The sequence below is a fragment of the Acipenser ruthenus genome, chromosome 2 (assembly GCF_902713425.1).
Source record: "Acipenser ruthenus chromosome 2, fAciRut3.2 maternal haplotype, whole genome shotgun sequence".
Taxonomy (NCBI): Eukaryota; Metazoa; Chordata; class Actinopteri; order Acipenseriformes; family Acipenseridae; genus Acipenser; species Acipenser ruthenus.
Window position 1 is genome coordinate 27,545,971 of NC_081190.1, and position 144,179 is coordinate 27,690,149.

Here is a 144,179-nt window from a genome sequence, read left to right on the forward strand (position 1 = left end):
GAATGATAAAAGGTTGGAAAACATTAAGTCTACATTGGTTTTTCAAGGGGAAAACAACAGAAAAACTGAGAAATGAGCTGGATAAAAAAATATTGGATTATTCTCTGATTCATTTCACATTTAATTCTTATTTCATTTAGTTTATAATAATTGATTTATACCTACACTTTATAGTACTTTATGCATTCTAATGTCGCACACTTTCTCTCCATCTTTTACCTTTGACTTCCACAACCCATATGTTGTGCAATATACAATATATATATACACACACATATAATATATTGTGAAATTATAGTCATATTGATGGAGTCAGTCTTGTACCAACGCTCACTGAATGTTACCCTTGACCCCACCACCCATATATTGTGCAATTTTAAATTATACAGTCATATTGATATAAATATATGAATATAAATGTACCTATTTTTTGTTGCTACTGAACTCACCATTCTAAAACATTCAGTATCCATGATGTAAGATGTATGCCACCACTTATGTTTGTTACGAGGACCCAAAGAATACAGAAACACAGTAATAATATTCACCCTAAAAAAATAATCCTTACGATATACCTTTACAATAGGATTGTGTATTTTTTCTTCTGTATGACTAATGCAGTACAGTAATCCATAAAACATGAAAATATGATTCCTATTTACAAGAGAATTTTAAATTGTTTCATTATTTTTTTTTTTTTGGTAAGGGCAGCTATATGTTAATGAAAATTAATTTTTCAAATGTCGTAAATGTCATCTGACTTTGATATGTTGCAACATTAGTTCAGTAAGAACAAAATTCCTCTGAATGAAACAATGTTATTGTTTTTGGTCATAGGCCAAATTAGCAATCCCATTTAATTAAATTAAAGTCCCTGGATACGAACTACTTACCCAAGTAGACTATTTTAAGATAAGGATCTGCCACAGGACCCACCTCAAAATGGGATATCCACTATACGTTCAATTAGGTGGGCTTTAATAAAACAAATATCATGTGTCACCCAAGCTTGCATTGATTATCAACGTTAAGTTCCTAGGCAGATAAAGATTGATAAACTGTTTGATGTACAGTATAAGATTGATTTGTGTATTGTTTTGTAGTTAGATACATGGTGAGTGAGATCTTGCCTTTAAAAAGCAAGACCAATTATCTTTCATTGGAATATATTGGCAGGTATACATTGCTGTAGCATATGAATAGGGCAGCAGTGTGGAGTAGTGGTTAGGGTTCTGGACTCTTGACTGGAGGGTCGTGGGTTCAATCCCAGGTGGGGGACACTGCTGCTGTACCCTTGAGCAAGGCACTTTACCTAGATTGCTCCAGTAAAAACCCAACTGTATAAATGGGTAATCTTATGTAAAAATAATGTGATATCTTGTAACAATTGTAAGTCTCCCTGGATAAGGGGCGTCTGCTAAGAAATACATAAATAATAATAATGAATGCTGGAGACCAAGCTGTATAACTTTCTTTCACATACTTTTTATTGTCTTTAACTTGCAGGATTTATATTTCATCTTGAATGTAAGAGCTGGGTCTTTTAAAAATAAGTTTCTGCTGTATTCCTACAGAAAATGTCACACTTACTTGTAACGTGGGATTTCATACACAGGTTCATAATTGTCTACATGTTAACCTACAACAGCAGTTCAAAGTTCAGTCCAAGCTCATCTGAAGCCTGATGTTATTTTTTTTTTCTGTAAAATTCCTCGTATTGGATTTGTTTTTCATATTATAATGCTAAGGTATTTAATTTTATCCTTTGAAATAATTTTTTTTCTTCACATTTTAACCTTTAAAATATAAAAAATGAACTGAAAAGCTTTAATGGTAGATCATTAAATTATACTCCATGCTCATTATAATGCTCCCGGGCTTCAAAAGCTACATCTTAGTAAAATCACCTCCATTATAAGATGTTAAAATGCTTGCCACTCACAGGCGATGTTATAATAATACTGTAGATTGCACTCTATAACTACTTAAATACTTTTTTTCTGGTACACACTAAAAGACATATTTACCTTAAAACCAAATCTTTACTTATATTCCTGTTCATTTTGTTTTGCATTTACCTCAATGCCATTCACCCTTTAAGTGCTAGAAATTAAATTCACTGACCACCCTGTGCACTAAAGACTGATTGTAAGCAAGAAGATTTGTCTGGAATTATTAAATATTAAAATGTACTTCTTGTAGCAAGCCTTGTCTGATTTGTTTTCTAATTATACCACCTACATGTCAAAATTAAATATTGTGTGAAACGAGCGGTCCCCAGGAGTATGGGAAGCTTCATCAAATTAAACCTCTCCCAGTCTCCATATCCATCAAATGGCCTCATTTAGTTTATTTATTTCATAATAATCTCCAGTAATTAAGGCTTTATCAGGTTGCCCTTTGGCATTTTCCACTTATAAGCCTCCAAATTGAAAAATATTAGATTAATTAATGTGATATTTTGTACCACACCACCTCCAACCAAAAGAACAGAAAACAAAGGATACAACTACCTCCAAAATATATATGGTGTCTTCATTGTCTTTTTAACATTACTATATGATTCATTCATATACTGGTCACAGTACCAAACCTGTATAAGTATTAGTACCAAAACTGTATAAGACTGTTGCTGCTCCCTAGATTTTGGTGAGATGTTGGGTCACAACAGTACTTCAGGTAATTCAAATATGAATACCTCTATTTTTATTCTTAAAGAATGTAAGAACAATCTGGCCAAGTTGCTTCTGCCTCACTGTACACATTAAGGGAGATAGACCAAGTCATTGCGGGAACAGGAATCAAGGCCAAAAGACTCCTCTCTGAACATTGTTCACCTTCTACCTATCATATCTAACAGACAAGCCTAATTTATAAATCTGCTTTAATACAATCTTAAATAAAATCTTTAAACTCATTCTTTGTATACCGTGTTTCTGGTTCCAACTTCATCATTATTGCTCAAGTAGCTGATGGAAGTTTCTATAGTAAAAACCAGAAAGACACTGCAATGTGTGTGTACAGTATGCAGCTTTGTCATACAGTAAAATTATGGCTCCTAAGCCCTGTAATTTATGTTTGTATTGAGGTTGCCATTAAATTGGGATTAGTATACAAATGCAAACAGGGAAGTTAAAAAATGAAAGGAAAACACATCTTAAAACAGCACACACAAGAAAAATAATAATCTTTCAAATCCTTATTCTTATTTGAGATCAAGCTTGATGTCACTAATGTCTGGCCTCCTTTTCTCTAATATGTTCTAGTTTCAAAAAGGGAGTCAAAATGTCTTTTTTTAAAAAAACTTCTAAAATATTCTTAACTGTGAAATACCTTTTAGAATGAAATGAAAATAAAATGATTAAATGTATAAACGATTCATGAATTATTCAGGTGGCTGTTATTTCTCACGTAGTCAACTGCAAAGCATGTTCCCAGTTTGGAGTTCTCCCTCTCGTATTCTGTACATTTAATTTACCATAATGTTGATGGATAGCATTATAAACTAAAATAATTTAATATCAAAAGGAAAATGAATTGCTCCTATATTTCTTACCCCGGGATCACAATAAAATAACCTCTGGAGTTGTACAATTCTGCCATTGAAATATTAAATACATAAATCACAGACAGAATACATAAAGTTATTGTTTTTGCCGATTGACAGTATCATTAGGTACCACATGTGTAACGTTAGAAAAATATCTTTATTGAGTTTTAAAAATCCTTTTGGCAGATCATATTTAAAACTCAATATTAGCTTCATTCACTGTGGGCGGTGTATCTCTCACTTCTGTTATGTTATTCTACCTGAAGGGTTTTGCAGAATTGTGGGTTATTCTTCACCCTCTTAATGCTGTTAAACCTAGCTGGCCTATTCTTCATGTGTTTTCCCGCAGTTTACCATAACTTTATATTTAGGTTGTTAATTTATCTGCTGGAAAGGTGTTTGACCAATGTATACTTATATTACTGTATCAGAAGAATTTCATTTATTTTATTTTCATTTTATATAGGGTACTGGAGTAGTGATGTTTGTATATGTAATTCAGCACAATACAACAAACTTCAGTTTGCATTATTATTATTATTATTGTTGTTTCTTAGCAGACACCCTTATCCAGGGCACCTTACAATTATTACAAGATATCACATTATTTTTACATACAATTACATTATTTTTTACACATTATTTTTACATACAATTACCCATTTATACAGCAATCTAGGTAAAGTACCTTGCTCAAGGGTACAGCAGCAGTGTCCCCCACCTGGGATTGAACCTACGACCCTCTGGTCAAGAGTCCAGAACCCTAACCACTACTCCACCCTGCTGCCCTAATAATATTGTACATTAAAGTAAACTATGGAGAGATATTAAAACTGCAATTAGATGAAGTATGATATTGCTATTCCTCTGAGAATAGCAGAGGTAAAGCCTATATTAAACTGTTCTTGTTTTTATATATCTGACATACATGTTTTGTGAAACACCTTCACCGAACTTTGAAAATGAGTGGCGTTGAATGACTGGCATTGAAAAACAGTAGGGTTATTAAACAATAATTCTGCAGAGAAGAACACTGAATAAACTGTACTCTATGGATTGAAGATTAGATTTTAAAGCAAGACATGTATGGAGTACACATTAGTCTCATAAATGATTTGCGATTACGAGATGTCTTTAGCAGCCTACTGGGAAAAATACATTTGAAGTCAGCTTCAATTTTACAACTTGATGTTTTGGCAACAGTGAGCAATTCATTTCTCCAGCAGAATTTTCCTTATACACTACAAACTTTTGTCATTCCACAAAACCAACAGTTGCTTCCTGTATGTACAATGTATAGTCATTTTAGGTGGTTTGGAACACACGTCAAGAGGTATTATTGTGAATAACAATGTATTACCACCAACTATATTTTCTCTATTTTCTTTCTGAGAGTCAGAGAGTTTGGTTTGTATTTTACTGCTATATTTACAAAGACTCTTTGATGTGCCCTTTTTGTACAGCACAATCTTAAGCAATACAATGGAAGTTTAGATTTGCTTTTAAATTTAGATTTGTTATTTAGCGTGACCTTCTAGTACACTGACCATTACTCTTATTTATTGAATGTTCATGAGCACTGCTGTTAAATGAGACAAGTTTATAATGTAGGTGCAACAGATTAATTTCTAGACACAAATAAGTGCATACTAACATTAACGACTTGTATACATTTGCAAACAATAGCTTAATTTATTTTTTCTTTATCAATAATTAATATTCAAAAACATACAGCATCTAGAAATATTTGCACAAAGATGCACAGGTATTGTGGGTCCAAAAGAAAGGATACTTGGCCTTTGATAAAAGTTTAGGCTTTGGACTTACTTGACCTAACAACAGCTTGTACTTACAATAACTGCAGTTGTGGTTTTATTTTCTTGGAAATATTTTACTTGCAGTCGCACAGCAGGTAAAAATACTAAACAAAATGAAGTACATTTAAATGTAGAAGATATATTTTAAAATATTTTTACTGAAGGGCAGTGTATGCTTCTTGAAAGGGTTGTGTGCCGTATCATAAATAAGGCTCTTAAATAACCCACTTCATTTATTAATAAAGCTCTCATTATCTGTTCTTGTTGAGATCGTTATAATTCATTGCGGCACAAATTCTACCATTACATTATTATAAATATTCATACTGCATTCCAAACACAATTAGGTGTATTCACTTTTATGGCAAACAAACTTGATGCTGGAACCGAAACAGAATGAGAGTTCAATTTGCTAGTTCTATCGACTGATAATATTTGTATTTCATTTTAGTATATGCATTGCAAATCAGTTCATCTTAAATCTAATAAATACCTATGAATCATACCCACAGCAGATACAAGTCTACTTTATGAATAGTAATGAGGCAATTACCAATGTTAGCTATTAGTCACATATTGATGACTTTAAAGAGGAAAACGAATCACTGCTTTATTGGTTCATGTTGCAGTACATTACATAGCACACAGCAGACAACAAGGCTCCAAAGTATACACCATCAAAAGTTCTTGTACTGCTTGCTCCATGCAGCAGGCACGACAATGACATGATCCAGGATACCTGGTAAAAATCTGGAGCAGAAAGTTGTAATTACAGACAACTTGCACAATCAGTACCTGAATATAAATGGTTTCTTATCTACAAAGGAATGGCTGTGGCCAACACTGATTTCTTCAAATCCAAAATAAATGATTCTGGATGACATTTTCGAGCTCACTGTGTTTTGTTTCAGTATACAGTGTAAGGGACCGCAATTGTCGCAAATCAGCTGCAAATGAGTCGGAAGTCTTGGGTGAAATGTACTAAACAAGCGCAATGCTATTAGCGACTTTTTAGGGAATGCTTTGCGGCGGCAGTTTTTCTTTGCAGTTCAACATGAGATGAATATGCAATTATGGGCGTTCCTGCATACATTCGCAAAAAGTGGGTGGAGATAGTTCAAATGAGGGTTCTCAAACAATATAACGAGATGTACTAAAGCTGTCGGCAATTGTTTTAAACAGTCACAATTAGAAAATCTTTAATAGGCAGTATGAAAATCACTATCCCCTAACCATGGCTAATGTCATTGCAACAAGAAGAAGACATTGTCTTCAGCAAAAATGAGTGATTGTAGGATGAGAAAATAAAGGGTATTTCGTCCCCGCAATACACTCTTCGATTTAAATGAAGACTAAATTAAGCACAGGTACAGGCTTGGCAGCCACATAATTCTTGAGCTGCTATCTGATTAAAAGATGACCTGGAGCCTGTCCACCCTGCATTATCTTGCCTCTGGGTCCTTTCAGGGGACTGTGGTAGCTGTTGCTGGCATTTCCCAGTCCGCTTTTTCTCGTGCGTTGCCAGTTGTGCTCAATGCATTTTTAGGCGAATACCCAAATACCTATTTTTCCCTAAAAGCCGCGTGTACTTACAAGCCTTGAAAACACATTTCTGTGACATTTCTGGTTTCCAGAACCTGTTGGGAGCAATATAGACTGTACACGTGGCGCTAACCCCTCCAGCTCATTGTGAACATCTGTATAAGAATAGGAAACCCACCTATTCTATTAATGTGCAGATAGTTTGTAATTGTGAACCATTTAGCACTGAACCCCTGACTAACTAAAATAAAAACGGATAGTATACATTTGGAATATTATCTACTCATGGTAATACGAATCAGTGGTATAATGCAAAATGTGTTGCTGGTCCCTTGGAATTTGTATTAACGAGAATTGACTGTCCTCCTGTAAGTCAATGTGGCACCATGATCTAGTTTGTGTTAATTGTCTAGGCTACAAATAATAATAATAATAATAAAACTCTGCTAAAATCATTTAGTTTCAATTTAAAATAATCTTTTATTCGCATTGTACACCAATGTGTACAATGCAGCAGCATGATTTATTTACAGGAAACTAAAGTAAAAAGAAAGTGCACTGGGTATTCATTTGATTTTACTACTGTAATGTATACTGTATAGGCCTACTGTACAGATTTATATTTTTTACATAATGTAATGTGTACCCTACGCAAAACACATTAGTGTTATTTCAGTGCAAACCCAACACCTCCTTGTCAGACTAAGATGTCCAGTTTAGCGAGGCGCTAATGTGTGATTATAAATAGCTTTTGATAGAAACACATTTACTTGTGGGTGAAAGTGTGGGCCCCACTATAGAATCTGATAGGAATAAACTGACTTTTATTATTTATTCGAAATAAATGTTGCACAACTCTCACACTGCTAGAGATCTTGCTAAGATGACGCAACAACTATTTTAATTAATATATTGCGGCTCTCTTTATTAACATATTTTCTCTTAGTACATACAACAAAATGCATACTTGTCGCAGCGAAAATGCATATTGCATTATGTTTGCGCAGTGACTAGCCCATCTTAGTACATCTACCCCTCAGTCTGCCTACAGTGTATTTCTTTATAGAGTATACACCGATATGCAAAATGTATACAATTCCATATTGAGGGCAACATCTGACATAGCCTGAATTGATCTATAACCCAAACCATGAAATAATCACGAAAAACATGCTGATAGAAGCTGTAGGAACTGAATTTCCACAGTGGAGAAACGAAATCTCACATGTATTGTACAGTAGAGTGAAAGTCCATCGTTTGAAAGCAACTTAAGTTAAATAGTGTATTAAAGCTACAAAAACATTTACAGCTGCTTCTGTATTCTACTAACAGAGAATGAGTAAATTGCACTAATTAACATTTGGTAAAAATATTTTAAAAAGTTGTGAACCTTTTCCAGAGCATCTGATTAAATGTAATGTCTGCACAATCCTTAACAATGTTAAAATGTTTTATTTTTCATTTTTAAAATATAATTATTGGTTTCATAACACATTTGTGTGAGGTTATTATAATTATAAATACTATGGGGTCAGTATTATTATACAAATACAATGAAATAAGATCCACAAAACTTGTGTTGTTTTCAAACTCAGAAACCGTGTTTTAAAGTAAACAAAACACAGGTTTAGTGAACACACAACAAACACGGTCAAAACCAAAACAAACTCCTACCTCCTCTTGGAGGTCTAAATAAACAATAAATGTTTCCTCTCTATTAAACGGGACAGTTAAGCTGTTTTCCCGGCACACCTTCTCGCATTTGCATATTTACTGTATTCTTTTTATTTTCCCACATGTACTGTGTCTTCTAACTCTCCTTCCCCGAACTCTGTTACAGGCAGGGTTTTAAGAGTTAAGTCAATTACGTTAATTAGTAACACCTGTTACCCATTACTTTTTCAATTAACAATCATTTATTTGATAATTCCTTTAATATCAATATCTTTGCAGACCGATGAGATAAGATTAGAAACCCTTCGACTTTACTGCATTATCAATACATAAAATGTACACCATGCAATCTAACATACACACATTGCCAATACAACTGGAAACTGTTAGCCATGGATGCCTACAGTATTTAGACGGCTCTGTCACACTACAAGAACATTGAAGGCAGCCTATTGGAATTCAGCTACATTTTCTTAGAAATCATCAGAGCAGTGTTATTGGTATTTTGTGCAGTGGTTCGTGCTCTGAAAAACTCTGGAAAGAGACTGAGAGAAAAATGTATATTTAGGTATGCCACTGTACAGAGCGGCACCAAAATCTGTAACTGAGATGCTAAACTTAATAGGGACATCAGCATCTTCTGTTTGGTGTTGTTAGAGCTGCAGACATGTCAGACTAACAGTTAGAGGGAATGTGTTGAGACAGTTATTTTTTATGCATATTTAATAATAAAAATTATATTTGTTTTTGTATATTTAGCAACAGTATCTATTTTTTTTTCTTCAGTTTTCGCACCGCTCTGAACAACTAGAACTAAAGATAATGTAAACAAAGCTGAGCGCTAAGCTCCCTCTTGATAGCTGTGAATGGTATTTAAAAAGTATTTTAGCTTGTTTGGGAATTAATTAAGTGAAGTCAAACACATGCAACAATTTTTACCCAATGTTGTAATTTGCGGAAAACATATTTTTTGAATTTCACAATTGTAAGTGAACTTGCATAATTATTAACAACTCATCCAGATTTGAGGGGAAATGAGGGGAAAAACCCCCTACTGCCTTTGTGAAGCTTTATATATATACTGTGGCAGGACAACTCCCTGCTTGAAGAAAATGTGTTGGTGGTTGGCAGGGATAGGGTTATTGTCTGTCCCTGCCAGATAAATGTGTGCGTGTGTGGATGTGTTTGCATAGCCACAGGTATAATTAATTATTGGTTCTAATTTGTTTGATTTAATTAGTGTCACCTGCCTGGAATCAGCAGGCAGGCATATAAATGGTAACGGAATGTTTGTTCAGGGCAGTCTGTGAGAAGGAAAGATGCTGTCAGTGTGGAGAGACCTGTGTGGTTTTAAAAAAAAAAAAAAAAAGGTGGTAAACGGCTTAGCTGTCCAATGGTAGTTAGAACTGAAAGTAAACAGTTTAGTTAGTACTACATGTGGGAGTTAGGTTTTTGTTTTGATTTCTTTTATTTCTGTTAAATTAATAAAAATGGCATGCCAGTGCTAAAACAAACTTCAATTTCTGTGTCCAGGTCTGCTTAAAAGGGGCTACGAACCTTCAAATCAAGTGAAATCTTTCACAATATATATCTGAAAAGCGACAACTATAAACATTGAAAGTCACAATTCTGTAATGTTTTAACTATCTGGCTTAATTTACTAAGCTATTCCTCAGGTGCATATCGTTTGCTTTACAATTTTATAATTGTTATAAAAAAACGGTTTAATGTGTCAAGACAGCCCTGTGTTTTAGAGGGGTTTTACCTAAATACGTGTTTATTGAAACATTTGACATTTCTAACATGAAATACAGTACTACTATTATAGCTTCCAGTAGACTTGCAATACTATTTTGTTGTTTCTTTGATGACATGATGTTAAATAAAAGATCTAATATATATATATATATATATATATATATATATATATATATATATATATATATATATACACACACAGTCACCTCCAAAATGCAGATTTAATTTTGTTTGATTTTATTTATAAGAATCTTTTAATATATATCTTTTTGAGAAAATTTTGTATTACTTGTTAATAAAAAAAACTTTTTCTCTGAGCAATTGTATCTTGAGGTGTCGTGGGCTAGTCGACAAAACACTGAGGACGGAAGGTGCCCACTTGAAGACCCCAGAGATGTACCCTACTTAGCTCAATCCAGACGGTTGTCATGCTGATGCGCTGGAGAGGCCGCACTGTGGTTGATCCCCGGAGCCAGCATCGCAGCCGTTGTGTGTGCTGATGCGCCAGGGAGGCAAAATAAGCTGATCCCTGGAGCCAGCATTACACTTCAGCCATTAACACCAGACAGAAGGATATCTACATCATCATATGGAAGGAAACGTAAATGGATGGAGACACATATGGATCACATTAGTTTACTGTAAAGCTACGTCTTAGTTGGTGCTTATCTTGGCGAGAGCCGAGTTCAAATCAGCATGAAGTTTTAACATCTACTCTCGTGTAATGGAAATCATGAATAAAATAATATGGTTTTCCCATATATTTGAGCATAAAATATAGCTCATTACCTGTATTGTTTATTTTATACAGTCTTTTTTGCTCATCTTTATTAAGGGTGCCAATAATTTTGGAGGTGACTGTATATATATATATATATATATATATATATATATATATATATATATATATATATATATACAATCGCTTTCAGGTTTGACACAATTCCATGTCAGAATTATCTGGGTTCTATGGAGTAATAGCAGGATAACTACAGATAGGTGGTTTATGCAATCCAAGGAGTCACAGGTGCTGTAAAATGCTTTTAAAAATCTAGCTGTGGCTTCCCTCGGTGGTTTATATGTTGATCAAATAGTGCGGAAAGAGTTATTTTCTACTCATAACAAGATGCACTTGAAGGGAAAGTATTGTGGTAAAACAGGCAACAATACTCTATCCCCAAGCAACTATTGTCCATCCAGCTATAGTAATATTTTAACAATATATTGTAATGACTGTTTTCGTGATGATGACCTGATTACGATGTTTACCATTATAACTGTTCTTAAATGTATTCTCTGATAATGATTCTTGATTACCCTGGCAACATATTGCTGTGTTCATCTGAGTTACTGCTGCTGAGATTAGATGTGCTGTATAACAGTAAATGGTTGTCCTTTCATACAGGTTACCCATCACATGCACACGTACCTTGATTGACACTTTTGTTTTCAAAATGCTCTGTGGCAAGAGCCCTGTCTAAATACAAAATGTGATCAAGGTCAGAAAGCAGCCAGGGGCTAATTTCACTCCCTCAGCTAAAATCTAACTGCTACAGATTTTGCCTTCCAAGCTCCTCTACTCACACCAGAAAAAAGAATTACCTGCAGCTGGAAGACTTCTAGAGTCTGTGGTCTAAAGCTAAACATATACACTTGTTAGCAACTGCAATCTTACAAGGCCTAAATGTTTTAAAATGTTATCAAATTATATTTTGGTTTTGTTTTCCTTTCTATTGTTTTTGTGCCTATAACAGGTTTTTATATATATATATATATATATATATATATATATATATATATATATTATGGCAGGGCTTGAAGAAAATGTGTTGGTGGTTGGCAGGAATAGGGTTATTGTCTGTCCCTGCCAGATAAATGTGTGCGGGCGTGGATGTGGATCTTGAGCTTGGTTATTTCTTGTATGGGAACACCAGCTCAGCTATGGAGAGTGTGGCTTACAGGACAGAACATAGACATTGAGATGTGATTCACAGTAGATTGAATCTATCTTTTACTAATATCTTCAAATTACCCTCGCTAAAATGAATAGAAATGTGGTTTATTAATGAAATGCAATATATTGTACATATTTGAGATGCTGTTTTAAGCAGACGGTATTTGCCCCATTTTTCCTCAAATTGTCTTTTTTGATGTTGTCATGTATTGTGTTTCATACTTATCTTGCACTGGAACCTTTTATTAAAACTTGTGGACCATTGTTTGTGACTGAACCAATGGCATAAAGCTAGGTATGCACTTAAGCATGGTTGCTCAAAACGTTCACAATCTTAACCTTGAACCCTTACTGTAGTGTTTTCCAGAATGGGAGACCCGTCTAACCCAAGTAAACTTTGTTTAGACATTCGACACATAAATATCAACAGACACCTGTTAAAATGATGACCACCTTTAGTTTATTTATTTATAGTTGCTCAGACACGTGTATATACAAATACAGACCTTTAGATTGGATTTCTTTTTTTTTTTTTTTTTTTTACTCATATATTGTAAAGCAGGTCAAAACGGCACTCGTTAATAAGTGCAGAGTAACTGCTAAAGCAGGGCAGTACGAGCACAAGACCACACTGAGCCGGACTTCCATATCCAGATGCACATAAAATGAGTGGCTTCAATAAGGGGGTCAAGAGTAAGCATGGAAAGCAGATTTCGCAGACTCATGGGTAACCTCCAACATGCCAGTATCTATTAAACTGTACAGACAATGGCAGCAAGCCTATTGTATAGAGATTTGTTTCACATTAGAGCAACTTGCGGACTAAGGCATGGGAAAACCTCGGTGTTGCCAAAGAGAATCGATGTGCCCATTCACCGCTCAAGGAAAATAAAAACACACAAGAGGGCATGAATGGAAACAGTGGGCAACTAAAGCTACGTGGTGAGAATAAAAGGACCAGTGGGTTAATTTCCGAGCTTCTGAAAACTGATAGATTCATTTCCGTTACACAGAGAGGTTATGTACAGTTGTTTTTTTTTCTGAATAGGTACAATGCAGCCTTCCTTTTTTGTTTCATGAAGATGCTGACACATAAAAGAGAAAAAATCCACATTCAACAAAGTTTACAAAAACTATACCAACAAACTTTTTCTGAATCAAGTCCATGCGCATGCCACACATGATACTGGCAAGATCCTTCGGGAGAAACTGTCCATGGGAAAGAGATAGTAAAATACTTTTTAAGCTTAAGGACCAACATGCTGAATAACAAGGCTTCAACGTTAGACCCATTAACATTTAAGACAAAACATTGATCCATTTCTTCTGATCATGATTTCTTGAATAGGCAACGAAAAAGCACTTCACAGGTGAGCCCACTTGCATCTGTGTTTACAGTGTGCACATCAGTACACAGAGGACTACAGGATTGATGACTCAGATCTTGTTTATCTTGATCACGTAACAGGTTTCTATACTCCACATTACCCAGAGGTTCATTTTATAAAAGACATAAGAATCAAATTAATACTTTAATATCAAACACTATTTACAACAGCGTTTTGCTAATAATACAGAATTTTAACAGTGAAATGTCTTTTTTTTAATCTTTTGCCCTTCAAAAAAAACAACAACGTACTAATAAACTAACACTAGATGTTATATTATTGACTGCGTCTCAGGATACACGGTATCCACTTAACATACTGATCCTTATTTCCCTGTTTTAGGTTTGTGAAAAATATTGGCTGCCAGGAGTTGTGTGCTATGAGTACATAGGCCCCCAAAGCACAGAAAATGATAATCCCATAATGTCAGCTCAGCGTGGTAAACTAACTTGCTGGTAAATTAACTCTACAGCTAGCCACCCTTGGCAGTAAGCTCTCCTGTAGTAGGAAGGTGTTGTTGTCACATTAATAGACAGACATTGTAGGTACTGGATAAAAGAAAATAGACATAATCAACACCTCTCGTAGCTCTGAAGGGGTTTCCACTCATCTAGTATTTCTTTTTTTTTTTTTAATTGTTCAACTGGGAAAAGTGGATAACGGCATGCGTTTGTAGGGTTTTATCAATGGATTTACCTGTTTTGACATATTTGAGAGATTCACATTGTTTACTGTGTTACTATGCTTTCTACTTTCTAAGTTTTCTAACCCTCTCTCCAGTATAAATTCGGAATGTGGAAATAAATGTATATCTCCCTAGTTTTAGGCCCAAATAAACAGACCTTTAAATAGGATATGTGTAACAGGTTACACAGATACTGTAGGTAGACACACACCAATCTCCACGCCTTTTTTCTGTAAAAAAAAATAACCTATTTTTAGTTAGGGTAACTTTTGTAACTTTGATGACTAAAATGATTTCAATTTTACTTGCTCAATTCTCAACTATTTGTTGGCATCTAGACATATCCAGTTATCTGGAATAGGCATCATTGTATACACTCCAGTTTAATCTATTTTAAATAACTGCATAGCACATAAACTGCAATTATTTTATTTATTCTTTTGCTTTTAGAAATAAAATATGGAATTAAACCTGAAGTAAACTGTATAAAATGTATGTTTGTATGTATGGTTATGGATTTGAAAATGCAAGTAAACAACAATTGGAATGTTGCAGCTTAATTTTATATATATATATAATTATTAAATAACTCCCAAAACAAATATTCTAGGCTAGCTCTTAATTGGCCATATAATCATTTATTCTATATAATCACAGTTTAGAGAGAGAGCGAGAGAGAGAGAGAGATTGGTCCAAAGTTTGGCTTTTTAACCGATTTGATTTCCCTATGTAATGCTTATTTTTTTCCTCTTGTTTTACCTTTTTGTCCTGAGCTATCAATTTGTTCTCCCTCTTTATCAAACGTTTCACAAATAACTTTTTTGAATATGCTCCATCCCTCTAAGAGAACCCACATTTTCAGCATACTTTTCAGAAGACATTTCCTCCTGGAGGAAACAGACTTATATCTATTCTTAATATCACCCCTCCAGCCCTACAGTGATATAATGCCTCGCTTGATCATCTTCTGGTATTGAGTGAGAAGGTATAAATATTGCATGGGGGAATAAAACCCTCTTGGGCACCTGTTCAATTTCCTTCCACCTCACTGACTGCATCTGCCACTAATCTTGTTCATCCCAGTTCAGTCGACAGTGAGCCAACATGGTCTGTCTGTGTGTGTGTGTGTGTGGGGGGGGGGGGGGGGGTCTTACAAGAAATAATGCACAGGAAAATAAGAATCACTAAGTGTCAAACAGGTTTTGGCATCTTAGTTTACAGTTTGGGGGGAATTGGCTCTCCTTCTTGAATTTCAATTCTTTATTTCAGACTGAAAGAGACATTTTTAATATCTGCAAAAGTGTCCCTTGAAAAGGTCACCTCGATAGGTCAGGCGTTAAGGGGGAATCTCAGTGTTTCCTGGACCCGGCTCTTCTCCCTGGGCATGAAGCGCTATAATGCCAACAGCGTTGCCAGAAAAAAAAGTACAGATGCCAGTAGTAGGCGTGGTATCCTTGGCGTATCTGCTGCGCTGTTGTCTCTGCGGGATGGCTCAGCTGACTCATGTACGGTGTCATCTGTTTTGACAGAAAATATACATGTTACACAGGAGTCGAGGGGTTAAAAAGCATTTTGTTGTTAAAATAGATCAAAAGCCTGCAGCAAGTACTACAGCGATCTAATTAGGATAAACTAGATTATTTTGCGCAATACCGCTTTTCCAACTTCACTGCATGACATATGCGAGATGTATTTCTTTAACAATCAAAGCAAACAGTATCAATGTTTGGTTTCTCTTTGGCCCTTTTATTTTTAGCGAGGCGAACATTTTTTTTATGTAAGGTGAAAACCTAAAGCCATTTTTTTCTTGTGTGACTTGACCTATTGATTGATTTTTGTTTTGCACTGAAGCAGCTCCTGATTTGTCATATTAGTAATAATACTTGTGAAGCACTTGCAGAACACATAGCTCTCTGTGCCATGCAATCAATAAAACAGACAAGTGTGAAAATACAAAGAGACACAAATATGCTCCAAAGACAGAGCAACCAGTTCATTTACCAGGGAGGAGCAGGCATGCATGCAACAGGGTTTTGCAAAGTCAACGGGACGTATTTTAACAGCTTGACATTTCTCACCCTTGCACTACAATACTGAATCATGCCAATTTACTGAGTCTGCCAGGCTTTGAAAAGCAGTATCAGATTCTGAGTACACTAGTGCTACGATAAGGCAATACTTCACTGTGGATACTGAGATTGTCTTTGTATCTCAGTGTGTAATTATGGTACCAGTGGAAGTGGAATGGTTATTTGTCAGGTTCCTTTATAGACTTATAGAAGATTTGTAGAACCTGAAGACAGGTTTTTTAAAATCTTTCACTAAGCATTACTTCACAATAGTCCTGCCCTTGAGCTGTATCTGAACACACTATTCAGTATATTTACCAGAAATAAAAAAAAAGAAAAAATAAGGAAAACATAACCAAACACTTACTGGTCAAGCATTTGCAATAAGGATGAAATGCAAATAGGACAACTTAATAAAAGATTATTTATTAGGTAGTCTATTTAAAATCTTTGTCAAGCTTTCATAAGGGCTCAGGGGAAACAATGGGTGGTATAAAACACGTTTTGTCTCCTTTACTGTCTATTGGCAAGCAAAGTCTTAAATGACACCATAGGGCATTCAAGCACATTCCGTTTAAACACTGTGTTAGTTACATGCAGAGGTTGGGCTGTATTGGAAACAGGGGTTCAGTTTAATTGCAGTTTTTTAAAAGAAAAAGGAAAAACCAAACATATTACTATTGGTAGCATCCTAACAGTTCATGAATTTCAGGCATCTTGATTAGATTTTCATGCTTTTTTGCTTTTTTCTTCTGGTGTTACAAACATACTTCTTGTCATGCGGATATGAATGCACTGCTGGCGGTACACTTTGAAAGAGCACGACACATAGCTGTCATTACCATCCCCTTACAGCAGCACAAGCAAAGCGTTCTAACATGCAACTCATGCCAAGAAGGGAAAGAGCAGCCCTGAAGAACTAGAGGGAGTGAGGGAGGGAGAGAGACAGACAAGGGGAACACTTGTTAAAAAAGATTTTCTAAGCATACTAACCTGCTGGTTCTAATGAATTTTCTACTTTGTCGTTAACATCGAAAACACGATCATGAACACCTATAGTTTTCACACAGCTGTCTATAACAAAAATAGAGATAATAGCCAAATATGTTAGTGACACTTGTCATCCCCCCACCCCCACTGTTTAAAGCTCATGACACTACAATGAGTGCCACATTCTTCACATATGAAACAACAAGTTAGCAACCAGTATATTATCACAGGGAAAAAGCTTTCATGAAGAATGATAATAAAAACACGAAAACCACAACATGTTTTATACAGAACAGATACCGCACAGGATTTAACAGTAAAGATGAAATAACTCAATAAATCAATAAAGTTTTACCACTATGTGCCAAACTGCACAATTACGCATGCACTAAAGCCACCCTCCCAAGCTTTACATAAAACAACTTACTTGTTGGTCGCACAAAAACTTTCAGTTTCAGGCAAGTTCTCCTTCCATTCTCTGCAATAGTAGATGCTGTAAAACAGGGAAAATAATTAAAATATTAGAAAACGGATTGAAAATCTCCTTTAACCTGTTTGGTCAATACGAGGGCCTTAATCTCTGGTAAAGGACCTTGAATGTTACCTTTCAAACTATGTTTAATCGCTGTTCCAAATCAGTCCGCTAGAAAATATGTTATATGTCAATGTAGACTGAAGCCGCAGATGTGGCTGTTTGTTAGTTCGTTGGCTTATGAACGGCGGTAATGCATTTTGTCAGGCTCAACCCAGGTCAAAGCGTGTCAACCCACCTCCTGAGGTTGGTCACTGGGACCCAGGTTAACCCGGGTACGACCCAAGTACGTGGTTTCACACTACGTGGGCTTGTGACCCGAGTAGCCAGAACACGCGACCTGACCTGGGTAGGCATGCTAGTGTGAAAGGGGCTTTAGTCTGCTTCCTTGCTGTCCTGTATGTTCAATCTATCTATTTAAATGTAGTATATTAAATAAAGTTTTTAAAAAAAATGGAGAATAGTGTTTGTTGTTAGTGGCAATACAGTAACCACAATAGCAACTAGTCTCCGGTTTGAATGACGAGTTGAAGAAATTAAACAGCTGGATGCAGTCTGATTACTTTCAACAACTCTTTCAGCATATCACAGTAACAACACAGGCACGGTACTCTCTTCTTAGGGAGGCTGTGTGGTCCAGTGGTCCCTGGCTCAAATCCTGGCTCAGCCACTGACTCATTGTGTGACCCTGAGCAAGTCACTTAACCTGGTTTAATAGTGGAATGAGTAGGAGACAAACCAGAAAATGAAGCCCAAGTGAAGGCTACCAGACCACAGATGGAATTCTGAGCAAACCGCATTACTCATGGAATAATGAGGAAAACATTTGTATTCATTAGTAACAGAAACTAGTTGCATAAAAAAACAAAAAGAAAACATTTTTTTAATGTATCCATTTTCTAATAGTAATATAACCCTCATAAGAGGGCTTTGCCTTCACGAGCCGAAAGCGAGGGCATTTTTATGAGGGTTCTACTGCTTAATTGAAAGTATTCTGAAATGACAAACTGTTTTCCTAGTGTGAAATTAATAGAGAAATATATTCAATCCTACATGAAGACCACCTTTATGCCTGTTTATGTATTTACTCTAAAGAATAACTATCTGTCCATGTTAAGTCACCAGTAAATATCACAAAGCATTAAAAAAACATTTTGAAACAGTTATTACAAGTAGCTTTGTTTGTATGAGAATTTAAAAAACACTTTTTTTTTCTCCAAAATTCAGATTCCTGTGATTTACAGACGTAAGCTTTTTGGAGGACATTTATTGCTATTACCAATTTTACACTTCAAGGACGCGATCCTCTGTTTGTGATAACCTTTTCAGGGTGCTCAGTGTAGTAGACAGACTGATGGCTTCTCTGCGTTTTGAGCCTGAGCAACTGTACAGTATGTGGAAATGCAGAACAGAGACAAATAGTTTCAATTGGAACACAGTGCACAATATTTCAGCAGTAATGGGGGGTTCTCTTATTAAACTGATAACCAGTTAGGTACAACCAGTAGCTGGCCTTGGCCGTAAACTAAAATCACAGTCTGAAAGGTTCCCAGTGTTGACACAAACTGAAACTGGTGCGCTCGGGGCATATTGCTTATGGTTTGTGGGTAGAGTCAGGAAATTGCCTCTTTCCTGTGGACCCTGCAGGCTGTGAGTTATGAATGGCTTTAAGTGAAGTGCATACACCATGTCACATGGCTTTCTTTCTAATTGGGACAACTTTTCACAACTTCTGTCTATACTTCTTGATAGAGGCTCATAGTGAATTAGAGAGGGACACGTTTATGGATTTAAATTTAATGCCACTGCAGGAACGTTTTAAATAAAACAGCGGGTTGTTGAAAAATAAAAATGTTATGCAAAACTCTTTCTAATTTAGCTTTGTAAGATTAGACTCTTTCTTCCCTCTTTACTTACTACTCCCACTTACAAAATGGTTTCAATATTTCTACTCCACATTATAGTTTGTTATAGCCACTTGGAGTTTACATCTGTATATAAATACAGGCTTTTTTAATTACTGTGATTTGCATCAGAAAACCCCAAACATAAGACCTTGTAAAACAATGTTGTATTTAGGAAAAAATGGTGGAATGAGAAGGAGATAAACCAGACTTTTTAGGTGCAAGTTGGGGGCACCAGTAGTGCTATAAACTATAATGATCTTGCCTATTGTGGCATTTTATAAAGAAGTTGGATTGAGACATAGAGATGGATAATTATGGTATAATGTGCAATTCTTTAATGAAAATTAGTAGTACACCAGTTCAGAATAGATAATGATCTAATTCAGTCCTATATACACAAGTGGTATATTAAATATAACAAAGGGTTAAATGCTGGACAACACCAAGGCCCATTCCAAGCTTGGTGCTTTATTTGGAAGACATGTTGTTTCTGCAATACTAAAAACCACTGTGACACTAGTATATATCGTTTCCAAATGAATAATGAACCCAACTGTATTTTGCAGCCCCAAGCATGGGCTACAAATCATGTACTTACTACTCCCACTTACAAAATGGTTTCAATATTTCTACTCCACATTATAGTTTGTTATAGCCACTTGCTTTATTTTAATGCATCACTAGGTAAATGGAAAAAACACATTCCCATACTATTCCTCTCTGTAGTAACTGCTCCTCCTAGTCCCTGGTAATAGGGCATTCGGACATCAATTCTTAATATTCAGTTTGAGGATCCAAACATTAGAAGAGTTGAAAGTGCTCAGTTTCAAATTAAATATATCATTTTCTCACATATTCTCACAGTCAGTGTCAGTTCTGAGCAAACCATAGCTGTAGCCTTGGTGTTCCTAGCTGCCAGTGTTTGTCATGCAAGCAATGACCTGCAGAGCTTTTCCCAGCTCAACAGTGACTTCCAATTATAGTATCACTACTTCTTTTCAAATAAAAGCCAGAATGAGCTCTGATGTCAAGGAAAATGCATCAGCTCAATTCAATTCTACATTTAACAGTACAGATATGTTTAATATTCACAACTGCAATCCACCGAATGCCCTATTAGCCAGGCAAAGCAAATGGGTACAGGGATTTTTCAGCACTCAAACTTTACCTCTAAATTCAAAGTCACTTAGATAGCAAAATCACCACTACAAATTCTGACACATATGTCACACAGAGAAGCCTAGCATATCCCTTAATTTCTTCATAAGGGATGCTTCCAAATTAACAGAGCCTGGCAGCATTTTTGGAGTGCTAAATAGTATTTTACTATTCTACCTGGTTACCATGGTGGTGCAAATATCAGACCCCACCCTTTAAATATATGCACTTTGTAACTTAGCTATTAAAAATGCATTGTATCCAAAATGAGCTGCAATGTTATTCACTTCTGTTTTACCGAAAAGTAATATTGGCCACAACTAGTTCTACAGTGGTACCCTGAAATTGTCATTACATTTTACATAGTTTTATAGCTACTGCACATTTAATACATACCCAGTACTGAGATATGTACTGTACAATGTGACACCCCCACCCCCACCCCCCGAAACTAACAATGCTCGATAAAACTAAACAAATAATCTCACTACCATGCATGGTTATGAAGCTTGTTAGGTAGCATGTCTCTAGTTTTATTTACCCCCTGGAATTCAGCTGTATTTATGAGCTGCTGCTGATTTGCATCCAAGGCATGACTCACATCCACCTTCAATATAATATAATGTAACATTTAGATCTGGGCCCCGACAGCTGTGTGTTTTAAATTTAAACACTCTTGTCAGTTCGGAGCTGTGGGGAATTTTAAAATCAGCATTTACTTCCTTTTGTAAAGAAAATGCACAAGTGTAGAAGCGTTAAAACTGCAGTTTTCCATTATGTTGGCCACAGGCTATATTTCACAATTTGTGCTAGTCAAAAAGGACAGCCTATTAGAGGTAAAAGAAGCTAAGCACTCCCTCCCTCCTACACTCTCTCACACACCCAGTGTAGTTTGTATTGTAATGCGTTACCTTGGATAAGAAGTGTATGTAAATGAGCCAGGTAAAAGCAGCAGAAGTCATTGGTATTCTCCTTGGAAAAAAGTACCTGATTTACATGAACTGCATGGCTGAAGAAGCCTGCAACACATAAATGAACCCAAAAGTGATTCATCCTTATTTTTTTTTAGTTTGTGGCTGGAGAGCATGATGAGCCTTATCGTAATATCAGGACTACAGAGAACATTTTATTTCCTAATTCTCACTTCTCACAAATGGACCAATAGTTTCTGATGCATCATATATCATATTCATTTTTTGGGATGCTTAGCTACATTACTGTTCTCCCTATTTAGGGCAGCAGTTTACGACGGACATCCCTAACCTGAAGAGATACTGTACAACCAAATAAAAAATGAAAAAAAATTAAAATTAAAAATAAATAAATAAAGCAGGTAGTAGTAAGCATATCCAATAATGAACCTTGTATAAATGTGGTAATTTATATGACTGTGGGCATAAATTGTAATATTGTTTTTTTTGTTTTGTTTTGTTTTTTTTAACTGATTTGAATATTTTAATAAAATATGACATCCTTAACTCCATTACAGATAAAGTCTGCTTTGACAATAAGATGGGATGTCATGTTTACAAATAAATCACTTTATAAAATACAGACATATACATATTGTATGGACCCCATTTTCAGGATGGAAATATATATTTTTTAACTCTAAAGTGTATGCATGCATCGTGTTCCAAAGGCATGTTAGATGAGGAAAGCTTAACTCTAAATTCTTATTTTTTTTTGTACAATATATTAGATTATATAAAAGTAATTGCAACAAATGAAGTACAAACCGATAGCAAACGGTTGTCTTTGGAGAATGTAGTTTAATTTTCTTTTAATTTTTTTTTTTTTTTACTGGGTTTGGAGTAAATGTACATGTAATTTAAATTTAAGGCAGCAGCGATGGTAAACGACTAACATAAAAGCTAAAGCAACTATTTATGTTTGCAATTAATTTGACAAATAAATTACATTTCTAAAACCAGACATAATCGAACTGTTCCTACCTGTAGCGAAGTTGTTTCTTTCCAGTTGTATAATACTGGTGATATTTTAAGAATTGGAACCATGGAATTATTGAATTATTGGAAGTATTGCATTACTTCCATGAGCAAGTTACTCTTTAGAGGAATTCACTGAGCATATACCCCTTTATTCTCTAGCGGGAAAAAAAAAAAAAAAAAAACATTACCGCAGTACTCCAGGGAAGTTAATCCTCTCAAAAGCAAGCTCATTTTCATGAATTTGGAACACAGGCAGCATATTGGTCTTGTTAGTGGTAAGAACACAAGCTTGCCACCCCAGTTCCCATCTACTGCAGGTTTAAGCAATTCATTCTATAAAGTAAGTGACCCTACAAAGGGCAGTGACATGCAGAAACTACTGTCCTAGAAACTGTGAAAGATGGATTATTTGACCATGGATTGTCCCTAGACAATCAACACTGAGCTTTAAATAAACTGCATAACCCATTCACTGGCACGGATGAAGCATAATAAAGATTAATCAGACATTTAGGAGCAATTCAATCTTAAAAAAAAAACCTTTAAGAAAAGAACCATGACTCCAGACATAATAAATTAGCTTAATTTATCCAATTTAAAACATAAATGTCTAATATGGACATAATATTCTCACTTCATACAAAATATCAACAATTGCCCACATTAATGACATTTTAAATGTGCCTCTGGACAACCTATGACTCTTCCCAGTACTATTATATGAAGACTGCTCTTTAAAGCAGAACTATGGCAGTTCATGAAATCTCAGTCCTGCTGTGAATTGTATGTTACAGTCACAGCTGGCAGTGATAAAATATATTTTTTAGTTTTAAAATTCAGGATGGGTTAAATTGCACTGTTTTCAATATTTTCTGTTCTCAAATTTACTAAAACATTTCATCCTGGCCTCCCAGCAACTGTCATCCGATCTGCTTTCTGCTTTCAAAATAACTTTTATGTCAAAGAAGTCAACCTGGCTTGCAGCGAGATTATGTGTATGAGTCTGATTTGAAACAGAACTGGACACAGTGCACATAGCCATACAGAACCTAATACCAGTGCCTTCTTTCCCATCGCAAGACAAAATCTTGACATGATATAACCTTTGTCAGGAGACGGGAAATGGCCTTGAAGGAGATCATTAAGCAGATGCTGTATACACACGAAGAGTCAAGGGATGCCGATGCTGTGGCAGATAAACTGCCTCTTGCTGTCTACTCCCTGCCTTCTATTCCCTCCAGTGTGAAATATGAACTAACCAACAAATGGCCAGTGTGTTCCTGTCGCGCAGCGTGGGACGAGGGCCACAGCTGTGAGGAGAGCTGTAAAAAACCTGAATATCTACTATGAATTCATTATGTATACATCACAATGGAAGAGTGAATAGGAAAAAACTGTAGTTGGCTTGTATTATCTGTTAAGTTCCAAAGGCATGTTTTAGAGAAAAGGAGAAACTCTAAATTCTTTGACAATTCCTATCCATGTCCTCTGACTTCTATTTTGAATGCTTAAGTTTACGTATAAAATGTAAGACAGCGCTGATGTTAAACCATTAACTTTAAATCTAAGCAACTATTTCTTTTTGCAATTCACTTGAAAAGGCATCTAAAATTACTGCTCAAGCTGCTATTAAGTGTTCTGAGGTCAAAGTTACAACTTTACTTTGCCTGGGTGATTGCTTCATGTCTACAACCAGCAACTTTATGACTTTAACTGTAGATGAAAGGACAACAGGAATTTGCCCAACGTTCTGATTACATATCAATGGACAGCATACAGCTTGGGTAAGTGCCACAAAGTGGTCTGAGAATGCCACTTAAAGACAAGTAAGGGGAACACAGTACACTGAATTACATTCTTAAAATTATTAATAACAACAACGGACCTAACACATTTAAACTCAAAACCATGTGTCACTGTTTTGTATGCGGTTCTACAGGAAATGTTGTATGTTTCATGCCAGCAATAATTTGCTATTTTACTATTTGTTTAAGTGTCTTCCTTTTTTATCTCTCAAGCATTTACAGCAATGGAACATCTCTAATCTATATACTGTAGATAAGCAAAATGACCCATAAGCACAAAACTAGCTAGTAAACGCATTGGGTCTTAGTTTTAAGCCCTGTTTATCCTAGCCAGCACAGTATGTATGAACTTCCATTTCTTGTTCTAGATAAAAACAAGACTGAATTTTGTCTTGGGGGGGGGGGGGGGGGGGGGAAAACTAACAATATTGGATTTCCAGTTTGTTTGATTAAAATCAGACCTCCAATTCACTATATTAGAAAAACATGGTGCCTTCAGCATGTTGGAATCCAAGGTTCACTGTCTAATGCATACTACTCTTCAACCCAGAGGCCTGCTCCCTAACCTTTCTGACCCCTTCTTAACAATTCCTGTCAGCTCCACACACATTCTTTGCCATTATTCATAGACAGCTAATACAGTATTCCACTGAATTGCATGCAGATGTGCAGAATATTAAATGGCTCCCCGCATTTTCCTGGGGGCTGTAAATTTTACATCTGCACTTCCATAGAAAAAAAAAAAAATGTTGGCCAGATAAGAAATCATGCTGCCTCATCAGTTAGATGGACAATTTTACTTTTCAAGCTGAACGCCTAGGCTGCCAAAAAATGAAGAAATATGGCCTCAATTTGATTTTATCCTGCGCTCGCTTTTGTTGATTAACCGGTTTCTGTTGTTTGAATGAATTACACCAGGCTTCTGTCTGCTCCATATAATTTTATCAAAAAGACAACAAATCACCCTTACAGTGACACCTCGCACAAAAATGGGACACAATATCAAGTCAGGTTTCTCTAAAATGAGCTGCTGGAACTGTTAATCTTTATCTAAGGGCCATAACAAGTGTTTTGTTCCATGTGCCAGTTTTAAACAATGCTTTTTAAATAGAGGCTTGTTAATGTTAATTTCTCCCTCTCTTTACCCATGGCCCCATCCTCCTTTTGTTCAAGCTCAGAATTGTACTCAGGCTACTTGAAAAATAATAAGGTGATTAGGTTTGTCTGACAAGACCTATTGAAATGTGCTCAGCAGGCTTAATGTACAGTGATTATTTCTAACATCCAGGTATTCATAGCGAGTGTAAAAACCAAAGCATCATATGCAGAGTTGGGGGAACTTGTTACTTAAGTAACGCGTTACTGTAATAATAACGTCAATAATATAATGCGTTCAATTTTTAATGGGAGTAATAATATTAGTTACTTTCTGCAAAAAATAAACAAGCTTGTCTCTCTGTACATTTCTTCAAAGTAGATTTTAGTTCAGGTGATGTGATACAACAGACTATTTTGATTTATAAACAGAATGTTTTAAATAGTTTGACAATGTACGCGCTGAAGATCTCAAACTCAAAAATACTTCATAATTGATGCATAGTATGAATCTACAGAATACATGTGCATATATTAGGTTAATTTATCTAACACAGTGTTTTATATATTATGTCAGTTTCTTCCAACTAACACTCCTCTATAAAAAGCCTTTATGTAACTTGTTTATTTTTTTTTCACTCCTTATGACTTGTGAAAAGTTGCACATATTGTAATGATGACAATTTACTATTTGCTATAAATTATTAAGAGTTGTTTGTTTGTTATACTACACACATTTTAAAAACCTGTTTGACACATTTAATAAATGAATTACCAGACATACAGTTAAATAGTAAACAATAGTCAACAACTGTTTCTCAGGACAAGACCAGAGAAGTAAATATAACGAGTAATACAACGTGCTACTTTTTTATTCAGTAACAAGAAAGGGCATTATATATTATATAGCAACACTGATCATATGTAGTCTTAATTGCACCTGTGATTAATTAGCAAAGACTGGACTCGTTGCATATAAATAGATAAATATAGTTTTCTGAACTTTTCAATACACAAATTATTAAGTGCCTAGTATAGCAATAGTGTATTATCACTTACCTATATCCATATTTTCCCCTTAAAATAAAACTTGACATGGCATGTCCTGAAACGGTTGGCAAAGTCAGGAACAGAATGTCAAACTGTCCTTGAATAACTGATTAGGTAAAGATACAAGGCTTGTTGTATCTGTCAGTATCACCAAAACAACAACATCTGATGCATATTGTCTCAATTGTCTGTGAATAAGAAATGTTTGGGCCTCTGTTAAACCATAAGGCCAAACATTTGTGCCAGATGTACTGCTAAAGGGTGCTGGATAAGACATCTTTATATTACTTAGCAGATATCCAGCTTATACTTTACATTATACATAATCCATGTTTTCCTGTTTATGTCTCTTTGTTTTTTTGTCACATGATGATGATCATACACAGCACTCTACACTTCATGGCACAACTTACTAGAATTAAACCATTCATCACTTTTATGTCACTTGATTTGAATACCCAGCTCAGCGAGGGGACTTTCAACTGTCATCTATCAACTGACACTTCATAAAAAATTAAATATAAAAACTCTAACAGAGAACCAGTTAATAAAATATCTAACCGATTTAATAACCAGCTCATGCTTTATATAGATATATAATCGTAGGCAGGGAAACTTTGCTGAGAACCAAGAAACATGACAATTTTTTTATATAAAAAGAGGATAACATCAATCTCTGTGGAATCTATACTGAAGAGATGTAGCAAACACACGGAATATCATTAGAACAGAAACATGACACCATATATTAAAAAAAGAGAGAGATACAAACAAGAAAGTAATTCACTCTTGAGCTTGTGCTGACATTTATAAACTGCCCAAGCTTATTTTTTTAATGACATCAGCACAAAAATCAGAGTGAATGAACAGTGTGGCTAGTTTAACAAAATGATTGGTGTGCCTTGTTTTAATATTCTATTTGAAAAATGATCTAAACTGGAATTGTTTACTTGTATATCAGGCTTGTGTTATGTTTTGAATACAACAAGGAAAAATAGTTAAGCTGACCAAATACTTTTTTGACTGTATATCTTGGAATTAAATATATTTAACACACTTTTTTACAATCTAAAAAGGAGTAAAACATCTGAATTTTACGCAATGAAAAGGCCTAAGGTTATTTTCATATCAAATAGAAACGTATATGAAATGTTAAATGTTTCTTTGATACATTTAACACTAATACTGGGAACAGTGTAGTTTCTCAGTTTGAGAAATAAAGGAAAGATTCCTTAATCCGTGGGCACATCACTTTCTTGAACCCAACTAGAACTATCGAGTCACTTGGAAATGTGTTTCTGGGATTGTACACATTGTATGTTTGTTTTTGATCCATAACTTTAAAATGAAAATATAAAGTGAAAAACTTGACTTGAGTGTCTTATAAATGTTACCTTATCTGTAATGATTGATGGCAACAATATTTAAGTGTATGGATAAGACATTCACTCATCCCTCCCATACGTTGTCCTGACTCTAAGTCCTCCGATGGACCTTTACTATAGGTGCTTCACTGTACTCCCTGCCGCCCTGTGATATCTTAAAGGTCATCTTCCTTGCATGCTCAACGTTGGCTTCCATTTTAGCTCTTGCTTCCAAAGCCCTCAAGAGATATTTGCAAACTGGTTATCAGAAGAGAGGTTTCTTACTGAAGTGCTGTGTGTTGTGTGAAATGTCTGCTTTCAAAAAAACACCAGAGTTTATGCTGATCAGATCTTACAGGAAAGGTTAATAGAACAGGTGTTCACAAACAACTCATTCCCCAAAAGGAAAAGGGAATAATTAAAACATAAACACAAGTTTCAAATCCCTCAGCGACCCTCATTGACAAAGTTATCTGGATAACCTTCATACCATATCTGGGTTACTTTCTTCTTTAATGTATTTGTGCTACAGGGCTTATGGGGTGGATGGGGAAGAACATGAGTGTTCTGAATGGTCTCAGATTTTTTCTTTTGCTCTCTTCTTTGCAGGTGAGTTACTGTAGATCAAACCAACACCGCTGAGGATTGAGCAGAATAATTTCGTTATGACTGTCTATACGTCCAGGCTGCTAAGATAAGATTTAATTTCCCATGTGAAGCAGTTACAGCTTTATTCTTTAAAAAAAAAAAAACATATTTGCAATCCCTACCACCAAGTTTGTGCTTCTATTCTCAAAAGTTAGAAGTCAATTTTTAAAAAAATTTATTATGTGTGTCTGCTTATAAAATATACTCACAGATATAATAATATTCTCTGCCTGGTCGGAACTCAAATCCTAAAGAGAAGGGGGTAAAGAGCTGGAATTTTTCAGAGAACTTGAGTGGTCCATTGGGCGAGTGAGGCCTGTTGCACTCCCATCTCTTAAAGCCTTTAGAGGTGTGGTCACATGTGCTGTAGCCATCGTAGTTCACCATGTAAAGCACATATCGTTCCGTCTTGTCTTCCGGTACGGAGTCTGCGTAATGAGGGCAGTACACATCCAGGTAGTCATTTATACACACGTCAATGTGGTAGTCCCCTCTTTGGAACCTGAGGGAAAAAAGGAAAGACATTTCCAGTAAGCTCATTGATTAAACCTGGATGTTACCCTAATCAATGTAATATTGTTATACTAGTAAAATCTATCAAAACACAACTTTGCAATTCCTTTTTTTTTCTGTAAGTAATCTTCAGATTAAATTATGATTCGTCAAAGAAGTGGTGCCACTGAAGCTGTACTTCCCATGACAGGATGAAAATAAAAAATACAGTTTGTTTTCTTTTTTTTTTTTTAGGTTGACTTGTCTGGTTCAGATAATCATTTTCATGGAACCATGTGGTATGTTCTGGTCACATTGATGCATTTTTGTGAAACAACTGTAACAAACAGAGGCATCCACTTATAAAATCCATGAAAATGGCATAAGTACGTACTGTTAAAGTGTGGTTTTCGTTAATGGAGGGGCGGCTATCTAAATCCATAAAATAATGCTATTTTTATGTTCAAAGCATACCAGATGTTAACTCTTTACCACAGTTAAAATAATCCTTGACAGGCTGGTAAAACATGCGTCTTACTGGTGCCAGAATGGTGCCCACATCCCATCTGCACATTGGCACTTTAGGTATAAGTGGCATACCATCACATCTGTGCATTGTCAAGTTACAGCAGATATTCCATAAGAAGCAGAGGGATTTTGCCTTTAGAAATTTTACTAACTTCAGTTTTATTTCAGTTCAAGGAATTGGCTGTCACCAGCAGTAAAAGCCCAGTGACACTTAGGCCCGGACCAAATAAAAACTTTGACAACCCGCTAATCGCACTTAACAAAACTGTATTTAACAGCGTTTTCTTTTTATGAGTAGAAGAAATAAGATACTTAAAAAAAAAAGAAAAAGCTATTAAATACAGTTTTGTTAAGTGTGATTAGCGGGTTGTCAAAGTTTTGATTTGGTCCCAGCCTTAGTCAGCAATATTGCATTGCTTACACCATGGGAAGAATTATCACAATGATACACTCACAATAATGGGGTTATGATAAACTTGGATAATGCACTGTATGAATTTGCCTAATTGCCCACCTTTGATTAAACAAACTGACGTTTGCACATTAAACTAAGTGTAAACGATTCAAACCGGAAGGGTAGAAGCAGCTTCCACTAATTCAGACAGCACTTCATCAAGGGGCATGTAAGCCACTAATGTCTTTCTTCTTTTTTTTTTTTTTTTTAAAAAGACGTTTGGTTCTTCAGCCAAAGTACACACAGACATGAAACATGATAAAAAACGGGCTCCATGATATTAATTAATCAACAGAGCCTAACCTGACAGCACTGTTAAGAGACAACTGAGAAAGCTGTCTGTAGACACCGGCACAGCTGTTTTTAGTGACAAAAAAGATTCTTAGACATCAGTGGGAGGAGGCCTTTGGTAAGACTCTCTCTTAAGAGTTATCAAGTGTTTGGTATAACTCATTATGAGGACATTGGTTATTTGATACATGCTTCATCAGTGGCCAAGAAAGAAAGGTCTTTCTCTTTTTTCTCTTCTTAGTATAAACGACAATTCCACAGTAAAATTTGCTAAAAAGGACAATTACCTATAAACACCCACAAATACACTATCTTATTTAACTAGACAATTGCTACAATAATCAATCAAATATTCTTTACACGGAAGAGCTGAAGGTCAGTAATACTTACTAAATAGTTCATCCTACCTGGTGTTAAATTTACTTCTCCAAATCAGTGCTGCTCGTAAATATTTGAGTTCATTTAGACCCACACTGTCTACCTGTCTTGGTCTCCCAGTCTAGACTACAAATTCAACCTCAAGAGGAGGGCAGATGGGTCAGCACAACTGAGGAGAGTTACATCAGTCAGATTTTTATTATCAGTTCAAAAGGTGGTTTGGCAACAGAACAAGAGGGAGACTTAAGAGCTGCTGATAGCCCTATGCACTGCCGACACAAAACACAAACTGAGTGACCTGTGAACTATTGTCTCTGCTCAGTACAAATGATTCCAAGCAGTAGGAAAGGCACAAATCATGCCATGGTGGTTTAACCACAAGCCTACTCTAGTTCATTTAAAGCGCTTTGTGATGGTGGTCCACTATGAAATAAATATTGATTGATTGATTGATTTTGCACTGATAAATCCAGTCTAGTTTTCCCTTACAGCACTATTCAATCCTTATGGCTTAATGTCACACATGATATCTGATATCTCTTCTGTTTCACACCTCTTAAGAACTGCTTACAGTCTGCTTATTCTTCAATAAACTTAAAAGATACTGACACTAATAATTGAGCACTTATTGTAACTACATGTAATGTGAACTAACACAACATGGAACACTATAAAATATGGTACACCCTCGCTATAACAAACCTGTTTGGGTCCAAGCCTTTTGTTTGTTGTATCGAGGGGTTCATTATAGCAAAAGGACAATCAAAAGGAACGATAAAATGTTGCAGTAAATTAATGAAATGATATAGTGAATAAAAGTAGAATTACATGTACCTGTTCCTCTCATGTATGCAGTATTCTGCCTTTGCTTTATCCTGTTCGTTAAAGAATTAAAACGCAGTACAAAAAGCACAAATCCCGAACTGAAGCTGAACATTTATTCAAAATCAATCTGACACAAATTGTTTCAAAGTGCACCAAACCTTAATCCAACATGCAAGAATCCCAAACTGATAATTTTATTCCAAATAATCCCGACATGAAAAGTTTGACATGAAAAGTTCATCAAATCCTCATGTTTTTTTCGTTGTTTTTTTTTTTTTTTCTTAAATCAATTTTGCTTTGCCGCGTGGTTGCTTAACAAGCCAAAAAAGTGGGTTTTGACAACGTATATTCATGGCAGAGATATGCCCGCGTTACTCCTTTTTTCAAATGATCAATATAGTTCCCAGCTTTTTTGTAATATAACATTATTTTTGTTTCAGAGGCATAGAAACACAGCGCACGTTTTTTATTAAGGCAAAAGAGTTGACTTCACTGCGGAGGCGTCTCCCGTGCATACAGACCAGGATGCTGACAGTGTGTGTTTGTTTTTTTTATTTTTTTATTTGGGGTCCAGGTGCCAGATTCGTTATAGCCGAAGGTTCGTTATAATGAAGGGCGTTATAGCGAGGTTGTACTGTACTACAAAATAAACAATACAGCTACAGCATACTCCAATCCTAAAACAAGTTATTCAGCCTTTTGCTTATAAAAAGCAACACAACAATATTGATAGCCCACTAAACAAAATGTGTTGAAATTCTCTTCAGGAAATGTTAGCAGGCAACAATACTGTGAAAGGTGTTCCTGCACTTAGTAAGACTCTTTCTAATTATCAGACAGCTTCAGTCTGACATAACATACAACTATCAGATAATGACAATCACAGTTTTGATTGGCTACTATAGTGGCTCAGAACTGACCTTTCTTCCACAGTGGCAAGCAGCTTAAATGAGAATGTCTGTTATGATGTAAAACTGGAAATTTCTTCTTTAACCTTAGCAGAAATTAACATGCAGTCAGTCGTGAAATAAAACAGGATTATTTCTGCTTCATTTTTTGCCAAGAGACCTTTTGCATGGTTCCAAACATGACCTTTCTGTAAGCCACATCACAATAACTCCTGCTATTTGCCTGGAGTCTTTGTGGCAGCTGTGAGAGTTCTTATTCCTCAGTACACCTCAGTACCTGTGGCAGTGAAACTTTTCAGCTGAGAGAGGCAGTCCTTCATTCACTTCACAATTTATAAGGGTTCATTCAAACTGGAACTAGATGGCAGGCTAATTGTCAAATTATGATAATTGCATGTCTTTATTATACTACAGCTGTTCAGAATGAGCTTCAGGTCGCAACATACAGACAGCTAGAAGTTGTTCTGTAATAAACTGGCTTGGCTATCCGAGTTTAGATATTTATTACCAGATGATTATAACCCCAAGCAGAGGCAGAACGAAGAACCCATTATTTGTAACTCTCCTCTTTTTTGCCCAGCCTGCTGGAACAAGACTCCTGAAAGGCTGCCTGCAACGCTGCCTTCTGATTGGCCAATTTCCATTACAATTACACAGCTGAGTAGGATCGGTCCCTGTGCTGAATGAAGTTCATCAGCCTCCAGATTACTGTTTTATAGCAGTTAGTGCTACCCTATCACGCTTGCTGGAGAAAGAGCTGTGATTTGTACTGTCTGCCTCTTGTCCCGTGCACCTGCAATGTTGGCTTTCCTCCTGGCTTGCACGTTGGAACTGCAGCTCAAATATCATTTAGGTGCACATGTCTTTCTATAAAAGAAACCACGTGTTTTATGCACTCAGCAGCTGTACGGTTCTTGGAACTTCTGCCACACAGTTTCAGCATCTATTGAGCTTTAAAATCAGTAAATCCATAGTGCTCCAAAAGTAGCTCATTAATCATCTGGCTTACTGGGTCTTTTTTTCATACATGGTGTAACAGCTAGTTATCCCAAGGGTTAAGTTCTAATGTGAGTATGCATATTTTAGCATAAAATACATAAATAACCTTTGTTTTAATATAAACTGTGATTTGTACTTTTCCTGAGTGCAACAACTGGATAAAAATACCTATTGTTCAAGAGTTAAAAATACTTTATAAATAAAACAAAAAGAACTATTAGTATTTATCGCAGGATGATTTCACCTATACTGTAGGTTCTATAAAGAGTTATCTGAAAGTCTTTGTTTTAACGAAGCCCTAATCATTTAGCCGTAGTTTGTTATGTTATTATTTCGATCAAAACACTTTCTTTTTAAAGCATGTTTATAGTTGTATTTGTGTGTAGCCAGAAATTGCAGTTTCAAGGAAACATAGATATCCAGGCCTGATCTTTCATGACACTTCTCTCCCTTAGCCCCTGTGGTAAAGGCTTTAAGAAGTCTGCAGAGCTGAAGTGGCACAATTGTGCCAAGATGTGTAGATGATAAAGTGAGTAGGTGAGCAGGGGGCACCTCTGCGCTGTGTGACATGTCAGCATACTGTAGGCTAAGCAAGAAGGCTTGTACTTGGTTCGTTCACCTGTTTCCACACATCTCTATTAAGGATTTTTTCTCTCTTTCTCTCTCTCTCTCTCTCTCTCTCTCACACAGAGTCTGTAGTGCTGGATGAATGAATTTTGCACTGGTTTAGGCATTTAAAAACAATGACAAATTTGTGAGAAAGTAGTTTCCAGTCATCTATGAAATGGCTGCAGACACTCCGTGGCAGTGTAATGTATATCCAGCAGTGAGAATTTTCGTGTTGAATATAATTAGAAAGGACAGTCAGACCTGCTTAGCTCATACTGTCAGCATGGAAAATACGAAATGAACACTACCATGGATGTGACTGTAAAATAAAATTCAACTATAGATAAGACTGGAAAAGAACGAAAAACAAAGTCTACAACCTGTTTCTATTATGATTACTTATGGTGCTTCTGATAGTCAGTCTTGGGAATTAGAAATTATTTTTTAAAATCTATTCAATATCAAAAGGTATTGCTATCTGGACATTTAAATGACTAACAAATGATATTCATTAGATATCCACCTAATTAGAACTTAAGCATATAGCTAATAGCTTTGTATAGATAGGTAGACTGAAACATGATAAACATTTCAAAGACAGCAGACATTAAACCCTACTCCAGATACAGAGTGTACCAGTGAGCCCTCAGAGATCTTCAAAAATATTAGCAATAGTATTTATAATCATTAAGCATCCGTACTTCAAAGAGTCACGCACTTCGTTCCCCCCAGAGCTCTAAGCATTAAAAACAGATGAATTGGTGGTTTCTCTGTACCGTCACAGCTGCATCTAATATCCAATGAACCTATACAACATTAACCCAGTAGACAACACTGACCTGTACTCACTCATCCCCTCCAAATTTTCTGCATATGCTTCGCACATGTAAATTAAGTTACCATCAAATTCTAGGGCAGTGTAGAAAGTAATCCCAAGATTTAGATAGTCCCTCTCCTTCAAAGAAAACAGAGGACCCCTCCATCAAGGCGATTCAGCTTTCTGACCTTCTGCCACAAGTCTTGTTTTCCACATTTGTAGCCTGTGAAAGGGTCAGAAAGTCCCAAACAGGCTGACAAGACAGGTGACTGATGAGTAAAAAATCTAGACCCTTTTTCCCTTTGGGGTCAACGGCAGTTTCAGTTCAGACTGGGCAGCTAATACTGGGAAGGTTGTATTTCCTATCCATTTGTCACTGTATCTGTTAATAATTAAAAGGATGAATTGCCCCATCTATTTTGTCTGTTAAGACAGGCTAATGAATCAAAATGAGATCAGCATCACAAGGTTTATCAACTGAGAAGAGGTTTTGTCTTTAAAAAATGCTTCCCTTGAAATGTGATGGAACTATAGGAAATTGTGGGATTGAGATGTGTTTTTATTTTAGAAAATGATCATGCCAAACTGGCTAAAACCTAAATGTGCATTTTGAAGCTAAAAGGACATTTTAACAGGCTATAAGCACTTTATAATCTATTATTGTTTTTAAACCTGTCTAACATTTTCTGCAAGACAACAAACAACTTAGTTGCTGGTAGGAGCAGTACACTGTTTTAAATTTGGCTTGCACAATCCTGCATAATTGCTTGAGTTGCTTCTCTTTCCCACTACGCTGGCCAGGTTGAGAAACACAATTTCATCAGGTTTTCAGCTCCCTGCACACCTGTTTGGGGAATATAAGCCAACATCACAGATAATCAAACCTGTACTACACCTGCTCTCGAACACTGAAAACTCTACAGCACTGAACATCTGTGGACCCTGCTTTGCATGATAAATCTCCCTCCATTCCGAGGACTTTTTGGAGATAATTATGCCTCTCAGTTTCCCTTGAGCAAAGGTAATTTAAGGCTTTGGCCTTCAAAAACATTCTCAACAATATGGTGAGCAGATGGAGGTCATTTTCTTCATTTTTTATCATCTTTCTGGGCAGCTCCAGCAGACATGGACCTCAGCATCATACCAGCTCAATACTGTATTACGCATGACTGGTTAGAGCTAAACTACATCTACTCCCTCTCAAACATATTTATTCCTCTGCTTGTGTGGTGGTTGACCACAAAGACTAAAAACACAGATGTGGCCCTTTAACTGGCAGCCCAGTTTAATTTCTGACTGTGTTTGGCAGTTGTAAGGTTTTTCAAAGATGAGCAAAAAAAAAAAAAAAAAGTAAACCAGGTGTATTGTCAATTGACGTCACAAATTTGTATTCACAAAGGGCTGTTGCCATGCAAAAGACATAATGTTATGAAGTAAACATTCAAATCAGAAGTTTATCCAGGCTGAATGCATCAGCCAAGAGCGAAGCAGCAGTATAGCAATCAGAGAGCTTTAAGCTCTCAAGAGACAAATGACAGGTCTTTATGCTGCAGCAAATTCAGTGTTGTTGAAGAAGCTCAACCTGTGCTGCACCTTTTGTTTCCCTGTAAATTATACATTCATGAAAATGAATTGTTGAGCTCATCTCATTATACAACAAAACACCCCCAAAAATGACGGTAGGTCATCAAAGGCATCTGGCAGTGTATGTGGACTGACAAAAAGATAAATAAAATAGACACAGATGATGTAGTTTGCTGTGAACTAGACTGTCAATTAGAGGCAGCATACATTTTGATTCTGCCATCAATTTCTGACTTTAAACCTTGGGGCCATCCTCCCTTTTTAATGAGCAGAGGGCTGGGACAGCGTTAAAGTGAAACTTAGACAGAAGGTCTGAGCATGATCAGAATTTTAAGCACTAGTGCAATCTGCCCTATTTAGGAGTTCATGACAATCACTGCCTCACTGTGTGTAGGGTAAGACAAGTGGAAGTGGCAATGGCTCCATCAATACTTACCAATTGATCTCCCCAGTGGTCAGGTGGCTGAGACACATACATGATGATACATGCTTGATCAGGACAGAATTAAAATCAAGTTACAAAAGACCTAATTTGTCTCATGTGTACTGTTAATACTGTGAAAGGAGGGGGGAAAATGACATGTCTAGAGGGCTCACTGTAGGAAATGTAATAGATTAATACATTTTCTGCTGCAACAGTATGCCATACTATCAGTATATATGTATCACATCATTATAAACATAAGTCCATTCCCCCACTTGCAAGCACACTAAGCTGTACTCGTTCCCCCAGTGGTAATATCTATAACCAAAAGCCTATAAAATAAAAGCTCAGTACCAACTGACCTTGTTGCTATGGTTCCATGTTATTGATGATGTCACTGTTTAAATGAAAATGGAACCCCTTGACAGTAAGGTTCAAACCAGGAACCACAGAAAAGATAAACTACTAAATAATAATACATTGGGGGAAATACTCAATAAAACCAATGACCTGAAATAGATGAAAAAAATAATACTAATAATTTAAAAAAAGGCCAATAGCTGTGATTTAAACAGTTAATATTAATTCAGCCAGTTCAGCCAGTTCTGTACAATCTGTTTTGTTTAGAGATGATAAAGTACCTTTCACCCACTGCTCATTAAAACAAGGAATATGATGAAAAAGACAAAGCAATGACATTACATCTTACTTGTTAAGATGTCACACAAAGCTGTTGGCAGTACCAAGACCGTAGGCGAACCAGCTCCCTCAAAAGCTACCAATCACTCCACGTCACCTCACATCCCGGCTACACTGCCACACACATATTCAAGATTTATATGTTTGTTTTTTATTCTTTACAGCAACAATTGTACTACTTTTATTCTTACACTTCCTTATTTGGCACTATGTTGGACTAACACACAAAAACACAACATCCCTGTATAGTGTGTGCGAACAAGCGCATGGACAGCCATTAACATGAGAATTGGTACACGGCGAGGGTAGCTGAAGTGGTTTGTAAATGCAATCAGGCCTCCTGATGCTGAGAGCCACATGAGAAATTAGACAAGGCCTTACCCAGCTAATTGCCTCCCCTAATTGTGATGGTACTGATTAGATGGAAAAAAAAAACTCCCAACAGCTCACATGCAGAGATGCCAACTGGTTTTTATAATGCAAAGTGGAAATTGGCTATGAAGGAACTATTACATAATTAACCTACCATTAAAAAAATGAGGGGATAAAGACTACCAACATAAAAAAAAACCTGCAATAATTATACAGCAATATTTTTTAGTAAGCAGAAAATCATATCTGCCATAAATGGTCTTGTTCTGTTACATTTAATGATGAGGAAGACTGAACTGCATTATTAGTATTATTATCATTAAGAAAGCAGGGTAACTGAAGTAGACCATATACATCTATTTACAGAAAAGCAACATGTTTAGATACGTGTCAAGTCTGCGTTTCACGTTCCCAGTTTGCTACATGGTTTATAAATGTGAACCAACATAAAAAAAGGAATGAGGAAAACACAATTTTAAGTAACAATATAAAAAATATTATCTCATGGCTCACTGATTGCCCTTTTGACATCAATATGTAGCAACGTGTGGAGCTGAATTCTGTTTCGTGGCTTTGAAATCCTGAGTAGCAACAAAGTTCGACAGACAATTATATATGATTTAATTGTGTTTATGCAGTTCATCTTTTTTTCTGTCTCAATAAGCACATTCTAATAACAGGTTCCTAGATTATATTTTGCCTGCCGCTTTGTACTTTACCTAGTTGTTGTTGTTGTTGTTTTTTGTTTAATAACAATGGTTGTGTTTGAGAAAAGAACAAGATTTCTATATTTTCAAGGGACAAGCATTTATTGAAAAAGTAAGGCATGTGTTTAATAATGAATAAATGACAAAACCTAGTAGTTCTAGCCCATAAAGGTGTGTATAAAAAAATATTTTAAGACAATCCCAAGCTGTCAGCTATTGGAGCATAAATTGTTCACATCCTAATTTCACCCTTCATTGCTGGTGGCAATGCTCTTTGGACAACAGGGTCCAATGTTAGCATTATGACCCAGCAGCCAAAGGTCAACTGCTATTAATTCTCAGTGCATGGCTTGGTAAAGAGGCTATTCATGAACGCCTGAATTAGGTCATTTCAGCCTTCACTAGCACATCAATTATGTAAAAACAGGGACATGACAAAGATGGGAATAGCAACAAGTAAATAAAAGCAAATGCTTAGTCAACAACGTAAGGAATTAATAAATGAATGACCAAATGTGCATGGATATTCAGATAGACAGGTAAATGAGTACATGGTAGAGTAAACTCTCCAACAAAAACTATGCAACACACTTCATCACACGATGCGTAACAAATTCAGGTCACCGGCTGCTTTTAAAGAGAGGAAATAAATGAATCCATATGGCTTCTTCTACCCCTACTTGAATTTCATTAGATCAGTCTTTTAATGTTCTTCCTTCCTGATTCCGGTATTGATTTGACCATTTCTGTTAATGTCTTTATCTCTGCCATCATTTTTAGTGAGCTGGGAACCCTGGTTACTTTTAATTCTGCAACCAAGTAAACAGACTAGGCAAATCCACACTTGCATTAATTCAAGTTCCAGTTAGGTGTAGGTTGATGATTAATAGAATACGCCAACAACACATAAATATGTATATAAAAAAATAACTCAGTACCAATTCAGTGCTGGTAGGCACACAGTTCATATTTTCTTGCCACTGTGCACTAGTTATCTGTGCAAATCTTTGTTTGTTAAATAAATAAGGAAGGAGACCTTTCACGTAAATATACCACCCACATAAGAAACCCATGTGTACCTAATTTACTATGAGATGTCAACTGGTTATGTGTACTAGAAATGTGCTGATTGATTACCATAAGTAATGAACTAGTTCGTTTTTTTAAAACAAAAAAAGTTTTGACAAAATGAGGTTGTCAGGTCAGGTCAGACTACGACTAATTAGTTTGACATATTTCTGGTTTGCCCTTTTTCCAATGACAGTACCAAAAAAGATGCATGTGTGCTAAAACCTCTTAACTCAGCCCCCCTAAGAAAAAAGAAAGAAAGAAAAAAACAACTGCTGCATCCTACCAGAAGATTCATGCAGCATCTATACATAGAGACAATGTCAGAATGCTGAGTATCTCCCACCATCACTGAACCCAGCTGTTCTCTCAATCTCAATCTAGTCTAGCTGGATAAAGCCTGTCTGAACATGCAATTAAAGTTGTACTGTACATGTTTTTTTGTATTTTAGAGCATGGTGCAAGAATACCAGAATTCAAACCAGAATTCTCTACAGGAAAGGTGGCCTTAAAAATATGGCTATAGTTTATCACGCTCGCCTTTAACAACACCAGGCTGCCGTTTGGACTTCATTCATTACATATCTGTATCTACAGTATGTACTGAATGATTGCCAGCATTTCAAATATAAAAATAGGGAGAGCTAAGAGTGACAGATATGCCACAAGCTATTTTAAGGAGCTTTAGCAGGCAGACAATCTCCCCCCAGAAAATGTTACTTGCAAACATCTACTGTACGACAAGGTATTTGTGGAATAAAATGAATGGATGTTTAATTTAATGTTTAATGTTGTATAAAATGTGTGAATACTCTTAAAATAAAAATATTAATAAAATAAATACTTTTCTAGAAAATGGGGGAAATGCAGAACGGAACAGTTGTGGGTATTTTTTGTGATAGCAACATATAAACGTGTGCCTGTTCTTACACAATACAATTCTCCATTTACAAAAAAAAAAAAAAAAAAAAATCTCTAAAAAGATTTTCACTTTGTTGCCACTGAGTATCGTCCACTACATTCTCTATACTGGTGCTCATTAAGTCCATTAGTAGCCCCCATACTACCTGACAAAGAACTGACAGGGTAAAAGCTCCAGGGTCTTTCCTACTGACCTGCTAGCTGTCAAGAAACAAAAAGACCCTCATCTGTAGCCTTCTTATCAGAGCAGTAAAAGCACTTTGGAATTCACAGCTAGAAGAATTTACAGCTACTTATCTTCTGACTAAGCACATCACACAGATGGGGCTCTTCTAAATAGTGTAAGTTGTTTGGTGACAGCATTTAATGGTACCAAGCGCAGTTAGGAGGACATAGTTACTGTCCTGTACTGGGAACTTTTGATCATTTCCTGTAAAAATGAATAATGTGTCCAAAGCTCTGGCACGACTGCAGTCCCCACTGAAACATCGACACAAGGCAGGGGGCATACATCATTTTTCCCATGTATATTTGGGGGCAGGTCAGCATTTGGCATTTGTTAATTTTAACAGTTATATTCTGGTGAGGGTATAACGTTTTGGCAAGTCCTTGTCTTACTGTTATGCCCAACTAACTGGAGCCAAACAATGGTCTTCAGACTTTAAGTGTGTCCATGTCTGGCTAGATATAAACCCAAAATTAGAAAGTGGGGGTAACAGTGATCCCTGAGAGGAAGAAAAGTTTCCTGCCCTACAAAAAGTTAAAGAAAAAACTTAGATATACAACCTTTAACAACCTTGGCATCAGTAGCTGGAATTGGAATCAATCTAACACGAATCACTGGCCCAGAATCTTGCCTTCTAGATGCAACCACAACTGGGTCTTAAAAAAGGCCAGCATCGAGAGTGAGTTTGTTTTATGAATAGAATTACATCCACTAAGTGATTACATTGAGCCCCTGCCCTCTCTGCTTGTCAGATAATGCTTTGCCCTTTCTCAGCTCTCATTTAACTCTCTGTCCATTACATTGCAAAAAGAATACATTTGTGTACGACTAGAGTGTTGCTACTTTTGACTTGGCTGAAGTATTGCACATATTAATGAGTCATAAAAAAGGAGCAAGATTGAAAGTAGATGAATGAAAGACCTACTGCCACCAAGCAAAGGACTGCGGGCACTGACAGTTTCTGCTTCATGTCTCCCATTATTGCCTGCTGCTTCTTTCTGTTCAGAAGGGAGCATGAACTACTCATGAGTGCAAAATGGATACTGCATAAATTGAATCAGTTACATTGCATAGATGTGGATGATTAATGAGGTTAGCTGCTGGTCTGTCATATATCAGATACAGCACTGTACCTGACCCATTGAAAACAACTGTGTGAAATTATATTCATAAAGGTATAAGTAAGAACAAATCTACCCTACAAGCACCGTTTCACCAGCTTTTGTTCAAGTTATCATGCTTCAATCAATCTTGTAGGACTAAAATCATTTCCAGTTCTGTAGAAAAAGGCACTTGTTCTCTTTAGTATTGTAATAAGACCAGCGTAGCAGAATTTCCAAAATCTTCGGGGCACACTCCAAAACCTTCCAGAAATTCCAAACTTTCCAGAACCAAATAATTATACATTTATAAAATCACCAAAGACAAAAGTTATAGGCTAGGCTTAACAGTTCTATTTTGCTTCAAATCTGATAAGAGATGCTGACTTGAGAATGTTCCTGTCGGCTCCCAAAAATTATAGCTTGAAGAAAATCTTCGGGTTCCGACCAAATTCTTCCGAGCACATTGTGTGTATGGGCGCAAGTATTCTGCTTAGTAGGAACTACTTTGAAGGATGCTAGATATGTGTAATTGATATAGTATGGCATAATAGTTTGCATGCCTTTGATGCATACATTTTTTTAATTTAGCCAAGAAAACTTTTTTTTTTTAACAATTATGTATTGTAAAAATCACTGTATAGAGAACAATAGTCCTCTTTAGAAACTCCTGAGCTGCATTAAAACATCTTAACCAGGCACTTGCGTGACCCTATGAAAATAGCTTGGTTTACTTATTAAGCTATTCCAGACCATAAGCAGTCAATCACATTCATTGCCATCATTAAATAAAAAAAGGAGAAATGCTAAGGTCTTAGTAATTCATTCTCTGGCCCTCGGGACAAATTAGAATCAAAGCCAGCTTGGCCGATTTGAGAATTTCTCACAAAAGTATTGTACAGTCTCAGCAAAGACCTGAAAGCGGTTTTTCAAAGTTCTGCTGTGGGCCTCACATTAACAAAACTCAAACCTGCCCTGCAGTGGACCCCTTCCTTATCAATGAGCTCCTGTTAACTCTAAAAATCTTTCAAAACGAGGTCAATGTAAAAATACACACAAAACGCTTATCTTAAGGGTATTGTACAGTACATAACTATAAACCGTACATCTATCCTTTATCATTAAAAGACTTCCACAAACATTTAGCATGGGTATAAATTATATATACTTGCATAAATACATACAGTACATACATATAGACACACACACAGCACAGTTACTTAACTAGAACACATTTTGTTCATATTTCCAGGAACTAGATTTCAGCTACAGTAGATGTTGTTCATTCTTTTGTAACAGTAAAATTAGATCTAGTTTTTATTCAATTAACTGTAAAACTGTATTTCTGGATGGATGGCAAGAACCAATCAATTGTATCAGATATAATATACAGTGTGCTTTGAGCCAGCCCTTGGACAAATACCACTGTTTGATTTGCAAACAGCTGAACAATCACTCAGCAGAGTGGCAGCCAACGGCTGTATGGTGTTCAATGAACTGTCCTATTCAAACTCCAGGTTTATGCATTTTCTTTGTATTTCTTACATCTTTAATCATCTAATTGTTTTCTGGGTGCATTTTCTTTTGCTTTCTGACATGTTTACAGTTCCTATCTAGTCACTGAATTAAAAATATATATACATATATCTATGCATGTACCATATGTACTGTATGTAACTTTGAAAATATTACTTTTTTAAGATTTAGGTGCAACAAATCAAAAGTTATGTAATTTTCAAGAATTAGTTTTCTTAGTAGACAGGGATGTCTTTGTCTGACACCCAAATTACAGAAACAACTCTCCAAGGCCCAAACAGCTTTGTTAAAACTAGTGTCGGATGCTACAAAGGGTCTGGCTTCCTCCCAAAGAATCCCAGCAAGAGCGAGTCACCTTCAGGCTGCAGTAAATGGCTGGTCCCAAAGTCCCTGGCCTTCATGTATCCTGCAGCGGCTGGTTACAGTGGTGTATTTAGTCAGGCAGACTTCACAGGAAGGAATGAAGAACAATGAATCCCAGCGAGAGACCTCGCAAGAAGTTTGTTCTCTACTGTCAATATTTTTAATATAGTAAACTCTGACCCCCACATTGTCTACTATTAAAGGCGTTCTCGTAACTCCACGCTTTGATGTGTAAATAAAACTATAATTGTTACTTGCTGGACAACTACGGTGACAATTTTAACGATCATCTGTAGACCTCTTGACATACAAAGTTGCTGATCGCAGAATAAAGAGAGTAGCTCACAGCTGAGTTGTGTACAACCAAGCCAACCATTTGAGGCACTTTTATTTTATTACAGTTTGGCATTAAACCATGGGAAATGCTTTAAAAAACAAAAACTAAAAAAATTATGGAATGGTTTTATAAGCCCTCCCAATACCATCTGGCAATGCATTGGACTAAATTCACTTACTGATTTCTGAAAACAAATACTGATTGCCAGTGTGCTGGATTATTACTGCATATTCTATCCATTAGGTCACAAATTCACACACCCACTCTTACCATCAGGGTGGGACCCAAATAACACATATGGCTAGACCCATATCACTAAAAGTGCGCACTGGGTTAGTGCACGGTCACCTTTTTAGTGATCGGTGGATAGAGAAATAAATCAAATAAATACCACAGAAACTGTGCTTTTTTCCCCCCAAAGAGCCTTTCTTTATTGCTTCCCAGATGATACAACAGCAATTCATATTAAAACACAACTAGCAATTAACTTTCCAAAGTAATTCTAAAGAAACTAAACACAATGGGGGCTTGCTCTGCATTGGTATTATGTGAATCAACAGGAAGACTGGACTTATCTACAAATCACAAAGTTAGAGCTGGTGCTTTGTGGAAAGCAGATTCATATGTAAATGAAAGTTAAATAAATGTCTGACTGAATATAATTATAAGTGACTGCATTCAAAAAACAGACCAACCATTTAACAACACTGAAGGAAACAGAATTAGTGCAGTTGCCTATATAGCCTGTTTTCCATCACTCCTTGTTTCTGTTGCAGCCAGGGATACATGTAGTTAGATATACAGATTGCCCTCTTCAACAAACATCATTTTACACCATCATGTATCAGATGTCTAGGTCTCACCTTCATTTTTTTCCCCAATGTCAGGTCAATGCTTTGATTGTGTGTTTATGCTGTGCATGAATGTAGCGATGTCAGTGTCTGCTGGCTTCTTGGAGGTAGATGTCATTGGTGCAAGCATGATCTGCACACATGCCATGTGCCAAAGTTTGCCTTTACCACAGCTCCTGTTTTTGTATATGTATATATGTATATATGTAGTAAAATGACTGGTCTTATTTCGGGTTCATGTCCCTATAACAACGTAACCCAGAGACTTAAACTTGATTTTCTGTACTTTATGTGCACTTTTATTATATAAACCAAAAATAAACAAACAAAAACCTAGCTCTTACGAGCACTTACTAAACATAAACGGGTCCCTGACTAATTGCAGGACAGCTAAGCTGTTTACCTGACACACACAACATATAAACACTTTTACACAAAAGTATATAAACCAAACGTAGGTTTAAGCTACACACAGTACTATATATATATTACGATTACACTTGTCTATAGTCAATGGTTTATGAATTAGAATACTAGGAACACTATTAACATTATTCATAAGAATCATCTTTTCTTTTTTTTTTATTCTGTTCAACAATTCAGGGAGGCATGGAAAATGTCCCACTAAATGACATCCGACCCCGTAAGCCACTAGTTGTGGACAAGCTGATTATTATGTCTCTGATGTCACAAATGACATCGTTTCTGTGTTCTAGAGGAGGCCGTCATGTGTTCCATTTATGATGAACACAGCTTTAGAAAAACAAATAGAAAACTCAGCATCGGCAAATCTGGTGTATCTCACCATTTACAACAAGAAACATACACACTGATTTTCATTTTGCAATTCTGCCCCGAAGGTAGATCTGTTGCTGCCTTTGTCTGTAAAATAACTAAAAGCACTCTATGAGGTTGATTTTCACGACCCCATCTTCATTATTCTTTTGAGAATAATGCCTCCCTTCGCTCTCCCTATACTATTCACACATTTGTTCACTCCCGGTAGCCCTTGGAGAGCCCATTTCCCATGATTCTTGTTCTGCTGCTATTGGGCAACCAGATGAGACATGGCTGACACTTCCCAGTGTTAATCCTCCAGAAGTGCCGCTGAGGAGGTGACCTCTTCTGGGTCAACTAGGGAGCTTGTTTTTTTTTTTTTTAAACAGATACTTTAAATGGTTGTAAAGACAGCAAAATAATTGGAAAGCAAGGTTACAGCAGTTTGAGGCCACACAATATGGCCGACCTTGTCACTGCAATGTCTTTCTACTCACGCAAATGTGTCTTTCACCAGACAGACAGCATGTCAGCAATAAGAGAACTGCTACGACCAGCATAGTTTTAATACCACACAAGAATCCCCGTGACAGCAATAAACGATGGCTCATTTTAGTGAGCTGATACACATTAAAAATAGAAAGAAAAAACAAAATCTAATGGGAATGTAAAAGTTTTATTCCAATGACAAGTAGGATACAGTAGATACTGCCATTTAGAAGATTTAGACATGGATTGTGAATCTTCCGTTTGAATAATAGGAGTCTAGTCAAGTGACTCACAGCTAATAGGCCTAGAGTGTCAACAGCAGTCCCAATGTAGCAAATATTACCAACAGACCAGGAGCTCAAATAGTTTTCTTTTCATAACTAATCAGAGAAGTGTGACATCAGTTTGATAAATGTTCATGTCACATTGGCTAAAATTGACTTTTTTCACTTAAAATGTATAATTCAACATGCGCTTCATGAATCTCATTACACGCTGTAGGTAATGATTCACTAATCAAAAATCCCACCCCTATAGTAACATGGACAGTAGATTACAGTGGTGTACAATAAGTGAAACTTGTCCTGAACCTCTACAGTAAACAAAGCAAGGATCTAAAACTTTTGCCCACGCATTCCTTTACGCTTGCTAGTTCTCATCACTCTGCACTCTTCATATTAAAATGCAGGTACTTGAAGGATTTAGTCATTACAAGTCTGTTAGCACGAGGAATGTGTCAGGTGACAGGCTTCGGTCCATAGAGACACAAGGGCCTGCCAGCTTCTGTTCTGGTATCTTGTTGTCCTGTCACAGTAAAGCTAATTGGAATCATCTGCAGCTTTCAGATCAGGAAAGGGATGTATTGACAATTAACTGTGAGGCACACCACCCTATTTTCTCCAGCTGAACTCACCCTATAATAAAAGCCTCTGCGTTTAAATCTCTTAAAAACAATTCAAGCCGTCCTCAAAATAATTTCTTATCAGTTAAAGCCGTTTACAGTGAAAGCAGTTTATTGCCACAGGTTACAAGTTGGAGTAGGGTTGCCACCTGTTCGGGTTTGACCCGCACAGTCCGCGAATTGGCATCTGTGTCCAGGTGGCAGGAATTAACAAGCCCGGACGCACTAATGTCCGGTTTTAAGTGAAACAGATAAGCAACACCAACTTTCCTATAATATTTTCAGCATAGGTGGAGAATAGGGGGCAAATGCAACGTTCTGTCTGTGTCGATTGGTAATGGATTGTTCTGCCTGTGTCGGTTAATGCTTCCAAATTTTTTTTAAAAAAACAGCAGATATGGTGATAGCACATATCTGCGCTCTATAGTCTGGACATCGTGAGTTCGAGTCCAGGCTATTCCTTTGACGACCGAGAACGGGAGCTCCCAGGGGGCAGCGCTCAACTGGCCGAGCGCCGCCCGGGGGGAGGGAGGGTTAGGTAGGCCACGGTGTCCTCGGCTCACCGCGGACCAGCGACCCCTGTAGTCTGGCCTGGTACCTGCGGGCTTGCCTGTAAGCTGCCCAGGAGATGTGTTGTCCTCCGACGCTGTAGCTCTTGGGTGGCTGCATGGTGAGTCCGCAATGTGAAAAAAAGCGGTCAGCTCCCGAGTCAGCGCAGGGGTGGTAGCGGTGAGCTGAGCATAATAAAATAATTAGCAACGACTAAATTTATATAAAAAAAAAAAAAAAAAAAGTATAACACGCTTAATTGTATAACCGATTTTTTAGAAACATTTAGGGCTGTGTCCGAAGGTTCGTTCGCTAGCCAGGGATTCGAAGATTGTTTTAAACCTTCGAAGGTTCGTCAGACGGGTTCATGCACTGTATGTTTTTTTGTTTTTTTTCCTATTAACAAAAACTGTTTGACAATGTGTGAAAACTATAAATCACACATTACATGTCACTCACATGCAAAATTCGATCTTTTGATTTGTATAATGCATATTACGTAAACAAAAGTTGTTAATAAAATCCGCTACCACATCGTTATACATTACATACAACTGGAGCAGTATCCAAAGCAGTGGGCTCGTACCTCCAGTGGTTGTAGTGCTTCAGTAAAATATGTACTGAATATCTAGTGTATAAGACAGTGTAAAAGAAGTGCTATTGTAGAATATATACAAAATATACACTAATAATTTTAATTTTCGAAAACTGAGCACCATCCGCCCCTCCCCGCTCCAGCTCGTGTTACCAGAGACAAACCTTTAATTTCTTAATTCACCATCTTGACAGCAAAGGGCTGTATATCGTAAGATGTATTGAAAGAAATGTCTCGAAACCCCTCTGCTGTTTGGGATTTTTTTTGTTAAATGCCCAGACAACCAAAAAAAAAGTTGAACGCAAACTGTGCAAGCGACTCGTCTCATGGAGGCATAACCAATGTCTGGGGTCACTTGACGAGCGTAAGTTCATATTATTATTAGTATTATTAATATTTTTAGTAGTAGTAAAAATCTGACTGATAACCTGCTTGGAATAGTGACTGTTAAATAAAGCTTTGCCCACTGCAGTTGGTGCTGCTGCAATGCAAGCTTACTGTATAGATCGCAAGCAGGCTCAATCAATTACGTGTAAATAAACAATGTGTATTTTTATTTTTATTTAAATTATAAAAACTGATTACTGTTCTATATAATATATTTTTAAACTACATGTGAATGTTTTATTCCATTTATATGGATTACCTGTAAAATAATAGGACTTTCAATCAAATATAAACAAGTAGCTATGGTGACCAATACATTATGCAAATGAGTTCCATTGAAGGTTCGAAACTTCCCTCGGTAAAGTGGTCAAAATGTGCCCTTCTTTGCAGCCCTAAAAATATTTATATGAAATCACTGAACCATCAGTTTAACAATAATGAAAACTGCATTCATCTACGTGTAATTTTAGGCTACTTGAAAACTGAACAGAAATCTGTATCGAGTTCAATTGCTAGAAATATCAAGTGCACAATACTGTGTATACTGCATGATTATTGATTTGTACCGAGATCTGGTGGTATTGTGTTAAACTATATTACAGTATACTGCAGTTTTGATAGACCAAGGCTGACTAAGAAATATGTCCGGGTTTAGATTGTGGAAAAGGTGGCAACCCTAAGTTGGAGCAATAGTCAAAAACCACTCCCAATGCGCTGACTCGGGTTGCCATGGGCGACCACGCAAAGCATAATATGGTTGGTCCTGCGTTGGTCCTGTAAAGTAAAGTCTATTCACTGAATACAGCTTGTTTACTTATCAGTAGCTGTGACTTGGTGTTACACCGTCGGCCTCTGAAATTTCACGGCACACTTGAACAGCCCTGGTGGCACACTGGCTGGGAACCTCTGCGCTATGGAATAACTTTGCACTCACAAGCAGCCGTGGCTCTCATGGCAGAGTGCCATAGCTGGACAGCAGCAAAACATACAGTTTTACTTTGAATTGAAATAAGAGTCAGCAGAAACGAAAAACAAGCTGCTGCTGCATTTATCTGCAGATTAAATAATGTCCTAAGAAAATGTGTTTGCTATTCAATTGTTTTATTTTTGTTTATTTAGATTAGTAAGCGTTAAATAATTTGACCTGAATCATGAACAATATTTGACACACACACACACACAGTGTATACTCATTACACTCTCTATTAGAATTACAACTGATTCGGCAGCTTCATAACAGCTCCAGTGTTGTGGTCTCAATTACTTTACAAACACAGGAACAAAATGACAGTTGAGAGTGAGACATTTTATGGAGAAACCTCAGAGACATCACTGCTTAACATCGTGTTTCCTCAGAGCAGCAAACATGTCTCCATTTCCTAGCATGGTAATGTATACTTAAATACAATTGTTAAAGAAAGTAAACTATAAAATACCTATGTGGTATAAACACACCACTCCACAAACATTCATTGAGTACTGTAGTTTGCACTCGTGAGGATGGGCATAAATAACGTCTTGGGTGTATTTCGGCCACCCTCAACGGAATATCCTCCAGATTATATAGGCACCTCTAAAGACAAATATTATATACTGTACAGTTACTGTATTCTCCACAGTCTGGGTCGTGTATAACTGCTTGAATAACAATGTCTTTTGGAAATGCCAACCAGATGTGTAGCAGCAAATCAGCATGAACACCCACAATGAAGGATTTTCTCATTTTTTTATCTTTCCTGGAGATAAACACTGAAGATCTATGGAGTAGTTCTGTAAAACAAAAAAGGGCTGATTGTAAGGGCACAAATGAATGCAGTGTTCTGTGTTCAGCACATTCCACTGAAGGCTGTTTTGATCCACTGAGGGAATAATGCAAACAAGCAAAATAAAAGCAAACCATAAATCACTAGTCTCTCTATCCAAGGGCTCCCAGAGCTAAAGAAATTCCTTTATTCTGAAAGACAATGAAGCAGGAAAAGGATTAACATACATTTCAATTGACCATATAGAAAAAGTGACCTATCTGAAGTAAACTGTAGGAAATACAGAGTTACAGCAAGAACCCCCTACCCCCACCCCCGCCCATAAACACCCAAAAATAGCTTGCTGGCTATTACTAGTATGAGGGTCACAAGCAAAAATATTTTTATTATAATGGTTGCAATGCACTTGCCTGTCAACTGTCACAATTTCCAAACACTACTGAGCTTTGTTTAAGGTTATAGCAATTTACAATTGGGAACACCTGGTTCCATTTGACATATCACTTGAAAGATTCTAGGTTAAGTCAAAAGACAGAACACTACCTCTCAAAAGTGCATTCCCAGCTGCTAGGGTGACATATAATGAGAAATAAAACGTTCATGTTTTTTTCCCCTGTTCTGTTTTATGTATTTTTGCTAGCACAGTGGCAAGTCAAAAGAGGAAAATAAAATGGGTTACAAAGCAGTGCTGTATTCTTTGTTTAAATCCACTTCTTAGAATATCTACTAACAGTGGCGACTCGTGGCTTGAAAAACTGGTGGGGCACAGCAACCCCCCCAAAAATAAAATATGAACTAACGTACTCAAACCCGATGACCGATTTTAACCATTGTTATGTAAACATTAAGCTAGCTTTCCAACATTACCAGATCTTTCATCACAAACAGTTTTACGCCAGATTGTCACAATCAAGAGAGCTGCAAACAACACTTTACAGGCAAGGGTCTCTTATCAACAGCTGCACCTGCACTAACCTGAGTGTTTGAAATGGAAGTATCGTCACACTCTCGTGCTGTTAATGACATTCTGAACTACAGAAGAGTCAGGTTCGGTTTCTGTTGATGTCTCTGGCGTTGGTGGTTTAGCTTTTTTGTTGTAGAAAAACTCCAATGGTAGCTGTCTTTTTGCCATTTTAACAGGGCTACATAAAATCCACTCCGTTTTTAGCACATATTTTCGCTGACTGAAAAAGTGAAAGTCTCACACGAGAATAAATATAACGGTGAAGGGTCTTAGACACTCTTTGTTTGTTATTAAGGTTTGAAAGTTTGAAATAAACTGCACACTTACATATTCTCTACCCACTTACGAAAAACATACAAATACATATTTTTATTTTTAAATAATATTTTTTTATTTTTAATAATAAATAATACGCAGCAGTGGCGTAGCCAGGATTTGTTTTCGGGAGGGGATGGAAATGGTAACTTTAAGGTGAGTAATCACAGTGGTGCAATTGGCAACCTGATTTCTTATTCGTGCATTGACGTTTTATTTTCAAAAAATAAAGAACAATATTTATTTATTTTTTTAACAGAAGATCCAATAACCAAATACACTGTTGTGCAAAATAGTTAAAAAAAAAAAAAAAAAAAAAAAAAAAAAAAAGATTTAGTTTAGAACACTTTCAAATAAAAATAAAAAAGGAAATACAAAGCAAAGGACTTGAACTTTAAACATGCACATCAGATTTAAATTCCACATTATGATAACAAATAAAAATAATTAATTTCATTCGTACTTATGGTTGTTCATTTTTGTTAACTAACATTTTGTGTTCAAAGCAAAGCAAACCATTTTATTTAATCTCACAAATCCTGACTAATTTAATTACCGTTTGACTGACGCAGGACTGGCAGTGGTAGCTGCTAGCTTGTTGTCTTCAGAGGGTTCATCAACAGTTTTCTGCCGTATAGCCAAATTAGGGTGACCAAAACAAATAGCTAATTTTTTGATTATTTTTCCTTTCCCCTACCGCTGTCAGGCCATACTTCATGTCTCTCATTCAGTGTTACGTCACGTTGCGCATCTGTTTTGGACTGTAAAGTGTAAAAGCTGAGTGCATTGTCCAATCAGAGTTCAAGGTTGAACCTCTCACGAATGTCAGTAAATATCCCAATCACAAACAGAAATTTGAAACACGCGCTTTGGCAGACAGCAAGCATGTCATTGGTCAGTTGTGAGTGGCGGTTCATGTGTATACTAATTGAAAGCAGTACTGATAGAAGTGTATTGAGACCACCAAAAAAAAAAATTCAGTGCTTTTTTTTTTTCCTGTAAGGCAAAGGCTAAGCCACTGCCTGGCAGAAATCTGGGGGGGGGGCATGTGACCAGGCGTGCCCCCCCTACTCGTCACCACTGTCTACTAAAACCCAAATAGGTTTGAATTATCCAATACACAAGGGTTGTATTTTAATAGAAATTATTTTCTCACTACTGTGTACCTGCCTATTTTATTTCTATTTACTGGACTAACAATAAGCTTGTGACAAGCCCATGACTCACAAATTAGCACGATGCAGGAATTATTTTGTTCCTCTTAACTAATTTAGATGGTGCTTAATTCCCACAGAAGAAACCATATCTTAGATTACAAGGCAGCAGGTTGACTCCTGGGGTTAGTTACAAAGGTTTGAAATTTTCAAAAGAAATCTAAACAAATGTTGTTCGGAGGGGAGTTGGAAACTCAGCATCTCCATGCCAGCCAGACTTAATGGCAAAAGAAAAAAAAAAAAAACTCATAAAGCTAAAGGTTTTTACAACCCGGAGACCTATTAATATTTATAATACCAGGCTCATGGAAAAATAAAAATCCCATAACCTAATGAGCATGTGGTGAAGGTCCAAAATAGAATAAAGCCAGCAAAGCAAGTGATCATAAAGAAAACTGTAGCTTACTAATGTGTTCCTCAGTCTTAATAAATGAGAGAAACAATAGACTACAATGATGGCCCTTCCCATTCCCCGGGGGCCTAATCACTTTAGGCAAAGAATCACCTAACTTATTCCCAGGTTTACACTTGTTGCAGCCTTTTGTATTTAATTTACGTTACCCGTTTTATAATAAAAAAAAATAAAAAATAAAAAAAATAAAACATTTGCAGCTTGCAGCTGTAAAATGCACTAGTTGTGGTTTAACATGCACACAGTGTATCTAATTTTAGCCTCATAAGACGTGTCCCATATTTTTAGAGAGGTTTAGCATTAAGCACTACTTTTCCAATTTCAATCTGCTGATGTTATCATGTATTCAGATAATCGTGCAGTTGCATACTTGATCCAGTAGGATTTTGTTTTTGTATATCTAAGGACATTTGCGCATCAGATCATTTAGCTGACTGCTGAGTAAAACCTGTAGCATGTGTCTAGTAAATGTCTGTTCTGTGCCAGACTCCCAACTCTCAACCAAATGACTATATTGAGCAACTCATCATCAAATGTCTCAACGTACAGTATGTGGCAGTATACAACTTACACCGTTTTGAATGCAGTTACACGTAAATTATTCAAAGTACAAAAATGTTTTAACAGAGTTGTCTCACTTAAAAATACCCCACTTTTACTTAAAAAAAAAATATGAATTGCCTCTCTGCCACCTCAGGGAGCCTGAGTAAGCAAATGTATTGAAATAAGCAATAAAACCAGGACTCAATTCAAATAGCATAAAATCCTGTGGTGCAAATTGGAATCTGATTGGCCTTTAAAAAAAAAAAAATAGTATCCAGGCTACACTGATTTCCTGGATCCAATTATATTTATGTATGAATTCTCTGACCTCAGGATAGAGCATCTAAATTGAACACTGCTGTGCTTTTATTTTCAGTGTAAAAAATGATTAGTGCTCATTAAAAGGCCTTGCTTAAAAGAACCCCACCAACAGAATGGCAAAGAAACAGCAACTCTTGTACATTCTGGATCCTAACATTGTAAACACTTATTACATTTCTTTTAGGCTCATTTCAACACACAGTCATGTGGGAGAAAACAACAACGAGTTTTACTGTCCCTCTTTACCAATCCTGAAACCGTGTATTAGAATGTAAAAAGAGTATTTTTGAGGTACAATTTTATCAACAAAGAGGTTTTCACAAACTGTCGGAGCAATGCAATTTCTGTTTAATGCCTAAACACTGCCTTTATTCTTAGGACTTCAGACTCCAGGCCAATCAGTGCCAACTGTAACAGCGGTTCTGTAATCTGAAACTTTTTCCAAAAACGTGTTAACTCTAAAGCTATGAATTGCAAGTAGATATAAATGGTCTCACTTAACTGCCTAACATTTCATAGAAGATTTTATTTTTAGTCACAATGTTAACCCATACATGTTTGCATCACTTAGTAATTTTCTAGTAATTCATACTAGAAAGGCTTGTATCTCACAGCTGTCTTAAAATATAACTATATTGAACTGTATAACTAACTTTAATAAAGACCAGGAGTAAAACTAAACATTTCAATAGACCATAATATGTACATGTATACTTATACACAGCACTCAACAGGTGGCATCTATTTTTGAAATGGCCCCTCAAGTTAACAAATCAAATGAAACTTCCCCTGTGTCCTGATGTTTTAAGCATGTACTAACTGCATATGTTTGGAAGGGGTGAATTAATGAAACATTGCTTCTAGAAAAGGAAGCCAAGAGGGGATACAATTTGGAAAGCCCAGCATGCCAAGCACCTTTCCCCCCGACCACCTGATTTTGCCGGGCAAACTAATCAGCGTGTCATCTTGTGTAGTATTCGGACTCTGAGGTTGCCAATGCGTGCAAGAGCAACAAAAGGAATCCCTACGGGCCTTGTCATTACATCGTTTGTGCAATGTAGCCTGCAATGGTGGAAAATGAAGCAAAGGGCATTAGGATGGGCTCTCGTGCCAGGCCCGAAGATGACAAGGTGTTAAATTCGATCATATGACAGGCTTTTGGTCTACCCATCACCCAAAACCCTTTTTTTATTTTTGTTTTTTTTTTGGAACAGCTTTTCATGACACTGACAGAAGAATAAATTGAAAAGAGCATTGAGGCAGAGTGTATTTCACGCACTGGTGGCGATGCTTCATATCTTATGATCCCCAGGAAAACAAAGCATTGAGCTAATTAGTTTACAGTGTTTAAGCAGCTTGTTTCTGCACTTTAATCTTCTTTGGGTAATGCTGTGAACAAAGCCATATTATCGTTCGATTTAGTTTTATACAATTTAATACATTGAATCCCTCTTTTTTTCCATCTTGATTGCTTTATTTAGTCACTGCATCTTATACAAAGTCTTGCATCTGGCTGTCACAGCTGCAAACAACAAATAACGGCATGAACATCATGAAAGACCTAACGATTGTACTGAAATACTTCAAGTCCCAGGCAGGACGCTTTACACTAGGCTTATTCAGTATAAAGCGCAACATTTATGAATGAAAAACTTATTTGATACTTTATGGAACAATAAATGATTTCCTACAAATAAAAAAACAACATCTATACCAATTTTTGAAAAAAAAATCATTGTATCATTACATAAAAAATAAAAAATAAATGAAATGAAAGCTTTAAGCTGCGTTTGCAATTATGTAATGATTGAAACGTGTGCCTTACACAATTAACAATGTAGGACTGCTTTACTTTACTGCTTGCCAGCACTTAAGGACTAGAAAGGTTTAGGTTAGATAAGTTCACATATGATAACCCAGCCCTGACAGCCAGTTATTTCAGTGCCTGTTTACCTCAAAAGCAACACAGACTGTTGATTGATAATCTGAGATATAATGACTAAAGAACACTAGAAGCATAGTTTAAAATGTGGATATATTCCATGCGTGTACAGCCATACACATGGGACACAAGATCAATTTACATTTCTTCCATATTGTAATACCCTCACAGAAGCCAGACTGTGATGGTCTAACATCTAACTGATAATTTAGGTATTGCAATCTTTCTAAATATTTATATTGCAATATTAATTTCCTAAAAATCAGAACATCTGGCTTTCCACATGACACCCTTTTTAAAAAAATGAATGGGTTTACTGATACATACATACATACATGTATGTTTTGCCAGGCCAGGAAGGACAAGTCCAATAGTATTACTTAAAATAATCTTCTGAAGCGCAGAGCTCTCTGTTGTCCTTATCCACATGCATGTAACATGTCAAAATAGTTCATAGTCCTGAATGACAGACTTGTCATTCAAGACTGTCCAAATGAGCTTGTTCTTCTCCTTAGCAGATTTTTTTTCTTCAGCACTTTCACTCTGTGTTGTTGAGCTACACTTATGTTCACTCTCACAATACGTGGTGGCTGCAGAATTGAACACACACTCCGGGCTTCAGTGTTTCCTTACAAATCGGCAGAACATCACAAGAATTATTCAGATTTTTTGTACTGCAGGAACTCTGTACAGATCTTAGAAGAATTCAGTTTTACAAGAAAATAGCCCAGGGACAAGGCCAACATGTTACCCTGGGTCAATATGACCGAGTTGCATAAACTGTACTTAAACTAATCGTGGGAGTGCAATCTCAAGGTAATGCACACCCACATTATGCAGTTTTTGATAAATTTCTGCATAAACTAAAATGTTTTTTTGTTTGTGTTTGTTTTTGTATTATTTATTTATTTATTCATTGATTTTTTTTTTTAATTAATTAATCTGTTCAATGACCAAGATAAATTAGTAAATGCAGCCACAGAATCATATTCCATCCTTGTCTGTCAAAGTAAATGTCTGTTTTAACCTGCTATATAAATAACCTCTTATCATACTCTATTTGTTTATTTAAGTACTGGTAATCTTTTTATCAGTGATTTGCCAAAGATTGTCTATTTGACGATAAAGCACTGGAATTACACTTCAGGTTTATGCAGAAGACACAGTGCTGGTGGTTTATGGCATTATCTTCTGACTGGAAAAACTGTGTGTATTGTCCTACACAGGGCTGCTTTGTATTAGCTTTCCAGAAAATAACAATTTAAACAGAAAGCCATTTTCCAAGGGTGTCCAGGTTTAAAAAAAAATCATCCAGTCACCTCAACATGACCTAATTAAGGACTGGTTAGACATGGACATTTGATCTCAAACCAAGTGTGCAAAACCACTGTAATTAATAAACCAGTCAGGCAAAAGACAAAAAATAACAACACTGAAATGTAAAAGTACAGGAAGCTTTCAAAACCATCAAGGTTTAATGTTGTCATGTAAGGGTATTTAAAACAAAGCAAATAAGCAAGTCTGTGCTTAAAGTCTTATTTTCTCTACCCCCTCACCTTCACTATCTGGTTTGGCTATAACAATGTGTAATGTTGATAAGGGTAATTAAATACCCAGGAGCAGGATGTGTGAATTTTGTAAGGCCAGGTTCTCAGCCTAAACCCTTGTTTTTGATAAACAGTTTATACATCCCTATCAGCCACAGTACACACAAGGTATTAGGGTTACCTGTAGTTTATTTACAATAGCAGCTCAGCATAAAGTAGTGTATGAGGCTGCCTGAATTAACACCTGTATCAAAAACATGTTCCCAAATGACCAAGATTATTATTATTATTTAAACACTAAAGAGATTATCAGGAAATAGTCTACCAGTATCTATGTCTTATCGTTTGATATTTCTTGATGCGTTTCCTTTAGAATTCGGAATGATATTTCAGTCTACTGTATATTCATCTTTTTCATATTTTTCTTGTTGACTCCAGATAAGGAATATCAAATCCTGTTTCTAAAACACATTACCATACAGGAAGCAAACACAAGTTTGTAAATGTTAAATAAAAAATACTAAAGATTTCCCATCAGCAAACATATTTCCTACAGAATTCAATTTGACACTGGAGTTGAAATGTCTAAAGATACTAATGAGCACTGTCTAAGCACAGAGACGAGCCGAGCACTTCTACTGTGTGAAATGGATGTCCAGTCAGTGAGGGTCATTCTAAAGTCTCGTATATTTAAGAACTCTTCTATTTTTCTATTGTATCAGTAAAACAGAATATAACCACTAAACACAATATTTCTTAGCGAGGAAACTGACATATTTAATTTGCTAATGGTAAGCCTGTTCAAAGTCTGGCTGTCAAATACAGTAACAGACATGTTATGAAATTCTGCACAGTGACGTCGATACAGTTCTTGTATGAGCCTTTGAAGGTGCCCCCCTAATGTTATAATGGGTGTTAAGGGGATTATATACTAGTTTTCTAATGTATAGTCCGTCCTACTCCAAAGAGACTTATTAATATGGATATGAATCCATATTAATAGTTAGTGTTGTCAATTCATTTTCTAAACTACCTAAAAATACAGAAAATAATACAAAAAAAAACATTAATAAACTGCCTCTCTGTTCTGCCATATTCTACATGCATTTTGGGGACAAAGGACCCTACCCTTTCACTGTATTTTCTTATTAAAAGAAGAGACCTATATTGGTGTGATTGGTATTTGAACTGCTTTTAACCTTTTAAAGACATAAACCCAAAGAAAAACAATCAGTGTTGACAGACTAGTGCTTCAGGAGAACACCTTTCCTGTGAAAACACATACCCAACCCACTCAGGAATGCCTGTCATTTACTTTGCTGTTACCGTCAATCAACACTTCCTGCTTTCAGTCAGAAACATCCAGAAACTGACTTCAGTGCCATTATTTGAATATTAGATTACAGGTCTTTCATTGTACTCCAGTTTATTGACCCATTTCATTAAAGGATACACATAATACAACTTAATAGACCTCAGGTATCATACAGCACAGGCTGTTGTCAATAGCTACCCTCTCATCCTCAGCAGGTATGAAGTTCTATGAAGTTTTTTTTTTTTTCAAAATTTGATATCTCATTTACAAATGCATTTGAAAGAATGACGAGACACAGAACAACACAATCATAATTCTCAACAACCCCTTACTAAAGATTGCTCCTTATCAGAAAGTTGAAACTCCCACTTCCCTTTTGGGTTGTTTCTACTTAAGCAAGTAAACACAAGTTATCTTGTCTCTTCAACAGTCTCTATCTATGGCCATTAGTAATATCCTTAAGAATGTATTATTGGCACATCTGAAAGCCAAGTGATACCATAACATATCACACCCCCAGAGCAAGACTGACACATTTATATGTACATCCCCATGTGAAACTATTATGAAACTTCATTTTTGACAGCAAACTCAGCTGGAAATTAAAATATGTTATTTGAAATGTGTTATCCATTATAGGATGTTTGTGTAGAGTTCTGATAGGAAGTCACCTGTTGAGTAAAAAGGTGATAAACATCAAAGCAACCCAATATAAAAAAAGAGCTTCTCTCATCCAAATAATAAATGACTATATTAAATGCAAAACAACTGTGATAGCCTTTTATGTATGTTAGCTGGAGGTACTGTAGAAAGAGAAGTCTGTGTATGATTGTCTGGATGGTTTTATCTCTCCCGAATTTCAATTTTTCTTCACTCAATCCTTTACAATATACAGATGTGTCCTACTGTTTACATTGCAAGCCTTTTTTGGCAGTGGTCCCTGCTTATGATTGGGTTGGAAACAAAAAGAAAAGAAAATGCTCTGCACGTTTCTGTAACAGTGTTTTTTTTTTTTTTCCCTGTAAACACTATTATAAATATCTGTTGAATGGGCCCTGAAAGATTACTTTAGATTTTCTAAGGACTGCATTGCTTGCAGACACACGACACTCAATCAATATAAAAGGATGGCAGATTGAAAGGTGGGGAAAAGCCAGGCTGATCGCGTACATCTGCTTACTAATAGTCACTCTGGACCAATCCAGTCCCCCACACATAGCCTACAGGAGCAGCTTCATTGACAGACAGCTTCTCCAACAGATGGTACTGGCAAAAGGTGTTATTGGGAGCAGCCTGTAAAATCTGTCCATAAAAAATGAGGTATGGCCTTTCTTCCCAAGCCTGAAATTGAATTGAGCTAGGGTTCCAGAAAATAGGCTCTTTAGAAAATATGACTTTAGTTCCAAGAACACTTCCTATAAAAAGAATACCATGATACACAGTTAAATAGGAAGCCATGATAAACTACAAAGTGCTCTGGAGAAGGTTTGACAAGAGCTCCTTTATTAAACGGGCAAACTACCCCAAAATGACACACATAGCTAACCTGAAACAATCCATCTGAAGGTGGTGACTTACTGTTTAGTCATCAAACCAACCCAACCCAGTTATCACCCATTGTTGATTTACACTTGTCTGACAGAAGCTCTGAGATTAGTAGCGTCATTGACTAGAGTTTCAGTGTGTACAGTTGAAAAACAGCTCTGTTTAAATTTTTGGCAGCTGGTATAATACAAGCATTTTCAAAATAGGTATTCTTTGAATAAACAAAGTGAGGAAATTAAAAATGTACAATTATTTTTGCTGCACAGTGGAAAGAATGTATTTGCTGACGATCTGCTTCCCCTGTTGTTCTTCATTCTGTCCCCTTAGCACTTCCTGTGAATCTTATTTCACACTGCATCAAATCGGAAGAGAAAATTCATATTGAGATTTATTTAATTGCACAGGGACAAACTCTATACTTTCCTAGCAGGCTATCTAGTATGTTACCGCTGTTAAACTCCAGATGATAAACAATGAGGTGCATCCTGTGCTGCTTACAGTGCTTTTTCACCCACTGTTTGTATTCACTTATTTGCAATTAGCAAAACCACAATCCAGAAAGCCCATTTCAGCACAGTGTTTGCAATATGTGTTCACTGCTGCCAAAGCACTCAGCGTTCAGGAAGATTGACAGACTGGGCGGAATGTGAACTGTGATTGATAATGGCTGCTGTTCTCAAAGGGAAAAGGCACAGTGTGCCTGTCACCAGCAGCCTGAAAAGCAGAAGGGGATATCATGTTTCTTATTTTAGGCTAGGCACAGGAACCGGTTTCTAACTGAAATGGCTTGGTTACATAGCGTAAACGAAAAAAAAAACACAGGGTGAATATTATGTATACAACAGCCAAAACAAAACAGGACACCTGTGTTCCATCTGACACTGTAGAGGCCCTCTCCTGTTAATTATCTATTGCATTCTAGGTGTTTGTGCTTTAACCTCTGTTGTTACTAGCGCTTTTATCCTTTGTTTGGGGAATGTGAGAAATTAGAATGTCATTGTCTTTCTGAAGAGACTGGAAATAGAGGCTAAGAGTTTGGGCGCATGTTCTAGAAACAAAAATGCTTCTGGCTCAAGCTGGAAATACAGAAATAAATAAAAGCAAGCTCAGTAAGGCAAAAGGGAAGGCTGCCCTTTCTATTTAGACTATAAGTAATGTTAGGCTTCTGTCAGGTGTGTTGAAGTGAGTGTAATTGTGACAAAGTACAGTGACTCAGATTACCATTCTCTTCTGATTTCCCATTCAGAGCTCAAAACTCCACCATCAATTGCAGCCTAGCTAACACAAACTGTTTCTGGAGACTACGGAAAAGCGTGTGTCACTAGGACAACAGCCATAAGCAGAAAAGACAGGCTTGAATTCTTCAAAAAGCAGCTATTCTGACACTTCATAAATTACAGTGTCGCCCTCATACACCAAAACAGCATTCAGTCCCTGTACTGAATTATTCCAGTGTGTAAATGCAGCTGTATTATACCTTTTCAGAAAACCAAAAAAATGCATAGAAAAATCTCAGCAAAGAAATGTAATAAAAAACGCAATAATAATTTAATTTCCAATGTCATACAATTGTTCACACAACATTCCTTTCTTATGCAAGTTTGTGTTTCAACTGAGAAAGCAAAAGGCTTATCGTGTTTGGTGGTGGAATATTGAAAGCCTACAGCTTGTCTCTGAAGCATGCATGTCAGTCATTTTCTTTGTAACAGTGTACAAAAAAAAAAAACTCTTGCTGAGTTTCTTTTTTTGTCTTCCTACTTTGTTGATAAAGAAAAATATAACAGTTTACATAACAAAAAAACAATTTCAGCAGTGTATACGATGTACAACCCCCACTGTGAGCCAGCAATTCCAGATGACAAAAAACTACTTTCTTTACTTCCTAGATTTGTATGTATCTAGAACTTGCTCTAGAGGACATTGGAAAAAAAAATGTAAACAGTAAGAAGGCACTGATACAAAAAAAGGATGTTTGTTGGTCCATCTGACTATCTTGCTTTTCCTTAAATTTACATAATTAAAATGTCACAGGTCATAAACACCAGTAACAAACAGGCTACTCAAAGTAGTGAAGGTTTTATTGTATTGGTTACTTCAGTTAACCTAATTAAACATGTTTAGAGATTTTCATTTCAAGGCACTCGGTTCAGCTCAGTCAGAACTATTTTAAGTCCGACAAACGGCTGGTGGTTGCAATATGATAGTTCTGCTGACAGCTTGGAATTACCTCATCCGTTTAACGGATTTCCAGCTCATCAGCATGAAAAAGGAGGAGGGTGAGGGAACGTTAACTGAGTAAAGGTGAAAAAGACCAAAAACAGATATCAGACAGAAGTTAACATTTGATTTACAACACAAATAAAATAAATAAATAAAAAAACAGAATGACAGCAGGAAAGAGGATCATTGGGAAACTGTCGGGTGATGGATGCGCTGCAAAAGAATGTACCTCTAGTCTTTGGAAGTTTAGGTTATGGGGCGATGAACTGTGAAGACGTGGTTAGTTGTCACGTTGAAGCCCAAGGTGAAAAGGTTTTGTTCTGTAGGTGGTATGATACATGTCTATGTTTTTGCTTTTACATTGACACAGAGATGTGCAGTGTATAGGTTACTATGGACACGATAAATAACATCTTACAATGAATTCAATATTCACATTTTCATGGATTCATTCTATACCCTTTATTTATCAGCTAGAGCAAGAATAGCTTAAGGGTGGTTTCAAAGATCAAGCAAGATTCTAACAGTATGCATTTGTAATTAAATGTTGTATTACAAATTTCAATATAACACTGAGGCAATGAAGACCTCTTGGACCTCTGTCAACGCTCTTCTCTAATAGGGGTTATGATGTGATGTCCATTACCCAAATGGACAGTACTCTCTGCTATTGATCAGATCGCCTTTTAGACATCTCATTCTTTAGACAACTCATTATCCCCTTGTTGATATGCGTAAGATAAAAACAGTAAACAAATCTGGCTCCAGAGCAGAAAATCATATTGAGGGCATGAATTTAGCAATTAGTGGACACTAAACCAATGAAAAGCATGAAATATCTTCTGAAGCTTGGACACCAGTAGTCATTTAAGAACATAAGAACATAAGATGAAATGATTGCTGAAATGATGGCATGATATTAAATGATGGCTGAATAGATACTTCTTAAATCACTTTTTTCATTTATTAATGTATTGTATTTTACAAATGGTCTTGATGTCCAATAAGCTCTTTAAATTACTGCTTATTACCAAAGTCGTGGCATAGAATTGAAGTTACCCCATTTCATGTCCTATACTGTATGTGTGCTCTCTCTAGGGACAGTTTACCATAATCCAATACTTTCTTTAGATTCCAAGATATATGTGAGATATATTTTTGTCTGTTTCTTTTCAGACAGCATTAAGAGGAGACTCTTCCTTTAAATCTGCTTGCTCTACACATTATTTTTATTATAAGAGCTTAAATCACAATTTTAACCACTGCGGACAGTGGTCTGCTTCTTCTTTTGAGCTCTGAAACTGAGCTGCTACCTCTAGTCTCTGCGATTTATATTTCTAGCTAGTATTATTTGCCATACGTACCCAATAAAGGAGCACAGATTACCTAAAAGTACTTACCATATATATATATATATATATATATATATATATATATATATATATATATATATATATATATATATATATATATATAACTTAACATGCAATCCCCAAAAGTATCCTTAAAATGTATCTATTAATAAGACACCTAACAAAACTCTATGTATATGCATGATTAAAAAAAACATAATCACCTTGGCCAAAAAAATTAAATACTGCCTATTCATTTCTGAACAAATAACTAACACAAAATGGAACAAAAATGACGAGGATACATTCCTATTAACAACCCTAGCAATGACTCAAACTATAATAAAACTTAATTAAAATGTTAACATTTTCAAATAAATTAGAATCATAAGTACTGTCTTCATTTCCTGATTGTATTGAAAAAAAAAATCCTCCGACTGCAGAAATATGAGAACGGACACTGACAGAATACCAAGTGAATTAGCGGAGATGAAACACACATTCATTATATGCCATTTAATGATATTAGCTACCATTAGAGCATGTACTGTCATTTACCCAGACTTCCCCTGGCAGTTCAAATTGCAATGTTTTTCCGATAGCTGGTTTTCCCTTGGGAATGATTTTTATGATGCTGTAAAGATCATCAAACTAGAATCAGGTTCTCTTGGGTTCAGAGCCACAGACAGAGTGATCAAATAACATTTAATTGTGTGATGACACTGTGGTTGGGCTTGAATTCTGATTTCAAAATATTATCTGCACAACTGTCTATGGAGATAAGGATGTTGTGATAGCAGTGCTCAGAATCAATTAAACCAGGGAAATGTAAGTGCTTTGAACTATTGATATTTCATGTAAATAAGATTGATATGTGTGTAAACTGGATGAAGTCTGGTTATATCTCTACAATCTGTATCAGCCTTGTGTGGGAAGTTACTGTAAACCATTTAGAAAAGAATACTGTACACAATGCAAGCACAACCACATCGTACTATTTTTGTGACTGGGCAAAATAACAGTTATTGATAGAGCCTTTAGCTACTGTTCATAAATATAAGGAATTTATGCCAGGTAGTATCATATGATAAAAAAGTGAATTGTAGCCAAAATAAGTATAGGAAAAATTCCAATTTTAAGTACCACTCAAGTTTCAGTAAACTATTACAACGGAAGGTTGGCCCACTAATAAAACTGAGGGCTTTCAGATGATGTCATAACCCACAAAAGTAAACCAAAACATTTAGATTTTATTACAGGCTTATAACTCACATATGGTTAAGTAATTCAACCATCGCCTCTGGTGATTTGATCATTTAATATTGTAGCCAATAGGATTGTATTACTTGTATTGTAACACTTGAAATGTATTTGCTTACGATTGTAAGTCGCCCTGGATAAGGGCGTCTGCTAAGAAATAAATAATAATAATAATAATAATAATAATAATAATAATAATAATAATAATAATAATAATAATAATAATACAGCAACCAAACCAATAAAGTTAATGTTAATAACATAAATCATGTTTATAGCAAAAAGGGCATTTGTAATGTTTTTTAAAGGTTCTTATGAATTTCGATGAGTTTTACTGCTCAAGATATAAAAAAAAATTCTAATTGTCTTTACATTTTAATTCTTGATGTATTATTGATTCATGCAGTAGAGGCAAAGTTAATCCAAGATGCAAACCATTTTTAGTAATTCATATATTTATAATATTACCGTCCTGTTCACAATGAGAACATGAAGCAGATGGAAGAGATGAAAGGGATTGAGAAGTCATGAATTGAGCCTTACATACACTGTTTAGACCCACACATATTTTAATTAAACTCAAACTCAAACTCAACCTTCACCCCAACCCCATAAAGCAAACCTTGATCTGAAGTGTAAGTCATGTATTATTAAAAATGGTTGTCATCCTTATATAGTCAATATTCGCATAAGTAATCCAAACTGCTCGATTTTCTACTTTTTTAATTGATCAACTACAAATCTCAGTGGACAACTCCAATGTGTGCATTTACACTGATATGTACAAACATTAACACTCATGAGAAAAAAATATATATATCTTTATTACTGTAAAACCACTTTGCTCAGAATCTTTTGGCACAGAAAACTGGCTGAGAAAAAGCACAGGTTTCAGACAGATGTAGTAATGGCAGCTTATTGTGTACCATGCTCATATTTTTTGCATTTACCTTGCAAATTCAAAATGCCTAATCTGAATAAAAACTGAAACTATTTTTTTTTTTTTTAAGATAAACTACATAGTTTTTTTAAATTGTAAAGTAGAAAAAAATATTTGAAGGTTTGTGAGAAAAAAAAATAACAGTTGTTCTTCTGAATAGAGAACACTGTTACTTTCATAAATGTCAAGGCACATTACACATTTCATCTAGTTACAAAGCTACAAAAGGACAGAAGCCTATATTTCTGTACTACAGCCCTGGCAGCCTTGGTTGAATAGTAAATTCCCATTATATGTATGTGAAACAAAATGTAAAATGATACCTTGCTCTGCAAAGTGGTCACTTTGAAAGATTCAGACCGTATTCACCATTCCATTTTCCGTGGTTTTGATAAGGTTCACGCATTTCTTGCTATATTACAATTAACAATGCAAGCACAGAACAATTCACGCTGTCACAACATTCACAGCTTCAAAGCTAGCCCTGGCCCACAAGGCACAATACACATTGAGGCTGCTAATGAAAAGGCTGAATCTAAAATCCTATTAATCCTCCAAAGGTCACGCCACATCGAGATGTCCTTGGGAGATTGCTGCGAGACACTGGCCTCTTTCAATGTTGTCATGATAATTTTCACTGCATGAAAACTAAGCTTTACATGCTTTGACTATTTAAAAGGGGCAACATGTGCTAATTTAATTTATGAAAATAAATGTTTGAAACAGGCAGTTAATGGCCATTTTAGCACTTTGTTTTCCAATGATGTGTGCCACCCTGGTTTTAGGAACTGTTTTTGAGAGAGACCAGCAGAGAATATTGACTCCACTGTCCTGGTATGACCTGAAAACAACTTAAAAGAAAACATAACACAGTGTTTGTGTGAGAGTACTGTGTGAACTCTAATCTTTATGCTAACGACACTTGTTTTAGACTACAGTGTATAAAGTGTCATTGTTCATTGTCAAAAGTCAAAATACGGCAGTTCCCATCATACAACTACAAGCAATTGAAAGACCATACCTTTACAGGAATATCCGTTATTGTTTGACTGCGATTACAGTGTACAATAAGACACTATTAAAAAGAAAGAAAAGCTACTGTGTTATAACCTAGTGCATTATCAGACCACATTAATGTTGCCTAGTAGTATGTAATTGTGTGTAATTCAATATTAACTATAAATATTTACTGTTATACCACAATCTTAACCCATTCACTTTTAATCCAAGCTTTGAAAAGATGAATAATGTTTGTTCGTTCTGAATGCTGAAGATGAGCAGAGATAGCAGGGTACTTTGTTGAATAAAAAAAACAACTCCAGTGCTTGTTCTCACAAGAGGCTCTTTCATCTTCCTTGTGAGCACACCGAGTACTGAGCAGCACACAGCTCCTTCAGCCCATGTCCACGGCAACACAGAGCACCTGACAACCAGCCAGACTCAGAACAAGCTACTGGTACTGAATTTCATCTCAAGTGTGCTGTACACTAATGCAATGTTCATTACCTGGAGGGTCCCCCCTCCCCACCCAAAGGAATAATGCCTCAAACGCACATGAAAACAGCTTGTTTACAAAGGAAAATAAGGCAGCAGGAATTATGATAATGAAGTTAATTAAATAGGCTACAGAAAAGTACATTCAAACATTGCATTCTGCTCATTCTTATTCTTTCCCAGTTACTGTACTACCTTAGCCATCATGACGCAGAAACATTTCTTAAATGTCATTTGGTCTGGTCCTTGCAATACCAAAGCTTTAAGTTTGAGTTTTATTAGGAAACAAACCACAAAAGCGACCTGATAGTGGCTTGTTATTAGAGCTTATTTACTTATTGCTGTCTTATAGCTTACCTGTCTCGACTAAGAAATGAGCCCATTTATTGCCTGTCAGTATGAGAGTGTATTTTTTTCATCCTTTTATAGTGCATCCCACAGACAATGTTTCTTTTCATTTAGTTAAGTTGCTATTCGTATCTTGAATGCTAACGGCTGCATTTTGTCCTTTTTATGTATAGCTTTGTTATACATAGATAGCATTTACATTTTTTGCCACAGTCTCTTAAACAGATTCAACAAGCTTAGATTTTTTTTGTTTGTTTTAACACACAACACTAGCTCATTAAAATATTTTCTTCCTGTACGTATTTTTCATTTTTCCTGTCTCCTACCAAACTGCTCAACAACTGACAAATGCTGACTTCCTGCAGAATATCCAAGTAGAAACTGTCCCTATATAACTACTTCAAGAAAATACAAGCTTCCTTCAGCGGGGCATATAACTCATTTTAACTACAACATGTACTTCAGACATATTTCCTATTTGTAATGCATACTGTGAGCCTCAAGGAATGCATGTTAAAAAGCTATTACAATCTGTTTTGAAAAGGGTTACCCATAAAATCCCTAGTGATGTATGAATAACGGAAAAGACACTGCTTATTTAAGATTCTGTCTGGGTAAACAGTTAGTGGCATTCAGCTATGTTTTCCACCATATTGAACTGTTCCTTATTTTCATACACCATTGAACTTAATTTATATCAACTCCAGTTACACCCTCCATGACAGTCATTAGACTGAAATAGTGTGAACACGTACAATATGAGTCAGTATGAGCAAACTTCTGATAATGTCGCAAAACACTGTAGTTTAACATCGTCGAAACATGTAGACTTCCTGGTGGCCCTTTAATGCATAAACATTTACTACATGTTTTATGGTCGAGGTAATATACACGTTTAGAGGTAATATGCAATACAATATTGTTAGGTTTTTTAATATAATGGTTACAAAATATATTTACCGTATTTGCTCGAGTATTAGTCGAGAAATTTAAACTCAAAACACAATCCTGAAGTTGGGGGGGGGGGGGGGTCGACTAATACACGAGCAAACATATGAACCGATCTATAATTTTATAGTAAAAGCCTATATTTACTGATTGCAATGACCAGCGGCAGCATGAACGCTATGAAGGGGCATAATAATAATAATAATAATAATAATAATAATATTATTAATAATAATAATAATAATAATAATAATAATAATAACGTTACCTTATCTATTGGTTGACCCTGCAGCATAGTGCTTCTGTGGGAAACAGCAGCACCTCCATTGTTGTGGGCAAATCCTTGTTGCCCTCGTTGCCAGAGAAAATGGTTCTAATTTCTCTCAGATCAAAATGCAAACATCTCAAGATTTGGCAAAAACAATTAATCCTAGTTTTATTTACATCCAGGAGCTGTCACGTAAAACACAGACGAAATTTCATTGAATTTCAGCCAGACCACACCACGCCCCACATTCCATTGAAATACATACTGTACTTCCGTGTGGGCTACGAAGGAAATGGGGGTGGGACTTGTATACTAAAATAATTCTATTGTAGGCTATACAAAAACACAAAATAAAAAACATGTACCTTATTGTAATATGTGTCAATTATTATATTTGCAAATCTGCCGCTCAAACGCCGTCAGGATATCTAATATGTATAATCTGGGGGAAAACAAATTATACCCGAATCTCGCCATCACAATGGGGGGGAGGTCGACTTTTACACAAGGTCGACTTTTACTCGAGCAAATACGGTAATTGCACTAAGAATATTAGGTTGTAAAGTTTGATTGAAAAATAAATATATAAATTGGTACTTGCCATCAAAAGCAAATGAAAAAAAAAAAAAAAAAAACTGTTCATGCAAGCACTGCATTGCTATAATAAACAGAAATCCCCATAAACGTTTGAGGTACAAAAGGTAACAATCTGTATTCAATAATTGACTTCATGGTGTGTGTCACTTGTAGTTACTGCAAATAATTAAGTCTCAATAAAATGAAACCACCTTGATTTTTTTTTTTACTTGAAACGGATTTTCACCAAGATAAGAAAGCATGAAAACATACTGGAACTACAAACCATGTTGCATATTCACAGGAGACTGAACACACAAGTAATACAAAACACAAAACCCTGAATTTTTCCATGTGGAGGTTTACGGCTAATTTCCTCTACTCTGCTTCCTACTATAGGCTTTATGAACTCAGCATGTGGATTTAAAAGTATTTTTTTTAATAGAAAATCTGTGTTTCCATTTTTGACTTGGCCTTGATTCTTATCAATACCACACTATGAACTGAAACAAAGAGACAAAACCACAAATTGTTGAATGGGTTGAGCTGTTGAAACCACACATGTTAATGTTCTTTCAACTTGTTATGGGCTAAGAAATATTCATTATTATCAAACACTGCTCAAAATTTTCTCATAACATAGCGACTGTGTTATAGTGGTGTTTTCACTACGGTAAACAGACATTTTTTGGAAAAAATTAATTTGAATCTGGTTTATATTTGTGGGAGCCCATGAGGTTACTTGTGATGAAGGAAGTTTACCAGACTTTAAAAAACAAACAGTCTCACATGATTTTCAGCAGAGTTTCAGTTTTGCATCTAAGGTTTTCTTTTTCCTTTTATTAATAACATGTAACTCAGTATCATGGCATGAACCCTGCTTGTTTCTCATTGCCCTCCTGTGTGGCAGGGTTCCAGTACGGGTAATAAATCTGATAGGTGCTGAGGGTAACTTAAGCCAGCCATTTGTTTAACATGGCTAACCCCAAGCAGTTAGCTCTTTACAAGCTGTTCCTATTACATTACACTAGAGCTGTATTGTACATCCCCTGCACCATGCCTCCCTGTCATTGTAAACCTTTCACAGCTTCTTAAAAGTGTGTTACTGGTGACCCTGTCACGTTTGGAGATTTGGAACTGGTGTAACTTTTTGTCACACTGCTGTATTCACAGACAAAAGGCATGCTTGTACTGGATGCACTGGGAAGCCACAGGAACTGCACATTGGCAGTAATTCTCTTTGTAGAGGATGAAGAGGACAATAGCCTTTGTTTACTCACTTTGTTATGTGGTTGTGGCACAAGAGTCAAGAAAAAGTAGGCTATACTAGAAGCAAAAAATGAATAAAAGTACAGTTTAAAAAATATATTTTCTTTAATTCTTTTTTTTATTTGTATTCTTTTTTTTTTAGAGAAAACAATTATGATGTATGGCATTGGGAGGGATTTTTCTCTGTTCATTATGCAACAGGCTGCTGTTATTGTCCCAGGGCAGACTATGCAGCTGGCACTACACCCTGACAGTTCACCCTGCTTCAGTGAGTAGTTCATTCACAACCTCTGAGTTGTCTTTCAGGGTAACAATCTGCAGACTTTTTCTCTCATTCAATGGTGGCAGGCTGGCCTGTTCAAAGCACACTGCCTATAAACTTGCCATTTTTCATGTACGTTTGGTGGGTCTTTCCCCAGAATCCTGGAGTCTATGTCGCTGGCAAGCTAACGGGTAAGGGGTGTGTATTCCTGCTTGAAATGTGATTCATTTGAGGCATCCTTGTGCCTATGCTTCCTGACACAATGGGAATGGACTGGCTTGTATTCTAATTACAAGTAGTATATGCCAAAAAGACTAAAATCCCAGTCAAACAGCTCTGACCACGGCAACTGGAGCAAACACATGTTATTCTATTAAAATTAAGAAAGCCTCCAAAAATGTTTTTTATAATTACAGAACCAAGAGAAACATCCCCCAAAAGTAATGCATCTACAATAAAAGCAAACTCATTTGCTACTTAACTTGATCCATATCATACTAGCAAAGTATTTTAATGAACTAAAAACTATTTTCTAAAGTCTAAACTTTAGGGTTTCCATGGAAAACCTTACAACCCTGCACCATTTACCAGCAGCACTGCGCTGTCTTAAGAATACACTGCAGTCTTTTCTTGTTTATTAATTTTTTTAACATTTCTGTTTTAAATATTAGAAGGGGAAAATAATTAAGAAATGTTTCGGCTGGCTCTAGAAAGAAAATGACTTATTTTTTTATGTGGCTCTCAGCTGGAACACTATCACTGGCAACAGAGCCTATTATACTTTTGATTCCTACAACATTAAATCCTGTTAAAATCACCTTAATTACAAAGGGCAAATTACACTTTTGTGGATGATTAGGAAATACTGAAATGTTGCTTAATCTTTTATGTAAATTAATTAACCGCCCACTGATAAGCAGTGTCCCACATTAAAGTAAAAAAATAAATCATTATGTTCATCTAAGTATTTCTCTCCTGGCCTAATTATTACAATTCAAAATGCTTGACTCCCAAGGATGCTGTTATACAGAGTAGATTGTGCTTTACTAAAGAGGCACAGAATGGACATTATTAGCTGTTCTCTATGCAGACTAACTGGTATTTGTTTTTTGTTTTCAATTGATGTGTAGCTACCACTTTTTTGCATTGAATTGGATTTCCCCAACTAAAACTTAGTAATGACATACAGAAGTCAGCCTAGAATGGACTCTGGAGAATTTGAACTGTGTCATATAATTAGCCTTGATTAATTTCCCAGTTTAAATATCAAACTATTATAATGTTCTCTAGGACCTGCCATTCTGATACATTTGAAAACACTTTTGGCTTGACTCAGGGCCTTGTCCAAACATTGCTTGACGGAACCATTTTGGCACACACACCAAATCAATTAGTACTTGAAACATTGCAGTGTCTTCTGGGTAATTATTTCATTCTGTTGGTTTCCCTAATTAAAGTGTAGGAAATGCCTTCCTTTGTATGAGGGCAATTGGAACAAAGCCTTGGTAGCCGTCCAAACAGTTTGCTGTCATTAAATTTGTAAACAATACGACTCTTTGTGGTTAGTTGTTGCTGTGATGAATGACTTGTGAATGCAAATTATTTTAATGTATATGTGAGAACACTCCGCCGCAAAAAAAGACGGAAGTGGAAAGTCACATGCCAATGCAATGCAGAGCTTTTGTAAACATCTCCACGTTCTAACATTGTATGCGTTTGTAATAGCATTAATAAAGAAAAACAATGGGCAGGAGGGAGCATCAGACTGATACACCCACTGACACTGCAGCTAATTCTGAAAGGTTCAGAGCTGGAATGTTCATTATGCCAAATATGTTTTTGATCCAACAGCAACCCTGTATTTAACCGCCCTTGCTGCTGTACTTCTGAACTCTCTTGTTGAAAGCCTGATTTACAAAGCGCCGAGAAGCCTCAGCAAGTGCACTACACGGAAGGGTATCAGAAACCAGTTGGACTTTTCATCAGACTGTAAGCTTGGTTAAACACAAGAGAATTCTAATTCCTTTTTTTATTCTGAAAACAGCAACCATTTATCCTTTTTAAAATAAACTGCGTCTTGTACCAAACTACCCAATGTTCTCTTAAAAGCCCTTCTTTGAACATGTATGTCAAGGCAAGAGACTGCAGTTCACACATTTGTTTCCCAGTGGTACAGCTGCTGGCAGCAATGCATGGGATTTCAGAGACAGAATAACAGGCTTAATGTCTCAGCAAGGTGATGGATATTGCATTCTTTGAATGTCACGTCATGTAACGGGGGGCAATAACTGCTCCCTGAAAAATTATCCTGACTCACCACAGGTGCCGCTCACATTCGCCTTTGTGTGTCGAATATTGATGGAAAAATCCCATGCTGTTACATTTTTTTTGGAGAGAAATAAGTACCCTACTGGAAAAAAAAAACCTCACAGGCCACCACAGAGGGTTGCAGAGGGAAAAAATTGAATTGTAACTGTTAACCATATCTGGGAACGATAAGAAATATAGTTTTCCGAGACAGGAACATTTACCAGAATTGGCAATTTACACAGACTTGAACAATAACGTCTAGACATGTAGTGCTGATTCCTATATTCTTGCAGGATTATCTATTATATTACTACCCCTTCTTTTGCAGCAACTCTCTTTCTGGTGAAACAGAATCCAGCATCTTGCTATGTTGTTCATGTGGAGAAGCAGTTTTACAAATGAAGTAGCTCAAAATAGTTTTAATAAGACCTTCACCCACAATTAAGCCGTTTAAAAAAAAAAAAAAAAAGGTTAGCGGCATCACTGCCAATGGCAATTAAATAAATTGCAATGTTTAAAAGCTTTCTACAATTAAGCTTAAAATTAATTTCTATTGGATTTGTTAATGAAAGTGATAGGAATTTAAAATGTTTTCCATAAAAAAATGAACATTTAGAATTCATGGAAATTGTTTGAAAGAGCCAACTTTTCTTTGTTAAATGAGCCCACATAGCTCTTTCATCACCACACTGTGACTTCAGAGAGCCGACAGAAAATCCCCATGTAATACAGACAATGAGCATGTCTACACACACATTCCCACCATTATCAATTAGAAACGCTTATGTAAGAAAAGCTGACAATATGTTCCAGTTGAGTCCATCCACTTGGATGACAAACTGTCCAGTGTATAAGAACTCATGCACATTCACTACGTAACCTGCCTGCAGGGGCTTTGATGATCCTGTTTGGGGACTATTGGAAGTGTCTGTGTGTCTGTGTGTGTGTGTGTGTGTCTGCCTCTGTCATTGTCTCTCCTAACTCGTGAGGCAGGCCAGATGCTACAGCTTTTCAAGCTAATTCCTTCAATTTTGCATCCTCTAGGAAAAGCTAGCTGTCCGCTAAAAAGCTGAACTGACTTCCCTAGAGAGTTCCGCCCTCTGCCTTCTCCCAACTGACCACATCAAAGACCAGCCAAAAATAATCAGTGGCGAAACACAATGGCATAAACAAACACTGGTAACCACATTTTAACACACTCGTTCAGATAAAAAAAAAAAAAAAGATTTGTTTCTTAAAAAAATGAAAACTCACAGAAGCAGGTGAGTTTATAGTCAATTGTTCCGTTACAGCTGAAACATTGATTTCTGAGTAAGTTTCCCACTGAAATCTGAAGGCTGTAAAACTTCTGCAATTTATAACAGCAAGTCATCAACTATTTTAGACACACAAATAAATGTGTATTCATATTATACTTGAAGCAGAACGGCCAGCAGTGTATCGTCAACAAATAAATTACTTTCATCATGAAAACACATGAAAGTAACAAATACACCATAACAACAGGCAACTAAATGATTCAGACCATTCAAACACAGAAGACCATTTACTGTACCTTGTGTCTATAAAAAAAAGTATATTAATAAAACTGTTTCTGAAGAAAATGGGTCTAAAGTCCAATAAATCTCAGCCGTATTCAAGACACTCGTATCATGGTATGTCCATTTAATAAGCTGTTTAAAGAAGTCTACATTTTACTGCAATAAGTCCCACAGGAAATATAGTGGGGTCACCTCTTACAAGGTGGAACTTCTGCTTCACATGGCTCTGTTGAATACCCTTTACAGATGTAAACACATTCTGGAGTACAATAGCACCATCAAAATTTTATTAGGAAGATTTACGATTAGTTTTGGCTGGTACCAATGTGAACTGGGTATTAATGTGATCTGCCATTAGTGTGAAAAGAATTTGACAGTTGACATAAGGGATGTGACCTCATGCTAGCAACCTCTGGCTTCTCGGTTTTCCAGTTGGTAGTAGATTAGGCTCAAGCTTTTTTTTTTTTCTTTTATATAAAGATTTTTTTTCAAAAAGAGAAAAAAAATTAGAGAACAATTCAGAAATGTCTACTCAATTAAAGACCTTGACAAAAGACTATAAAAAAGAAAGCCAATTATAAAAGATGGCTAAAGCATACACTGACTTAAAAGTCTCTTACAAAATGTCTGTCCAAGATGACAAAACAATTTGTGAGATTAGAGAGAATTAAGGTAATGTGGTGTTGGTTTTAAAAAAATAGTAGTAGAAATTACAAGACAATACAGCAAATAAACACATAAATTATTAAAGTTTAAAGCATGCTGAAAAGTAAGTAGTATAACCTCTAAAAGGCATCCACGGCACACTTAGACAAAACTGACAGTGAGAGATGGATGTCAACTGCCTCTTTGAAAAACCTTTGTGTAAAGCTTTAGCTTACTTTCCTGCCTCCCCATCAGAAAGTATTACCTCACATCCTGCTTTAGTTGTATTACCTTGGTAACTTGTCTAGAGGAAAAGTGTTCTCTTTGCAAACTGTTTCACTCATCTTCCTCTCTTACACACAGGCCTCAAAGACTTCATGTTACTGTCGCTGTTTACTTTCCACGCAGGAACCCTATTAAAGCTATTAATATTTTAAGCTCTGTTAAAGTTACTAATAGTACTTTCCCATGGTAATGACTATTTTTGAGGCGTGTCATTCCCAGGATTTAATCTCCACTAAAACACAGATATTTTGCTGAAAAAAAAAGTAAAACGTTTTCAAAAATGCCAAAAATACAGCCTTGTCTTAACTGGTTGGTGACGTCCTGTTCAGGTTGGCCACTTATGAACGTCTTTATCCAAGAAAGAGGTCCGCTGTTAAAACATTCAAGGAGTGATCCTTAGGCATCTAAAACTTTACATTGTAGACACATTTTTCCTTCCAGGTTTTCACATGCCTGGGCCTCAGAGAAGTAATCTCGAAAATGCTGAAATAACATTTTGAATGTTTACAGGGTCATTCAGAAAAAGTAAAACAAATACACCCTTAGGGGCCTGTGTGAAGTTTTTTCTCTTTTAATCCTTGCCAAGAAAAAAGAGCATTCCTCCAAACATTAATAATTCTGTCTATCCATACTCGAATGCGGTATTGACCTGTTCTGTCAATAATAGCAACCCTAGTTTATTTTACTCAGGTGGAAACCACCAAGTAATTTGACATAGCTGGAGAACCTGGCCACTGCTTGCATAAACGACAGACAAATAGGTATTTAGAAAGTTGCTAGTGGTTCCAGTTCAAAAGTCACAGTTTTTTTTTTAGTAGTGAAATTCAATTTCCTATGTAAAATGGGGGCATTGCCTTCTGGATCAAAATCAAAGTCAAGATGAATGATATGACATGTTTAAAAAGATTGTTGCTTGCTAGTTAAAAAAAACGGCTTCAAATAAGCAAAGGCAGTAGTAATGGAAGCCATACGATATGCATGGTTTAATTAGACCTGCATCTACTGTCTGCAGTCTCTTAAGCCCAAATGCACAAGTATGAAAACACTTTTTTGTAATTACAAGCAATCTGTATGTTTTGGTGAGGTGGGGTTTTTGTAAGGATAAACATTCTCATTATCAGATCAGCCATGAAAGGTAAAAGAGATTTGTTTTAGTTTCTTTAGTCTTTTGCAATGATAAATATTGTGCATTTGTTACCTTTTTTTTTGTCCCAACTGCATATTATGAAAAGAATTAAAGTCATGCCACATTAAATATGATACTCAAAGGCTCCAACAAAAGCATAGAAAGCTGCAGACAAATGAACAGCAGGTATGAGATTGTGAAATAAATTAGTGTGCCATAAATCAAATCAGCTGTATCATTCCAGGTTACCGGGCTCGGAAGGTGAACACAGTGGAGTGCTAATCTAGCACAGTTTACATACTGGCTGCAAAATGTCGTTCTTCCTGTTAAGAAAGCTGCCACCAACTGGGAGGGGTCTTCTCACATTTAAAAAAAAAAAAAAAAAAAGTACTGTACTACTGTAATATGAGTAGCAGGAAGGGGTTGAAAAGACACAGTCCAGATGGAAAGATCTCATCACAGGAGCCAGCAGACCTAAATGATCATCGTATTAAGTGCACAGCAGCGCCATCTGTCTCACATGCCAACATGGAAGATCACGGCGCAGGATTATAATAATCAAGATTGGCGACTCTGTTCATCAAACTATTTCCTAAGGCAGTCATTTCATGTCGTACTGTTTCTGCTTTGCTTATCTGATACTGATCTCTCTGGCGTGTCAGAAGACATTGCTGTCTGGTTCATCATCTATCAGATGTTTTTATATTCTTTACCCTTCGAATTGTGACCATAATATGAATTTTGTAGAGGCCTGTTTAACAGTAATGATCAGCAATGTGAATCTCGTCCATCTTTCTTGATTAGAAAACCCCTATTCCAGAGATTTAAAAGCAGCAATCTGACATTAGGTATGTGCTGTAAAGCCATTGCAAGGATTTATCGAATTCATAGTTGATTCCAACACAGTATGATTTTTAGCATGGTGTTTAATCTAAGCTTGGTTTACCAACCAGATTTCCTGCTCTCTGATTTATGAAATCACTTAACGGTCCTGAATGAACCCTTGTCCTGGTCTTACTTCACTGGAGAACCCGATTTAGAGCACCAAAGGACAGTCAACCTGACAGCTCCGTTAGCAGAGCACCTGGACACTAACCAAAGGCTCTTCTTTGATCTCCCAATTAGGTCACATATTTCCCCCTTACGTAAATACAATCAGACTCCATGTGAAGGAAAGACAGACACTATACGCTTGGAGTAATTTAAAAACCTCCAATAGAGAATGGTAAGGGCACAAATTAGTGGAGCTAAATGAAAGCAATTTCGATTCTCCACTGAGCAGGAAAAGGGAGAATTGCTAACCCCACATCAGCAGGAGGCAGTGCTAATGATCAGCAGGGAAATACTGAGCACAAGAAAACTTAATGAAAGCCAGACAGTCCTTGCACATAGACAATACAGCATGTGTGACAAAAAGCTGAACACTTGTGTGGTGGCCTCCTTTTTTTCTTTCTAAGCACCAGCTTAGAGGTGCACTAGTTAAAGAAAAAGAAATAATGTAAAGGTATGGATATTTTAGTTACAGATTGTGTCCTTGAACGCAAATATCATATTTTAAGTTGCTATTCTGTTTTAATTAAAAAGATTTATGGCCAAGAAATGGTAGGAGGTATCCAGACTGGAAAATCATGAAGGAGTCAGACCTGGCTTTTAGCCTAACACCTTTCTTGAAATGAGTGGAAGAATTCAATGTGGAGCATTTTGTTTCTCCCGACCAAATAACATTTAATTTCCAAAAGTGATCTCACGGTGATTAAATGTAGTGTAGTTTGCAGACCACAATCTGTACTTGGAGTCATGTGCGCAACATGTTACTACAATCGCAGTGACTTCAAGGAACACTTCATAGTCAGTGTAGTCATATCCCCCCCATGTGTTATTATAATTATTTATTTATATTATGCACTCATGGATATTTGTCATGTTTTTCAAAGTCGCCAGAATATTTTACCTTCATGGAAGTCTCTGAGCAAGCATTTTTGTAATGAGGCCAGTTTGAAATGACCACTAGGTGTGCACACCAGTAATGTGTTTCCTTATAAAACAGTGAGATGGTCAAACATTTGCAATGGAAAATATATAACAAACCCTTATTTCGGTTTAGAAGAAATTGCTGGTGTATACCACTAGTGGTTATTTATTTACTGGCCTCTGACACTGCTCAAAAATATGCTGGGGACTTTAACGTGAGAAGTATCTAAGTGCAGAAAGATATTTTTATAAGTTTGACAATTGGACACTAGATGGTGTGGCAACTTTCTGTAAAACATGGTCAGGAAACTCCAAGTCATTTTTAATATTGTATGCCATTTTTAATATGATTCTAATGATGGTTTATCTGTTTTTATTCTAGTATTTCAAACTACCACTAGAAAACCAACCACAATATACCATCCACATGTGCTTTAATTACAGGAAGTATAATATGCATAGCATTTCAAAGGTAGTATAAGCACCCCTGTTTTATTGTTATAATTAATCTGTGACTTCTGGACAGATGTCGATCTGGTACTGCACACGTTTAAGTTTAATTCACTACATTATAAGATTCTGGCCCTGCAGCAACGTTTTGTAGACAACCGGCTTCCAGGTAGCCTCAGCACTTAACACAAGAAAAACTGATTTATGACATATTGACAAGCGAGACAAAACAGTCCTCTCCAGAAGCGTGATGATTTTAATTTGTACAAACCCTAATGCAAATATATAACATATGGAAAAACACATCTGACACACTGTGAAGAATGAGAGGAAGCAATATCAGAAACAAATGCCAGTTTCAACAAAGGTATCACAGTTCTCACAAAGGAAAACACAGTTCTTCGTTGAATTCTGAGATGAAATGCCTTGAGGACTCATTCTTTGCCTGTTAAACAGACCTTTGGCTGAACCAGCAGCGAGCAGTCCACAGCCCACAGGCTAGGCAGGCTGTCTGCATGAAGGTGTAGATGCTGGGGCTGTGTGGTTCACAGCCTGCTCCTTGTCCTCCTTTGTGTGGAGTGTTTGTTTATTTTCACTCTGAGGCTGGCCCTTAAGCTTTTGTTTAGTGTTTGCATTATGAGTGAATGTGATTAATCCTGGAAGAGGGGGAGGATTTTGTCCTGAATGTTTCGGCAAAGACACTGAAGCATTTGTTTGCAGTTTTTTGTCAATCGATTCTCACTGTTTCTTTTTTGTTGTTGTTGCTTATTTCTCAGTGATGAATATAAAAGCTCCATTTCACTGGTGAATGAGAGACATTTATTTTAAATACCCTAGGCATGTGAACAAATCTTATATTGGTATATTTTCCATAGACCTTATGAATAAGGAACTTAACTACAGAAACTGTAGTTAGATTAAAATAAATCCATTTATATCAGTGTTACAGTATGTGAAGTCACAGTACAGGCCAGAAAATTACTTGGGTGTTAATCATCTAAACTGCTTTTGCAGCAACAGCTGGTTTTAAGACTATTATTCATATAAAATAGGGAATGTTAAAAAAAATAAATAAATAAATACATACATTACTGTATAAATACCTATGGCTAACAAAATATTGGCCACTAATATTTGCTATTTATTTGTATACACTGGGTTTGATGTATAAAATGTAAGATAATGAATGTTCGAGAGCATTTAAATTGAAGTTGCTGTGAGATGGACCATGTGCAAGTGCTAAAAATACATTACATGGTGTAAAACCTAGGCAGTACATGCTAGAAAAAGCATATAGTTTCTTAGCTATTCTCTTCTCGAGTTTCAGCATGAATACCTCTTTTTATAGTACGGTATTAAGATATTCTGAGATAGCTTAAAGGTCAGATAAGACTTTTTTAAAGCTGTGTCACTTGTCAGTCTGTGGTGTACACCACTGGAAGAGTCTATTGCTTTCTCCAGTCCACCGGTGGTCTTTTACAGCATTTTCTTCACAAGAAAAAAATTACTAGAGCCCACAACAGGAACAAAAGGGAAAGATGAAAGAGCCAGAAGAACTCCTGGTATGTTGCAAATCTGGGACACGATTTAATAAAGCAGAAACAATAATTAAAATGTCACACAAGTCTGTAGAAAAGGTGTTTTGTGGCTCAGATGGGTCAGCCTACAGACATGATAGCAGTAACCTTTAGAAAGCAAGACACAAACACCATAGGAAGGCTTATTAGAGAGAAGAACTATTAATTTGCCTCCTCCTGCATATTGAATAGGAAAACAAAACAGGGCCATCTAGACTTCTATTCAATCTCATGATGAACAGAAAATAATTATGCATGCTGGATATATCCACTATAAATCACAGACAAGAAATATTCAGTTCGACAGACAGACTGCATCATTTACATACAGGAACATTTTCTAACCATCACGTAATTGTCTATAGAAATCTCTGTACACTAAAGTGGAAAGCTCCACATCTGTATAAATAGATCAAGATGTGCTCATGGATTTATTGCCTCTGATAAAAACTAGGCCTCTGTCAACAAACAGATAAAATGGGTGTTGGCTTTCCTATTTTCCTGCCAATCAACCAAAATGCACCAAAACATAACCTTCTCTGTGTTTCTGAAACACTTGGATTGCATGCGCATGTTTTGCCGAGTATGGCTGGAAACACTGTATATTAAAAACAAACGATATCTAGAAGCCAGACACAGAAGGGCAGTTTTATGGATAATGCCGACAGAGGCACTTTTCATCAGTTAGAAAACGTAGGGCTTCTAATGGTGGCTAATTAATGTGGACATATATCACAGGGTACCCTACATTACATTGCTTACCCCCCCCCCCCCCCCCCCCCCCCCCCCCCCCAAACAGTTTCTCTGTGAAGCAGTGGTATTACTGTAAGTTAGGATTGGCAAACGGGAACTGTATTTGTTTCTGTGTATATATATATATATATATATATATATATATCAGTCCCTTAACACTAGAACCGCCACGGCAGTCATTTTGACGGTTTTCACTTTTAAAATTTAAAATTACTCTGCGTGTGTAAAAGATACACGGTTGTCCATTCTTGACTTTTCCTAAATCCATGTATTAAATACCCTGATGGCGTTTGAAAGGCAGGATTGCAAAAATAAAACAGTTATAATTCCCTCTACCTAGAACCGCCAGAGCAGTCGTTTTGACTGCCTTTTACAATACATTTTTTTTAATTATTTTGAATATAACTTACAATATTCTATTTCATTTTTATATACAAGACTGTTGTTATCTCTGCTGGACCTGGCAGCCAACAAAATGTACCAGGGAAAATATCAGTAGGAGAGATTTCATCTTGAAGCTAGCCACAACGCTTCAGCAGAAACATTTCGATCAGAAAACTGCAAAGCAGCTCAACCTGAATTCTGTGCTGCACCGAGTGGTACACAAGAGAAAACATGTGTAACTTTCGTTTTAAATTAAAAACTACTTTCGTGTTTACAGTTCTGTATGTACATATACCTGTTTACACCTGTTTACACCCTAGTTTCTTTTGAAACATTTATTTTATTATAGTTTTTCATTTTTTCAAGTAGTGCTTTACATGTGGTAAGTTAGAAAATAAACCTTTTTATGTTTAATTGATCATTAAAATACGGTGTTTCAGCTATGGAGATGTTTGATATGATGTGCTTGAATAAAACCTTTGAGTTGTATCCGATAGTTTGTCTTTCATTTTAATATTGATGTTGTTTAAAATGTAACCGTCACAATGACTGCTAGCGGTGGTTTTAGGTATGAGTATAACCGCAGCGGTTCTAATGTTAAGTATATGGTACTTCTGTACTTTAAATTTACATTTACAAAACAGAGATACTTCTGTTAAAGGCACTCCCTAGGTTTGTTGTAATTTTACTAGAATATAAGATGTAGCTATCTTAAAGTAAAACAACAATCCTTCTATATAATACGTTGCTTAGTAAATGAGCCCAGAAAATCAGCAAAAATGTCATCAGCAGGGCCTAACAACTCAATATCTTGATAGTATATCTGCCCTGACCCTTTCATTTGTATGTATTAGACAGAATTGTTGACAAAAGTCCCAGTACTTGATTTGCACTTAAATTGCAGCAGAACAACTCCTGACACCAAGTGCAATGTCTACCTTGAATGTTAACAGTTTTGGGGTTATCTTTCTTTTCCCTGAACACAGACAGTGCATCAGATTTCAGCCCACCAATCATTTTTTTTTATACCAAAGTGTGCTCCTCGCTTCCTGTCGCTGACACCTCAACATTGATGCCCTGGTGACAGCTGTCAGAATCAGCTCGATTCTTCATTAACTGTTTGGTTTGGATCAAATGAATGCAGGGAGGAAATGGCAAACAGCTCCGCTGGGAAGAGAGGCCATGTGGGATACATTAGGAACTGCTGTTTAAAATGAAATGTTTAAGGTCTGATGAAAGCCCTAATGCCAACAAAGGCACCAGTTGTGGCCTATTGGTTTTTTTTCTTTTCTTTAGCATAAATGGAATGCAATCTTAATGCAGCTATATGCTGAGAGGTTGTTAAATAAAATAAAAAAAAGTATAAAATGTGTTCCAAAGATCTATCGACTTCTAAACTGCAGTGTTTTATCTGTTTAGGTAACAGTGTTAGAAATGTTTGAAAATATAATTAATTCAGCAATCCAATAGAGAATTGCAGGCTGTTCTTTGTTTATTTTTTTCAGTTAATTTAGAACTTTTGTCATTTTCAAGTTTTTTTCCCTATATTTTATCCCCTTATCTACTGCAGAGTCCCTCAGACAAAATGAATCACTAGTGACAGTGAGATGATTCTCTCTCTCTCTCTCTCTCTCTAGACACACACACACAGTCAAACCTGCTCATGTGACCACCTTTCTTTAGCGACCACTTGGTCTGAGTGACCACTTTAAATTCCTTCCAATGGTATTTATGCTTTTATTTAACTGTGTTAAAAGACCACCTGTCTAACGTGACCAGCGACCACAATTCTCTTACCCAGCAACTGACTCAAACCTGTATTAAGCACCCTTACACAGGGCTATTGTTATAAGAAAAATATGGTTTTAAATGGTATGTCCTAAATTCAAAGGAATACGGTAATCATTTTAGCTGTCTTATCTGTAATCAATAAAACAACAATGCTCTCTTGTAAAGGAAGAGAGAAAACGTGTTGAAACAAAAAGTCCTCCCTAGATGACAGAATTAAAGTTATTAAACTTGTAAAGACAGTAAGTGCCAGAAAAACTGCTGAACAATTCAGCACTAGAAAGACGCAGATATAGCATTTTGAAACTAGGGCTTGAAGTTTTAGGTTTTTATTTTTGTTCACGTGACTGTGTTTTGAGCCGATTCAATATCTTAATTAAACTGTTAATTACTAAACAAAGTCGCTTCTTTTTACATTGATGTCCTGATTGATGTGCTGATTCTGTTTCACCTTCCGAATACAAGAGCAAGCAATGACATTAATCACTTCAACCAGATGCTACTTTAACTTGCATTTCGTTCTCGCACTTGCCTTTCGTTCATTGCTAGGTGTGTCTGTTTCATGTTGTGTTGTTCTTTCCCGCTAATTTAATAGAATGTTCTCATAATTAGGATGTAGCGGCTTCACACTTAAAGTCAAACCGTTAAAAGGAAAATAAACACAGAAATTCAAGCCATACTTATAAGAGTATGAAAACAATGTGCGCGGTAATCGAAAAAGATGCAATGAATCAACGCGTACCTGAAAGGCAGACACAGGCATTGAAATTTGCAAAGGATTTTGAACATTTTGTGTGCCCTGAGACAGGCAAGCATTCATTACTTTCACAAAATAATTTGTTTTGTAAATGCATTATCTAAACGAATGTTATTAAATTACATACTTCATTTTGTTTATATTACATCTTCTGGCTTTTGCAGTGGATGTAAGACATAATTACATAATTACAGGAAAGCATGTCGGAGACAAATAGAAAACTCACTCAAAGTTATGGGCCCTCTTTTGAGAGACCACCTGTGTTAAGAGGCCACTATTAGACTGTCCCTTGAGCGGTCTCTTAATACAGGTTTGACTGTGTGTGTGTATATATATATATATATATAAAATCACATCATGTTACCCCCCCCCCCCCCTGTTTCAATCATTTATCCATTGATGCCTGAACTCCACAGGATAATTCCACATGGTACTCCTTGATGTGATACAGTATCTGTGCAGGTCACTAAAGGGTGGAGTGATATCAAAGGGATACGATAATAAAAGATGAGACGACATGGATGAATACCACACTGTGAAGTCTGCCAGTTTCATCTCGGTGCAAATCTGATAACCTTCATTCAGAGTCAGCAAGTATAGCAGACGTCTGGTGAACCTGGAAACAAGGAAACATCAGGGTGTCCTACCTACTTTGGTCACGTGCTACAAAACATCAAATAAGAATTTAAGAGCTTTTAAAACTCCAGTCCCTGAATGTCTAAAACTGCATTTTTAAACGTGTGTCTTTGTCCACTTAGGCTAACCCAAGAGCAGTTCATACATTATAATTAGTTTTGGAAGGGACTCCTTGCTGGCAGCTACACCAGAATATGCTTTTATCACAATGCAGATGCATTATTGATTTTCCACTAAGGAGCAGGTAATGGTTCAAGAAATAAAAAGAGAAAAGAAAAATCAATTCTCTCTGCTTAATGGTGTTCACCACTCTCCAAGAACATCAGCATTGCTCTTTAGTTTCCAGCCCGATGTACGGATGGTCACTTGAGTGTTATTATTACTATTTCTTGTCTTGATCAACCTTTCCTTTGTCTGCGACAACCTTCTTCTCACCTACTACTAACAGCTAACATTATTAACATTAGCGACATGACTAAAACCAAGAGGAAAGAAATGAGACCAAAAGAAAGCCAGAGCACAGCAAGTGGCTGCATGACTGGAGTGCACTGGGCTGAATTGTACAATAACCTTCAGACTCATTTTTAAGTAGAAACACATTCATGTTTTTCTTTCTTTTTTAAAAATAGCAAATCCTTCAAATCAATATACTTACTGCCGTGCAAAATATGTTATTTATGTTACTTCTTAAAACTATCACCACCCCAAAACATCACCATTTGCATTACCAAAAATAAAAAATAAAACGTTTAAGATAAACATGTATTCAGTACCTCTCCCAGTATCTCCTATGTGAAAATAAGATCATTATAGTTCTTTAACCAATTAGACTTCAATTTGAAATAAAATACAACTTTAAGGGAATCTGAATATGTTTAAAATAGGGTATATGCGTCAGCAACAATTGTCATTAATATTAGGGTTGGTGCAAAATGCACAAATCATGATTTTTTGTCAATATTGAGCCACAAATATAAAAGAAAACACATTTTGCTTCAATAATTTTACAGATGAATATTAATAATGCTTTTCTTCTTTCGACAAAGGCATTGCCTAGAAGCGAATCTTGTAGATATTTCATGGCGTGCTTTCTTTTCCTCTGTGTATTGCATGTCAGAAAGCACCAGAAGAGTTCTGCAGAGACGCATGTGATGATGCAACGCTTGGTCACAAGACACTGGCACTTATCTATTCGCCCCCTCCGAACATTTTTCTGTCTCAAATAATTTCGCATACTCATACAAGCATGAAAGTGGGGCAGTGACAGACACGAAATCTGGCACGAAATGCTGAAGACCACGCTTAACTCTTTCCATGCCTTAACCACATATTTTTTAAATTCTGACAACACCAAAATGTAGTTCTTCATTGTCACCCTCACATTTGTTTATACATTTCAATTTTTTTTTACATTTTAGTCTTCATTTGCAAATTATAACACTGGGCATATTATTTACTAATATAATATAACCAAGTCTATTTAGCTTCTTGTGTATTTGAAATATATATATATATATATATATATATATATATATATATATATATATATATATATATATATATATAGATATATATATATATAATATGAAGACAGTGAAAAAGAAACAGCCATGTATGAGAAAAGACGCAGTTCCTCTTTTGAACCACTATTCTTTTTTTTTTTTTAGCAAAACGAATCAATATACTTTTAAATGTAGGAAAATAAATAATTAAAACATAGAATTTCCTTTTCCATGTAGATTATAGTAACAGATAGGTCTTCTCAATGCACACCTACTTAGTTCTTTAGAACTTCTAGTAGAAATAATAGAACTAGAAATTACTAGAAATTACCAGAAAATCACTCCACAGTGATGTTAAACAGTGCTACAAATGGATGCAAGACATAAAACATTTCTGTGACAAAGCTTGTGCAGATTATCCAGATTGAATCTTTTCATTCAAATGACATACCTCATGGTTACAGCATCCCATAATTCTCACTAAAAGCCAAACTTAAAAGGTCAATATTTTTCAAAACAAACTGAAATGTACTTTTGCCTACAAAGCTTTAAAAAAAATGTCTTCAAGATTATCATAACACTTGAATGAATGGCCACATAAAACATGACGATGATGAAAGTTACATGGAGCAAATGTTTTTTTTTAATTCCAGGGGCTAGTTTATCTGAGGGTCTGATCCCAACTGCCCCTGTCTGTAGTCACTCTGGAATAAAACAACTTATTCTACTGTGCACAAAATAACCTCTTTACTCACAGCAATCCATCCAAAGGGGCTGGGGAACAATAATAACAATAAAAAAAACTAAAGCAGTAGTAATAGCCTATACCCAATTATTAAAATACAAATTCAATATTTCTGTAAATGGCCGTACCAAGAAGAATACATTAAAAAAGCAGCATTGCACCAAACCCCATTCATTGAGAAGTAAACAATACTGTCTGAAATCCCCACTCTTACAAACTGAATTTCATATATTTAAGAAATAATATGAAGAAAACAAAAAGTTAATTAACACAAATCCATAATTTGCCAACGGGTTCGTTGTGAAAAAAAAAACAAACAAAAAAAAAACACCCATTCTGAAAATGTGTGATGCGTAGGTTTCTCAGTGGGCTTTTAAACAAATACGGCTAAATCCTAGATCCTAATACATACTCAAATATCGTAGGTCCCATAGGTTAATTAATTTAAATAACGGTCAAGCAAGTAAAGCATGACAATTGGTGGATGTCATTTATAACCCCAGAGCAAATTTATCTAACTATATCACAGCACCGGTATCTAAACAGACAGAATATGCCTGTGAAAGTATTTAACTGAAACTTGTAATTATTATTTGTTCACATTAACCCAAAAGGGTAATGTCTTGTTTTAGTTTATTATGTTAATAAATATTGAACTTATTTCAAGGTTTTAACATTCAAGCGATTAAAGATAACAGGGTTTTTTATTTTTTTTCTACTTTACGCATTTTAATGGGAACGGATGGCTCCTGCTAGGGACTACTGGATACAAATTCATTTCATGTGTCCGAATGTGAAGGTCAAATTACACTTGGCCACTTTCACAAGCCTGCAGTAAAGTCAAATTAGGGATATGTCTTAATGACAGACAGGAAGTGTGAAGGATCGTCCTGTTTTACATCTGGTGAAATAAATCATGTGGCATATACTGCAGCAAGTTCTTTCTTTCTGCTTTTTGTACTAATCGTTAATGGTAATTTATAGCTGGCGGACATTTGTAAATTTAACAACCCGTCAAACCATTGAAGAGCTCAGCCGTACTTTCAACGACATAAAACATCACTTTTCATACAGCATGTGATGAATGGACTGATGAGTGGCTCTTAATCTACACAAGTACTGGTATGCAGTAGCTGATAAATTCTTCGGCGGTTTTTTGTACAGAGAAAAAAACCATTTCGGCAAATAAAAACCGTGCAGCTATAAATTACAAGACTGGAACGTAATTACTATTCTGTCAACTTCCATTCGCCTTTTTAAATTAAAGATAAGACTCACTTAATTACAACCTGCAATGGGATAACAATTCTTCCATACTAAAACATCTGTTTTTGTTGTGCCAATCAAAGCCTTTAATTACTAAATATAGAAAAACAAATATTTATTCTGAAAATACAAAAAAACAATCTAAATGCTAAGAAAGCAGATATATATATATATATATATATTTATTTGTATTTTTTATAATTGTATTTTTTATAATTGCAATTCACAATCTAATTTGCCGATAACTTTAATTCTGAATGCAGATTGACCAAGGATAGGATTACAACCCTAACTATATCAATGAGTTTCTGTCCTTTGTTGTTCATGTTTTCGGTATTATTTAAATAATGCTTTCCATTTCAAGCAAGGTTTGACAGCTACTCTGTTTTAAGAAATATTATATATATATATATATATAAAATCAGTACACTGAACTCCGGTAAGCACATTTCTCAACCATAGACCCAGAATCCACAGCACAAATTTAAGAATAAAAAAATCAATATGGAATGTTTTTTTAATGCCTCCATTCACCACTGGTGTGCGGAGAGCAAGCTTGGAGATCACAAAAAGATCTGAGGCTTGAATAAGTTGGAACAGTCAAGATGGAATACTGCGTACAGATACTAGCGTCACACAACCGTACTGAAAGGCTTCTAATTCTTTGTGATTGATGAGTGTGACAGGACAGCTCAGCTATGACATCCCAGACCAGGAAGTTGGCCAAGACGCAGATAGGTACTTGCGGGTTGAAAAGCGCTGGTGCATGTTTATATTCAAACAAAAAAGTGAATCAAAAGGTCATTTAAAAAAAAAAAACACTGCTCACAGAGCAAAACAAAAAGGCTTGACAAAACAAGTCACGAGCACGCACCTGATCAACCAATGAATGGAAGTTATCAGTATTAGTCTGATTTTAATGAGGCAGTAGGCACCTACTGAGCCTACCAGCAGGTTTAGCAGGTCATTATCAGCCATTGGTTGCAACCTGATCTCACAGCAAAAACGTAATTGTGATGTTTTCAATTCATAACCTTGATGTTTTTAAAACGTATATTCCAATTGTTGCATTTATACCTATTATTTATTTGTGATTTAGAATGGGCAATTTGTTTGCTTTTAAACCAATTAAACTCATATAAAGAAATGACTATTCTATGTTCATTTATTCAAATTTTGTACATGGTCTTGTTATACAAGTGCTAAAATATACACTGCCTTTTTCTTTATATATTTACATAAAACCTCACATAATATAATTTTAGGAGTGTCAGCACTGTACTTGCATCCAGAGCGCATCTGCTGATGAAAATAAAAATACGGCTAAAAACAAAACAGTATTCAGTTCAACAGAGAGTTGTCAGTAGCTTAAACACATTTAAGCTAAGTGCTCCGTGTTTCTGCAGGCCGTTGAAAAGAATTGTGGGATATGTGGGGTCGAGTCATAGAAGTTAAGGTATATTTAAAGGTTTTAAAACGACATTTCCCACAATTCTTTAACGTCAAACTACACAGAAACACGGAGCACTTAGCTTAAATGTGTTTAAGCTACTGACTGTCTCTGTTGAACCGAATACTGTTTTGTTTTTAGCCGTATTTTTATTTTAATCGGCAGACGTGCTCTGAATGCAAGTACAGTGCTGACACTCCTAAAATTATATTAAGCAAGGTTTTGTGTAAATATATAAAGAAAAAAGGCAGTGTATAATTCAGCACTTGTATAACAAGACCATGTATGTAATTAAAATGAATGGACATAGAATAGTCATTTTTTGTAACAATTGAATTGGTTTAAAAGCAAACAAATTGGTCATTCTAAATCACAAATAAATAATTGGTATAAATGCAACAATTGGAATATAAGTTTTGAAAACATCACAATTTCACCTGCAAAGCATTGTGGTTGATGCAGCAAAAACGGTGAAATACGTTATGTAGGTAACGTTTCCATGATAGTGTTTTTGCTGGTTCCAAACAATGGGCGATACCTACTGCTTCATTAAAATCGGACTGATAAATACTGATAACGTCCAATCAATGGCTGATAACATACCAATGGGGTGCGAGTACCATGAACCAAACACAGAAACAAAATAACCGGCACAAGGGCCCAAATAAAGGTTCAAACAAAAGTCTAAACAGTTGTAGGCTGGGCATTAGCCTTCACTATGTTACAAAATAATACCAGCCAACACTCACCAAACTCTCTTCTCCCAAACAAAGGCTTTCCCCCTCCTTAAATACCATGTGGCTGCAGCCTAATTAACCATTAATCATTCAAATTAGCTCCAGCCACATTCTCACATGTATTTGGCAGGAATAGGAAATTAACTCCATTCCTGCCAACCACCACCAAAACACAAACCCCACAATGCATTTTAAACAACAAATCATTTTAAATGATAATACAATAATTACAAGCAGAGCCCTGCCCTACCACAATGAGCATTTTGCATGTACTGCTGCAGATCTGCTTGGGCACGGATAAGGCATTATTTTTAGGCTTTTCGTGTCACAGATAGGTTCTGTAGCAAAACATATATTTCTATGCATCTGAAGAAAAATAAAACTATAAATGATTAGGAAAAGTAACACAATTGAGAACATTACAAAAGAAAATGACAAAGTTTGACGCACATAGTCATCCTTACAGCTTATGGGTTAAAGAAATTATCCAAGTAAAAAGAGGTCTAATACAATGGCCTGGTTTGAAGTGAAAACGTTAACTGAGTATGTGTGGGGATTGTGGGGTTTCATGTTGGTCATGTATTTTGTTAATGCAAAGTAGGGCACCAATAAGGAAACAGCCTAAAAATTGTTAAAACTGTATAATTTTAATATGAAATGTAAAAACAAAAGTTATATTGTTACCTTATGTTACATCAGTTACAGCAAAATTAATTGAAATATATTTTTTCTTAAAAACCTTTTAAGCATGTTTGTATGATGTTTGGTGCTTGAGTCTAACTACATACAAAGCCCTTTTAATTAAAGGGCAATTAAAAAAAAAAAAGGAATGTACTTCTTTTCAGACACATTACGGGTAATGCTTCTGAGATTTATCAATCTTTGTAACTGGCCTGTGAATAAGTACAGGACATTTTCCTTAAATCAGACGTTTCATTTAAAAAAACATGCATGCGGTGCATAATTCTTGGTCATTTTGCATGTACTTTAAGCTACCCCTTACTGAAATGTAAATGAATCAAGGCGCATGCAAATATTACCTTCATCTTTTAGAAAAATCATCCAACATTTCAGCCGTTATCTCCAAACGCTTTCATTAATTAACTAACTTTCTTCTATATTTCATTATTATTAGTCACGAGAGAAACAGTCGAGCCCAATATAATTTTAAAACCGACTCTTTTTACAGCCTGTTAGAGAGTTTAACATTATTATCTTCTGAAGATTTATTTTATGTGGATTCTGTGTTGCTTCATTTAAATGATGCTGATGACTCCAAATACAAAGCATTTTATACATTTTATATACTTTTTATTGTAATGATAATATTTGTATGATCTCAAATCTGGCGTGTTAATATAAAACATGTAAATGAGATGGGGTATTAAAAACAGAAGGATGAATTGAGATGAGATCTCAAAACTCCTAACTTGATGGTAGAGGATGAAACATTTATTTTCAGCATGCTGAAATAATAAAGGTTATTAGCCACTTTATCACCACAAGAACCATCATGGAGAGAGCTATTAGCATACAGATAGATGCATAAACATTGCTGCTGCATTAGGTATCCAGGGTAAACTGTGTAAAATATAATAATTGAAATATGCAATGACTGTATTATAATGAATGCAATACTTTGAGGAATGACACAGTTACTGTGTTTTGTGAATGTTTGTTCAATGTTTAACCCTTACATACACATTGTTGTTTGTTTCACAAAAGCATTCCCCCTACGAGAACCAGGAATAATTGGCTAATAACTTGTTCATTTTGGATTGAGATTTATTGTAGGCATAAAGGGCTTGTTGTGAATTTACCTATGATTTTTACATTTGAGACTGTATGTTGTTTTGTAAAAAAAAAAAGTGTAAAAACTGCTGTCATCCCCGATTTCAAATTTACATCGCATGTAGATTGAAATACTCTTTTTTTTATTCAAAATCTTACCCCCAGTTCCCTCACTGTAGAAAACAAGTGTGGTTTTTCCACACTCAATTTCTTGAATATCCTGGAAGCTGGTCACTTCCGGGTATTAGGTCCTACAGCCTATTGTGACGAGGACAAAGAGTATATATATTCACCAGTTAGCACTTCATTGTTCTAGATAAGCAAGGTGTGAAATACACCCTAGGCCCCATCTACACCTTACACTGTGATTCAACTCGACCACCAGTTACTGATGCTAATCTACATACAAAAAAAAAGGATTTCCTACAGAAAGGAAATCATTTATTATGTTTTACAAAAGAAAAGGAAGCATTTTTATACACATACATAAATTAATGAAACACAGCTAGAAAAATGTATTTATTCTACACTTGTTTTTTTTTTCTTCACTGACAGATACAACAATACTGTACTGTGACCCATTATATTTAAAAGATGATCTCCTGAAGTCAAGGGGCAATGTTTGCTTGCAATGAACTTACTTAGCATTTAAACAGCAGGTTATTTTATCTGGAAAATGAGCTTCAGTGTAAGCCTGTCATCTGTTTTGTACATTTGTCTGAACAGAATTTCAAACAGACAGTTTTAAAACAAATAAGCTATGCTAATTTATTCCTTTCCATTTCTCTATTTGGGCAGCTATATAAAATAACCCATCGTTATACTGTTTAATCGTATTAAAGTAATACATCTATTAGTAATCCTGCTAATAATTTGACCCACATGTTGCCCTTTAACTGCTTGATTCGGCATTTGGTGACACTAAAAGGAAAATCTATTAAGTAAGAAATGATAATGCATCAAAACCTGTACTATCCAATAATGTCTGTAACAGTGCAGCGATGACAGTTTTGTTCTTCACATTTTAAATAGGAAAGTGGGAGGGGCTCCCGAGTGGCACATCCAGTAAAGGCGCTCCGCGTGGAGTGCAGGATGCGCCCTGTAGCCCGGAGATCGCAGGTTCGAATCTGTGTTATGTCACTGCCGACCGTGGCCAGGGGTTCCTAGGGGGCGGCGCACAATTGGCCGAGTGCCGTCCGGGTAGGGAGGGCTTAGGCTGGCAAGGCAATCCACAGTTCACTGCGCACCAGCAACCACTGTGGCTGATAGGGCGCCTGCGGGTCTGCAGTGGAGCCATTCACATCTGTGTTGTCCTCCTGGACTGTAGGTCTGGTGGCTTCGCTGTGGATCCACAGTGCAAAAAATGACAGATTGGCAGGAACACGTTTCAGGGGGCATTCCAAATTGGGGAGAAAACCGGGTTAAAAAATCATTGGTGAGGACTACATTTAAAAAAAAAAAAAAAAGAATAGGAAAATGGGAACTGAGCAGAGAAGTCACTCCGAATGTATCTGCTGGTTTTCAGCTGTGACCCCGGGATTCCTAATTCTCAAACTGATACATTCTGCAGTCTTCCATCATACTATAAAGTACATTAATATACTAGCACATTTTCTAAACATAACCCAGCAGCACACAGAAATAATGAAATAGTGATATGTATAACTACACTACATTTATACCAGTAATTCCAATTGAAGTAAAACAACCAGCCCTCTCAATTTGTCTTGCTGCCACACAGTAATGCACCAACGACATTGGTATTAGAAGATTAATGAGAAAAAAAAACTGAAAAAAGACCATTCTATATAAAAAAGCAAGATTCTGACTAATCCATTTATAACAGCATGAATAGTTTTAAAAGCCGTCATTTTAGGGTAATTGGGGATAGAAGTGTCTGGGATTAACATGGTTGCAATGGTGCTTGATTTAAGATATTGATTTTTTATTCCATATAATTTATTTCCTTATAAATATGTCATTCCATTATAAAGAACCTACAACAACAAAGCACATTACTTTTTAGTGAGTCTCTGTAAATGTATCTTAATAAAAATGTGATCATTTCTATTGCATCCACATAACCAGAGCAAGTAAATTCGCGAAGCCCTTTTGTGCTTCTATTCTAGCCTAGATATTGCTATGCCACGCACGTTTGTCCTATATATGGCAGTTTGGGAGAATCTTAAGAGACTGATATACGATACCTAGTGGTACCATTAAAATCAGCTCATAATGCTGCAGTTGTTGAGCTCTCTTATATTTCAATGCTAAACCATTCAGAGCTAATCAGCTCATCTTGCATAAAATGCACTGACAGCCGTCTCAGACAAGGGGTGGGGACCTTTTTCAGAAAGTTAAGCATTGCAATGAAGTCAAACATAAGCACATCTATTGTAATAGTAATCCATACGAGGTGAGAGGTTTTCCACTCAGATTCGTATTGTCAAACCTGTAAGGAAAGACTAAAAAGCAGTGTATTTCCTCAGATTAGTTTCCTGATCAGTCACAAACCACTGATCCTTTTATCCATCTAAGTGTTTGATTTTTAAATTCCACTATTCCTTGGAAAACAATGTAAATTAAAATGAACCGTTTTTAGTTTCGATGTTTATATATTAGTTCATCAATAAAATAAGTGCTGTAGCCTAGAGGGTCCGTATTTGATTAACAACTACTTCTACTGAGGCGCCGAGAAAAACCTCTGTGAATGAAAAAGAACAGGGGCTGTGCCCAACTCAACCTCATTGGGGAAGTCTTCCACTGGGGCGACAGCTATGCAGTACCCCCTTTTCTGTCCCTTTTTAGTTTTTTTTTAGGAACATGGCTACTGAGACAACAAAGAGACTTTTCAGCCTGTCACGGACGACAGTTAACTTGTTAATTTGTTGGGAAGATGGCATTCTGCACCAGCTCAACGTCAAGACCAGTTACACTTGATGCCCTCTCCTCCCACTGATGTGGCGGGTCTACGCACGCAATCCTGCGCCGGCGGTACCACATACTGCTGACAGGCCGTGCCAGCTGGCTGCTCCGACCGCCTCACTGCACTTTCGCATTGCATTACTTCTGCTTTTCTAACTTTTCCACTTCTGAGCACCATCAATTATGCACTAGAATAACAGAGCCCTAGATGGGCGATGTAACATAAAGGCCGATTATGAGTGTAAATAATTTAAGCACCTGCGTGCCATGTTCCTTTTACCAGTGATATGAGCTCAGTGCAAGCAATGTACCGTCAGGGCAGGCTCAGCTTCCTAATGCACTGACAGCGCCCTGTTTGCTAAGGAAGAGCTCCTGCATTATTCAGCCTGTGGGATCTTGTCACTGCAGGATTGGTGAAAGTAAGGGGTGGGAGTGAATCAAGTCTGGCTCAAAAAAAAGTTTGGAATCTTTAAAAACCACAATGCTAATTGACAAATAAGGGTCTTTAATGGGAAACAACAACAACAACAAATAAAACAGAAAGGAGTCTAAAATGCCAATAACAATTTGATATTTTAAATTTTCCTTTCAACAATCATGACGAATATAAGTATGTTCTGTATTTCTTTATTTAAATTAAACTATGCAGATGTATTAAGTATTAAGTATATTAAATGTATTTTTAAACAGATGTGTATTGACTGAAAATAAAATTGGTATAATTCTACCTGAAGATATTTTTATTAAATCATTTTAAACCATTACTTTTTTTTCTCTTTTATGAAAAATGTGAACTAAAAAGCTTTTAAAGATGCAAATGACACATTTTATTTTAACTAGAACATTACTATATAGGGTTATCTATTACATTTGTATATATTTCCAATAAATCATATTGTTATATAATAATCGTTGCCTAATTTTGTTAATATATGTGTGTGTGTGTGTGTGTGTGTCTGCGAGTGTGTATGTGTGTGTCGCTTTATTTATAAGTACGACTAGGTGGTTGTTTTCTGTGAAACCAAGATGTAAGTAACAAAACAAAAAGGATTTTAAAAATACATTCAGTTTGGGTTTTCAAGAAGAATATTAAAATACCTGTAAAGGGATAAAACAGCAAAATGTGAAAAATATTGCCTAAATTATAGGGATTTTGTAAGCATTGATCTCATTTTCCCTATGTGCGTGCAAAGGTTTGCATGTCCAGCTTGACTGTGAGATCACAAACAGCTTTGTATATTTCATTGGGTCCAAAGCACGGAGCGTGCTCAAATTCAATACAAGGAAATGCTTTATCTCTTCCTTCACAGACTAATAATTTGACACAACTAAAACTACCGTGAAGTCACATCAAGTTCGGAAGAAGAAATGCATGGTACTACACAGTTCTACCAACTGCAAACACAACAATTTATTTTATAACTAAGCTTAGCTGTGAGAAGATTGAGCATTTCTGATCTATAAAGTTTCCCAGCGCCTAGAAAATCAGTTCCCATTTATACAACCTCTCACACGTACTTGGAACCCATGGGTAGCTTGAGTTACGGACTGACTTCCTTCACTTCTTATTTACTGTGGTACAGCTCTGTGCAATATTTCATGTGGAGACCGGGAATTAAAACACTTTATTACACTAACCCTTCTCACGGGTCAGATTCATTTTTAGACAACCAGGTGACTACGTGATGCCATTACAAAATACTGGTATAGGATTTGTTTCATGGGTTCGGCATCCACATCTATTTTTTATTCTATATGTGCAGAAGTATATGTTGCTAAAAGGAGTTAAACAGTCAAAAAACATGACAGTAAATAACTAAATTGCTAAGCCCCCAATGGCAACCAAACTAACCAGCATTCTCTATTCTCTATCAGGGTTCAAAATGAACTGTAAAGCTGTACACAACATACAGGACAAAACCTTTGGAGATAAGAAAAAAGCATACTCCTTAGCCTAAACTACAACCCAGGCATTATCATATAAACAGAAAAATACCACATTGTGTTGTTGTGTTTTTAATGTAAGCAGTTGTAATGGTAAGTTTTACCTTTGTATTGTGCCCATGTCCACAAAACCATGACAATCCATTAACCAGCCTAACCATTAGCCATGCTTATTATTCCTGAAACACTGGCAGCAAAACAAAAGAAAGCAACATCTGTTTCTGTGCCACAAAAGGTAGCTGACTTAGTATTTATGTATGAGTGTAATTTATTTCCTTGTTTGCTCACTGGAAAAATATTTATTGTGCCTATCCATTTTAAGGTCAGAACACGCTTTTGATAAATATATGCAGATGTTGGGTATTGTGAATTATGCTAGAAGTCTTAGAATAGGAATTTGTATCCGACATAAAAAAAGGAACGCTGAAACGTACTATTGTTAAAGAAGTAATATGGACTTAATACACTTCACCTACTGAACCGGCCACATCATAGCTCTTTAATTGCTGTCTTATCCCCCAATACTTTCCTATATGCACTGGCTACCTTTTAAAGTGAATGCGTTATATACAGCGGTTTAAAAAAAACAATGCATCAAAAGATTACAATACTGAAAGCCCAGTACACACTGTCCTTCATTGCAAAACACGATAAAAAAAACTATGACAATACCAGAAACATGAATCCAAATAATAATAATAAAAAAAATACCCATCACTGTACTTTTCAGCCTTTTTTTCCCCCACAAAGTACATACAAATTATTGATCTAATGCAATTACAAATAATTTATATGGAAGGGTAGAAAATAGGTTATTTTTATAATTGGCATAACTGTAAATGTAAAGCAAGTACTGCACTTCACATAACTGGTTATATTTAAACTTCGTATATTTTGGCGACTTTTAACTTGAATACCTTTTTTTGTTGCACTAAATGTGACTTTTCATTTCAAGATTGCGGTGGACTGCACACAAATCCTTCCACTCCTGTTTCAAGCTCAATCCCAGCTGACACTTAGCAGTAAAATAACTGAGGCAGGGTAGGTACACAAATCTAATACTAACAGGTTATTCTGTTTTATTTATTGGCATACTGGAATACATATGTGGCATTCAACTTACAATAACATCTTTTCTAGGATTGCAACATACTACAAAAGTTGTCCCATACCTGCTCAGCGAAGCCCATAACTGGGTCAGAATAACAAGTGTTAGATGCCCAGGAGCACTATAATTAGCAGTTGCAGCTGAAGAAGTCGGCAGGTGAGCAACTAATTGTAGAAAAATGTGTGTTAAAGCAGAAATCTATTTTACTGATACCTGACAGTTAATTCAATGTTTATTATTATGATAAAGGAAGGCTGCTGCAAGGCTTTAACTGTAAAATGCATGTGTTTTTATTCACCTGATCAGAAACTGAAGAAAAAACACAGCTGCTGCTAATTACAATGTTGTACTGATGCATTCAATATTTTTGCCAGAAGTCTGTATTATTTCTTCTTCTTCTTGGGCAGTCAAAAAAACAGCACACATTTATTCTGAATGGATGTATCTATTTAATGAATTAATCTTTTGTTTTGCAAAATTACAAACCTGATTAAAACGGAAATCAAAAAGGAGCTGAATCAAGAAATAAGAAAATATGCCACTGTATCTGGCTCTTTTTTCTATTATTAGTATGAATTGCGATTCAAAATGTCTGCCCTGCTGTGTTTTTGAGCACAGGCTGCAGCCTTCTCTGACGCCGCCATATTGTTTCGTTCAGACAGTTTCGCTTCTGACATGGCTGTTGCTGCTGTAACACGCCTTGGTTGCTGATGTTGAATGTACCTTAACCATCTGGTCCAACGTGGGGCTGCCAGAGTCAGGCAGCCAACACTGAGCTGCAATAACATAGAATGCTAAAGCATACAGAGAAACTCAGTGGGCATTCTAAATTCAAGGACTTATTAAAAAAATGTAAAGCGGCAGTAATCCGTGATTACCAGGAAGAGACCTCCAGCTGCTAGCGTTTATGAAGTGGGCTTGAGAGCAGACAGAGTGAGAGTTGGGGAAAGGGACGGTTATCCAAACAGAGCCCCTTCTGACAGTAAGTCCGCTGCTAAGTCGTATTTTATCATCTTAGCCTTTCCTGCCTCAATTCCCAATAACTTCCTTTTTTTTCATCCCCCCCTCATATGGATTGGCCATTGCCAGTGGCAACCACTAGCCCTTGTGTTTGTTTGAGGGGCTTAATGCAGTTTAGGGTTCTTTTTAAGTCTTATCTCATTAACTTTTAAACTGGTTAACATGAATGCACAGTTGTGCCCATGGTTTCTTGAGCAATGAAGGGGGAGGTTGAAAGATCCCAGCGGAAGGGTTTTGTGTACAAAAGACAATGAGGTGATGACTTCTTAAGCCATTTAGTGGCTCACTGCTTTGCAGTTCTATGGGTTTTCCGTAAGCTGATCTCCCCTAAACACAAGATACACTTTACAAAAGCCCCCACAAACTGCCAATGTTATCTTATGTGCTTTTAAATTTAAAGGAAACAAATAAATGTGTGTTTCAAACAAAAAATTCTTGAGTTCTTGCCCATTTTAATCTTTTAACAGAGTTTAGCTCAGTCTAAGTGATTGATCTTAAGGTATGCTGGCTACAGTATCTATGGCAACTCCCCCCTCCCCCCACCGTCACCACCACCACAGCAAATTATTATTATTATTATTATTATTATTATTATTATTATTATTATTATTATTATTTATTCCTTAGCAGACACCCTTATCCAGGGCAAATGTGTTGAACCAGTTACAACCTGAGCAGAAAACTATCATATTCCTTCAAATTTTTAAACCATTTTTTTCTTCTTAAAAATGTGTCTTAAACTAGAGTACAGTATAGTGATGCGTGTATTAAAATCGCCAACAAAAGAAGTCACTGCAGGAATACACAAGCAGCAACATAACTGACTGCAGGGAAAAAAACAAACAAAAACGTCACTGCCCAATTATGAATCATCCATGACACACAGGCAGCCATTTTCAAAGAATACAATACAACACAACTTACTCTCTTCTTACAAAGCATCCCAGGGCACTTCACAATAAAACTGAAAAAAAAGGAAGCCAACAGCCAAGCAATCCAGCTCAAAAATAATCTAACTCACACAGATATGTTTTAAAATGTGATTTAAAAGTTTCCTGAGGAATTTTAAGGGAAGCTTTATACAATTTCAGCGTTTCGTTATTAGGCTCAGTTCTAACAAACAGTACCAGCTTGGAAATGCTGATCAGTCCCCAGTATTTTTCAACATGCCGAGAAATACCATAGTTAAAAAGGGAGAAAAATAGGTGCAAGTAATCACAATTAGAAATGAAAAGCAGCTTATAACTGTAATGCTCTGTATGAGAGCAGACGGCCGCAAACTTCATACGTCGTTTTCTTGTATGCGTAATTGAGGTTGTATCTTTGTAAATGCATTTTTATTCTTTCCTCAAATTGAGGGTGGGAAATGTGGGCTGCGCCTTAAATTCAACGGACTATGGTAATTTAGATAAATCTCAATTGATATTAACAGCAATAATAAGGTAGAATTTTTTTTGCCCAGTTCACATTTGACACATTTACGGACCCGTTCACAAGAATTTCAAAACATAAGTCTAAAGCTGGTGTTTAATAGGTAAATTGATTCTGCATGCACTTTCATGGTCATTTTCTTACAGTATTTTATTTTAACACCATTCTCTGCATATGAACTGTTTTTCTATTCCAAATGCATCTAATCCTTTTTCTGCTGTTACAGTAATTTTCATAACTGTGCAATATCATTTTTAATAACACTATAGCTATGTTCATCAAAATGCTGATAAATTAAAATATCAAGGCCAACTTGGTTAAGCTACAAGTTTAATACATATAGCGAAAAACTGACACCTTTACAGTAGCGTACTGTAGAGTGGTGTACAGTAGTAATAGAATTCAAATGTGTAAGGGTTAATCCTATCTCTGATACACTTGCAGAACACCAGTTTTTTAAAATGACACCTTTAATGCCAAGCGTTGACTGCGACAAGTGCAGCTACATGCATTTTTAACTCCAAGCTGGATGAGAGGGCAGCCAGTGTTTTTTACTGCGCTCTACAAAGTTTCTGTTACATGGCATAAGCCTTTGCCCTTTTTTGTAGGCTTCCTTTTCCTCCACATTGAGCATTTACAAGTTCAACTGGGCTCCCCGTTTAATTTCCCCTCTCTCTTTCTTCTCCTTTAACACATGCATACTTTCAGCCCCAGCTATGGAGTGCTGACTAAGAGAGGAACAATAGGAGCCTTTCAAGTTGGCAGCGCTGGCTTTGAGAAGGGTTGAGCTCAGAGACCTAGTCAATATTTACTGCAGTTTGATGCAACTGTTTTGTGGCTCCTTCAAAGCGGAACTTACCAGCAGGGAGCCATGCAAGGCTCCCGGCTTTTCTTGGGGAGGAAAAAATGAAGGTAAACAGAATACAATGGGAAAAAAACATGATAATGAAAAGGGGCAAAAAAAAAAAAATCAAATAAACAAAGTTGAAAAAAAGTCAGTTCCCCTTAAATAAAATCAATTTTACGGTTATTTGGAAAAAGGTTAAAAGAATGTTGTGTATTGGTCATTTCATATTGTGTATGGAAGATATATCTTTCTGTATTCAGAAGTTTGAATAAAAGGATCAGGAAAAAGAGGCATTTTACAGGCCATCTCACTCCTGGACCACAAAAGGGTTAAAATGTCTGCTTTGTTTAGCCCTTATCAGTCAACATTCATCAAACTTAGGTTATATGATCTAAATACAATATGTACAAGTAAAAGGCAAATTAAATTACAACAATCTTATCTTGTCTAAAACTATGCCGTAGCTACCGCAGAGCAAATTACATTCTGGTGACCTACGGGCAAACTTCAAAAGCTTGGATACAATATAAAAATATTTTCTTATAAACTTCAAATTGAATGGCTGAGTGCCAACTTAAAGCGGCTTTTTGATTCACCCTTCCAGGTATTTTTTTTATTCCTGTCTCCAGCAATTTCCCTCATGTTATTTTTTTAAATGACTTTAAACTTTTTTTTTTTTTCAGTTATTCGCAACCCTAAAGGTGTGTTTACACTGTCGTTCAGAAACCCCTCTGATACGATTCTGGTACAAAATATTCCGAAACAGCACGTTTACACGTGCATAAAACAGCAGAGGGTATTTCTCTCAGGACAGAAGTGTGAGCATGCGTACTTTGTAAGCTGAACAGGTGGTTGTGCCTTAATGATGACATCATCGAGCACCATATTTTGAATATCTTCAACGAAAGCCATGGACGCTGGGTGACCATTTGAAGAACTTTCGGAAAGGTGAGCAACAATACAATTGAAATTATATATATATATATATATATATATATATATATATATATATATATATATATATATATATATATATTATGAATAAGCTGCACTTACTTTATTTAGATGGTTCGAGTCAAAAATGTTGTTGTGTTTCCTCTTCCGATTCAAAAGCAGCACTGTGATGATGTTGCTTGTAGGTGTGCATATGTCCTCAACGCGTTTACACAAGCAAAATGTTGCGGAATCGTAACTCTTGTCCTCTCGTTGCGGAATGTATGTGCTAGTGTAAACACACCTATTAATCGCTACAATTAGGACCACATGCATGTTTAGTGCAGAAGCATCTGCTAACCCAACTCTTGTGTCACAAAATCTCTCGAAAGAGCTGCCTTCGCTGTACCTCCAATATTTTTACACCCCAAGGGCTGCCAGGAATGGATTTGTAATAACGTTCCTTTAAGCCACTTAAAACTGTTCAAAATCGGTTGCATTTGTGTCCTTCTAAGCAAGGAACCACTTAAAAAAATCTATTTTGTCACTATGCGCTGAAGATTTCACTTTGATTCTAATATCTTCTAATACGCAGTTCTGAGAAGGTGCTTTGACATTAAAGGTATATCCTGTAGTCCAATGCAAATGAAGTGAGGTTTGAGTACAAAAAGTAAAAGACTTGACTTTAAACTGCTACACTCCCCAAATTACATTTCTGTAGGTTTAATGTCCATGAACTGACAATTCAGACTGATCTACATCTCTCCCAAGCACAGTACTTATCTCTCGGTTTCAGAAAATGCTGAAATACAAGCTACTGTAAAGAGAAGTGTTAAAATTGTCTTCCTTAAACTGGAAGTATTTTCAATTTGTTTGTTTTCATTACAAAATTGGGAGAAAAAAAAAAACTCCTGCAGCCATCGTTTTCTTAAAGGAATTTGGTTTCCTAATAACACAGTCGTGCGCACTCTGTATTGCTAAAACTTTGCTCCAACCCAAATATATGGTAAACTATACAATGTTTAATGGCAGTGATTTACTTTTAAATAATATAACCTGGATAATGTTACATACATGATGTGGGTTTGACAGAAATGTATGGCTGATGCCAGTGGAAAGTATGAGAGCACTTGTATGTTTAAGAAAGAACAGCAAACAGTTTTTGACCAACCACTTAGTGTAAAAGCTTGGCATGTAAAGGAGTAAGGGGGAGATGTGTCTGATTGAGATGATTTGATTGCTAATACAATAAACACAGCTATTTGTTGGACTTAAACGAATGAATTGATTTTGTGTGACCACATCCAACGTATGTGTATTTACTGTACGTTTAATGTCTACTAAAAATGTGGTCATCTGGTGAATCAAAGCACATCACTTTTGTGTTTGCAAACTCTAGCACTTCTTACCCAGCTGCAGACTGATCCCCATCTAGCCATCTTCTCCTCTTACATTGAGACAGAGTAATCCATGAGATCACTTGCCCATCAATGGAGAATGTCGTGCTCTAATTACATAAAAAAGCATTAGAAAAAAATGAAAGTCTGCAAATGTTAACAGTCAGCGACTCTGTATCAAGCAGGTTTTTGCCATTTCCTAATAAAACTCTGCCAGATGGCTGCAGGTATTAAAAAAAAAATTCCCCACTCAGATCTGAACAAGAGTGCACCTTAAAGGTCAAGTATAGGTACTGCTGCTTTATTTAAACAGAACGCACAACGGGGCTGTGCAGCAGTGACTGAACCTGTGAAGGATTTCTGTTACTTCTCTAATACTTACTCATGTAAAACTAATCCCAAAACATGTCCTCACACAAATGGAAATGGATACTTCCCCACATCTGCACTTTTTATAAAATGGGTTATTTCCATTTGCTAATAATATGATAGACACAAGGTTAATAAGAGCTCATTCATTGTGGTTGTTAAGACTTTATTATTAACACACTATTATTTTAAAGCATTAAATGGAACTTTATATTACAGAACTATATATTTGTATTATTCTTATTATTATTCTTATTATTATTATTATTGATGACTAAGTATTAATCATATTGTATCTTCTATTCTTACATGTTGAAGTTTTGCCATTTATAACGACTCTAAAAGTCATCTTAGCTATTACAATGCTCTTATTAAATGCAATCAATTAATTACTGGTTATTTCATGTGCAATTTCAGGTTCAATTCTTAATGTGACATTTTTTTTTGTTTTGTGGGACTTCTCTACCCCGTTTACCATTCAAGCACAGGGGTTATCCCCGAGTCTGGCTTCTTAGTTCTCACTAATGAACTCTTGTTCCCACTCTCTTTGATCCCAGCAGTTTGAGTGAAGGGCTCAGCACATTAACCTTAAAAACAGAGGAAACCCGGCTGAGTACATAAAAAACAAGACTTGGGAACAGAAAAATTAAAGACTGAGAAAAGATGGGGGAGGGCTAATGAAGGGAGCGGGGGGTTGCTAAGGAAGGGGTGCGTGGCATGGAAGAAACAACCCAAGCAACTCTTTTCTCAAAAAGTTGTGTGTCATAAACAGAACTCACAAACAAAACACACGTAGTTTGTCATGTTCATTCCGACAATGACAAGCCCAGCAACAATGGTGACAGCAGAGTGTGTAATTAGTTTTCATTGTTCTCCTGATAGAGCATACTCAGTACTAGAACCCTCTGCCTTCTCCTCTCTCAGTGTATGAGAAATAATACAGTTATTATGAGGGTTTAATTACTGGAACAGCTACCACAGCCTCTTTATGATGGGAGCTGTACTAGACATTGGGTGTCTATTAAAGCCAGGAGACATTTACTTTAATTGATATGCACCCAGAGGATTTGGGTTTCTGCTTTGCCTTGGCAGGTATAAAACAACTTAACATTATTTTTTTTAAACAGCAAAAAAAAAAAAAAATGGTACATTATATAAAACTACAATTATTTTACAGCATTTACTGTTACAATTTCAGTTGTGGAAATATGTCACATAACTAATTCTACACACAAAGCAAGCAAATCAAAACTACAAATAGAAGTGTATTGCTGTTTTAACTGTGCTGTACAGTGGATCGTGGTAAACAAGTGGATGGTGATAAACAAGTTCTTTAAACTTCCCATGAGAAACTTCTGATTCAAAATAAATGCATTTCTAAGCCTAATTTTAAATATATATATATATATATATACAATTACAAAATAAAATTGCTTTTTGAATCACAATATTACTGCAACAGCAAATTGTAAATCAGGATTCGGGATTGGGTGTCAAGCGCATTAATTCTAGTAGGTTCCGGAAACCGGAAACAGCAGTATAGAAACCATTTTTAAAAATGTGATTCAAAATATTCACAATCCCAGAATTTTAACTTTAAAAATGTAACTACCCAAGTGTTTCTGGAAAGAACAGTGAGGACCCGCTACATTCAATTGAAGCTATTTATTGAAAAAAAAGTGCTTTACTTCAAAACATTAAAGTTAAAATTCTTTTAAAGACACTATCAATTCATGTACAGATTTTTTCCAAAGAATTCCTCTTCAATATGCGTGTCTTTCTCACAAGCACACCCAGCTGGGGCCAGAGCTCCTGAAGTACTAATTGTATTCATTCATTTTCTCAGCCCAGCATGGAGCTGTGTGATTGCTGGGTCCATAGCAACAGGGGGAGAGAGAGAAAGGCTCATCTTTATCTGAACCTCGCCAACAGGAAACAGGGCTGACGGGCGGGCTGCTATGCAGTCCCTTCGTTAAGGGCATTTACAAGTTTCAATGGAGAGAAGTCCAGGACAGTAATTAACCCCTTAACTAGGTGTCCTCTCTTACAGGGGGGTTAGGCCTGTTAAACTATCACTCCATTGTGCCCAAACCCAGAGTACCCTTGTGGTTAAAGTACAGAGAATCGGCAGAGCTGGAAATAATGAACTCTTGAAATACTTTTTTATGATGTTCTTGTTTTTTCACTACTGATAAATAAAGCAGTGGGTAAGTAATTGTAACTAAACTGGATAAAGAAATAACACATACTGGTATAAAGTTGCTACAGTATAATTAACCAGTTTAACCATAAACAATATGCACATTACAAAATAAACAATATGCACATGTAAACCCCATCAATGTGAACAGGACAGGCAGTTTACTATGGTAAATCAGATGCACACAGTTTAATATATAGTAAATCCTTCCTCTGTAAAAAAAACCTAAAAATGTTTAAAATTCTTTAAACAGAAAAAATGTATCTACACATAAGAAAAGCACTCTTCTGCTTAGTGGGAGATAGTGATGCCCTAAGGCTGATAAATCAAATAAGCTCTCAATAATGCTATGGAAAGTGAGAAAACTAGCAACATAAGGCAGTGAAAAGTTGTGATAAAAATAAAAAATAAAAACTCTCTGTTTAACTGTCTATTTGACGCATATTAAAATTCAGAAATTAAATAACACTGGGAAATAAATGACTCCCTGTCTATATGCATGGGTAAAATATCAATTTACCCCTGTCTGTCGTACAATTTAAAGTAAGGAATGCTGATTCGTTTGAGTTTTTTTTTAACTTCTGACGGGTGGACTCAAATGTCAGCACATCTGGATTTTTCTTTAACAGAACAGTGATTCCAAGATGCCTGCCAATCAATTTTAAAACCATAATGATATTATGTTTATCACTACTAAAGATCTGCTGAAGAGTTGGTTTGTGTTTTTGCATGAGAACAAATAGCTTTATAGTTAAAGACTAAGGAGATGTTAGTAGACCAACACTGAGATCAGCCAGAAATTCCCATGAGCGAATCCACAAAAGGCACACACTTGCTTAATCTACTGTATAATTTGAAGTGACTACAGTAATGAATGCATTATTTTAGGAAACAGGTTTTTATTTTTGACTGTTAAAGAGATTTGCACGGCACAATACTGTCAGTCAGTCTACAATAAAGTACATGTCTGAATATACGACAATTCTTTTTAAAAATGATTTACATGTTCATTTGTTTACTGTTGTTTATATTTGGGATTTATATGAGGATGTACCACATGTTCCCTATAGAATTCTGGAAACCAAATCAATATTTGGTGTAGTTTCAAAATCCGGAAAATGTGATAGGAAATACAGGACGGTACTTTAGATACATAAAAGTGTTAATACAATACAGTTGAATGAGTCGCTTATTGCTAGTTTTCAGACCTTTACACTTATCTCTCATGAAACTATGGAAATTGCACTTTGAAGTAAATGAAACCTGGCACACAGTATTTATTTGAAAAGGAGCACAGAAACTGAAGCGAAACTATGCAACAAAAAAAGCGATATAGCCTACTTAACAGTTTTGTTATGGGAAGCAGGCATACATTTTCCACTGCTATAACAAGTCTATAATAAATCTATATTCAATCCCTTTCTGTTGTTACAGGAGCTCTCCGACAATCTCAAAAAATATAACCCAGTCCAAGTTCTACACCTTTAATCGTTACTTCAGTCAAATACAAGTGTAATGCTTCCAATCAATCTCCTTATATTGGTATCTGTGAAGGGTGTGGAAAACATTGTTCTAAGTTGCTTATATGGTTTAGAACAGTTTAGTCTTTCTATTTTTTGTCTTAATTTGAAAGTAAAAAAAAAAAATAATTTAAAAGCATTTAACTTTGCCCACTGTAAAAGTTGCACAGTAACTTAGAAGTGCGTTCCAATACTATTACTTTGTGTATGAATGGAGTAGCTTAGCATTTAATCACCCAAGTATATTTTAGACTCAAACTTGCTGTTGAATTTACATGGCAGGAACATTTGCCTAGGAATCAAAGCCTGTGTATTTCAAAAGTTTTCACACTATTAGACCAACATTTTAATAACATATTAACATAGTAATGTTTGTAATATATCAGTCTTTAAGTTGGATTGTATATTAAATAAATCTGGAATAGGAATTATCATCTCCATATTTAAAAAAGAAAATAGCTATATTTTTCGTTTACCAGAGATTTGCAGGTTTACATAAATAATTGCTCTGTAAATAACATATACTTAAAGGTCATTCTAGCTAACATAATTCAAATTAAACTTGAGATCTGTTCTGTCTGTCACTGCAAGGTTAAAAAATAATGTTTACCTTCAAGCACTGTGATCCTGTCAATGAAAACTAAAATGACTCTGCTTTGAGGGTTTCGAACCAGACGATGCTATACGATAATAGACGGACTTATCGTGTATGAGAAATCACATTAGCAAAAAATCCTCAATATAAGAGAGTTGTTTTTTTTCACCACACAGAAAAATCTATAAAACCATGACCTGTAACAAAAATCAATGTTCTAATCCTCAACCAAACAGTAGTATTTGGTTTATGGTCCGGAGATAACTCAGAGAATGCCTCGCGACCTCGGGAACTAAAATAATAATTGAAAGTTTTGCTTGGAAACTTCTGTTTAAGATAAAGATGACAATATTCAGTTAACTACATTGAATGGAAAACATGTTTTGTACTCATCTGAACCAGACGCACTGTGTTTCAATGCGTATTAACAGCGTGAACACCTGTTTCTATCAGTAATCTAAACTCCCGTATGCTGCACTTTTCAGCAGTCCAGATGTACAGCCTACTGAACAATTGATAGTTTATAGAGTGTTCAGATAAACTAGTCTATGTTTATAGTAGCATTAGGTGCAACAGCGTATACCTTACTTGTGGGTATTAAAGTCAATTTTAGATTCTGTTTTGCTTTTTTTTTTTTTTGATAAGTGCAAATGTGCATGTCTTTAATTGTACATCCTTTAAATCGACTGATGTTACATTTTTACCCGTGCATGTGTTCCACGTACACTTTTTGCATTACCTTAGATTCAATGTTACAAGTTGTGTTCACATAAATAATAGAATGTGATGCATTGACCTCTGGATATATAAACATACCCATGTATTAAACGTGGTCGCTGATTTAAGCTTGACATCTGGTTCCATGAAGTTCACGTTAAAGTATCGCGTCTTGAATTATATTTTACTAAAATGTTACTGAAACATCTAGCACCATCTAGATAAAATGGTTACAACGTTGTATTTTGTTTGCTTTTAATTGACCAAATAAACATGGTCATAGTGCTGGTATTTGCCAATTTAACCTTCTTACAATGAAATAGGCACTATTCATATCTAACTTGTGTGTGAGGGGGTTGTGGTGTGTGAGGGGGTTGTTGAGGGGGGGGGGGGGGGGGGGGGTTATAATAAAGCTTACAATAAATAGCTTATAGTTCCTTCCAAAATGTCTGAATTTAAAGTCTAAACAAGCATCGTTAAAAACATCTTACTGACATTCTCCACCCCATATACCAAACTCTACCCTCACAACGGGACTGCCTCGACACTGACTTCTTCCTCCCCACCCTTGGTAAGTTTCTGAGCCACGGCCCTCGAAGGCCTTCTCCCCGATTTGATTGTTACTTACCTGGGGTTAGTGCTGTTCCAGAAGACGGCATAGCGATCAGCCACTACCTTGGAGCCGGGATCCTGGCTAAATACACACATCCACAGGATCAGAAAAACGAACGTCAACATCTCCACATGCAACATCACTACTAAAGTTCGACGCGCAATCCTCTTCAAAACTGTTTTTTAGAAAGCTGTGTTCGGCTCAGGGACCACTTTTTCTTGCAGAAATTAATCTCATTTACATCAGTGGGCCTGACGTTTTAGAAAATGCAGCAATGTTTGTTATGTGTCAGTATCTGGAAATATACCGTTAAAATACGAGTGTATTGGTGCTGCGTGAAGAGCTTTTATTGCAGCCTGGACCGTGCCGATCCCATGCAATGTAATTGGATTGACCACTGCAAGAGTCACAGATCCGACGGTAAAAGTTAGATTAAAGAAAAAAAAAACAGAAAAAGCAAGTGTTTATCGGTTCACGTAGTTTATAACGTTGATGAAGTCAATATGGTTCTTCCAGCTGAAGATCCTATATTATGTTCGCGTTGAGTTTATGTGTTATTGTCAGCAGCTGCATCAGTTTTGGACAGTACCAGCTTGTGTGCACTGCTTATTTGTCAGGACCGCTCCAAACAAACCCAACATGTACCGTGCAAGCTGATCCAGGTAAAGCGAGCAAAACGTGAAAATGTATTTATAATATCCACAGTGTTACAAAACTCCTTGTTTTTCCAGGTCTTCATACAGACAGGGTAAAGCCAGTCACTTTAAAACGCAAACCACCAGTAACCAGGGCAAATAAGTCAAAGAATAACGAAATAAAAGACAGTAGATTTTATTTTCAGTTCATATTTTTCATTTTAAGTCCACTGTTTCTGAAGTCCGCTTTTCAACTTTAAGATGAAACCCCAAGAGCTGACCCAAAATGTTTTTTATGCCTTTTTCGTGAGGAATAAAGGAGCTGGATGCTCAGTCAGGGGTTGTCTTCAAACTGTCACGGATGAGGAAAAAAACTCCTTTCCTGAAACGAAAAGCAAAAAGGCATTTTCAAGCACTTTAACAAAGCACACCCGGTTGTAAATCCTGGATCTGAATGCGAGTAGTCCCAATGCAACATCCAATATATAAGGAATCATGAAATCAGTCGCTGATAACGTGCTATTTCGTGCAGTTTAGTTAAACGGAATGAGAAGGTTAGAGCAAAGGCAGCCCCACTCACCGAGTGTGTGAGTGGGTTCGGCTCCTGCCCCACACAGCGCAACCTCATTGGTTTCAACTGTGAAAATGGGCGTTTCACAAAAAAAAAACACAAACTCCTCCCAAAGCCTCAACTAATTCAATTACTGAAAGCGATCTGAATGCCTCGTTCCAAATGAGGAGACCATGGATTGCTATAAGGATAAATGCATTTGTAAACAGATTAAACTGAAAAATGTAAAATAATTACCTTGTCAACTAACAGTACCTTAACCATACACAGATGCCTCCGAGATGTCTCCAGATGTTACCTCTGTACAGTCGAATGATTATTTCTTTTTTTTTTTCACTCAAAGCTCCCTGTCTTTGTGCGGTTCATTCATGACGCAAGCTGGCTATGCAATGTACAGCATAAGAGAGGGGATTATATGATCCTACTCTAGTAATTGTTGACAAATACTGCGATCGTTTGGGAGTAAAAAGAAAATAAATGCACAGTGGGACATTTAATTGAAGTTGATAGCTGCTGTGTGAGTTTTTGAGTAGGCTATAAAACGGCTAAAGAACAATGCATACAGGACTAGCGCCAGTCCTACATCTGGATTCATCGCAAGAAAGACGAATTGGTTTCTGCAGATGTTGGTTTAGAGAAAACATACCCATTTTTTTTTTCTATATAAAACAACTCACAGGTATTAATTTAATAAACTGATTCATTTAAAAGTGTACTGGATTTTTTTCAGCACTCCTGTTTCTTCTCAGAGGGACTCATTCCCGCATTAACGTACGCGTTACGCATTTCAGGTTAACATGAGTAAAACAGCCTTGGTTTTTAGACTTTAAAATAACATCATCTTTTATCTCACAGCTACTTTTATGTCACGACTAAGTAATGAACAACTGTGCTAACTTGGTTTGTAAATGTAACATCTACCAAATGAAAGTATGTTTTTTAAATTATTTAAATGTACCTGTACTGTAATTAATTTATGCTACAGATGTAAACATTTCTTAATCTAAAAAAATAATCATATTCACGATTTAAAATATTATTATTTTAATCCGTTACAGTTATCAAATAATAATATAAAATAGCCTATTATTTGAATATTTGAAACTGATTATATTCAATGATATACATTTTTAAAAGCAGATCCTAACATTTATAATTAAAGTTTATTTAATAAACGTTACTAATTGATGGATTTGGGGATAGTGTTCTGTATTTTCACATGACGATACATTCTGTTCTGACCAGACCAGAAATAACATTGAAATTGAGTTTCTGACACTTTGCTGAGAGCACTTTTGAAATAATCAACCCCCCTTGTCTAGATTTGACATTATTTAGCATTGGCTTGCGAGTATGTATTCATATAGAGTGCTAATGAAACTTAAAATTGTCTGCTGGAACTAACTAAATCAAAGTGAAAATTACACTGACTGTAGTGTTACCGATGAGAACGTTGTTGTGCTAAAACTGAAGCACAGTAATACCTGCACCGTTCCAATAATGATAACATGTACATACGAAGTTGGCCAAACGCCTTTTACTTGTATAAGGCCACCTTTTAAAGCGTTTTATATCAAAGTTGGCAGCTTGTCTCAACATTAGGCTAACTTTGTATTTCCCACAATTCAATATAGGCTACTAATAAAAAAAAAAGAATCTGTTTAAAATTCTAAAATATTGCAGTGATTTGTCTCTCTCACCCAATCTAATTGTCTGATATTTGAATCACGAGGTAACCTTATTTATCTTCTACTTACTGGATCTTCAGGCTGAGGCGAGATAGAAATGTTTAGCGTTTGAAAGCGCCCAGACCCCCTCTAGTGGACGCTGTCTGATTTAAAGGCATCTGCCCCTTTTTATATTAAGGTGGATTTTGCTTCCTTTTAACAACCTGCAGATTAAGCCAGAAAGCCACACGATTATTTGAAAAAGAGGCCACAACCATCCCCTTATACAAGAAAACTGAGCTCCAACCGATTAAGTACAGTAATATGATAGGTTTCCACATTAAATAAATATAAAATGGATAGTAAAATCTGTTTATCAGTATACATTGCCTTTATTTATAATTTAGTTTTAAAGTATATTCATTTTTGTAAATTATTTTAATAGTGTTTAGTGAAGAAAGCCATGCCTACCCACATGACTGACATCAGGGCAATACTAGTTATTTAAGAAGGGCAGTGGGCTTGTATTATGATGCTCCAAACTGTAATATGTTTGTCTCTCACCTTTAAAATATTGATAACTTTCTGCTAAAACATTTGATAAATGTTGAGGCTACTATATTGTAAAATTAGTAACCAGAAAAAAGGAAAACATGTAATATTCTCCTTTTGATGATGGATTGACCCTGTCAGTCATTGTGTTTTTTATTATTATAAAGTAAAACTGCCCTGGCCACAGCAGAGAGGGCATTACATTTATTCTCTAGTAAATTCACATTTAAAAAGAGTATGAACTATAGACACAACTGTGGGCAACAAAATGGAGGTTTCTTAATTGGGTTAGATATGAGTATTGACAAACTGCAACTTGAAAGAGCTTTGTAATGAATTAGTAACCAACAGATCTCTGTATCAATATCAGTATGTATATTACGTTTTCCATTTACTGGATCTAGCCAATTTATATATCCTAAATTACAATATATATATATATACACACACACACACACACACTTTTTTGGGAACATTGCCGATGCAAGTGCCTGTGGGCAAAAAAAAACAAACATTTATTTAGCTAGTGTCTTAAATTTATTAACCAAGAAGTATTTCAAGACTATTAGATATGTGTTTATCTGCTGTATGTGGCATAATCAATGGAAAAAACCTGGACCCGGAAATGTACATTACAGTACAGCTGTTCCATTAAAGTATTTCAATTTAAAATTCATTTTGTATTAAGATCTGACATACAGCACTTGACATACGGCTGGTGTCACATCTGTGTGATTAATGACAGTTATTATGCTTCTGCTGGCAGTTCAGGGCATTTAAAGCATTTACATAATTTTCACCCTTCAATATGAGGATATATAATAAAACTCTTCAGTCTACCCACCTAGCATGGTGACTGCCCTACCCCCACAGCTCGGCTGTTGTGTGAGTATGTCTTTTTTTTTAAAGCGCCTCCAGTAAAAAAAAAAAAAAAAGAAACGTGTGTTTCCTCCACTGGGGCCTGGTTCTACCTTGCCCCGCTGTTGAGTAGAGTTCACTGGCTGTCTTGGCCCACCCACCTCAGTGCATTGGGCCTTAAAAAACATGCAGTTAAAGGCTAGGTGCCTGTCCCCAGTACCCTCGGTGCTTTATGCCCTTAGTGCTTAGATGCTCCATGCCTTGGTGCTTTGGTGTCCAGACACTCTATACATAGACGTTTAGGTGCCCCTGGTGCTCCAGCACCTACGGGACCTCTGACTCTTGGTGCCTTTGGTGCTTCGGCGCCCCTGGTGCCCCAGTGTTGCGCACCCTCAGTGTTTCTCCATTCGGGGCCTCAGAGCCTCAGTGCACACGGTGCTCTTGGTCCTTCAGTGCCCTCAGTGCCATTGGTACCTCAGCGCTCCAAAGTTCTAAACAGCCTTGGTGCTCGGCAATCCTCTGTGCTTCGACACCCTCGGCACCTCGGAGCCTCAGTGCACAAGGTGCCCTCAGTGCTTCTGCACCCTCGGTGCTTCAGTACCCCATTATTTAGCCGCTCATCGATGCTTCATCACCTTTCGGAGCCTCAGGCACCCCTGCACCCTTGGCACCTGAGTGCTCCAGTGTTGGAAGCCTTCAGTGCTTCAGCACCTCAGTGCCAGAGAGGCGACTAGTTTACCACCGTGGATTTAAACGGCACATATTTTCATGTCCCTGTTCATCCTGCATACAGGAAGTATCTCCACTTGGCTTTTCAGGGAAGTGTCTTCGAGTTTTCTGTGCTGCCATTCGGCCTCTCCTTAGCCCCCCGCACATTCTCAAAGTGCGTGGATGCCATCCTGTCTCCCTTAAGGCTGCAGGGGATCGGGGTGTTTAACTACCTGGACGACTGGTTGATCTGGTCCCAATCACAGGAAGGAGCAGTGGCCCACATGGCGATCGTGACAGAGCATCTGTCGAGGCTGGGTCTCACTCTCAATGATGCCAAGAGCCAATTGGTACCGGTGCAAAATACGGTTTACTTGGGACTCTGGCTGGACTACCTTGCAATGCGAGCCTACATGTCAGATGACAGAGTAGCTGCTATACAGAACTGTTTATCTCTGTTTCAACAAGGATCGACAGTACGTCTGGTGTTGTGCCAAAGGTTGCTGGGTCTGATGGCCGCAGCCGCATCAGCCTTCCAGCTGGGATTACTCCATATGCGCCTGCTTCAGGCATGGCTCAATAAATTCCGGCTACACCCCAAGCGTGACAAGCACCGTCGGCTGACCATGTCCCACACATGCTGGGAAGCCCTACGCTGGTGGAGGCAAACCTCTCACGTGTGCGAAGGTGTAAGGATAGGGGTGATCCACAGCCATCAGGTAGTGATGACAGACACGCTCCAAAAGAGACATGTCCTGGTCCAGACATACAACATGTCAGTAGTCAACCGCCAGGGAGGACTTCAATCCCCGGGGTTACATTACATAGCCTTCCGTCTGTTGACGTTGTCAGAAACAGAACTTTGAGAGAGAGAGGGTCCTCACCCGTCAGAATGGGGGCTCTACCCTCAAGTAGTGGAGCACATTTGGGAGTGGTTTGGCAAAGCCAGAGTCGATCTCTTTGCCATGACGGAAACGACTCACTGCCCCCTATGGTTCTCCCTCCACCACTTCGGTGGTCCACTAGGCGTCGACGTCTTAGCCCACAAGTGACCCAGGACACTCATATACGCATTCCCGCCAATACCATTACTCCTGGCCTTCCATTTTTTGAAGGGCACTCGGCGGTTACATTCACCTAGAAAGGACGTCCTCCCCGAATGGAGTCTAGACCATGTATTGGAGGCTCTCACTAAGGCCATGTTTGAGCCCATTCATTCCACAGAGTTGAATAACCTCTCTATGAAGACAGTCTTTCTATTAGCCATCACCTCCACCATGCGGGTCAGCGAGCTACAGGCTCTGTCGGTGCACAGCTCCTGTATGCACGTCTGGGACGACGTAAACAGGGTATTGTTATGCACGAACCCCGCATTCCTCCTTAAAGGGGCGTTCACACCGAACGTGGCACGGCACTAGCCACGGTTTTCAATGAAGGCGGTTACGCGCAGCGGCAGAGGGACAATACTTTTAGAGATAAAATACTTTTAACTTTTGCCGCACCGCGTCGTGACGTAACCTACCAACAGCCAATCAGGGAAAAGTAGGAGGTTCCTTTGCGAGGAAGAAATAAAAAAATAAAATGGAGGAAAAGCTGTTAGTTTCAGATTTCCCAGCGTTGTATAATACAACAATTAATAGTCACCGAGATATTAATAAAAAAGCTGCAGCATGGAGGTCTGTGGGTGTACAAATGGGATTACCGAGTGAATATTAAATATACAAAATTACGTAAATTAGATAATATATATTTTTTGTGCTAAACTCCAAATTGAAAATAATTATGCACCTGCTACTATAACGTAAGCTTTTTTTTTTGGATAAATTAACTGCAGACAAACTTTTAAAAGATAAAGCAAAATGTTTTATTTGGTGTACATGTGTTATATTTTAAAAGTTTTTAACACAATTAATAAAAATGTACATTGTATTTTTAACTTGGGGAAACCATGGGATTATTATAATTCTAAATTAATTAATTTGGAAGAAATTCATTTTATTTTACCTCATACAAAGTTTTTGGTGACAAGAGATTTCGACAGTAGCTGGCACAGTTTTAATAAAGTGCAGTATGCAAGGCAATATTGGGGGATTGGGAAGCAATTGCAAGGGAATATGGAGTACACTGCTGGCAAACTCACATCAGAACAGGAAGCTAAACATCTCTGGAAAAATCTAATGAAACCTACCTAATGATTTACATTTTCAAACATACCAAACAAATGCAAATACAGCAGGCAAACAAAACAGACAGTACAGTACACAGCAGGGCGTTTTAAGTTTACTTTCCATTTGTATTTACTTATCTGTCATTCCGTGTCAATTCAACCAGTCGTAAACAGTCATATCAAAGAAACTATTAGTTGAGTGTTCAGATTTCAGATTTTGTAAAAACGTTTTTACTAACTTTGTACAGATTTTCATCCAAATCTGAGACGTATGGGTGACAATGATGTATTGACAGGGAATGACCCATTAGTAAAAATGTAAAAAATTGTATAGTAAACTTAAAGACCCGCTGTATTTATTTATTTAAACAATGCTGTGCTGCCACTTCACCTGGAGCAGTTGATGGTATTCACCGTACTGTTTTCTTTTCTTCAGCGCACAAGCAGGCGGCATGCGCGCCGCTTCCGGTGTGAACGCCCCTTAAGGTGGTTACAGCCAGTGGAGCTAGAGGCTTTCAATCCCCCTCCATTTTCTATGGAGGAGGATCGAAGACTAAACTCCCTCTGCTTGGTTCGGGCATTGAGATGTTATGTTGACATGACGAGAGCTCTGCATCAGTCTGACCAGCTCTTCGTCCGCTATGGTGCAAGGACCCTGGGCCAAGCCCTCTCAAAGCAGCGGCTGTCTCATTGAATTGTGGACACAGTTTCGACTGCTAATGCCAGCCTACCACTACCTGGGTGGGTGGCCACGTAGTCTACCAGAGGAGTGGTTACATCGTAGACCCTCTTTAGAGGAGCCTCACTATCCGACATGTGTACCGCAGCTAGCTGGGCTACCCCATATACTTTCATCAGGTTCTACTGACTTAATGAGGTAAATCCCTCTATGCCCATTAGGCACAAGGGTCCTTGAGGTTGCACGCTCGCACCGCTAACCATGGTTTTGTGGTCTCGAGACGTCCCTCGTCTGCTGTCTCCACTCACACTCCCTCGCAACGGCTTTGGTATGCTTTCCCAAAAGTATTGTTGGTGGTCGTCTTCAAATTGAAAGGGAACGTTGGGTTACTGACCTGCAAGGTCACATTGGTCGCCTTCGTGGGTTCGATACAAAAGAGGAAGTGAGCTCCATGGAGTGACTGTTCCCTCAGAGGGCGGGACCGAGGACGTCACTCCTTGGAGGGGCCTATCGGCAGCTCTAATATAAAATGCTCAGTGAATACTTGACCTATGGCAGACATTTCCCAAAAGTATTGTTGGTGCAGGCTCCCGAGTAAAGGCGCTCCACGTGGAGTGCAGGATGTGCCCTATAGTTTGGACGTCGCGAGTTCGAATCCAGGCTATTCCTTTGCCGACCGAGGACGGGAGCTTCCAGGGGGCGGCACTCAATTGGCCGCGTGCAGCCCGGGGGGAGGGAGGGTTAGGTCGGCCAGGGTGTTCTCGGCTCACCACGCACCAGTGACCCCTGTAGTCTGGCCTGCTGGCTTGCCTGTAAGCTGCCCAGAGCTGCGTTGTCCTCCGACGCTGTAGCTCTTGGGTGGCTGCATGGTGAGCCCGCAGTGTGAAAAAAAGTGGTCAGCTGACGGCACACGCTTCGGAGGACAGTGTGTGTTCGTCTTCGCCCTCCCAAGTCAGCGCAGGGGTGGTAGCGGTGAGCTGAGCCTAAAAATAATTGGCCATTTCAAATTGAGGAGAAAATAATAAAAAATAATTGGCAACGACTAAAAAAAAAAAAAAAAAAAAAAAAAAGTATTGTTGGAGGTCATCTTCTCTTTCAGGGAACCAGTGTTACATCCATAACCTAACATTTAAACTTCAATACTGAGAGAGGTTACAATATTTTACTGTGCATAATGTCTAACCTATAAGGCTTGTTGGGAACTTGGCCCTGATTACATCTGTGAGCTGGTGAAGCCATACACTCTGGGTCGTTCTCTTCATTCCTCTAACTCGGGTCTACTCTCTGTTCCTTCTTTCCACTTTGTCTCTATGGGTGGAAGAGCTTTTTCTACTCATGCTTCTAGACTCTGGAATTCACTACCTGAGACTATTCGCTTGGCTGACTCACTTTTTATTTGGCTTATTCTTAATTGTTCAGTGGTTTGTGATATCTCTGTTATGAAAGGCGTTATATAAAAAAAAAAAATGTATTGTGTTGTAATGTATTTACAGAAATATCCAGAAAATGTAATTGCTTATCTTATTAAAAAATAATACAAATAAATATTTTGTTACGTTTTTCACCCTTTATTGAAGAATAAAGGCTATATCGACTCCCAAAGATTAAAAAAAACTAGACTAGAAATGGAAGCTTATTCTTATTGACAGCTTTAAGCATGTACTGAAATGTATTATTATTATCATTATTAATGTTCAGTGATTTTACTACCATATATTATAAAAAAAGTAGTATTAAACTTCAACTATTGCAATATTGATTCATTATTATTTTGTTTTACAGTACACCAGGTATGAGTGCAGATATTCATTCGTATTGATATATCTAAATAATATATGTATATATAGAATTATTAAAAAAAAAGATATTTACTGATAAAAACAACTGGAAATATGTATTTAAAAAATAGATTGATGGTCATGGAAAGAGTAGAGATTGTAAAGAAAAGACAAACCATAATAAGAAGCATAGCAATTGTGTTCAATTATATTTTATTTTATTTAACTACTGTAGTTTCTGACACGGAGGGGTTCTTGGGACATGTTTTATTAAACTATTTCACCAGCACTGTAAGATGATTATGAGACAGATAATTCAGTTTTCACCATTTTATATGGCAACCAGCACTTTTCAGTCATTGAATTAGTTAAAAAAAAAAGAATGCCTGTTTTGATTGAATTTGAAAATCTATCACTGCATGATCACCCTAATGAGGCCCCTTCAGCTTCACCTTTTGACCCTGACAGGAAAATGTGCCAACTAATAAAATAAGACTCCAGCAGTTTCCTTCCAAATGAAAAGGTTAATATTGGTTAGTTTGGTTGGTTTTAAAATTCTTTTGCAGTTTAATAGTCCTGCAGTTGGTTGTTCAACTTGTCCTGGCCCATGAAGGAAAATCCACAGTCTTTCAGGGCGTTATGGGAATATACAGTTGCTGTCATTTTAAGAAGCATCAGTTGTTTTCCCCTGAGGGAGTTTTGTTTTGGAGCACATTCTTGTCTGTTCACGTCTTTAACGTCTCATCATCAGGATAAATGACAGTTACAGCCCAGATGAGGTAATATACTGTACATGTTATTAAAATCCTTGTCTTTAATATCTTTAGACTAGTGTGTGATGGCAGAGTTGGGACCAAACATGGGTTTTGAATGTTTGGATATACGTTTTAATTGGCTGGAAAACTAAAGTATGATTCATAAACATTTTTAAATGACCTATTAAAAGAAAGGCGAGAAACACTTTTTTGTATAGTAGAATGTGTTTTATTTATTTCATTCTCATGTAACATGGAGGTTAGGTGGAATCTTCGGACCAAAAGAATTTACTTAAAACAAAGCCCTCAATACTGTAACTCTTATATTGTTCCATTGGTAAATTCCACCCAGAACCACAAGTACATACTACTGTAATCACAAGCGCTACCCACCGAGTACAGAATGAACGAACAGATCCTAAAACACAGGGGACCACATTGCCAAGTAGGATACCATTACACTCAAATTTACTCTCACAGCCCAAAGAACACCCAAACTGTGGAACACATCCGAGTGTCAATACTGCCCCAAAAAATAAATCCTGTTTTGAAACATACTAAAAAATTTTTTTTAAAAAATAGAAATGAAAAAAAATCCTTTACAAAGAAAGGAAACAGATGTAAACTCCTTATGCAGACAAATAATATGATATAAAAATAGTAATTGTTTCATAGAATATTTCAAATCAGCTGGGATGTTCTCATTGTCAAGAGAGTATGTAATGTAGGCATGTCTGCGTAGAGGATCAATGAAGGAATAGGAGGAAACACATACGGAAACAGGAATCTCTGACTTAATTCTGAGACATCTGAAAGCCATTGAAATGTGTGGATCATAAATTAAGCATATGCGTTTGAATGCTGCTGTGAAACTAAAAAGAAAATGACCTGCATGTCAAACTATTGGCATTACCCATAACAAAAAAGAAACCTGCCAATCTGTTTCCGCTATAAAAACCTAATAACATAATAACTGATGACTGATTGAAGAGTGTTTAACAAAAGTCAAACCTAATGAGGAAGTGGTAAAGGTCAAAATACTGTTAGGCACATTTTTACACAGAAGGTAAAATATTTATTAGTCTGTTTTGTCTTTCAGCAAAAGACAACTTCCCAGGACATGGAAAATATTTATAAAGATATCATTTGTTTCTAATTTGGTGTGAGAAAATAGTATTTAATTTGATATTCACAGTTTATACTGTTTTTATTAAACTAGGGTACAAAAAATGGCACTGACCAAAATAAAGGGCTATATTCATAAAATGTAGCAGGGATTTTTAGCAATACTAATTTTTAGCAATTTTAGCAACTTTGACATTTTTTTAGAAACTCAGTGAAAGTTTTTGGGGTTTTTTTACAAATTACTCTTTAAACATATTTATAGATTTTACATTCTTATAACTACTTGCTGAGCAACCCATGAAAACATCTGAGTAGTCTGAAAGTTGTTAAAAATTAAGCACATTGCTGATGATGACATCTAAAAGAAAGATTGTGAATCAGCTGCAACCAGTTAAGAGTTAGTAGCTGGATACCCACATGTTATTGGTGTGTCAAGACCATTGCACACCAAATCTGTTTCTTTATCTAACATATGGCGTTATCATACCAATATTAATTTAATAAAAAAAAATATACATTTCTAATTGTCCCTTCACACTAAGTCTGTAACTGTTGTACGAGGATATTTGGAATCAAAATAATTTTGACTTGTTCTGTTTTCATAGGCATAATTATAGATGACAGATATATACTATAGGGAGACACCTGACCTTCATGCAATAGCGAGTTGTTTAAAGCACTCATCTTTGTGTTGAATGCACCAGTACATGGAGGAATCTGATGTGCAATCAATTTGCACACTACGTTTACAGATTATGGATGGTACATGATGGAACAGATCCAGTGTGCAATGGCCTTTAGACTGCAAACACGCAGCAATTTGTTTCCTAGTCATATTAATGGGAAATGGTTGTAACACAGATTTGATTCCTATATATGTTTTTGTGTAAGAGGCCCCTTGTGCAAACTTGCGGCAGTATCCCGGTGAGTTGCTAGCAGGCCCTGGCTTAGGGACGATATCATTGATGGTATGATCAAGTATCACACAAGCTGGCTGAGATCCTAGAATACTGTACACAGGGTGGAGAAGAATAAGTCATTTACTGTTGGCCTAAGGCAGATCCCATTCATTAGGCAGAGGGAGAAATGTCCTCCAACTGGTAACGCAGCATGTTGTCTGCAGACAGTGTCTGACTTCCGCAAGTACAACGCTGTTTGTTTTTGAAACCCATATCATAGACTATGGGTGGGTGAGTTCCTGGGTTCATAGCAGTTCAGCTCTCAGGTGAGAAGTCCCGCATAAAAGATTAATTCTCAAACTGAACGCAGTAGGGATTCAAGGAAATGCATGCACATGGTTTAGGGAGTGGTTAACATGTAGAAAACAGAAAGTACTGATTAGAGGAGAAACCTCAAAATGGAGCGAGGTAACCAGTGGTGTACCACAGGGATCAGTATTAGGTCCTCTGCTATTCCTAATCTACATTAATGATATAGATTCTGGTATAGTAAGCAAACTTGTTAAATTTGCAGACGACACAAAAATAGGAGGAGTGGCAAACACTGTTGCTGCAGCAAAGGTCATTCAAAATGATCTAGACAGCATTCAGAAGTGGGCAGACACATGGCAAATTACATTTAATAGAGAAAAGTGTAAAGTACTGCACGCAGGGAATAAAAATGTGCATTATAAATATCATATGGGAGATACTGAAATTGAAGAAGGAATCTATGAAAAAGACCTAGGAGTTTATGTTGACTCAGAAATGTCTTCATCTAGACAATGTGGGGAAGCTATAAAAAGGCCAACAAGATGCTCAGATATATTGTGAGAAGTGTTGAATTTAAATCACGGGCAGTAATGTTAAAACTTTACAATGCATTAGTAAGACCTCACTTAGAATATTGTGTTCAGTTCTGGTCACCTTGTTACAAAAAGGATATTGCTGCTCTAGAAAGAGTGCAAAGAAGAGCAACCAGAATTATCCCGGATTTAAAAGGCATGTCATATGCAGACAGGCTAAAAGAATTGAATCTATTCAGTCTTGAACGAAGAAGACTACACAGTGATCTGATTCAAGCATTCAAAATCCTAAAAGGTATAGACAATGTCGACCCAGGGGATTTTTTTGACCTACAAAAAGAAACAAGGACCAGGGGTCACAAATGGAGATTAGATAAAGGGGCATTCAGAACAGAAAATAGGAGGCAATTTTTTACACAGAGAAATGTGAGGGTCTGGAACCAACTCCCCAGTAATGTTGTTGAAGCTGACACCCTGGGATCCTAACAACCAAACGAGCAAGATGGGCTGAATGGCTTCCTCTCGTTTGTAAACTTTCTTATGTTCTTCTGTTCTAAGTCAACTGCATCAGGGAATGAGGTAAAAGAAAAAGGCATCTGAATGAAATAACTTTCACAACTCTGACTATTGTGCAGCATTGGCGCTGTAAGCAAAGCACAGCCAAAGTCTGTGAATGATTTTGGACCACAAGCTGCTGATTCAGGGTTAGCAGTAGAGATTCATTTAAAAGGCCCATTAGGGCTGTGTCCCACACCGTGTTAGTATTGCTGCCGTCAGTATATGTCATGAACTTATTACTTCCTAGACTAATGGTTTGGGCCAAACCTACAGTGGTGTTGCAGTAGTTTATAGGGTTAAATGCTGTTTTTCTTAAAGAAAAAAATGCAAAACATTTCAGCATATAATTCCATATGTAAATAACATGCAAATGATTATACACTCTGTTGAAAATGAGAATGTTAATTCTGTTGTTTGTGATGGTTTTGTTTTCCAGCAGCACAGTAATTACCTCCAGCATGCTAGCAAATCTTTAAAGCATATATTATTTAAAAAGCACAAAAGAAGATGAAAGCAAATGCTTTATGAGTTGGTGTAAAAAATAAATGTTCTGGAAAAGACGAAACATTGAATCAATTTGTAGTTGACTGAAGCAAACCTTCACAGAAAACAGTAATCTGATGCTTGTCTACAGCTGTTTTCTTTAACATTGTGCTTGAAACCTTTAGCACTGGTTATGTGTGAAAAAAGATATTTCAGCTGAGATTTGTCCACAATGAAGATTCAAGATGGTTTGAGCATGGACCACCTATATGCAGTCTAATATAGTATATACAGGTACCTCTGTGTGTGTATATTGTTATCTTACCTCACACTGTTTCACAGCCCATTCCCCCACAAAATAACAGCTGCCAGAAAATCATGAGTTTCTAACCACATTCAGCTCTGTGACACAAAAGTCTGTTTGCATACTAACAGTTTTACCCTTGGGAAATGCTTATTAATCTCACTGCTATTGCAACTAACTAAGAAAATACATCTAATCAGTGTTTATTTTTGTTTTTCGTCTGCTAATTGACCTTACAAAATGGGGTTCTGTCATTCATTGCAAGGTTTAATGTTTTCTTGCAAACTAATTATTTGGTTTTTGCAGTTTGTCGTGGAGAATTATTTATTTTTTTTATTACGCAGGAATATTCTGGGAAAAATAAGGTGTCTAATAGTATATTGTCGATAAGTTTACACATATAAACTTACCTCACATTTAAACCTGTGTTTTAAAGTAAAATAATAAGAAATGCTAAATGTGTTTTTCATATATAAACTAATAGGAACTTTATAATAACTTTATAATAACATATAAAAGTAATAGAATCAACACAAGAGTTAGTGAGATGGTGTTTCCTGGAGGGAAAATGTTTGTACCTATGCAGTTCCACCCTCAGCACAAAGCCCAGTGCCTTGTATTGTCTGTACTGATGTTTATGCAGTGAACAATTGGTCAGTGAATGAATATTAAACATCTGTATTGTTGGACCTGGATTAAGTCACATTGTCCAAGACAATATCTGGAATGGTCTTGAGTGTTTAAACCCACATGAAGTCTCTGAAAAGGCAAATAGATTTGTTTAATTACTGAAATAGGGATAACATGCAGTAGGTATAGGTATATTATAAACCAACCTCTTCGTTAAACACTGACTACTAAATATAGATTGGATCCCGGCACAGTCTGCACGTGAACTAATTGTGCAGTCCTTGTGCCCCCATACAAATGCACACTTTACTCTGCACGTGAAGTGGTTGTGCAATCCCTGTGCCTAAATACAAATATACATTTAAAATCACCTGTGCTACAAAACCCACACTTCATCCATGACTACATACATACATATAAACAATAACACACTACATAAAACACAAAATACGTACAGGGGTGTACAGCTCTTCCTGTAATACCCCTTATAAAAGTTTGCCATAATAATAGCATAGCAAAGTATAATAAAGCATAATGAAAGCATGACAAAGCATAGGATAGCATTGTAAAGAATAGCAAGGTATGGTAAAGCATATTAATAAACATGGCAAGCCAGGATAAACTATGGTTAATGGATAAAAAAATAATAAGAGATATTACCCACCATGAGGAAGAACTGAACAGAGTGTTGCAGCTGGACAACTTACTCAGTGTAGATACACTTTCTATAAGCGAGGACCTTCACCAATGTGCATGCTTTAAAAATGATTTAGCTATTGCCATTCCCCTATACTTGTCATTAGATCCTCCTGAGCTATTTTTTCCCTATTTCATTTTTCAGCACTGATATTTTTTCTTACAGGAAAGGGTACACTCTGTACTTTGTCACTCTTCCACTATGAAATTATCTAAGAGTTAGTTAGTTAGTTATTATTATTATTATTATTATTATTATTATTATTATTATTATTATTATTATTATTATTATTATTATTATTAATTGAATGAAACAAATTGCACACTACTAACTTTTTCCTACTTATACAGCCAGACATACATGCTTATGAAAGCAGGTAGCATGCCAGTGTAACTCTCTACGACTGGTTGATTTAAGAAACATTCCACAGCAGCACATTATTTCAATTAAAAGTGTATTAATTAAGTTCTGGATTAAAGAAAAAAACAACAACATACATCTGGTATGTGTGAACACTTGCATTATTTTGTATTGAACTTTTCATTAAATGGAAATGTATAAATAGTATGTAGAGTTATCGTTATGATTCATAATTGAACATTACCTATTGAAATAAATTCAGCTTAGCAGACGCACACTAATGGTGTTGACGGGCTTTGCAAATTAACTTGTCTATGGAAAATGTTAATCAGTTTTTATTTGTATGTATGCATTAACATGAAATAAAAGTGTATCATCAACTGAATCATCAATTTCACTTCTATTAGCTTCCCACAAACATTAATTTATATTAAAATTGATTCAGGGAAGATCAGAATGACATCAAAATAAATAACATCAAAACCGCTGTCACTGTAATTCGTAGAAATTAAAAAATAAAAAAAAGACATGTATAAACTGGAATTTGCTGGTTTGGTGGCAAACTGGATATTTATGTTTGACATCAGCCTGTGCACAGCTTGACTCTTAATTGACTTAATGTGTTGTATTCACAAAGCTTTAACTCATTAGTTATTTAAATAATGTCTTTGATGTATTACATCAGCTTTGATAGCATGACTATCATTAGAGTAGTCTAGAACTCTTTCATGAATACAGCTATGGCCAAAAGTTTTGAATCACATAAAAGTTTAGGATTTAGACATAATTAAAAACAAAAAAAACTACATATGCATAATTTATATATTTTATTTACCATCATGTAATCAAATAAACAAAACAACGATAGCATAAAAGTCTACCGGAAGCCATAATAGTACAGTATATAATGTAAGATTTCAAAATGTCACATTTTTCAATTTATGTCAGTTTTTTGTTAAGTATATGGAAAATTACAAAGCAGTATGTAATTCAATATGTTAAAGTAACATTGTTCAGCAGGTTTCATGCGACTTTATGAACCAAACTTAATTAATTCTACAGGGCAATGGTTCCCAACTTTTTTCAATGGTGTTTGTATTGTTCCCACTGACCACTTGCCACACATTATTTTAAACAGCATTTTGAAACTAATTTGTATGTGTATATGTATGAGTACATGTAGAAAGTAAAATATTTATATAACGTAACTAACTTAATGAGATACCTGGGCTTGGATCTTCACTACCAGTTAATCAAGCGCATGTGTAGATAAATGGCCTCTCAATTCTGCAAGTTTAAGAGTTTTGTTTGACAAAACCTCCTGACAAATAATGCACTGGAGCTTGGGTCGTCCTCGGATCCAGTAAATGTAATGCCAGGGCTTGTCCCTGCAGCCTGCGTTACCTCGTGTAGCAAATTAATCTATTCATTTCTAACACAATGTACTGCACTCACTGAGTCGTCAACTTCGGTCGATGTACATAAAAAACACACTGGAATACAAAGGCGAGGTGGGTGGGAAGCAATGTGAAAAATTGAAAAAATGTTGGAGAGTGTACAGGATGACACCACTTCAGGTGTGCTGTGATGTGTACGAATTATATGCAATGCAGTGCGCTACTTTTATGCGGAGCGAAAAGGCTGGGACAGCCAGATTACGATTTTCTTTTCCCTCAACAGTGAAAACAACTTTGAACACAGATTAGAAAGGTGTGCATTTACATGAAAAAAAGAAGTCTGTCATTTTCACAAGACAAATGTGCCTTCGTAATGTGTAACAGTTATTTAGTTAGTATTTGTTTCACATAAGCTGTTTCAGTTAATGGCGGCTTTGAAGGCAATGCTTGGTGTTACATCAAAGGGAGCTGTAATATTAATTTATAAACACACCCGTAATAAAATCCTGTAAAAATAGGGGGGGGGGGGCGACTACATACATATCTTATAAATACGGTAGTATCTCCTACGTAGGACTTTCTAACTGAGATACAAAGTCCTACATAGTAGATAAAAAAAGGCCTATGTAGGAGATATAAAGTCCTACTTAGGAGATTGTGTAGAAATAGTTTTTTGAAAGAGCTGCATAACCAGATTTGGGGAGTTGTTTGCGGACCACCTGGAGTTTCCTCACGGACCACAGGTTAGGGACCACTGCTCTAGGGTGATGCAACACCTTTGCCCATAGCTGTACTCGCAGGTTACAGCTTTGTGACTAGGATCCCATTAAGTCAATTAAACAGGTCAAGCTCTGCATGTGCTGATGTCAAACATATTTTAAATATAATTTAGAAGAATGTCACAAACAGATAACATGTCAGTTATAGGTGCAATGTATTAACTGCAGCTGATACATGTAAAGAGGATTTTTAAAGCCTTTTTTGTTCAGTTAATAAAATAAAAGCTCCAGACTTTTACTTCAGTCATGTGTTGTGACAGATGTGTGGTACCAGCTACCATGAATGTGAAGCCTAGTATGGAGTAATTCAGTTTTCCTAATAGAACAAAAATGGTTCACAGTTTAGTAGAATCATTCCATAGAAGGCCTAAGAGATGAAGTCATTAAGGAACAGTCAATAACAATTAAATAAGATCTCACTGCTCTTAAAAAGCATACTAGAAACTGCCTGAATGACAAATGAAGGATAAGTGCAATTTAAGGTATGTTTCTCCTCATATTGTGGCATTAACTAAGATAAAGGTTCTTTTCAGCTCTAGCAGCTGTAAAATAATTAGAGCATTGAATCAAATGCCGATACCTTGTACCCCTCACACTGTTTTACATTAGTTTGGTATTTTTAAATGGCACAATTCCAAATATATGTCCATCACACCATTTCAACCTAGTAGAATGCCATATGTAAAAACTGCAATGTTGATGTAAGTCAATCCTAAAGAAATCGCATAAGGAATGTTATTAATGTATTATGTCCTGATTAGTATATGGAATAATTACTTGTATGGCAATATTTCAGGGGCATATTCAGCAGAATAACTTAAGCCATTTACAGCTAAATACGACACTTATAAACACTTTTTAGCACAATTTCTAGTAATTTACAAATGCTTTAAGACTGTGTTGTACATGCTATAAGGACTTAATTATCATTATTGGTAATGATAATGGAGATAAAACTATTCATTCGCATTTAACACATTCACATATTTTTCAACATAGAATAAAATAAACATGTTTGTGTGTTTAAAGCTTCCCCTCCTGGGGTGTAAATAGCCTTTCTGTTAAAGTGCAGGGAAACGACACATGTCAGTTGGGAACCAGTCAAATGGAAAAGTCTTTCCTTGAGGGTTACGTCTAGAATGAGTTGAACTATTATGTTCAAAATGAATGCATATCTACACTGTATTATTAAAAGTTATGCTTTTAACCTTCCTGGCTGTCAAGGATCAAGCCTCCTCATACATCTTCAATCTATTAGTACCATACCAGTCTTCCTGATCTCTGTGGTCCTAAAAGCTGGGTCTTCTCCATGAGCACAGGACCTTTATGTAATTTCTTTGTTTCAAATGTTAAATAAATATTGTAAATCGTTTTAGGATGGCCTTGGTTGTGATAGGCACTAAAACGTCACAATTTGTTGTTTTTGTTAAACTCTCTTAAGTCAGACATGCATTGCGAGACGCTGCAAACCTTTATTTCCTTGTATCCTTGTGTGCACTTGTTACAAAGGTAATTTTGAATGAAAAGTATCTCTTTCTGCCATCCTCTGAGGATCACTGATTGTCTGTGACGAGGATAACCAGGTTTCTCACTGGGTGTATCAGCTCGTCTCATGCTGAAAACAAATTGAGAAACCAGTGGTAAAATAACCAAAAAAAAAAAAAACATTTTCAGAAAAGATCAGTAAAGTGTTGTCATGAGAAATTAAATGGCACGGAAATTAAACCATCTGCTTTTGCCATCTGTACAATTTTTGTTAAGGTATTCTTTAGTCTGTTTAGCACTTCAATGTTGAATCCCAATGCACCCAGTTTTCATAGAGATACTTTGTGGTCAGCAGCATACAAAGCTTTCAACATGTATATAGACCACATCACTAATGAAGACATTATCGCTTACCATCATCAAATCATGTATGGTAGCAGTACTGTATTTTGGGAAGGGATGCTGATGAGTTCCTGTAAATTAAGATGTTTTATGTTATTATAGGAGATGTCATCTCATGCAGTTCGGGCGAGAGGCTGCTCAAAATGTGCAAAATGATTTCTGTTATATTAAGAGACACCTCTCCAAGTATTAATATAGTGTATACATGACAAAAAAAATATTGTACTCAGGAACTACTGAAATTATTTTTTAAAAAGTCGTTGCTTTTTTAACTTGTTATTTATCTTTATGGATGGGATGACCTGTAAACATGATAAGATGCACTAGACAAATCCTTAACAGTGATTGGCTGATTTCTAATAGGTGTGTATAATCTTATCAACCAACGCATTATACCATTAGTGGAGTAATTCAAGAAAACAGTACACCTTTTACCTTGTAGGCTCTGGGCAAATAGTGAATTTGGAGAATGTCCACCTTTTGCTTAGTTCCAAGCTTCCAATCCTGCAAGCAAATATCACTGCAGTTATATGACTTCATGGTAGGTTCTATCATGTCCTGCTGATCTAATTTCCCAAGATAGCTAGCTATCTGCTCCCACTGTGGTCATTATACCCAGTTATTTACCACTTTTATATTAAAAAAAAAAGTGATTGAATTTGACCAGATTGCACTCTATAAAGGGTACCATCTCAGAAGACTATTATGAAAATGGTTGTTCTCCATGAAAAAAATAATGGATCGCTCTGACCTACAGTATTACTGGCAACCTGTCGCCTGCTTTAATAAATGAGAGAATCTGCTTGCAAAATGTACTGTATCTCTTCTATTCTGTCTTATCCAGGAGCTGAAGACTGAACATACAATTTGTATTTTATTTATAATATATATATATATATATATATATATATATATATATATATATATATATATATATATATATATATATATGCTGATATTACTACTGTTTTGTAATTGTAATTGTTATAGTTTAATATTTTCTTGTTTGATGCATATTTTCTATTGCATATTTATATTTTAATTTAAATAATTAAAGTGACTTTAACAGAAAATTAACATAAGAAGATAAGAAAAGGTTGAGAGCAAGAAAAAGCCATTTAGCAGATCAAGGCTCGCCATTTAGCCTGCACTGGCAAAAACAGTAATATTGTGTAATTCCCAGTAGTAAGGGCAGCAGTGTGGAGTAGTGGTTAGGGCTCTGGACTCTTGACCGGAGGGTTGTGGGTTCAATCCCCAGTGGGGGACACTGCTGTTGTACCCTTGAGCAAGGTACTTTACCTAGATTGCTCCAGTAAAAACCCAACTGTATAAACCCAACTGTATATATGTAAAAATAATGTGATATCTGTATAATGTGAAATAATGTATAATGTGATATGTTGTAACAATTGTAAGTCGCCCTGGATAAGGGCGTCAGCTAAGAAATAAATAATAATAATAAAATAATAATAGTATGGGTTTTTTCTGTTGAAATTACTAAAAAAAAAAAAAAATTCTACTGATGTAACTGCAGCTTGTATTTATTTAATAGAAGTGGGAAACCAAAAGAAACTAGATTGGCTAGATTGATTTGAATGAAACAAAGCTTGAAAATCTTTGTGCTAATTAAAGTGCTATCAGGGATTTGAATAGTTGGTGTGATATTTCTGCAGTAAAAACTGTTTCAGGAATTAGTTTGAATTTGTTAATTCCTCTGGTGTACATGGCAATTTCCACATTTTTTTTTTGTGTATAATTATGCAGTACCTTGATTACACCTGCTCTTAATATGAACCATGGTAAACAGAGCTAATTAATCTCTCATGCAAGCAACCCAAAACTAAGTTTGCTATATTTTGCTCACACGGTTTGACACACATCAGGATTTTTGATTGTAGTGGTAACCTGACAGCAAGAAAGAAAGTGACGTACTGGCCAAAACACTCTTTCATAATTGGAGATCTCTCGTACTAGGAATATAATCCAATTTAATATCTTATCTTGTCACTGAAAATTCCATTCATTTACAATATGAGGGCTGCCTGTAGAGTTCACCAGCCAGGTTAAGTGCTCCAGCTGTGCTCTTTGGAGCCTTACGAATGGAGAAAGGTCTTATTTTAATGCTGTTCTTCAAAGGCAGTAGAGGCAATCTATTCGGTCACATTGTAAAATCACATTAATGAGAGCAGCTTGGTGAAGGGTCAAGTCTGAGTCCATGACTAAAACAGCTTTATCACAAGCGAAGAGACAAAACAATGCAGGATTATTTCGGAAATTTCGATACTGTACTATGAATAAGATTTTGAAGGGAATTCCAGAGATATTTCCAGTACAAACCCTTTCATTTAAACTCCTCCAGAAACATTGGAAACAAGTTCAGATGGCATGCAGAGTACGTGGTTTGGGCTTTGTTGAAAATGCTATGTTGATCTGAATAAGCCTAATTTTATCATTACAGCACAGTTGGAAATAGGGTCCTATGTAACAACGAGAGTGAACAATTATCATGCTACATTTGCATGATAATTGTGTTCACATGCTTTTGACTTGCTTCTAAAGGGTGTCCCATAAGTAGGAAAACATAGGAAATATCATGCAAGTTGTTATCTGTTAACGGCCACACCCTGACTATCTGCATTACACACAATCTGAATTAGCTTCTCTTTGCTTACAGACTTTTCACACCTGAAAAACATGGAGAAATAAACAATATTAACAATTATGCCTCTAATGCCTAACTTATGGGATACTGTGTACTATGCATTTCCCTATGCAGTTTCCCAAACTGTGGTCAGTGAGTAAATTCCATATACATTCCTTGTATCTTGCTGCATACATAATCATTCCTTTTATCCTGTATGTAGCACAGAATATCAACAAGCTTGATGACTCCCAACAACATTATATTTTCCCCTCAGAAGACTATGCAGTAATCAAATACTACAGAAATGCAAACATGTACTGACCTACCATTATTTCAAGATGCTTTACTAAGCTTTGCTAGCCTTTTAACATGGTACACATTCCATAAAGGGATAATAGATGGGTTTAGAGGGGTGTTGTGCTGTGCCACACATTACACTCAAGGGAAATTTCTGCAATGTGGAGCTTCTTAATTTGTCAACCTGGAGTCTCATGACTGGGTTTGAATGAAAGCAAGTCATTATAATGTTATGCAACAGGAGTCTTAACATGAACCCAGAGTCATTAATAATATCTTTAGCGGCCTGGGTTAAGCCTGAACGTGTGAACTCAGCCTTGCACCATCCTTATTATCAACCTTTAGACTGCTGGCATCTTTTTCAAAACAAACCTCATCCCTGTCATTCAATGCTATGAAAGTAAGAGAAGCAAACAAAGAAAGAGGACATTCTTAAATCTAGTATCAATGTCTATTAAATGAAAATGTTTTTGTTATAACATGTGCTTCTTCCAAACCTGCTCATATAAGACCTACAGTATATACAAAAGGAAATTACAAAATGGGCACATTTTATGGAGAGCACCTTTTTTAATCACAGTGCATTAGCCAATCTACTGTGCACAACAATAAAGTGTGTCTATTAAATAAATGGGAGGGAAAAAACTGATGTTGGTTACCTCAGCCTTACATCTGATATTCTGTAATTCATCCACTGTAAATAGTTAGAACATGGTTTCAATATTAGATTGCATATGTACTATAAGTGCCATCTTAACAACTGTCAGAGTTGAACTCAAACCTTCGAAAAGCTCATCCATGAGATTCATCAACAGTTTTAAGATTCTGTGAATTGATCCCTGCCATCATATTATTTACGACAATCTGAAAGCAGATGGTAAATTATAATTTCTAGTCCCAACCCAATGTTAATTAGCCCATACGTGAACCGTTTTAAAATGAGTTAGTTATTTGGTTGTTTAAATCTATCGTGATTGACCTTTTGTGTTTATTTGAACTAAATGGATTTCTATTCATGTATAATTCAAATGCTTCTTTGGAGTCACCTTAGCTTACTATAAATAATGCCTACAGGACATAGTTTTGACATATAACATCCATAAATGACTGTTGTATAAATTGCCCTGCCTTTTTATGTCTCATATAAAAGAGAAAGCTTAGCATCTGTGTGTATGTCAGACTTACATTTTTACATATATATGGATAATTGCTTATCAAATTAGCATGAGACATGGTCATTCTTATGAGACACTGTTCTGTACATACTGAAATATGACATGGTCATCAATATTTTCATCATAGTGGCAGCTTTTATTTTGAATTTACAGCTGTGACGGGGGATGTGTTATTAAAGGCAGATGGAAATGACTTAATCACTCCCAGTCCTGACTGGAATTGAACCAATGATGAAAGATTTCATTGATCTTCTTATTATTTTGCCAACATTGCCAATCCATGTCAGTGAGAATTATTTAATTTAAGTTGTATGTTGTATGAAAGTATTGTTGCTTACAGTACCTGTACATGTTAAAATATAACCACAATTACAAATGTCATTTTACTAGTTCTCTTGGTTATTTTTTGGTTAAACATTGAAACTTTGTGAAAAACAAAGTTGAATTGTATGCACATAGCACATTCTATCTGAGTGTTGGGGTTAAACATTTTTAAATTGAGTTAATAATTTTAATTATACCATTGCAAATTATAATTTATCTCTGAGAACAGGTTAAATTTTTTTAGAGCAATGCCTCTGTTTACATTGAGGAGTAGTGGTTAGGGCTCTGGACTCCTGACCGGAGGGTCGTGGGTTCAATCCCAGGTGGGGGACACTGCTGCTGTACCCTTGAGCAAGGTACTTTACCTAGATTGCTCCAGTAAAAAAAACCCATCTGTATAAATGGATAATTGTATGTAAAATAATGTGATATCTTGTAGCAATTGTAAGTCGCCATGGATAAGGGTGTCTGCTAAGAAATAAATAATAATTATACTCGGTGGATTAGAAGACATCCAAAAACAGCAAACTTCAAACATCACAAAGGAGCAAGGATACACGTTTATTCAAAGTGCGACTTTGTGACAAACTCCCTGACCTTCCACTCCAGGCTGAATGTTATCAGAATAAAAATGTAGTTAAGCAGCGCCAGCCCACCCAAACTACACATCAGTTGAAATTATAAATTTGGAATTACTTTTTTTAAGAACATAAAGTTTACAAGCGAGAGGAGGCCATTCGGCTCATTTGGTTGTTAGTAGCTTATTGATCCCAGAATCTCATCAAACAGCTTCAAGGATCCCAGGGTGTCAGCTTCAACAACATTACCGGAGAGTTGGTTCCAGACCCTCACAATTCTCTGTGTAAAAAAGTGCCTCCTATTTTCTCTTCTGAATGTCCCTTTATCTAATCTCCATTTGTGACCCCTGGTCCTTGTTTCTTTTCTTAGGTTGAAAAAGTCCCTTGGGTCAACATTGTCAATACCTTTTAGAATTTTTAATGCTTGAATCAGATCGCCGTGTAGTCTTCTTTGTTCAAGACTGAATCGATTCAATTCTTTAAGCCTGTCTGCATATGACATGCCTTTTAAACCTGGAATAATTCTGGTCGCTCTCTTCTTTGCACTCTTTCTAGAGCAGCAATATCCTTTTTGTAGCGAGGTGACCAGAACTGGACACAATATTCTAGATGTGGTCTTACTAATGCATTGACGTTTTAACATTACTTCCCTTGATTTAAATTAAACACTTTTATCACAATATATCCAAGAATCTTGTTGGCCTTTTTTATAGCTTTTTTTATATGTCTAGATGAAAACATTTCTGAGTCAACATAAACTCCTAGGTCTTTTTCATAGATTCCGTCTTCAATTTCAGTATCTCCCATATGATATTTATAATGCACATTTGTATTGCCTGCGTGCAGTACCTCACACTTTTCTCTATTAAATGTAATTTGCCATGTGTCCTACTACTGGGAGGATCCCATCTGGCCCAGGGGATTTGTTTATTTTAAGAGCTCCTATTCCCTTTAATACTTCTGCCTCTGTTATGCTGAAGTTATTTAAAACTGGATAGGAACAGGTCGACATGTGGGGCATGTTGCCCGTATCCTCCTTTGTAAAAACTTGTGAAAAGTAATCATTTAATGTATTTGCTATTTTTTTCTCTTCATCTATGATTTTGCCATTTGTATCTCTTAGACATTTTACATCCTCTTTGAATGTTCTCTTGCTGTTATAATATTGGAAAAACTTTTCGAACTGGTTTTAGCCCCCTTAGCAATGCTCATTTCTATCTCTCTCTTGGCCTTTCTAACTTCCTTTTTGACTTGTGTTTACAGTTCCAGGTACTCTTTCTGTGTACTTTGTTCTTGGTCCCTTTTAAACGCTCTGTAAAGTTCCTTTTTTCTCTGAATATTTTTTAATTGATTTTTAACCATTTTGGCAATTTTGTTTTAGATTTAGATTTGTCTACTTTTGAGATGTAATTGTTTTGCACCTCATTATTAGTGCAGTAGCTTCAAGTTCTACCATTTTGTTTCTGAGACTTCTAACATTTAGATAAATACATTTAATGGCTATCTTACCTGAGTTGTTGCCCTTGTTTTGATTTGGTCTCCCTTCTGTTTTTTTGTTGGCTTCTCCCCCCTTCCTTTCTAGTTTAAAGGCTTCTGAACCTCCTTGAGGATCCTTTCTCCAAGTAGATTGGTTCCCTTTTTTATTTAAGTGCAGTCCGTCCTGCCTATAAAGATAGTGCTTGTTGTAGATTGTGGTCCAATGTTCAAGGAAGGTGAAGCCTTCCTGTGCCATGCATTTAGATGATTTATTTCCAGCTGTCCATATGCTCCTTTGCAGGGTGCCTGCAGTATCCCAGAAAATACCACAGCTTTGGTCTTGTATTTTAATTTCCTTCCTAGCTCTCTGAATTTGTTTTGCAGGGATCTTGGTCTGTCACTTCCAATATTGTTTGTACTGATGTGGACGACTTCTACCGGGTCGTCTCATGTTTGTTCTAGGAGCCTGTCCACATTCTCAGTGATATGCATGACAAAGGCTCCTGGAAGGCAGCACACTGTTGTAGTAAGGGGGCCCAGACTGCAAAGTGAACTTGCTGTGTTTCTCAATATGTAGTCCCCAACAATCATGACCTCCCTTCTTTTTTCTGTCTTGCCAGCTTGATCATCTAAATTTTGAAGTGGCTCAAATTTGTTTGATGTTTTGATTTCTGGTGGTTGTGTTTGCCTAAGTTTCTTTTTTTTCCCTGTCTCTGCCTACCTGAACTCAGCTTCTAGCTCCCTGGTGGCTTTCAGTCTGTTAGGGGTGCAGACTTGAACACCAAGAATTGAGGGTGTGCCAGCTTCTCAAGCTCCTGTTGCTGTCTCATTTCGTGGAGCTCCAATTGTCTCAAAAATGTCCTATTCCCTTATTTAAATTTAAAATTCTGTCTCGTCTGCATTTTTCCATTTTTTTTTTAAAGACGTCGAAGATATTTTAAATGGCATAAGTCAGGGGTGTCCAGTTACAGTACTGAAAGGCCATTGCACTGGGTTTAACAGGAAAAATGATATAATTAACTACTCCAGGATCTGGATGGGGGGCTGAATTGGTTTAATTAAACACTTTAGAGCAGGGTTGGAGCAAACACCATTGGCATAATTACTTTGGCATTGCAGTGGGAGATCTGAGGTAGAATCCAAAATGGCTGATGTGGGCTCAATGAGTAAAACAAAAAAGTATTACTATGTTCTCTTCAACCATACAGTACAGTGTTTTTTGTTGTTTTTTTCAGCAGACAATTTGCACATCTTAAACCTTATTGTTTTATTCTGTACTTTTTCCTTGGCTCCTTTAGTTTCTGTCTTCTTTTCCCCTTTAAGTCAAAATGTTTGTATACGTGACTTAGTTTCTAATTGGCTTTACCTTTACCTCTATTTTAGGCTATGATACAGTATCAAAGTGCCACTGTCTTTAGTCAAATAGAAAAATAAATCAATATTAAATCACACAATCTTAAGATACAGTATATAGAAAATATACTAAATAGAAACTAGTAAAATAGGCTTTAATGAAAAACCATTATCAATGATTTTAATAAGACATGAAATTATTTTTATTTTTTATATATTTTTGTTTTATTTTTCAGAAATGTCATTTTATTTTGTTTTTTTTTCACATTAATAAAACAACTCAAGTAGATGTATGTCAATAATAGTATAGTATACATTAGGTTTTAACTACATACATATTTTTATTAACCATTATCTGCTTTTTAAAAAAAACATTTTGACATAAACAAACCTCGCACAGAAAAAATAATTTAGACATGTAATCAACTGCCTATCTAATCAATGCCCTCTACAAAACTACAATAAAATTATATATATATATATATATATATATATATATATATATATATATATATATATATATATATATATATATATTTACACTGCCCTACTATTGTGAGGTGGTCATAATAATTGCACATACAGCAATCTACCCATTAAAAAAAAAAAAACCTGATAGGATTTGTATTTCAATCCCATTGCACTGAAGCAGTGTATAACAAGCTTGGGATTTCTCAGTATTTAAACACTAAGCAAAGCAGATTCATTCATTCAAATCCATTCAAAAACTAAGAATTAACACACCGTAGCATGCATGGGGGAAGGCAGCAGCAGGGTTGGTAGGTGACGTAATCACACATGAAGACATAAGCCCGATATATGCGCCTTGCAACGGAGCCGGAGCCGGCTCTTTTGCACAGTTGTATTGGTGCTATGCTTTAGTATGAGAGGGCCCATGTTCGCGCCCACCCTCCGCCTGTGTGTGGATTGCCTCGCCCTGTGTGATGCTCCTGCCTGCAGGAACTGTGGTTCGCTACAATACAGTGGAACGTCGCATATCCGACCATCACATAGCCGCCTCGCTAAATAAATAAATAAATAAATAAATAAATATTAAAATTAGGTTACGAGGGTAATGGTATTGGCAGCAAGTGCAGCGTCCGCGATGGAAACAGAAAGAAAGCGTTATAGCAATCAGCCTTTTGGTGCGTTCACCTTTAAGAGAGACGGGCTGTCTGTGTGTGTCAGTCAGCTGTGTGTAGCAGTGACGTTTCAATACACCAGTGGAGAAAGTTTTGTGTTTTACTATTTTTTTGTACAATGTGTTTATATGATGGAGGCCACGTTTGCAGATATTGGCAGTGTGTTGTTGTAGCTTTTAAATGCATTTGAATTAAACAAAGCAAGCTTCATAAACGCAATGCTTACCGGCCGTATGTTTAAAATAGCCGAAGCAATACTTAAACCGAGCTTCTTATCGGCTGTTGGCAATATAAAAAAAAAAGTGCAATGTACCGTGACAGATAAGAAAGCAGTACCAGGGAGGCAGGGGACTTTAGAGTTAAGAAAGAAGCCATCAGTTGCAGGTTACTGTACATTTACTGTCTGTTTTTTGTATTTTTATGCATGTGTAAATGTCATTTTCTATAGATGTTCGCAAATCCGACTTTTTCACATATCTGCCTATACCCCAGTCCACAGAGGGTCGGATATGCAACGTTGTGCTGTACTAATACAAAATACAGATTAACCCGTTTTATATCACCTCGCTTAATAGTGTAGCGAGCTGGCGGATCACGCACGCTACCGCCACCTGTCGGACGACTTCCCCACCTACATGGCAGGATGCGCCACTTGGGAGCCCCCAGAGCTGCTAAACTTGAAATTAGTTTCCTGTCTCTTCATCTTGAACAACGTAAAGTAAAAATGCTACAGTGTCATACCTTGTTTATTACAACGATAATTCATTTCCAACGCAACTAACAACCAATGATCATCTCGGCTGATAAACTGACATTTTGTGCAGCCTGTGCAGCGTGGGCGGTCTTAAGGGGAAACAGTTTAGTAACAAAACACTAATGTCACCAAAATGAAGCTTAACGACTTAAATATTTCGACTCCCATTCCAGCCGACAGTTGCAAAATCTGCACATCATTATTTTGTCATCGTCAGCTGGATACATCCGCTCATGCTGAAATTCTTTGTAGCATTGTTTAATAGTTATCAACGGTTTAGCGCTTTTTAGAAACAAGGGTCACAATTTTAATTAAAACGACTCACTTAAAATTACACATCTGCGCAAGTGCCTGCTAGTCAGAGCTTCTATTTCCCTTCAGACCGTGTCTATGGTAATGGCTGAGCCTCGACAACTACAATGCAAGTACTGTATTTATTTAAAGTATTTTCTGTATAAACCTCTCAATTTAAAAATGTCATTCTATGTTTGCATTATAATGGTTTTTCGTGTTATTTCTTTTTATATTTGCATTTCGTTTAATTTCGTTTTATATGTTACATTTCGTGCTATTTCATATTTGTGAAAAACACGGGGCTCTACAAAAGAGTAATCCTTAAAATAAATCACTGTCTAGCATCAGTGTTTACAGATTTCCTAGCTTGATGGCACCCTGGCTCGACATCATGTCTTTGGTATTTATCTCGGGAAATGGTGAACACCGATATTGGCCAGGGCCCCAGTTGCTGTGGGTCATAGACAATTTAGTCCCTTTTGTTGGGGAAATTAAGATACAATCCAGACCAGGATGAAACGCCAGGCAACTGCATGTGGGACCCATAGCTTAGCATGTCTTGCATTAGACCTGGCAGCTTTATAGGTGTTTGTGGTGTTCTGGAAGAACACCAGCTGGGAAACAGTTTTCTGATGATTAAGGACTTGAATGGATCTCTTTAAGAACAATGTCCAAATATTAATAGACCTAGGCAGTTCAAAGTAGTTTAAACTACCATGTGGTCGACACAATAGATCTAGGCAGGAAACTGTGGGGACAGAAATCAATCAAAATGAGCAAAGGCCAGATTACGTAGTTGAACACAACTGACTTTTAACCCCTGTGCTACCAAATGCACTTATTGTATTGGCTGTAGAGGAACTGGCTAATACTGACACAAAGCAAGAATATTCCTACAGGTACAGAGATTGATAGGGCTTACATATGCATAAATAGAAATGTGAGAAGCCAGTCTGTTGTGCTGCAAAATCACCATTCACTAACAAAATTAACTACACAACCACAACAGTAACATCGCAGACTGGTTTCACAGACCCCAATAACCACACATCTTGGACTACCTACAGCCATGGCGTGTTAACTGTCTTAGATTTGTCCCAGGTGCAACTGAGACTGGTGTGAATTACTACTGTGTGCACAAACTCACTATATTAGTTGCCTCAGTAAAACAGCTGTTTAGTTGGAGTAACAGGTAAGCTATTTGAGATCTAGTTGTGTTTAGACTCTTGTTATCAAGGTATTGATTGTTAATCTTGCTGCTGTTGTTTGAACTCTTAATAGGTTTGTGGCACATGTGTGTTGGGGGGGGGGTATTGGGTGGCAGGGAGGGAGTTAAAATCCTCCTTGCAAAATCACGTGGGAATATGGCTGGAGCCGTGAATTGAATGTGACTAAATAATGAATTAAGGCTCCAGCCACAGGTGTTAGAGTAGTGAGTGTTAGAGTTGATGTTGGTGAGAGGTGGAGGTTTTCGTGTTGCGTGCTGTCTCGTCTTGTTTGTTTATTTACATCTCCATTATGTCTAAATTTACTAGGCTAATTGCTTGTTAACTGTCTTAAATTTGTCCCAGGTGCAACTGAGACTGGTGTGAATTGCTACTGTGTTCTTAATTTCCCTATATTAGTGGCCTCAAAACACTGTCTCTTTCCTACCTATACTCTCTGCCTTTTTTGTCTTATACACTGTCTACACTGCCTCTGCTACTTCCTAACTGCTAGTTGCCCATTCTATCCCTCCCCCACTAAAGTTTTTATAACGGAAGAAAAAAGATATAAGGAGATTATTATATGTTGTTTATTTAAATACAAAAGTTTAGTTAACAGGTTTTTTTCTGAATACAATACTGTTATATAATTTTGAGTACATGAGGTTCTAAATTTGCAGGACCTGTGTGGTTTTGTACAGTGCTGTGACACATTCAGGAAATGCAGTGCTCTGATTGGCTTTTTTTGCACACCATGCACAGGCATCTGATATTCAAACTTCAATCTTCCTGTGACCACTGGCATCAGATTTTTGCAAAATTTCTGTTCTTGAGAGATCAATCATCATCTCTGACAGTGCAGCAGGGCAAGACCACATAGCTGATCTTAAGACATGGCATCTTGTCCAGTCCTTCAAATAATTAATAATAATTGCGTAGATTGATTATTTGTTTGCATTATAAAAGCACTACTTAAAATGCAGAGCAATTAATTTTATTCCGCTGCCTTCATTCTGTTATTCGCTGGAGTAGAAACAAGCTTTAGATAATCGGCTTGTTTCACTTTTTAATGAAATAGAGTCTGCAAAAAGCATATTTAAAAGGCAGGTACATTCATCAGAAGTTAAACCCCCCAAAAAAGCAGAAGTTTTAATTGAAATACTTATATTAAATTGAAATACAGACAGTACTAAACACATTAATCAAAGCAACTGTCATATACCTGCCACTCAAGAAAGGAGACATGTGGGGGCTATACAGAGACTCGACATAAGTAAATAGACACAATTTAAGCACACAGTATGTTGAGCTGCACACTGCTTGACTC

At 36.4% G+C, this 144,179-nt stretch overlaps 1 protein-coding gene across 2 annotated transcripts; it reads right to left on the bottom strand.

The window, feature by feature from the left end:
* Nucleotides 1-12,813: 12,813 nt before the first annotated feature.
* On the bottom strand, nt 12,814-112,522 carry LOC117409416 (ephrin-A5). Of its 2 annotated transcripts, XM_034015427.3 has the most exons (5): nt 111,292-112,519; nt 29,148-29,440; nt 17,855-17,920; nt 17,431-17,511; nt 12,814-15,885 (listed from the first exon to the last, which is right to left on the bottom strand). In XM_034015427.3, the coding sequence occupies exons 1-5, from the start codon at nt 111,414-111,416 to the stop codon at nt 15,761-15,763; spliced, it is 690 nt and encodes a 229-aa protein (XP_033871318.1). In that variant the 5' UTR covers nt 111,417-112,519; the 3' UTR covers nt 12,814-15,760. The 2 variants fall into 2 exon arrangements, with proteins under 2 accessions (XP_033871318.1, XP_033871319.1); XM_034015428.3 differs by lacking the exon at nt 17,431-17,511 and having other exon boundaries at nt 111,292-112,522.
* Between the last annotated feature and the right edge of the window lie 31,657 nt (nt 112,523-144,179).

Excerpts from the sequence above, each read along its gene's own strand:
- LOC117409416 (XM_034015427.3), bottom strand. The coding sequence starts at position 111,416 with ATGTTGCATGTGGAGATGTTGACGTTCGTTTTTCTGATCCTGTGGATG. Across the intron at positions 17,921-29,147 it reads CAGAGAATATTATTATATCT|CATCTACTATTGCAGAGAAT; the intron begins GTGAGTATATTT and ends CCTGTTTTACAG. Across the intron at positions 17,512-17,854 it reads AGTTTTTGTGCGACCAACAA|ACAGCTGTGTGAAAACTATA; the intron begins GTAAGTTGTTTT and ends TTTTTGTTATAG.